The sequence below is a fragment of the Schistocerca cancellata genome, chromosome 11 (assembly GCF_023864275.1).
Source record: "Schistocerca cancellata isolate TAMUIC-IGC-003103 chromosome 11, iqSchCanc2.1, whole genome shotgun sequence".
Taxonomy (NCBI): Eukaryota; Metazoa; Arthropoda; class Insecta; order Orthoptera; family Acrididae; genus Schistocerca; species Schistocerca cancellata.
Genome location: NC_064636.1, coordinates 126,106,846 through 126,244,978, shown reverse-complemented (window position 1 = coordinate 126,244,978; position 138,133 = coordinate 126,106,846). Strand labels below are relative to the sequence as shown.

The following is a 138,133-nucleotide window of genomic DNA, read 5'->3' as shown; positions in this document are numbered from 1 at the left end:
TACTGTCGAAACAATTTAAGAGATCGTTATAATGTTTGCACCCTATTAATTGCGAGAAACTGCTGTATGAGCGACGTATGGTCCGTTCTAATACTAATATTAATTGCAGGAGACAGGGATCAACTTCGCTTTTTCAAATGAAACCATAGTATATGTCTATATGTGGTGATCTGGTATGCAGAGGGAGAGAAGGACGGGGCTGTGTCTCGCCTACAGCAGTGGCGTTAGCCGGCTAGACGAGCCTCAGGCGGCTAGGGACACGCCAGCGTGTGCTTCCGAGTCTGGTGCTGGCGGGAACTGTGCTCCAAGAAACATAGGGTGAATCAAAATGTGTCATCCGATTTCTAAACTATCGTGACTGTTATGTTATTTGACATATGTGTATGAACAACTTACTTGTGGAAAGAGCAGGCCCGAGTATTACACCATTTCAGCCAGTCAGCAGCAGTGTGCGCCCGTTTCAGTTCCAGTAAAAATGGTGTCGGGACAACAGAAAGCGCTTTGTGTTCTAGGTTTTGCGCACTGCGGGTCAGTAATAACCGTTCAGCGCGATTTTCGTGTGGAACATCCTATAGCACAGATCGTTAGACAATGGGATGAACAATTCCAAGAGACAGGTTGTGTGTGTAGGGGCAAATCGCTGGGCCGTCCCCGAGTGTCTGACCAAGACGTCGAGCGCGTCCGCCACAGTTCCACGAGGAGTCCGCAGCGATCCGCTGGTCGCACAGCTCGACAGCTCAACGTGTCCCCGATGTCCGTCCTGGCGTTTGTTGCGTAGACGTTTACATACGAAACCGTACAAAATTCTGCTACGGCAAGCTTTTCTTGAAGGTAACAAACGACAACGTGTGGAGTTCTGTAATTTCGTTCCTGGAAAGATGGAGGATGACAGTTCTCTTCCACACTTAGAGCTTAGTGACGAGGCAAAATTCCATTTAAATTGACATTTTGGATATGATCTATGAGGACGTGAGTGCGACTGCGCGGAATAATTACAATAATGGAACACACGCTTCGCAACAGCACGTAGCAAACCGTGTCAACGGAATGTAGTACCAGCATAACAGGGGACAAGCAAACGCTCAGGGTTACAGCAATCATAATAATTTCAACCGCCGCAATGGAAAACTACACAGCAAATATCCAAACCAGAATAGATACAACCTGATTTATAAAAACACACAGCGACAATATGGTAACTCAGCAATAAATCACAACTGTAATTACAAGCATGCGAGCTACTGGAAATGTAATGGAAAGCGTCACAAGGGAAAGAAATGGAACTATAATATCGGGCCACAACAGTATAGTCAGCCAAGTCAGTTCACTCTCTCACATCAAAAGAATTCTTTGCAGCCTCAAAATGCGACACTTTCTCACCAACTCAACCAACAGTTCAGGAACAATAATCAGGACAATCCGTCGCATGCTTTTCTTAACACCGCCAGTCACAATAGCCGAGGAAACCCGACAATTTTTTACATGCAGGCGAACCAAGCATCAAACGCAATGTCAAATGACACGAAATTAAGTGATGCACATTTCGTACGGTATACTAACGCAAGTTTTGAGCCTACTACTCAAGTAAAATTCACTGACATTTCAACTCCACCTAAGTCGGAAAATTAGTAGCAGCTTCTTTATGCCTCCACAGGGAAGCTGCGGAACAAAATTACAACACCCTGAAGTAACATTAGACGACAAGTTAAGACAAGCTCTCATATCATTAATCACTCATGCCAACCTAAGAAAAAAGGCGCATGACAAACACATTACGAAAGTCTTACCGTATCATGTAAATGAACGAGTGCGTTTAAAGACCGACTTTAAACCATTTTTGACTTATCATAAGAATTGCAAGTGGCAGTACTTGTATGAAGGACCATTTATTATACTAAGAAAGCCGCACATTGGTTGCTATCTATTAGCTGACCCTGTGTCTGGATGAATAAAAGGATTGTTTATATATATATATATATATATATATATATATATATATATATATATATACAGAAGAATATTGCACAGGAATAACACCCCGTCCACCTGCCTCCACAAGAGAAGTTATTTATGTGTGTGCCTGAAATAAAATAGATTTATTGTAGGAGAGCAAGATTTGCCTTAGATGTTAGTGTTAAGTTAATTGAGCCATGAGCAGCCAAAGCCAAAGAGCTGAAAAACAAATAATATAGGAGGGACGTGCTAAGTGCCACCTGACACCACTAGTTATAAGTATAACAAAGCTCTCTCCTCTTGAGTGAAATAAATTAAAATGATCACTCTGACCAGAATGATATCTCGTAAATAAAAGTTGATTAAGGTCGCTTACTCTTAGGAGGGAAATGTTTTATTATGTATAAGGAGTGTTTGATAACAATTTTTATGAGACCACCTGTGAAAAGCAGTTGATACAGACCGCAGCTTAGCATATATGTGCCAAATAAATCAATAACGATCCAGGTAGCAGGAAAGAAGTGTGCAACTCAATGACTCTTATTACAGTACCGAGAAAACCGTATGCGCTCATTGGAATTTTACGGCAGAGAGCAGCTGAAATACTTGCAAAGATCAATTATAAGTAAAATAATTTAGTACCAGAAGTATTTTTTTATATTTTTTTAAATTTTTTTTTTGGGGACCCAGTTTTACGATACCCAGAACAGAAGATAGCTAACAGACACTGTTAACTGCTAATGCATGGTATAAGCAATTTTAGATATGTATAGAGAAATGCTTGGAGAGCTGGATCGGACGAAACTGAGACTACTGTATCGATTTAATTACGCTAACTACTTATCATGGAAAACTAGCGTGATAATGCACAATTTATGTTACGCTCATCATTTCATTCGGCATTAAAAGTTTGTCTTAAGATTTTTTCACCCCATAAAAGTCTATTGTGTTTTCCTCTAATCAGTATCCTTATCTTCCTACCTTATCTAGTAGAGAAGTGAATTTTACAGACTGACAGCAAGCTTGATACATACAGACTGTACGTATGGATGGTCGTGACACTTTAGTTGTTGACAGAATACGCATATTCTCCGCGAACCGCGAATTCAATTGAGGTTTGTTATGTGCAACAGCACGACAGAGAACATTAAGCTTCCCAATTTCCCTAATGGAAACTTTAACATGAGCTGTTCATCTCATAAGCGAAGCCATAATGCCTATGTCTTCAAACAAACGGCGTAATTAATACAGAAAAAATAAGAGCTGAACTTGAGAAAAGAGTAATTATTGTAAAAAGAGAAGAGTAACAAGTTTTCGAACAAGGTGTATGCCCTAAACCTAAAGTACTTTGGAAGCACAAACTATGAATAAGAGACATTTTTTTTCGTCAGGCCTTGTAGTCATAGAGATTATTTTTCCTTTGTAAATAATATTTAGACATAATATGTATACCGAATGTTAATTCGGTAGTAGGTGACTATGGATTGGGGGTAAGAAATGAAAGAGGAAACCGCCTGGTAGAATTTTGCACAGAGCACAACTTAATCATAGCTAACACTTGGTTCAAGAATCATGAAAGAAGGTTGTATACATGGAAGAAGCCTGGAGATACTGATCGGTTTCAGATATATTATATAATGGTAAGACAGAGATTGAGGAACCAGGTTTCAAAATGTAAGACATTTCCAGGGCCAGATGTGGACTCTGACCACAATCTATTAGTCACGAACTGTATATTAAAACTGAGGAAACTGCAAAAAGGTGGGACTTTAAGGAGATGGGACCTGGATAAACTGAAAGAACCAGAGGTTGTACAGAGTTTCAGGGAGAGCATAAGGGAACAATTGACAGGAATGGGGGAAAGAAATACAGCAGAAGAAGAATGGGTAGCTTTGAGGGCTGAAGTAGTGAAGGTAGCAGAGGTTCAAGTAGGTAAAAAGACGAGGGATAGTAAAAATCCTTGGCTAACAGAAGAAATATTGAATTTAATTGATGAAAGGAGAAAATATAAAAATGCAATAAATAAAGCAGCCAAAAAGGAATACAAACGTCCAGAAAATGAGATTGACAGGAAGTGCAAAATGGCTAAGCAGACATGGCTAGAGGACAAGTGTAAGGATGTAGAGGCTGATCTCTCGGGGGGGGGGGGGGGGGTAAGATAGATACTACCTACAGGAAAAGTAAAGAGACCTTTGGAGGAAAGAGAAGCACTTGTATGAATCTCAAGAGCTCAGATGGAAAACCAGTTCTAAGGATAGAAGGGAAAGCAGAAAGGTGGAAGGAGTATATAGACGGTCTATACAAGGGCAATGTACTTGAGGACAATATTATGGAAATGGAACAGGATGTAGATGAAGATGATATGGGAGATATGATTCTGCGTGAAGAGTTTGCCAGAGCACAGAAAGACCTGAGTCGAAACAAGTCTCCGGGAGTAGACAACTCTCCCTTAGAACTACTGACAGCCTTGGGAGAGCCAGTCCTGACAAAACTCTACCATCTGGTGAGCAAGATATATGAGACAGAAGAAATATCCTCAGACCTCAAGAAGAATGTAATAATTCCAATCCCAGAGAAAGCAGGTGTTGACAGATGTGAAAATTACCGAACTATCAGATTAATAAGTCACTGCTGTAAAATATTAACGCGAGTTCTTTACAGACGAATGGAAAAACTAGTAAAGCCGACCTCGGGGAAGATCAGTTTCGATTCCGTAAAAACATTGGAACACGTGAGGCAATACTGACCCTACGATTTATCTTATAATCTAGATTAAGGAAAGGCAAACCTACGTTTCTAGGGTTTGTAGACTTAGAGAAAGCTTTTGAAAATGTTGACTGGAATACTCTCTTTCAAATTCTGTAGGTGGCAGAGGTAAAATACGTGGAGCGAAAAGCTATTTACAATTTGTACAGAAACCAGACGGCAGTTATAAGAGTCGAGGGACATGAAAGGGAAGCAGTGGTTGGGAAGGGAGTGAGAAAGGTTTGTAGCCTCTCCCCGATGTTATTCAATCTGTATATTGAGCAAGCAGTGAAGGAAACAAAAGAAAAATTCGGAGTAGGAATTAAAATCCATGGAGAAGAAATAAAAACTTTGAGGTTCGCCGATCACATTGTAATTCTGTCAGAGACAGAAAAGGACTTGGAAGAGCAGTTGAACGGAATGGATAGCGTCTTGAAGGGAGGATATACGATGAACATCAACAAAAGCAAGACGAGGATAATGGAATGTAGTCGAATTAAGTCGGGGGATGCTGAGGGAATTATAGTAGGAAATGAGACACTTAAAGTAGTAAAGGAGTTTTGCTATTTCGGGAGCAAAATAACTGATGATGGCTGAAGTAGAGAGGATATAAAATGTAGACAGGCAATGGCAAGGAAAGCCTTTCTATAGAAGAGAAGTTTGTTAACACCGAGTATAGATATAAGTGTCAGGAAGTCGTTCCTGAAAGTATTTGTATGGAAGTCAAACATGGACGATAAATATTTTGGACAGGAAGAGAATAGAATCTTTTGAAACATGGTGCTGCAGAAGAATGCTGAAGATTAGATAGGTAGATAACATAACTAATGAGGAGGTATTGGATAGGATTGGGGAGAAGAGAAGTTTGTGGCACAACTTGACTGGAAGAAGGGATCGGTTGGTAGTACATGTTCTGAGGCATCAAGGGATCACCAATTTAGTATTGGAGGGCAGTGTGGAGGGTAAAAATCGTAGAGGGAGACCAAGAGATGAATACACCAACCAGATTGAGAAGGATGTAGGTTGCAGTAGGTACTGGGAGATGAAGAAGCTTGCACAGGACAGAGTAGAATGGAGAACTGCATCAAACCAGTCTCAGATCTGAAGACCACAACAACAACAACTACAACTCCACTTTGTAGTAATAATGCAGTCATCAGTTAATGGACACGTATATGCTGCTGCGTGTGAAGCGACTACAGACAAGCAATAAACAGACACGTATAAAACTTATGCCTGTGGACTTTCACATGACGACCAAATACATGTGCACACGAAATAATAATAACGTCTGAACTGAAAAGGTGATAACTCCACGGACACGTGTAGAATTCCATGTGTGAAGTAATGTTATAAGTACTTGCACCACGAAACCACTATGTAGGAAACCGAACTGTGCAAGTGAACAAGTGTTGTACTTATCGCAACTGGTATTGTACGCCTTTCCACAGACACATTCTTCGACACAGCTGCGGGAGTTGCCGCACCTGACTGCTTCCGTAATTCCGAGTCGATGAAAGACTGTAAAAAAACTTACGACACGGCTAGTAGGCACCAAACGTTCTGCCTCTCTCGGAACACTGCTGCTAGCGTTGTGATGCCTTCAAGTTACTATCACGTGACTATGACAAACGGACGTAACACAGAGTACGCTGCGCTCAACAATCCAGTTTCCTTTGCACAACGATCGCGGACTCCAATGTGTTTGAAATACTTACAATATAAAATCTGATAAAACCATGAGTTAAGCACTTATATACCTTATAAAATCACCAAGACACTAATCTGAAATGTCTCAAACTCGACTTTGACTGTTGCTACCGGACTTATAGAACAGGCCAAGTAATGACGAAAACTTGTCGACCCAAATAAAACCAGAAAAATAAATAAATACGATAACTAAGCACTCCTAAGAGAATGAGACCTTATGTACATAAACATTATTGTTATCCTTACCTAATCAACTTTTCCTTTAGACTAACTTATTAGTAAATAAGGACATTCTAATAGAGATTTACTCTGTATTTTTCATGTACGAGAACATGATTGGAAGCTCGAACATGCATCAAGTGAAATAGAGACCGCCACCAAACGGCTCATCACGTTGCAGAACCAGTCTTCCAGTTCCTGATCCACGACAAATTTCCAACGCACCATCATATCCAGACAAACACTTCAACCTCCACAGTGAAACTGATGCCCTACGTTTCCTCCACTATGAAAGTGCAATCAATTTCCCTCACTCAAGTGTAGTGCTGCCATTTATACCTGATGTTCTACCACTCCCAGTGCAAGTCATACTTACCCAAAGCGCAGTAAAACATTTCTTTTTTTTTCCATGTCATGAAAGCCATAAATCAGTAAAGTGCTAAGAGCTTAGCGCAAGAAATCTACGTCCAAACCACGACAAAAATATTCCTATAAATGGTTCAAATGGCTCTGAGCACTATGGGACTTAACTTCTGAGGTCATCAGTCCCCTAGAACTGAGAACTACTTAAACCTAACTAACCTAAAGACATCACACGCATCCATGCCTGAGGCAGGATTCGAACCTGCCACTGTAGCGGTCGCGCGGTTTAAGACTGTTGAGCCTAGAACCGCTCCGCCACCCCGGCTGGCCCTGTAAATGTCAGTGTATAACAAGAATGTCAGTTCTTCGTAATATATTTTTCCAAGCGTGCACACTGCTCCCAGACTTCCTGCGAAGTCAAATTATTTATTTCTTTGTTATTTTTTAATATTTATTATGCCATGTATAATGTATCTATGTATGTGTATCTTTAGCCTAATTTCATTGTCTCTTACCGAGAAATGAACACCTGTAATCCTTGTATAATACATGAGAACGAGTCCGGCTCAACAGTCATGTAATTACTCCATGAACAATTTACCATCAGTTTCAGTCGTACGAATATATTTACCTGTTATTCTTTATGTCAACCACTTTGCCTAATGTCATATATGAAATCTATTGTAAAGAATTCTAGCAAGTAATACTAATTTGATTGATGATAGCAATAATATTACAACTACGCGTGAGTCGCGATGATCCTGACGGAGTCATCGCGCCGGCCCGGGGGGGGGGCCGAGCGGTTCTAGGCGCTACAGTGTGGAACCGTGCGACCACTACGGTTGCAGGTTCGAATCCTGCCTCGGGCATGGATGTGTGTGATGTCGTTAGGTTAGTTAGGTTTAAGTAGTTCTAAGTTCTAGGGGACTGGTGACCTCAGAAGTTAAGTTCCATAGTGCTCAGAGGCATTTGAGCCACTTTTTTTTTTTTTTTGAGTCATCGCTCCTCACTCGGAAAGCAATGTAATATTGATGGATTTCAGATTCTTTGCAAATGATGTATTTGTCATAAAGATGCTGAGCATCACAGCGCGAGAGTCAAGAGACGAAATATTTTTTTAATGTGCTCGTATACCAAGACGCGCGTCCAGCGTTTAAATACTCTAAATAAACACTATGACCCGCTGGGCGCAGATATTTAAAATTACTGCCGCAGCGCTTGATACAAGAAGCAGCGAAACAGAAGAAAAAACAATCTATCATTTGTTAAGAAATATTCCAGAGACTTCATTACTCTGGTACTTTTGGTCGCTGACATGTTAAGACGTACTACATAGCATTGCTACCAGTTGTATTTTTATCTTATGTAGAAATTATGTGAAACAACGAAGAAACGTCTCGGTAGCTCGGGTGAAGAAGGAACGGACTTATAAAGTAGCAATTATTGGACTGCGCCATGTACAAAATAAATATCAGCTGTAACCCATGTACTTATTCTGTACTTGTCAGTGTCTAGAAGTTTAAAGCCAATTTGTTCAAGATATATTAATATTTTACGATGGAGTAATTTTCTTCTTATTCTTTTCTTCAAATTGTATATTTGCTTTGCACAGGTTCGCTCTTTATCGCAGTGTCTCGATTGTATTTGGGAGACTACTAATGTGTTCAACTTCCGATCTGTTAATCTTTCTCTTACGAAATTCGACTGATTTGCTTTCATTTCTATTTTTATATTCACATAGGTTCCTTAGGTATTTTCATCGAAGATTCTGATAGCGTGAAGGCAATCCAGGTCAAAAGGTCAATTAAGAAAACCCCTTGGCGTAATCAATCAGTACGTCTCCTGAACACAATCGAGAACCGACGCATCGGTGATCAATTAATAATCCTGCTCTCTTTTTAAGTCGTACTGAAAAACGGCCACACAGGATAGCTGTAAGTACGCAATCTAGTGTTAGGTTTTATTTTTCCAGTAAATATTACCAATTAACAGTGACAGCATCACTATTATTATTTACTACTATTTCTTATACAGAATAAGCAAGTTACTAACGCCAGAACAGGAAGTGAAAAATGGCTAAGCAGTGATGGCTACAGGACAAATGTGAGGATTTATACATTACTAGGGGTAAGATAGATACCGCCTACAGGAAAATTAAAGAGACCTTTGGAGAAAAGGTGAATCTGAATGAATATCAAGAGCTCAAATCGAAATCAATTCTAAGCAAAGAAGGCAAGGTCGAGAGGTGGCGAGACTATGTAGAGGGTCTACACAAGGGCGATGTACCTCAGGGCATTATTACGGAAATGGAAGAGGACGTAAATGAATATGAAATGGGAGATATGATACTGCATGAAGAACTTGACAGAGCACTGAAAAACCTACGTCGAATCAAGGCCCCTGGAGTAGACAACATGCCATTAGAACTATTGACAGCCTTGGGGGAGCCAGCCCTGACAAAACTCTACCATCTGGTGAGCAAGATGTATGAGACACGTGAAGAACCCTCAGACTTCAAAAGGAATTTAATAATTCCATTCCAATCCCAAAGAAAGCAGGTGTTGACACGTGTCAAAATAACGGAACTATCAGTTTAATATTTCACGGCTGCAAAATACTGACACGAACTCTTTACAGACGAACGGAAAAACTGGTTAAGTCGACCTCGGGGAAAATCAGTTAGGATTCCGTAGAAATGCTGGAACACGTGAGGCAATTCTGCCCCAACGATTTATCTTAGACTAAGGAAAGGCAAACCTACGTTCCTAGCATTTGTAGATTAGAGAAAGCTTTTGACAATGTTGACTGGAAGTCTCTTTCAAATTCTGATGGTAGCAGTTGTCAAATACTGGGAGCGAAAGGCTATTTACAATTTTTGCAGAAACCAGTTAGCAATTATAAGAGTTGAGGGGCATGAAAGGCAAGGAGTGGTTAGGAAATAAGTGAGACAGGGTTGTAGCCTATCCCCAATGTTCCATTGAGCAAGCAGTAAAGAAAACAAAAGATAAATTTGGAGTAGGAATTAAAATCCATGGAGAAGATATAAAAACTTTGACGTTTGCTGATAACATTGTAATTCTGTGTGAGTCAGCAGAGGTCCTCCAAAAGCAGTTGGACTGAATGGACAGTGTCCTCAAAGGATGATATAGGATCAACATCAAGAAAAGCAAAACGAGGATAATGGAATATAGTTGAATTAAATGACGTGATGCTGAGGGAATCATAGTAGGAAATGAGACACTTAAAGTAGTAAAGGAGTTTTGCTATTTCGGGAGCAAAATAACCGATGATGGTCGAAGTAGAGAGGATATAAAATGTAGACTGGCAATGGCAAGGAAAGCCTTTGTGAAGAAGAGAAATCTGTTAACATCAAGTATAAATTTAAGTGTCAGGAAGACTTTTCTGAAAGTATTTGTATGAAGTGTAGCCATGTATGGAAGCGAAACATGGACGATAAATAGTTTACGCAAACAGAGAATAGAAGCTTTCGAAATGCGGTCCTACAGAAGAATGCTGAAGATCAGATCGGTACATCATGTAACTAATGAGGAAGTACTGAATACAATTGGGGAGAAGAGGAATTTGTGGCATAAATAGATTAGCATGAAGGGATCGATGGTAGGACATTGTCAGAGGCATCAAGGGATCATGAATTTAGTATTGGAGTGCAGCGTGGAGGGAGACCAAGAGATGAATACACTAAGCAGATTCGGAGGATGTTAGATACAGTAGATACTTGGAGATGAAGAACCTTGCACGGGATAGAGTAGCATGGAGAGCTGCATCAAACCAGTCTCTGGACTTAAGACCACAACAACAACACGTTTCAGTTACGACGAAGTTGTTTTAAAAGGACCAAGGTAGACCATTACCTTGGGGCGGATGTTTGGTCACTTAAGTTCCTGAATCCGAGAGAGCGTAAAAATTTGTTCCACACAGTGCTGGCGCGTGTGACAACAGGTATAATTATTGGTCCACTATCTTAATCTCTTAATTAGCACACTGTTTCGTTGTGTTCTGGGTGCAAGATTAATTACTGTAGAGACTAGGCGCCTTTTAGCGTGACCGTTTGATGTGTTAAATAATAGATTGAGCCAATAGGTCGCCGGTTTGAACTGAGTGGCTTATCATGATTTTCGGTATTGATTTGTAACTTCAGACTGTCTCTCGGAGCGAGGACTGTAAATTTTAAATCATGTCAGATTCCTTGAACAATTGTGTTGGAAAACCTAATGAGTATAAGCAGCTCTTATTTCAGATTTTGCTTATACAGAGCGTCTCCATATTGTTCATGAAGATATTTTGGTATTGTTGTCTATGTAACTAGTTAATCTTTTGCCATTGGTTAGTGTACTAAGAATTTATTTGACTACAAGCCTGATATACACTTTTCACTTATTGATTCTTTCATTTTTTGACTTATTATTTCTTTCTGTTTGAATTTAACTGAATGCGGCACTCGGTGTTAAGTTCGAAGCAACCGCTGTTGTTGATCTGTGAAGTGTGAGTAGCGTTTCTAGGCGGCCTTAGAGTAAAAATACAGTTAAATTTAGTTAACGTTTCATAGGCTGTGGCTCATACAACATGCAAAATTCTTTAATAAAGGACCTCTGTAATTTTTCAAGTTATCGAGTTTGTTTGATGAATTCGTATTGTGTAATAGACTGTTTCATTTGGGCACCAGAACCTTACCCCTACAACCTAGCTCCGTGTCACCTGAAGTATTATACGCAAGAGATAAACCGAATGAGGTAGCACTGTCTTAAACAGACTGTCCTTGTATTCGGGAGGGTGGATGCTCTACTCTCCATCTACTCATCTAATTTAGATTTTCGTGGTATCCCCAAATAATATCCGGTAAATGCTATGAATATTCCCACTATAAGGTCACAGTTAACTATTTGTCGCACTCTTGCCATTCTAGACCTATAAGCCTGCAAATGTCTCTGTATGTGACTTACATTAATTTATCGTTCCTAAATTGTAATATCAAGACGTGTCCCATATGCCTATAAAAAGTGATCTACTAATTAAAGACTACTAGTATTACTACTACTACTACTACTACTACTAACGTCATTACTACAACAACAACACACAAGTGCTAAGTATTCTTACATACCTGTTCAACACATGCATGGCAGGGTGATCAGGAATGTTCTGGACATAGTGCAACACACTCATGTGGGCATATTACCGCATTCGTTCCTCAGTTTATCAACATTCAGAGTTAAAGTTTTCAGTCCTTCCTTGCCTTCTACCGATAATGGTCGATCTATCGTAGTCGCTAAGTAGCACGCAATGCAGCTATAACTGCTGTTACCAAGATCGTACCCAGTACCTGAGCTAAGGGCCAATTTCTACTAATTTTGTGGATGGAGAATGTGTGGAGAAAACAAAAACCTGGTTAACATGTGTGATCGACGTACTATCATGTCAATCTCTGCCATAGCAAGGCTGGTTAGTTATGCAAAGTGGTAACAAACCCAAGAAAGCAGCAATAGGTTTATTTCTGGAACGTCCTTGCAGATTAAAACTGTGTGCTGGCCCGAGACTCGAACTCGGACCTTTGACTTTAAAGTGCTCTACCGACTGAGCTACCTAAACACGACTCACGACCCCTCCTTACAGCTTCACTTCCGTCAGTACCTCGTCTCCTACTTGCCCGCGAAAGGCAAAGGTACCGAGTTCGAGTCTCGGTTAAGCAGACAGTTTTGATCTCCCAGGAAGTTTCATATCAGCGCACACTCCGCTGTAGAGTGAGAGTTTCATTCCGGAACTCTCGCCTGCTTCAGTTGCATTTGGATCCGACAAGTTTACATAAAAGCAACTTTCGTTCAATTACCACTGCTAGTAGCACCAATACATAAATTGTGCTGTAAGAAGCAATAGTAAGTAACTTTCAAAGCTAACGTTAGCCAATACGGGAGTTCTTAATAAGAACTGTCGCGCTACAGGTCGCGGAGAGTAATTTAGAAAAGAGAGAAACATCTCGGTCTCACTTTAGTTTTCCCCATTATCATAGCCGGCACTTTTCAGTGTGGACAACACTGAGAACAGGAGACAGCCGAATTGAGGGAAGTTAGACGCACAGTACATACCTACCGTACGTTGATGGAGGGAGTACGTGGAGACTCACCAGACACGTCGGGCGCCGCGGCAGCCAGTGCAGTCGTGGTCGGCAGCGAGACTCGCCTCCTGTGCTGGACTGGGCTGCCGCCCCCCACCCACTCTATCCGCAGTTTTCCTCGAGACCCCCTCCCTCCCCCCCGCTCCTTCCCCCTCCCCCCTCCGTACCGACAACGATAACTCTTGCATAGGTTTGACGTTCGAAGTATTTCTGCCATCTGATCTTAGCCGAAGCACTAAGAAATCTTGCTCTCACGCAAACCCAGTGAGTGAATTCGAGTCACGTATCGTGTCACCCAGTGGCCACATGGCACCGTAATGGAAGATGATGCACTCTGTCTTTCTAAAATGTTTCACCGGAAATACGGTCGCTCCTTCCCATCACTGCATGAACACTGAAATTGCAGAGACTGAGATAAGCGATCGCGGAACAGGGAACCTGGAATCGCTTACTAGTGAAAAGCCCTGTGCGCCACATCAGATGCTGCTCATTCCCAGGCTCAGTCCGCTCCATTCTCACTGCGACGTACTTTGCCAGCAGGAGGTGTTCATTTCCGTTGCCTTTGTCTCTCCTTCTACGAGATACGCAATTGTTCCCTCTCAGGAGGCGCGTCGCACTTGCCGTCAGCACTAAGTCCATAAATTATATGAAACAATTCGTGAGATGATATCATATTTTAAGGGTATTTTTCTTTGCATAATTAGAGAAAAAATAGTGAAAATCGAAGTAAATTGTTCCAACGCCTGCAGACATTTTAATTTTCATTATTTTCATCTGCATTGAGGTTCATATTCTTAGAAAATAAGTTATTAATGTAAAATCAAAACCTTTTGGATTTCATATGAAAATCGGAATGGCTATGCTACACACAATTCACTACTCACAACCTTCAGCGGACATCACAGCACAACTCTGTTATTTTTGGCTGAAATCATTCGAAAAATTCACAGAAACTATTCGAAAGATGAATGAAAATTGTCAAAATTTGATTAAATTGTAATTAATTCCTTGCACCCAAAACAAAATCCCAAAAAGTCTGTCAAACAACATCTTAATGTGGATTCCCCCAATAACCCAAAGAAATGGCATCAAGGAATGGTATGAAATATAAACTCAAAACATCACAGCCATTAGCGTTGAATGCTCTAACGGCGCAATTAGGCGGGCGTTCTGTCTGCTATCTGTGGAGGATGCATTTCACGCTAGAGGTTGTTGTGTGGTGCTTTGGGATTCTACATCCTACACCACACATCAAAAACAATTTTGCATCAGTTCGGTTCCCAGAACTCCTGAAAACAGACGTTGACTGTGGATAGTGTATCACAGACATAGTCCCTTTGACTGGTCAGAGCTGTCACTAAACCCACACAAAGATGTAAACAACCATGAATGACCAGCGCTTAATAGATGGAGGCGTCCGACAGCCGATCAGTTCCAGTCATTCCTCCAGGAAGGAGGTATACAGCTAGTTTTGTCTGTAGTTAAACCATGCCTAGACGGTCAATACCAGGGTTCGATCACGTGTGCATTGTTTCTTTGTACCAGCAAGGGCTCTCAACAAGAGAAATGTCCAGACATCTTGGAGTGAACCAAAGCGATGTTGTTCGGACATGGAGGAGATACAGAGAGAGATAGGAACTGTCGATGACATGTCTCACTCAGGCCGCCGAAGGCCTGCTACTGCAGCGGATTACCGCTATTTTCGGAATTTGGCTCGGAGGTACCCTGACAGTAGCGCCACCATGTTGAATATGCTTTTCGTGCAGCCACAGAACGTCGCGTTAGGCTGCATGATGAGCAACTTGACTCCTGATGGCCTTTGCGAGGTCCATCTTTGTAACCACGACGCCATGCAGCGCGTTTCAGATGGGCCTAACAACTAGCTGAATGGACCGCTCGGGACTGGCATCACGTTCTCTTTCCCGATGAGTGTCGTATATGCCATTAACCAGACAACTGTAAGAGACGTGTTTGGAGGCAACCCCGTCAGAATGAACGCGATAGATACACTGTCCAGTGAGTGCAGCAAGGTGGAGGGTCACTACTGTTTTGGGACGGCATTCTGTGGGGCTGACGTACGCCGCTAGTGGTCATGGAAGGAGCCGTATGGCTGTACAATACGTGAATGCCATCCTCCGACCGATAGCACAACCATATTGGCCACATACGGGCGAGGCATTCGTCTTCATGGATGATAATTCGCGCACCCATCCTGCACATCTTCTAATTGACTTCCTTCAGGATAACGACTTCTCTCGATTGGAGTGGTCAGCATGTTCTCCAGACCTGAACCCTATCGAACATGCCTGGGCTGGATTGAATGGGCTGCTTATAGACGACATGACCTACTAACTACTCTGAGGGATCTACGCCGAATCTCTGTTGAGGAGTGAAGCAATCTGGACCAACAGTGCTTTGATCTTGTGGATAGTATGCCAAGACGAATACAGGCATGTCTCAACGCAAGAGGACGTGCTACTGGGTATTAGCAGTGCTGGTGTGTGCAGCAATCTTCACCACCACCTCCTGAAGGTCTCATGCAATATGTGGTTTTAACAAGCAATAAAAATGGCAGAAATGATGTGTATGTTGATCTATATTCCAATTTTCGGTACACGTTGCGGAACTCTCGGAACTGAGGTGACACAATTTTTTTTATGTGTGTATATCGTGGGCCCAGTAATGCTTTTTAATGTGAACAAAAACCACGGTGTTTATTTTAACGCAGTGTTGCCCTCTCTTCTGCATCCTCCACACGTTGCGCCGTCGGTTGACTGGATGGACATTACGCATCGTTTGACAAGAGGCCAAACGTCGAGACGCCTGAGCACACTGCACGGCCCCAGGCAGCTGCTGCCCGATCGCTGTGGTCGCTGGCCAACAGGAGGTGTCCAGTCGTGAGTGCTGCTGGGGGAAACGTCTCCACTGTGAAGGGTCAGATTCCAAGTGTGCTCTCTGTGCAGTCCCCTTCTCTACGTTCTCTGGGAAACTTTTTGATAATGGTACGTTTTTTTTTTTTTTTTTGGTCATCAGTCTATCCTGTGCTAACCTCTTCATCTCAGAGTAGCACTTGCAACCTACGTCCTCAATTATTTGCTTGACGTATTCCAATCTCTGTCTTCCTCTACAGTTTTTGCCCTCTACAGCTCCCTCTAATACCATGGAAGTCATTCCCTCATGTCTTAGCAGATGTCCTATCATCCTGTCCCTTCTCCATATCAGTGTTTTCCACATATTCCTTTCCTCTCCGATTTTGCGTAGGACCTCCTCATTCCTTACCTTATCAGTCCACCTAATTTTCAACATTCGTCTATAGCACCACATCTCAAATGCTTCGATTCTCTTCTGTTCCGGTTTTCCCACAGTCCATGTTTCACTACCATACAATGCTGTACTCAAGACGTACATCCTCAGAAATTTCTTCCTCAAATTAAGGCCGGTATTTGATATTAGTAGACTTCTCTTGGCCAGAAATGCCTTTTTTGCCATAGCGAGTCTGCTTTTGATGTCCTCCTTGCTCCGTCCGTCATTGGTTATTTTACTGCCTAGGTAGCAGAATTCCTTAACTTCATTGACTTCGTGACCATCAATCCTGATGTTAAGTTTCTCGCTGTTTTCATTTCTACTACTTCTCATTACCTTCGTCTTTCTCCGATTTACTCTCAAACCATACTGTGTACTCATTAGACTGTTCATTCCGTTCAGTAGATCATTTAATTCTTCTTCACTTTCACTCAGGATAGCAATGTCATCAGCGAATCGTATCATTGATATCCTTTCACCTTGTATTTTAATTCCACTCCTGAACCTTTCTTTTATTTCCGTCATTGCATCCTCGATGTACAGATTGAAGAGTAGGGGCGAAAGGCTACAGCCTTGTCTTACACCCTTCTTAATACGAGCACTTCGTTCTTGATCGTCCACTCTTATTATTCCCTCTTGGTTGTTGTACATATTGTATATGACCCGTCTCTCCCTATAGGTTACCCCTACTTTTTTCAGAATCTCGAACAGCTTGCACCATTTTATATTGTCGAACGCTTTTTCCAGGTCGACAAATCCTATGAAAGTGTCTTGATTTTTCTTTAGCCTTGCTTCCATTATTAGCCGTAACATCAGAATTGCCTCTCTCGTCCCTTTATTTTTCCTAAAGCCAAACTGATCGTCACCTAGCGCGTTCTCAATTTTCTTTTCCATTCTTCTGTATATTATTCTTGTAAGCAGCTTCGATGCATGAGCTGTTAAGCTGATTGTGCGATAATTCTCGCACTTGTTAGCTCTTGCCGTCTTCGGAATTGTGTGGATGATGCTTTTCCGAAACTCAGATGGTATATCGCCAGACTTATATTCTACACACCAACGTGAATAGTCGTTTTGTTGCCACTTCCCCCCATGATTTTAGAAATTCTGATACAATGTTATCTATCCCTTCTGCCTTATTTGACCGTAAGTCCTCCAAAGCTCTTTTAAATTCCGATTCTAATACTGGATCCCCTATCTCTTCTAAATCGACTCCTGTTTCTTCTTCTATCACATCGGACAAATCTTCACCCTTATAGAGGCTTTCAATGTATTCTTTCCACCTATGTGCTCTCTCCTCTGCATTTAACAGTGGAATTCCCGTTGCACTCTTAATGTTACCACCGTTGCTTTTAATGTCACCAAAGGTTGTTTTGACTTTCCTGTATGCTGAGTCTGTCCTTCCGACAATCATATCTTTTTCGATGTCTTCACATTTTTCCTGCAGCCATTTCGTCTTAGCTTCCCTGCACTTCCTATTTATTTCATTCCTCAGCGACTTGTATTTCTGTATTCCAGATTTTCCCAGAACATGTTTGTACTTCCTCGTTTCATCAATCAACTGAAATATTTCTTCTGTTACCCATGGTTTCTTCGCAGCTAACTTCTTTGTACCTATGTTTTCCTTCCCAACTTCTGTGATGGCCCTTTTTAGAAATGTCCATTCCTCTTCAACTGTACTGCCTACTGCGCTATTCCTTATTGCTGTATCTATAGCGTTAGAGAACTTCAAACGTATCTCGTCATTCCTTAGTACTTCCGTATCCCACTTCTTTGCGTATTGATTCTTCCTGACTAATGTCTTGAACTTCAGCCTACTCTTCATCACTACGATATTGTGATCTGAGTCTACATCTGCTCCTGGGTACGCCTTACAATCCAGTATCTGATTTCGGAATCTCTGTCTGACCATGATGTAATCTGATTGAAATGTTCCTGTATCTCCCGGCCTTTTCCAAGTATACCTCCTCCTCTTGTGATTCTTGAACAGGGTATTCGCTATTACTAGCTGAAACTTGTTACAGAACTCAATTAGTCTTTCTCCTCTTTCAATCCTTGTCCCAAGCCCATATTCTCCTGTAACCTTTTCTTCGACTCCTTCCCCTACAACTGCATTCCAGTCGCCCATGACTATTAGATTTTCGTCCCCCTTTACATACTGCATTACCCTTTCAATATCCTCATACACTTTCTCTATCTGTTCATCTTCAGCTTGCGACGTCGGCATGTATACCTGAACTATCGTTGTCGGTGTTGGTCTGCTGTCGATTCTGATTAGAACAACCCGGTCACTGGACTGTTCACAGTAACACTCCCTCTGCCCTACCTTCCTATTCATAACGAATCCTACACCTGTTATACCATTTTCTGCTGCTGTTGATATTACCCGATACTCATCTGACCAGAAATCCTTGTCTTCCTTCCTCTTCACTTCACTGAACCCTACTATATCTAGATTGAGCCTTTGCATTTCCCTTTTCAGATTTTCTAGTTTCCCTACCACGTTCAAGCTTCTGACATTCCACGCCCCGTCTCGTAGAACGTTATCCTTTCGTTGATTATTCAATCTTTTTCTCATGGTAACCTCCCCCTTGGCAGTCCCCTCCCGGAGATCCGAATGGGGGACTATTCCGGAATCTTTTGCGAATGGAGAGATCATCATGACACTTCTTCAATTACAGGCCACATGTCCTGTGGATACACGTTACGTGTCTTTAATGCAGTGGTTTCCATTGCCTTCTGCATCCTCATGTCGTTGATCATTGCTGATTCTTCCGCCTTTAGGGGCAATTTCCCACCCCTAGGACAAGAGAGTGCCCTGAACCTCTATCCGCTCCTCCGCCGTCTTTGACAAGGCCGTTGGCAGAATGAGGCTGACTTATTATGCCGGAAGTCTTAACTGACAATAGCAACTCCTGTCGGCTTTGAAACCGAATGCCATTGACAACGTGTGGCCCTCTTATTGGGTCGCTGTCAGTTAGGAACTTGTTACGATCACTGTCCTTGGGCCGCAATGCGTGGCTGCGTGTAACGTACCATTCCTCTTTGATACCTATGTACAAATGAACCAGCTTCAGACAACGTACGGACGGAGGCAAGTACAAAAACGATAGGATCTTCTTGCCAATTTATCACGTCCCGACATCGACCTACCGTCTTGTGCTCATTGCATACAAAACGGCCGGCACTTTCAAATCGATTCGCTGCCTCTACTGAAGTTACGTTTTCCAGCATTTCTCAGGACTCCAGACTGATATTTCCCGAGGTGGCCTTCTCTTCAGAAGATAATTCATGTCATATCATGCAGCCATGCTGATGGTTCAATAGTATTCACACCATCACCTGCTTTCTTTAGTATTGCATTTATTGCATTATTTCCGATGTCTGAGGATATTTTGCCTGTCTCATTTGTCCTGCTCACCACATGGAATAATTTGGTCATATCTGGCTCTCCCACGCGCCTCAATAATTCAGAAGTAATGTAGGTCTACGCTAGGTTCATTGTTTCGAGTTTAGGACTTCCACAGATCTGAGAAATTGTTATCCCAGTATAGTATCTCTTATCACACCTCCTCGTACTTCTCCTAGTCTTTCTGTAATGGTGTCCTCAAGATTTTTTTCCCGTTATATTCATTTGCTTATCCGCCATCTGTTTACCAAGCTACGTGTTCAATCCACCTCCATTACAAACTCAGTGCAGTCGTAATTCCACCTTCCACGAACGCCTGTACTCAGGTACATTTATAAACTTAGGTTTTCGCGGCCATGGTCTCATTCAACAACATTTTTGTGGGTTTGCGACCACATTGTCAATATATATAAAACTACCGACGTTTCCTTTCCTGTTGTAAGCCACACCTTCTTCAGGGTATTTTTGTTTACTGCTGAATCAGAAAACATTGTTTCTTATATACCTGCAGACATGGCTGTTATCTACTTCTGATACGCTCTCCGGTTTCCACCAATGAAAAGAAATAATAAAAACTCCCACAGTGACTTCTAACATCCCTTCCCTCCATCCTCAACAGTCTGAAACTCTGGGAAAAGGAAGTTCTGAAGCATATCGAGATATGTGCGTGAGTGAACAGTGTTCTCGGCAAAGAAAAATGGTCTGTACACATTTTCCTGTGAAACTACACAAAACACCTCAAATTTTAGAGAATTCCTGTCATGTTGTACAACTTCCGTGCCCCACATTCAGACGACTTCATTTACCAACAGGATGGGCACTGCCACGCTGGCGTCTTGAAGTGCGGGGATTTTTAAATCAAAGAATCGCCGAACGATGGATTGGTCGAGATGGACCGTATGATTCAGTCCTACATTACGGCCCTACATGGTCACCGAACTTGATTGTATGTGATATTTCTTGTGGGGGTTTATAAAAGACTCTATGTGCCTCGGTTATCAACATCAATGAATGAGCTGAGACATCGCATAACACCAGCTGTGGAAGCTGAAACTCATGACTTGCTCGCTGTAGTGTGGAACAATTTGAATACCAGATTGACATATGCCATTCACCTAAAGGGTGTAAAATGAACACCTATGAAAAGGTATGAAAAAAAGACTTTCTGAGTTTCCCGTTAATTAAAAAAGAATATTCATTGTACAAGTGTTGTTCAGTAAGTGATGCCCCACATTTTTTAAAAAGCCATTCATGTACATAAACAAACGTCCTTGTGGCTGCACCACATTTTATTTTTGTTCTGTGTGCCAATGAAGTTGAGAAGATGTCACAGCCTTAGTACAGCGTCTAAATGGCGTCTATATACGATTCACTTTACAAGGGGCATGCTTTTATTGAATTATTGTGTGCAGTAAAAGAAACCGTTGTGAACATCCATAAACGCTTGTGTGCAGTGCATGGCGATGCTGCAGTTGATGGGGGTACAGCTGGGCGATGGGTAAAGAAAGTCACAGCCTCAGGAAAAGCAGAAACAGAGCTCTATGGTCAGCCACGCTCGAGACGTCCTGCCACAGCTGAATCGTGAGGATGCCATTATTCGTGCCGACCGGCGCATCACAACTCGACAATTGGCTCTACAGTTGTTGGTCAGCATTGGAAGTGCGTCTGCAGTGATCGAGACTCTGGGATATTGAAAGAGGCGCTCACGATGGGTTCCACGAGTGCTCACAGCGGACCACAAGATTCAAAGAAAGGCCATTTCATCTGAATTGTTGGAGCGTTTTGAGACCCTCAGAGAGGCCTTTCTGTCACGGATCGTTACCGCGGACGAAGGCTGGGTGCGCCACTTTGCGCCAGATACAAGAAGGCAGTCCATGGAGTGGCATCATCCTCGTTCACCACAAAAGAAGAAATTCAGGGCAATGCCCTCTGCCAGAAAATTCATGGCGACAGTCTTCTGGGATTGTAATGGCGTCATTCTCAGGGATGTGATACTTAGAGGGTCAACCATCAACTCAGAGGCATACGTAAAGACTCTGAATAAACTCAAGAACCATTTCACACGTGTTCGATCGGACAAGAATCCTGGAGAAACCTTGCACCAACGCAACAATGCACACCAGCCCAAAAGGCAGAGAACCCGGGAACACATGGCCGAATTAGGTTGGACATTCAATCTGAAGTTTTCCCGGCGTACTTCCAGTTTGAACAGTTCTCGGGTATCCGACCCGGTGGCGTCGTAATTTCGCCTCAATATTTCGGCAGACGTACACGCTGCCATCTTCAGGTGGTTCCTGATTAATGCTGTGCTGTTCCTCTCGGCGCCGAGAGGAACAGCACAGCATTCGTCAGGAGCCACCTGAAGATGACAGCGTGTACGTCTGCCTAAATAATGTGGAGAAATTACGACGCTACCCGGTCGTACACCCGAGAACTGTTCAGATAGGTTGGACACCATTGCATCATCCATACTACACTCTAGGCGTGGTACCCTCGGCCTTCCATCTCTTTGGGCCACTTGAAGATTCTCTATGGGGAAGATACTTTGAAGATGACGAGAGTGTCAATGGTGCAGTGAAAACATGGCTACGCCTACAGGGAATAAATGCTCTTCCACAACATTGGCGCATGGCCATTGGTCGTGATGGAGTCTATGTAGAAGACATGTTGATGTGTATTGTTACCAAACTCTGACTCTAAACAATAAATGTGTTCTGAGACAAATAACGTGGGGCATTACTCATTGAACGACCCTCGTATATGTATATTAGTTTCAAAAAATTTTTCTTGTTGTGGCCTTCAGAGACTGGTTGGATGCAACCCGCCATTCTGCTCTACACTGCACAAGCTTCATCAAGTAACAACTGCGAAATACATCCTTATGAATCTGTTTAGTGTATTCATGTCTTGGTTATCCTCTATGGTTTTTTCCCTCCACGCTGCCCTCCTACACTAAACTGGTGATCCCTTGATGCCTAAGAACACGTCCTACCGACCGATATCCTCTTCTAGTCAAGTTGTGCCACAAATTCCCAATTGTGTTCAGTACCTCTTCATTAGTTACGTGATCTACCCATCTAATCTTCAGCATTCTTCTGTAGCACCACATTTCCACAGCTTCTATTCTCTTCTTGTCTAAACTAATTATCGCCCATGTATCACTACCATACCCGGCCGGTGTGGCCGTGCGGTTCTAGGCGCTTCAGTTTGGAAACCCGTGATCGCTACGGTCGCAGGTTCGAATCCTGCCTCGGGCATGGATGTGTGTGATGTCCTTAGGTTAGTTAGGTTTAACTAGTTCTAAGTTCTAGGGGACTTATGACCTCAGATGTTGAGTCCCATGGTGCTCAGAGCCATCACTACCATATATGACTCCACTCCACACAAACAATTTCATAAAAGACTTCCTGACGCTTAAATCTATACTCGATGTTAACAAATTTCTCTTCTTCAGAAACGCTTTCCTTGCCACAGGCAGTCTACATTTTACATATTCCCGACTTATACCATCATGAGTTATTTTACTCCCCAAAAAGCAATACACATCTAGTACTTTGTGTCTCATTCCTAGTCTAATTCCCTCAACATCATCTGATTCAATTCGACAACATTCAATTATAGTCGTTATGCTTTTCCCCCTTTCAAGACACTGTCCATTGCGTTAAACTACTCTTCCATATCCTTTACTGTCTCTGAGAGGATTGCAATGTCATTGGCAAACCGCAAAGTTTTTATCTCTGCTCCATGGATTTTAATTCCAACTCCAAATTTTTCTTTTCTCTCCTTTACTACTTGCTCAATATACAGATTGAATAACATCAGGGACAGGCTACAGCCCTATCTCACTCCCTTCCAAAACTATTGCTTTCCTTTTATGTCCCTTAACTCTTATAACTGTCATCTGGTTTCTGTAAAAATTGAAAATAGCCTTTCGCTCCCAGTATTTGGCCCCTGCCACCTTCAAAATTTGAAGGAGAGAATTCCAGCAACACTGTCAAAAGCTTTCTCTAAGTCTACAAATGCTAGAAATGTGGATTTGCCTGTCCTTGACCTACCTTCTAAGGTAAGTCGTAGGGTCAGTAACCAAAAATGTAGACTTACGAAATCGGATTATTCTTTCTGATACAGCTTGTATAAGTAAAACGGCGAAATAATTTTACGTGAACCTTTGTATTGCAATAGAGGGCTCTTTACATCCTTTTCCTCCTCCACAGACCCGTTCTCGGAGGAACAGTCAACAAATCGTTGGGCCGCAGTTACGCTGTTTGTTTGTCGCTCAACTGTGCTGGTGGGTAATTACTTCTCACGAAAAAATAAATAAATAAACGTTGATAGCGACTGTTAGCGGTCTGGGGCAGTGGTTCGCTAGAGATATGGGGCGCCTCGCCTTCCTTCAATCGACGGCTTCGTACGTCACACCGATAATGCGTGACCGCAGAGGCTGTTTCAGTTCGCAGAGGCACAACGTGTCGAGCGCGGCAGGAACGCAGCGGCTCATTCGTCTTGTACTGTACTCGTTTCTTCTTTTTGTTTGCCAGCCCCAGGTCGACGATATTTCCCAACTGGGGCAAAAACTTGATAATGGCATCTATCCTCCCCCAAACCCATCGTCTGTTTGCGATAGGACGCAAAAAATAAAAAAAAATCTATTTTTGAAACACTGTAAGATGTGTATATTTCTATTGTCTATTGCCAAATCACAAATTATGAAAGATGTTTGTATTTTATTAATAGGATGAAGTAGGAATAATTAATATTTGTCATGCTGGAAATAATTGTGGTAGCAGGGAATATCTGCACCAAAGTTTTATTATAATTTTAAAAAGGGAGGGAGAAACCGCGTATGGATACATTTTAAGAAAAGAGCGGGAAATATCGCGCATTGATACCTATTACAATGGTAGCAGGTATTGTCTGCACCAGAAAGCATTGTTGGCAGGAGAGACCGCACTTTAGCGTTCATAGGAAGTCAGTAGTAAGCGAGATGTGAAGCGAGTTGGTAGCAGGTCTGAAGCGAGAGGTTGAGAGGAGTAGTGTGCCTGCCAGCCACCAGCTGTGATTTACAAGAGATTATAAACAGATGTACAGAGACATCAGCTAACTATTATAATAAGAGGAACTAATATTATTGAATTAATTCTTAGCGAAACTCAAGACTACTGAAGGTATGTTTGCGCAATGCTAGTTGTAAGATGATTGTAAAAAGTATGTCCCATTTGAACGTTTGTAAAATCATTTCATTACCAACAGTAAATATTTGAAGCGTTTCCAGAATATAATTAATTTTTGCCAGCAATGTTGTATTACTGATTATAATTCATCCCAAAAACCATCAACATAGAACTTTCCAAAAATTTTATTGGTGTCACGAAAAAGTGTAACTATGAATTACGTAACTTCAGTCAAATTAATTAAAGAATAACGTCAGCTTTGCTATTAACGAATAGCGTCAGCTTTGGTAATAAATACAGCCACTTATTATGACAGCCCACCAGCAGTTAATAGAGTATAGTAAAACAGAGTAAGTATATTCATGTCGCAGTTCGATGTAGCAGTCAGATGGCGATCCAGTAACAGTAAAGAAGGTAAGGAACAGTTTTGGGTTGTTGCAGGTAATGACTGAGGGCCACGACGACGACACATTCTATGTTTCGTCGAAAAAATCAGAAAATCACTTTTAATAAGCAGCAATTAAATTTGTATGCGAAGATTGAGAAAGAGAATAAATTTCAAAGGGAAGATTTCATTTGTTATTATTAAGCAAGAGCTAGAAATCCTAAGGGAAGGTTACCTAGGTTATTGTAAAAGGGAAGGTTATCATTAACAGAAGAGGTATAGAGGAGACGGGAAGGTTTCAACATGCGTTCATTTTTCAGCGCGCATCTTTCTGATGAGTTCGAAATATGGGAAATATACGTTCGAGGATGTGTAAGACATGTTATTCGGTCTTAAGTCTGCCAAAGTGCAGTGCCACGCCTCTTCACACAGCAGTCTTCTCTCGCACGACGCTGTATTCCGCTCCATGCTATTAAAATTTGTATATTTTGTATTGGAAGCCATCAAGTGTATATTCAGGACAGTGGAAGTTGAAAAGTCCTGTGGTGCCTCTCCTGCTCACAGTCGACCGTTTTGACATCCTAACCCTCTTAAAAAAAGAAAAAAAATCTCCCAATTAATACTTGGTTGCGTTATTTGTGACATGGAGAATAAGAACTCTTCGAACATTTGCACTCTTTATTGCCTACATCTACATCTTCGTGATTAGTCTGCTAATCACACTACATTGCCTGGCAGAAGGTGCCACCTTCAAGCTGTCTCTCTACCGTTCCACTCTCAAAGGGCGCGCGGGGAAATCGAGAACTTAAAGTTTTCTGTGCGAGTCCTGATTTATCTTATTTTATCGTGATGATCAGTTCTGCCTATGTAGGTGGATGCCAAAAGAATGCTTTCGCAATCGGAGGAGAAAACTGGTGATAGAAATTTAATGAGAAGATCTCCTTTGTTTTAATGTTTAATACTCCAATTCACGTATCATGTCTGTGGCACTGTCTCCCCTATTTCACGGTGATACAAAAAGAGCTGCCCTTCTTTGTACTTTTTCGATGTCATCTCTCAGTCCCACCTGATGCGGATCCCACACCACACAGCAATACTCCAGAATAGAGCGGACAAGCGTGGTGTAAGCAGTCCCTTTAGTAGACCTGTTGCACCTTGTAAGTGTTCGGTTCTAGGCGCTCAGTCCGGAACCGCGCGACTGCTACGGTCGCAGGTTCGAATCCTGCCTCGGGCATGGATGTGTGTGATGTCCTTAGGTTAGTTAGGTTTAAGTAGTTCTAAGTTCTAGGGGACTGATGACCACAGATGTTAAGTCCCATAGTGCTCAGAGCCATTTGAACCATTTCTAAGTGTTCTGCCGATGAATCGCAGTCTTTGGTTTCCTCTACCGACAATATTATCTACGTCATCGTTCCAATTTAGCTTATTTGTTATTGTAATCCCTCGGTATTCAGTTGAATTTACAGCCTTCAGATTTGAGTGACTTACGACCCCCGAAATTTAACCGATTTCTCTTAGTACTCATGTGAGTTACTTCACACTTTCCTTTACTCAGGGTCAACTGCCACTTTTCGCACCATACGGATATCTTATCTGAATCATTTTACAATTCGTTTTGGTCCTCTGATGACTTTAGAAGACGGTAAATGAGAGCATTCATCTGCAGACAATCTACTTGTTAATAACTTTCTGATTAATGTGACACAAATTTAAATATAGGAAACATTAAACCAGTAAAAACAAGAGACAATCAAGACAGTACAAATTTCTTCAATCCGAATGTCCCGGCACTTTTATTGTCACTAATCTCGCTACAGCTTTACACTCCGTGATTGCATATTTGTGAAACAATCCATTACCACATCAAAGTCCGTCAAATGTTTTGCTACATGAAAACTGAAAGTATTGCTGTCTGATACTGAAAAAGCTGTGTTAATACAAATATTACCCAAGACTGGTGTGCTTTCTTGACTTCATTACATCTATTTCCCCACTGTCTGCTAAATAAAAGGAAATGGGCCTTCCTTATATTCCAGCATTTGTAACACACCTGATAAGTGACACTGTTTTTGCATAAATGGTCGTTTCTGTGTACTTCATTTAAATAAATAACACAGCAGAAGATAACTAATGAAGTACTAATATAAAACGCCTATTATGGCCAACTACAAGCAAAAAGTCTGATATTAAGAAATAGTTTCACATTTCGTTCATACGCTCCACTTCCTCAAGCATGAGATCGAAAAGTAGTTAGTACCAAATTTTTCATACAATTTTGGAATCATCAAATTCTTCCAAATAATTTGTGAGGTGTCCCCGTTTCTTCTCCTTTCTCGTTCTAACATATAATCTTTTCATCACAACTGTTGCTGCCACTGTCTAATCTTAATCTCTGGTTAATTTCAGTAACCCTGCCAGCAGCGCAGGTTCAGTTATCCCCCTTTTATTCACCGGTTAGGCATCATTACTTATTCGTGCGACGCGTTTCCCGCACTTCACCGAGAACCGAACTCAATGCCGCTACTAACCAGGTAGTAACAACTGGTAATGTAGCGATTTGGCAAACACTTTCTGTTAAAATTTCCTTTTCTTGGATACACCCAGAACATAATATGTGATCTTTCCAACCTGATAGTCTGACTTTATGAATTTCGCTGGTAATAATAACAACGCTGATCATTCGCACACCCAATCAACCACATAAACAAACAGGGATCTGCATTCATCCGTTCGGGTTTATTCGGCTCAGCTCGTATAGCACCATCCCTTTATTTATTTCCACACGTGAAGGGATTACCCTGGCAGACATACCACGTAAACTATGCATGCATTAGAAAAACTTCTTATTCGTTCAGAAATCAACACTGAATTTGTTCAAAAATGTTCAAGAAACAACTCGTATGCGTTTCAAAATCGTATGAATGATCGATAAACAACATGCAGTGGATGATTTTTATCTTCAAGAATATGGCTGGGCGCCCAGTGAAGTTGCGGTCTCCCCTAGATCCAAGCCTGATCCTTTCTCGTCCAGCCGTTTTAAACTCCGTGCAACATTATGTTGATAATTTTCACGTTAGATCGATCATATTCAAGTGAATAAACGAGTTTTATCAGGTCATACGCCATTATCCTGCTTTAAACGGCGTTGTCGTTGGTAGGGTTTGGGGAAGATGTTCCAAATGTCTTCCTGTTTTAGGTTTAGATATGTCCTTCTCCTTCCTTACATTCGAATTTTTTCGTTAGATCAGAACTGACTATGTGAAGGTTCCCTTGCCTCATGTTATCTTTTGAAGATAACACGGAGCAAACGAGTGTTCATACTGTCAGTGGCGTGCTGTTGAAAGTTCCAGTGGCAGGAAGATGAAGAACAGCGCTGAAACCTGAACAAGGACGAGCTGTTTATCGTAGGTCGCATGGAGCAACCAAGAGTAGCTAGCGACTGAAAAGAAGCGCAGGGCATTTTCATTTCGAAGAAGGGTCATGAGACCGAGGTAAATATAATACGCCTGTATCGTTGACATCTACCAAGAATTATGGAATATGTATTACGCTCACAGAAACCTGCTATATAAAAATCAACATGGATTCCATATATAGAGATCCTGCAATACTCAGCTCGCTGTGTTCTTCCGTGAGGCCGAGGACAGTGTTTACACCGGTGGCCAGGTTGGTGACGTTTTCCTTGACTTCAGGGAGGCATCCGACACAGCCCCACACTGCCGTCAGTGAAAAAGCAAAATCGGGGCTGTTACGGTGGGAGACCAAAGACTTTCTATTTCAAACTCTGCACGAGCGTCTTCATAGCAGCTGCAGTGTGCTGATGAGCATTCTCATGAAAAGGAACTTTGCCTAAAGACAGCGTTCCTCTTCGCTTGTTCTGAACTCTCCCTTACGGTCAGTTTTCTCGAATCGCCTTATCCAATCAGTGAACAAGAACATCAGCTGACATTCGCTTCTTTCCCTGACTACCTGCATGATGAACATCCTGCTTCAAATATCTCGCATGACTGCCACTCCTTGATATCACACGTCACGGCTGTTTCTCATGGGCCGCATGAAATCAGGCTGAATCTCTCAGCATAATGAAATCAAATTACAGCACACACTCCTCACTTGGAGCGTGTGTCTGTTGTTTTAGCCGTCAGTATGTGTTCGTTTTGTGCTCAGAACTGGAAAGTGCGACGAGGCGCGATATATCGGGATACGAGAGACACTGCACAACACGTCTGAGCAAAGTTGTCTGAAGTCTATTTGACGATGAAATCCAACAAATCACCACAATTTCTCCGGAAATATGCGCAACCACCGGCTGTGCAGCGAACGATAAAAAGTATAAAAAGCAGCAAGTGCAGAAAAATCGTCCAAATCAACCTTAAAGTGATTGTGTCCAAGTTTCAGTTAATACTGTTTACATTGATCAAAATCATGTGCATTTAAAAGTTGCACAAATAACAGAACGCAAGTACAGAATCTGATATCTGTCCCATCACTACGTCCAGATATTACCAATAGATTCTTGCAACTTTTGCTTCTAGATTTACGGCTGCATAAGGCCTAGAATGTCTGGTTGCTGTTTCGTCCGCAGATTGGCCGTGAAACACGCTCTCCCACATTCGTTCACACTTGTCACATTTCTTTTCAATACATCTTGGAACGCACAAATTGTTATTATACTTTGGCCAGTGTGATAAAATCTGCCACAGTTGCGTTTTCAGTGAGGGAGAAAATATCTGCGAAAGTACATGCAACGAGGCAAACCGGTATCTTGAATCCTGATTTCAAATCCACGAGCAGAAGTACAGGGCTGTTCGTACCACGCATCTGCTGCTATTCTGTCCTTGAAAAGTGAAATCAACTGACTGCCATATGAGGATTCCACCAAAGGATATGCCGAACTGTACGATGTGGCTGATGCTCGAAGTAGTCGTTTGTTTGCTTTCTCCTGTAGAGTGCATGTGATTTTGGTTCAGGTGGAATGAAAGTAAGAAGATGATTTAGTGTAATGATTATTAAAAAAATTTATCCTGTTGTCACTTATATTGGTGTAATGAGCTTTTTTCAATCACGCTAAACTTGTAGCTTACAGTCTGTTTGTATGAAATTATATTTGTAGAAATTAAGTTTATCATAAGTCTGCAGGACAAAAGTGTGTATTTTGTAACATGGAGACAATTCTAGGGAAAATATTCCAAATCGCTATAAAATACCAGATTTGTGTAATATAAATTTAAGTACTACAAAATGAATGGACTTAATAAAATGAAAGCGGCGAGAATTGTTAGCCTTGTAATACAGATGCCGGAGAAGTGATTTTTTTTTAAGATTTTCTCCCTGTTGAGGGATTCTTTGCTTTTCGTAGAAGAAGGAAAATCTTTCACCCGCAGATGCAGAGTCTGAGTCAAAGCTATTCGCGAACTTCATTGGTGAGTGACTTCCTCTGAGGATAAAATAAAGACGCTGATTTTCCGGGTCACGGATCGGGGACGCTGGGTCGCCAGTGATAGGACGGGCTTCGCCTGCAGTGAAGCGGCGTGTTTTGAAATACAGTGTCACGTGACATAAGCGGTGGCTCTGGGAGGCAGTCTCGGCCCGCGAGCGCAACAGGTGTGTCTGGCGACAGGTGGCAGCCCTGCACGAGGCGGCCCCGTGCGTCCAGTACTGATCTCATTTTCTCTTTAATTTCAGATGGCCTGTTTCCCTCATTGGCGTGTGATATTATGTTGGCAATTTTCACATTACGGAACCGAATAAAACTAATTTTACCAAGACATTCTCATTTCGCCATTGCAGGGTGTTTCAAAAACAATATATTTATTAAACCTAACGAAATACAAATATGAAATTTACACTCATATTTACAAACCTCTCAAGTTCAGATTAAAGAAGTTCAATATGTCCTCCATCAGCGACACGAACAGTAGCATATCGAAACTCAAATTCCTCCCATATTTTGGCAAGCATGTCCTTCGTCACTCATGTTACAGCAGTATGGATCCGGTTCTTCAACTTTTCCATGTTCTGTTGGAGTGGTCGTACATACACGTTGTCTTTAACGAAACCCCACAGGAAGAAGTCAGAGCCCGCATCTCGTGGTCGTCCGGTAGCGTTCTCGCTTCCCACGCCCGGGTTCCCGGGTTCGATTCCCGGCGGGGTCAGGGATTTTCTCTGCCTCGTGACGGCTGGGTGTTGTGTGCTGTCCTTAGGTTAGTTAGGTTTAAGTAGTTCTAAGTTCTAGGGGACTGATGACCATAGATGTTAAGTCCCATAGTGCTCAGAGCCATTTGAACCATTTGAAGAAGTCAGAGGGTGTCAAATCCGACCAGGTGACTGTGGAGCCCAGCTGGAACATGCTAACTCGCCAGCTCCTTGATGTCCAATCCAACGGTTCGGTAGAATTTCATTCAGATATTCACGTGCTTGGCGACTCCAGCCAGTGGGTGCCCTGTGTTGTTGAAAAGTGAAGTTGTCTTCGTGCAGTCTCAGAAACAACCAATTTTGTAAGATAGTGACATACTACTGACCGTTAACCGTGTTTCCATTACAGAAGAACTGGCCGTAAGCAGATGATCGGCATATCGCACAAAACACATTGACTGCGGGCGAATCTCGTTCAGTGGCTGTATGCGGGTTCTATGGCCGCAATTTCGAACATTCTCTTGGTTTACCTGACCATTAACATGGAAGGTCGCTTAATCACTGAACACGATGCGTTCTGCGAAAGTGTTATCATTGTCAATAGTGTCGAGAATCTCGTTGCAAAATGCCACACGTTTGCGTTAGTCAACAGGACGCAGAGCTTGTAACAGCTGTAACTTGTACTGCTTCATAACCATCTGACGTCTCAAAACACGCCAAATTGTTCTTGTACGCAGTTGTAACTCCCGACTGGCATGACGAGTTGATTTTGAGAGACTGTGTTTGAAAGCAGATTGAATTCATGCAACATTTACTCAGAGAACACGAGGGTGGACGGGACTCTTTCCTTTACACACACATCCTGCATCTAGAAACTGTCGATACCATCTGGATCAATTTGTTACCTCAACCTGCACTGTAATCACGGAACTGCACTTCGCAAACTCTAGAACTCCAAATGATTTCAGCTGTGGAGTAGCCATTTTAAACATATCACGCTTACCAAAGAAAACAGGAGACCACTGACATGTAGCGGCTGTTAATATGAACCAGACTGTGTATTCGTTTCTCCAATAGCTGAACCAAGGCGCAGCGATCGATAGTTTGGACTAAATAATACCTTGTAATACATATATTCTTTTCGAAACATCCTGTATTTTTCAGAACGCTTCGTCAGTGATGAGGTTTATGGATGCTGCCATTCTTTTGTTCCGGGCTTAGGGCAGATTTGCTGTGTGCCATTCGAATTTTGAGTAGCAAAGGACTGATAATATGAACACTCATTCACTACGTGCTATGTTTCCAAACAGCGTAGCTCTCGTTTCACTACACGTTCCGCAAACGTGCCGTCATCTTGATGTCACACGCAATATCGACGACCTCACCATCGGCTATCAACTTTCGGTACCCTTCGATACGGGCCACTGACAAGAGTCAATGCCCAAGCACTGAAGATTTTCAAAGCCACGTCATTCTTGGATAGATTAATATAATTACTGCAATCATAAAATGTTACATAATGATGTATCGATGGTTAATGTCTTCATATAAAAGTGCTCTCTCAGAAGTGACTTATTATCGTCAATAATTTCCAGATTAAGCATGGAACACGTTTGTTTTATAATTTGTAGTATGTCGTTCTAAGCTAGCAGAGCACTGAAAATTTTTTACAAACACGTTGTCATTATCGTATAATGCAACTTAAGAACGGACCAACGATGTATATATTCAGGAGAAAATATGAGACAAACTTCACATGGTTAACTGATAGTGTAACAGATAACGGCAGGGTTTCTGGAGTCGGAAATTGTGGGTTCCCATCCCATGTTGTGGAAATAATTTTGTCATGTTATCGTTGGTAGCACATTCTGCGACTCTCTTGTCAATGTAATACAAGTAACTTGCGCAATAGAAGATATTATTTACATTTCGTGTGAGGATGAAATAAATAGAAATTTCCGAGTGCGCGCCTATGCAGGAACTTATGAGGACAGCTTAAATTGCTGCGAGTGAAACAAGTAACCATAACATCCATATTCCTCTCTCGTAAATACTTGACTCTCTATTTCCGAATAAGTGCCGTGTTCGAGTGTGAGGTTCGGCTGGAACCTAAGAGCAAACTTTAAACTTCTGCGAGTGAGTCGACGTGGAATAACATTCATATCCTCCCTTGTCACAAAATCTATAGCCGATCATGCGGTCGTCCATATTGTGACTGACGTAAAAATGAGGTCACGTTTGCGGGAAATTCAGGAAACGAGATTTATCCTTTCAAACAGCCACATGAAGCACACACAAATCTTTCCACCGATTATTCCTTCCAAAAAATAAAAGCGGAATGTGTATAGCCTCACAAAGTGCATTTCTTCTTGTTTCTGTCAACCGTTGCCTAATGCTCCATTTGGAAATCTCGACGACCAATGGTACTTAAAATTTATCAAACAGCCTTATGCGAGAATCCACACTTTCCCGGAATTTCTTCAGTATTACTAAATGTTACCAACGATTGAAGTATGCTCACTGCAAAAACCCACCAGGCCAGTCCACGTTCTCGTACCGTTTTTCTTTCTCTTCCTCTAATAGAATTCCACTCCTGCATCACAACTAAGCTTTCGTCGCCATTAACCACTTGAATAATTTATCTCAACATACACTGTCTCACCCTTTCCACCAACTGCTGAGCTAGCAGGCGTATGTTACATTCGTACATACCTTGTCCCCGATTATTCATTTCCTATGCTGTTGGTAGTAGGTTACTCATATTCAAATCTTCTAATTTATTATTAGACCTGTTCTTGCATTAGCTCTATTTCATTTAGTGCTGGTAATCTCATACTGACCGGACTTAATCTTCATGTTACCGCATTTCACTTCTACACTACATCCAATTTGAAACTACTCTCCTCTCTTTTTAAATTTTCTAACTTATCTACCTACTTAAGGGCACTAACACCTTACACTCCGACCTGTAGAATGCCAGTTTCGCTCTTCTGATTACGTGCCATTTTTGAGTAGTCGCAGCCTGGATATCGGTTTAGACTATTATTTTACGTCCGTAATGTTTTGTCAGAGACTGTACCATCACTATTTAACGATGCAGCAGAGGTACATCTTCTTCGACAAAAATAGCAGCTGTAGTTTCCTCTCGTTTTGACACATTCGCAGTAGCAACACAGCATGGCCATGTTGGCTGATGTTACAAGGACACACCAGTCAGTCATTCAGACTGGTGTTACAAGACCAGTCAATCGTCCAGACAGTTGCCTCTGCAGCTGCTGAGAAGCCCTCCGCTGCTTGTCAGAAGCCATATGTAGGTCTGGCCACTTCACATATACCACCACAATGTGGTTCCACGCACAGTAAAGCTATGCTAGATGCAGGCAAGACATTCCACCTTGTGAAATCGACGCTCCATATCACCTACAGATTTTATCATTTACTTTTCGTGCCATACTGTATACGGACAAGAAGTAATATTTTGGTAACTGCCGTTCTTCGAGGTGTTTCCATTTTAGTGGACAGCAGAATATTTACCATAGCAGCAGCCGCCTGAGATGTGACGAACCTTGTTAGGTAGGGGTGCATCTTACTGATATGCCTCGAGCATGTGTTCCAATTAAAAGAATTTAGGCTAAAAATACACTGTAGCAGGAACAAGATACTGATAAAACCTAGAGCTAAGGAGTGAGCTCTATCTAATTCCGTGGGCAGGCTGCAGAGCAGAAATCCCGTAATGTGCAGGGCAGCAAAATCCTCCAGTCTCCAAGAACAAGCCGAACGACGCACGGGTCATACATAGTTTACGCCATCGACAGTCATTCGTAGAAAAATTACTGCGTTCGTTTAATAGGCGAGGTTAATTTTCCTGAAATACTGTAGAATTTTTCAGATGGTAAACATGATTCTTGTGGTAGTCGTAACGAAGTTTGAACTGGATGTGTCAGGCAGTTCATTGATGACTGTAATCTGAAGATGACACTGTATCAGTGGCTTCTCTAAATGAGCAGTAAAAATGTCGCACTGTCTTTAAACATTTTAGTTTGAAGGATTAGGCAGCCGAACAGGTGAAAACTGAATGACGTCAAGTCCGAGGGACTCGGCACAGCGTGTACTACCAGGAGCAGAGCTGCAGGCGGAACGCGCTTTGGACACTTAGAGACTTCAGTAGAGCAGGAGGCGGTGACGACACCCGTCATGTGGCAACACATAGTGGCTGACACGGGGTGATGTTCCACTGAAAATACAAAGCAGTGTCGGGGAATGTTTAATATCGATGTGCAGGGAATTTTACTCCAAATCAGAGGTGAAAAGGGTGACAAAACATTGGACATGGACCTTTGAAGTGTGCAAGTGGAGGCTGAAACCATTGTGTTAGCTGATACTCCGTTGAGCAATATGCGTACAAAACAATGGCAAATCAATTCCATTACGAGTCAAGGTTTTATCTTTTCAGTGATTTTACTGGGCGTTAAGGATTAATCTTTTGGTAAATGGAATTATGATTCGTTGCGCTTAAACATTTGAAACAGAGTCACATACATCATCAAAATATTTAAGCGCAACGGAATATAATTTCATATACCGGAAGATTAATCGGTAAGGGCCAATAAAAGCACGCAGAAAGAGATGACTATAGTTCGCATTAAAATTACTTTAATACATTGTAACCACAAGTGCATATTGCACAATGATTCGGATGGGACATATGAAACAAACTAAGATTACGACCACTATATGAAATACAAGAAATTCAGGAACAGATCCAATAACAAATAAGAAAATTAGAATGTGGGTAAGCTGCTACCAGCTGCACAGCGAATTAATCACTATGGATAAGGTAACACTCACAAAAAAGAGAACAACTTCATAAGCCTGATGTCTCAACACCTGGTGAAGAGAGTTAGACGGTGTATGTTGAGATAAATTATTCAAGTGGTTAATGGGGACCAAAATTTAATTGTCATGCAGGACTGGAATTCTATTAGAGGAAGAGAAAGAAAATTATTAGGAGAACATGGACTGGCCTGGTGGGTTTTTCCTGTGAGCATAGTTTAATCGTTGGTAACACTTACTAATACAGAAGAAATTATTGGAAGGTGTGGATTTTCACATATGGGTGCTTGATAAATTTTAAGTACCATTGGTCGTGGAAATTTTTAAATGGAGCGTTAGGTAACGGTTGACTGAAACGAGAAGAAATGAACTTTTATTTTCTGAAACCAATAATCGGTGACAAGATTTGAGGATGGTGCATGTGGATGTTTGAAAGGTTAAATCTCGTTCACGAACTTCTCGCAATCGTGACGTCATTTTGACGTTACTCCCAATAGCAACGGCTGCATGATCGGCTATCGATTTGGTGACAAGGGAGGATATGAATGTCATAGCACCTAGATTCACTTGCAGCAGTTTAAGCTGTCTTTTTACAAAGATTCCAGCTTCGCCTAGTACTCGAAACACGGCACTTATTCGAAAATAGAGAGTCAAATATTTACGAGAAGGAAGAATATGGATTTTATTGTTAGTTGCTTCAGTCGCTGAAATTTAAGCTGTCCTCTTAATTTCCGACCTAACCACGCACTTGGAAATCGCTATTTAATCCATCCTCCGTTCAAAAACCTATGAAATAACATCGTTTATTGCGCAACATACTTGTATTACATTGATAAGATGGTCGCAGAACGTGTTAGCAACGATAACATGAAACAATTATTTGCATGTCATGGGATGGGATGGAAACCCACAACTTTCGACTCGACAAACTCCACCGTTATCTATTACGCGAACACTTAATCATGTGAAGTTCGTCTCGTGCCCCGATCTCCATATTCTCTCTTGAATGTATACATGTGTAAGCGTCTACCGGTTGCACGCAGACATACGGTACGTAACACGCGCTCGCCAGCCGACCTATCAGGGAGTAAGCCAATGGCCGCCGTCTGCAGCGCGCCGTATTAACTACCGGGGCCTCGGGTGTAAATATGTCTCTCTTTCTTAGCTCACCATGGAGCCTTTCGATACGACCGTAATTGTGTCAGACACAATGATGTGGTGTGCCTAGAGTGCGCGTTTTATAATCAGTCTTTGTTAATAAAACTGTTTCAACTTACTTCTCGGTGTTCTCGTATTGCCGCACCTCAATGATCCACTGCTTACAAACCCTGACAAATATTTCGTGTAATTGTCATCTGGAACAACAACACAAACAACCCCGTTATATAAGTGGTGTCAGAAGTGGGATTATTATGGAAAATCTACAGTTCTGAAGGGCAACGGCCTTGCCACAGTTGATACACCGGTTCCCGTCCGAACACCGAAGTTATGCGCTGTCGGGCGTGGCCGGCACTAGGATGGGTGACCATCCAGCCGCCATGCGCTGTTGCCATTTTTCAGGGGTGCACTCAGCCTCGTGACGCCAATTGAGGAGCTCGACCGAATAGTAGCGGCTCCGGTCAAAGAAAACTCTCATAATGACTGGGAGAGCGGTGTGCTGACCACACGCCCCTCCTATCCGCATCCCCATCTGAGAATGACACGGCGGTCGGATGGTTCCGATGGGCCACTTGTGGCCTGAAGACGGAGTGCTTTACAGTCCTGAAGAGGTGCAGCACAACGTGAACTTTGAGCAGCAGCAGCAGCATGAACATCTTCCGACTATGAGGGGACATCCAACGCTGGACTTTTGGTTGGTCTACTCTAGTTTGTCTACAATACGAAAGGCAGTGATGGATTTTTATTTTACATTTGAGTGACTAATTGGCGTTAAATTAGCCGAACTGACGCAGTCAGAGTAACGTCGTCGATCTAAAACTGTTATTAATGAACTGCAAGAAAAGATTCGGCAGTTACAAGCAGAAAGAAGCGACCATAACATTCCGAGAGACTTGTCAAATAATAGTGTGGTGTCACCGCCAGACACCACAGTTGCTAGGTGGTAGCTTTAAATCGGCCGTGGTCCATTAGTACATGTCGGACCCGCGTGTCGCCACAGTCAGTATTTGCAGACCGAGCGCCACCACACGGCAGGTCTAGAGAGACGTACTAGCACTCGCCCCAGTTGTACGACGACTTTGCTAGCGACTACACTGACGAAGTCTTTCTCTCATTTGCCGAGAGACAGTTAGAATAGCCTTCAGCTAAGTCCATGACTACGACCTAGCAAGGCGCCATTAACCATATCTGGAGAGAGTCTCACTTGTATAACCAAGAGCGATGTACCACAATGATGGAATAAAAGTTAAGTATTTAAGAAGCTACGTACTTTTCTTTAGTGCATTCATAACGTATCCAGTTCCAGACTTCACGCCCGTCTGCGTTAGATAGCGTGCATTTCGGCCTCCTCTATCTACAAGGTGTTGGCACATTTGCCAACACATCAAATAGTTCATGCAGTACAACTACAATAAAGAATTTTTGATTATTTCCATCAGTAGCAGTTTTTAGCGGGAAACCCTAAGACGATGTGAAGGTGTTTTTTCGTAAATTTGAAGGTCCCGCCCTGTTAGGATCATGGACAGATTCCGACAAGCTAGTGGTTGCCAAATTAAGAATTCAGGGAGCAGCACAAGATTTCATTAGCGTAGAACCTCCTTGCGTGAAAACAGAAGATTACAATAAGTTTAAAACGATTGTTATTCATAGATTTAAACGTAAAAACGTGATCATATTTTACAGAGAGCAGCTTTACAATTTGCGAATGCGACGAGGCGAATCTATCGAGCAGTTTGCCGAAAGAATTTGAAATATCAACGCTCAAACGTACAAGTTAGTAGAAGATGAAAATGAAAATCGCGTTCAGTTGTTCAAAGTTGACCAGAGAGCCATGGACACATTCATTCATGGGTTGCACAGAGAGGAAGTAAGCACAGCTCTTAGATTGGCACGATGTATAATGTTTCAGGAAGCAGTAGAATCAGCTGTTGGTTTCGTTGAAGCACTAAGACGACCGAATGGGATGCAGAAACAAGAACGCAGAGTTTACAACACAACAGTACAATGCTGCAAAATCAGGGTCACAAGCGTAAGGATTGTAAAATGAATCGAATCTACTATCATTGCGGGAGGCAGGATCATGTTTCGAGAGATTGTCGCAACAAGCGGAAAGGTAATATGAACAACAGACAATCGGCCAGATCTTTAAACGAGTATGTGGACGTAGGGGCCACCCCTCTGTCGGCCCCCTGCTGGAGACAGTGATTCCTGTTAGTTCCAGCGAAAATCAGACCGAAAATGACTTCGTAATAGGTGCCGTATATCGTGGGAGAAACATCAAACTACTTATTGACACAGGAGCACAGACCTCATTAATGTGGTGTGATAAAGAGGATAAATTGAAACCACCGCTATTAAAACTGCGAGGGTTAAACAGAGGAAAACTACGTAACTATGGAGAAGTTGGCGTAAAATTAATTCTAGGCCAAGGCCAAGTTGATGGTGAAAATAAAGATAAAGATAATTACACAGCAATGGTGCAAGTAGTTTCAAATAACGAAACGCGTTACGACGGTGATTTTCTGTCCGCTAAAGAGGCAGAGATATTTGTCACAGAAAGAAAGACCAGACAAGGCGGTAACAACTACTATCTAGGAAATCGTTCTTCAGATCTTACTCAAATTAGCAGCTATACTGACGCTTTGGTAATGCACCGCCCAAACGATGAATCATTTCAAACCGTCCAAGTCAATGTTCAAACAGATCAGCCTCAGCTAATTCCCAAGGGAACAGGAAAGACAATCTACGTTGATCTACGTTGAAGTTAAGTCACTCTGAGGCAACTTTGTAATTAATTGAGCGATCCAAGAAAAGTGAGTTACTGGATAAATACATTGTTATGTTGCTAGAAGTGTAGGTGTCGGTACTATTGTGAGACAGGATGTCGCAAAAGTCCCGGTTACAATAACGAACATGAGCAATGGGGATGTTGTTTTTCCACGAGGAACAAAAGTTGCTGAAGTGTCGAGTGTAAGGAAAAGTGACGTAATACAGATTCCAGATGAGGTAACAAGTGCTGCAGTTATAAACATAGATATTTGTAGCAGGACCATAAAATTATAATAAGGAGGCAAAGTTAATAATGAACTGAAGCCCAAGATTTGGAAGAAGATAGAAAATTTGACACCTGATAAAGAGAATATTTTAGCGCCTGTTTTGTTGGAGTATGCAGATTTATTCCGAGAACGTGCAAATTTACCTGTCACTCATTCAGTTCAGCATCGTATTCATACAGGGAATGCAGCCCCAATCACACAGAAACCTTACCGAATACCATTCAGTCAATGAGAGTCGGTAGAAGACATGGTTAAAGAACAATTAGAAGCTGGAATTATAAAACCACCAGATCACCCACCGTAGTGTTCACCTGTTGTAATTGTAAATAAGAAATCAATTTCTGGAGAACCACAGTTCCGTTTTTCTGTTGATTACCGATCTATGAATGCTGTGACCACAATCGATATTTACCCCTTACCAAAATTAGTGGAAACCTTGAATTACTTGGGCAGATGTCAAATTTTTTCAGTATGTGATTTGACAAATGGTAATCACCAATTAACAGTGCATCCAGATGTTCACACAAATACTTCATTTGTAACAGCAATAGGAGTATGCAAGTATCTTCATATGACATTTCGACTTCGTAATGCTCCAGCTAAATTTCAACGCCTGATATATTCAATTTTACCAGGGCTCACCCCAACACAAGCACTTGTTTACTGTGATGATGTAATAATTTTTGGTGAAAACGTGAAGCAGTGTACTCAGAGACTACAAGCTGTTTTGAGCCTATAAGAATCGCAAACCTGTCTTTATCAGTAGATAAATGGCATTTTGCACAAAGTAAAGTTAACTATCTTGGTCATGTTATAACTAGTGAAAGCGTTCAACCGGATGAAAAATTAATTGAAGATGTAAAGAATTTTCCTGAATCACAGAATTTGAGAGAACTACAATCATTCTTGGGATTGTCAAATTTCTACAGACAATTTATTGCCTGTTATGCGAATACAGCACGTCCAATGACACAGCTACTGAAGAAAAGAGCCACATTTAATTGGTCATCAGAGTGCAAAAAGGCTATGGAAGAACTTAAAATTGCTCTAACCACAGCCCCAGTGTTAGCCTATCAAGATATCAGTAAACCTTATATTCTTTTAACTGATGCATCCAATTTTGTCCTAGGTGCAATTTTGTCTCAAGAAGCTGATGGTCATGAACATCCAACAAAGCAGAATGTAATTATACTACTACTGAGAAGGAGCCTTGTGCTTTGTTTTTTGGTACAACACATAACAGACGTTTCTTAACAGGAAGAGAATTTACAGTTATTGCAGATCATGCCGCACTAAAATGGTTATTGACCTTAAAGGGTCCAAGTTCCAAATTAACAAGATGAGCATTAAGACTAAGTGAGTACCAATTTAAGGTTATATGCCGACCTGTGAATGCTGATGCAATGAGTGGAAAAGTCAATGTTTGTGTTACAATAAGTCGAGAAGAAGAGTTAAAGGCAGCTCAAGAATTTTGTCAAAATAGATAGATTATTGTAGAAAATCACTAGTCAAGGAAACCTCCTAGATATTCCAGAAAGCATTAAAGAACAAATCATGAGAGAACAACATGATTATTTATTACCGCGACATTGTAGTAAAAAAGCAACAAACATTAAAATAGTTCAAATGTTTTGGTGGCTGAGCCGCAAAAGCTGACTTTTCAAGTTTGTTTCACAATTTGATTCCTGTAACAGACGGAATAATGTAGGAAAAAGTAGAGCACCGTGCAAGAAGTGCGAGAGACAAGCAAACCATTTGAATGAGTAGGACTAGACGTCATAGGACCGTTGCCTATGACTAAAGATGGAAATAAATACTTATTGTCAATGTTAGATCATTTCTCTAGATACCTTCTCACGATACCAATACCTCATCAGAGCGCTGAGACTATATCTACAGTTTTTGTAAGCAAATGGATTCTTAACTTTGGATCACCATTAAGTAAATCTAGTGATCAAGGAACGAATTTTATGAGTGGATTACTTAAACAGATTTGTAAGCTCATGCAAATAACTGAGTTAAGGACTACACCAGCACACCCTGAAGGAAATGGAAGAGTTTAGCGAGTCCACAGAACAATCATTAAAATGGTTAGCCATTGTGTGATCAGCAAACTCTACATCTGGCATGTCTGTTTACCTTACTTGGTAAGTTGTTACAATGGCAAAATGCACAGCTCAACTGGTCTAAGTCCATGTGAGATCGTCTGTGGAAGAAGAATGCATCCACCCTTGGACTTTGTGAGATAGACTGCCGGAATCAGCAATGAACATGTAATGGATCCAGCATGCAAGCTAAAGAAGCATGGAGGGGAGTGAAACAGCGAAATCATCAATCCTTTCTTCAGTAAGGAAGACAACGACCACGAAGCAGCAGTGCCACAGTATCGGGTAGGAGATCTTGTGTATCTGAGCAATGTGGTGTTAAAGAAGAGTCAAATAAAAAAGTTAAGAAGTTTTTGAAAGGATCATATCCAATCTTGGAGGTGTTGTCGCCAGTCACACTTAAGCCCCAACGGCCCTTTCGTTCGATTGTCGTTCATGTCAATCGAGTAAAGTCATTTGTGGGTAGACTCCCTGTAGTATTCCAAGATGACGAGGACAGACCGAGAGGCAGATCTGTTCTTCTTAAACCCAAGAAACGAGAATCGCGATGTAACGTTCTAGAATTCGAGGCCAAGGCATCACCAAGTCCCGAGCGTTCCTGTTCCAGAGACCTCTGCAATCTGCATAAACGTGTGTAGATGTGAGAGTGCAATGCATATGTTTATTTCAGCCATGTGCTTATGTGAATATGTTGTGAAAATTTTGTACTGAAGCTATTACAACAGTGCACAAGTGAAACTAAACCTTTTGTTCTACCGGTTACCACAAGAAACTCATTTAATTTATGTTCAGTGTTAACTCTAGTATTTAGACTTAATTAACCATTGTTCATTTTTATTCTAATGTTTCCTATGATAGCGTATTCTACTTATGCTGCAGTCATAGTACCACAGAGTGCAGGTGTTTTGTTTGAAGCACTATCAAACATGGAAGTTTCAACAAGTAATTCAAAACTTGTCCTCGGGTACAGTCTGAGTGAAATCCAGCAACAGTTTAGTTCTGTAAAGAATCAAATAGATCTAATTCGTTCTGTTAAGGGTACTGATACAATTTTGGAAATGGGTACATCTTCGTATAATAACTGGGTCACAGCCAGAATGCAGGCAGAGTCTACATTTACTAATTATGAACAAATGTTTTACTGTTTTTTAAGGCCTTTGCCACACAACACTTTAATTAGATATAAATGTGTCTGGTTTGATTTTGGAGGGAGTATCCTTCGTACCATTATTGGTACTTTAACTAGTCGAGATCTACTGGAAGCTAAAAGCAAAGTATTAGGTCTTGCACAACAGTCCAGTACAAATTCAACTAACATCTCTAATGAAATTACCTAATTAAAGAATATGCAAAGAACTATTACTAACTACACAGTTTTCATTGAACAGATTATAAAGCATTTTCTCACACATTTCCACGTAATTCCTAATGAAATGAAAGCAAAAATCCTAGAACTATTCCAAGGATTAAAATCTGTGAGTACACACATAAATTTAAAAACACTTTTGTTAAGGATTACAGATAGTTTATCAAATGCTAGAACTGATGCCCTTAACTTAAGAACAGCCTTAGAAAGTAGTTGAAATGATTGTTTGAGCAGTGTACTACTGCATCTGGAACAATTTTTACAAATCCTACTATCAATTGAGCGAGAGGTAGATGCAACCTATACTATGATTTACCCTGTTATTACAATTTATACAATTACTATAAGTAAACCAGCTCACACTCTTTAAAGATTGAATATGAATTAACTGTTATTGCTTCTATACTCACTGCTAGATCAAAGAATAATTTTGAAATGTATAAGATTTACACTTACCTTGTGAAATGGAGACAGGCAGGGATTCAAGTAAGATATGTACTGAATAAATTATCTACTGATCAGCGTGCATCGAAGATATTTTGTCAGTAAATGAAAACGATTTGCGTATGTGTAAACGTAGTCATAAGTTAATTTGCGCTGAATCAGAAGTATTCTTAGATAGTAGAGTGTATAGCTGTGAGAAAGATGTGTTTATGAATCATTCTCCAAGAGATGATTGCCCTAGACTTTTAACGCATCTTTACCATCCATTTCTTAAATGATGTTTGGAAGGTGTAATTCTCTCATTTAACTCCAACCTTGATGTCACATTTACATGTAAAAATTATGATACAACTGAGCTACTCTTTACACTCAAATTGAATAATAGTGGATTAATCTTGAACGCAACACATTGTGATTTATCATGTGAACTATTTTATATGCCTATTATATTACCTACTACATTTCATTCAACCGGGCATTTGCCATTAATGAGAATGTTATCTGCTTATTACAATGATTCATACATTTATTAACATATGGAAAGCATTTCTTATCAAGGTTTTCGTTTGCAGTAATTTAATTAAGGATATCCATGGAAATGTGATTTCTTCCAATAATGAGTTAAGCTTCATTGAAGTAGCAAACAGAATTAAGTCTTCGATTCATTCAGTAATGTTAATGCATACTTGCATGTCAGTATTGTGTTTTTATTGCTTTTATTAAATTGTTTTTTTGTCAATGCCTTCTGATGCCACAAATGGTGAAATAGATTCATAACGCCCAGGAAGTCGTTTTGAGCCACCTATGGTTGCTCTTCTTCTCTGGGGAGAGTGATGTATGGGTCAACCGGTTGCACGCAGCCATACGGTACGTAACACGCGTTCGCCAGCCGACCTATCTGGGGTGCTGACAATCTGTTCGGTCAGTACACGTGCATCCGGCCGCAGTGCAACGCAGGGAGTAAGCCACTGGCCGCCATCCGCAGCGTGGTCTCAGGTGCAAATGTGATTCATTTTCTTAGCTCACCATGGAACCTTTCGATACGACCATAATTACGATGTCAGACACAGTGATGATGGGTGCACGTAGGATGCATGTTTTGTGATCAACCTTTGTCAGTAAAACTGTTTAAACTTACTTCTCGGCGTTCACATAGTGCCACACCTAAAGGACCCACAGGTTACAAATCCTGACAAATATTTCGTCTAATTATCACCCAGGGCAACAAGACAAACAAACCCTTATGCATTGTTGATGCGTTACTAAGTGACATTTAACTATAATGATCACATTTCTGTAATAAATTTTCAGTACTCTGATGGCTTGAAACGGCGTACTACTAATTATAAAACAAACGTGTTTCATGTTCAATTTGCAAATTATTGATGATAATAACTCACTACTGAGAGAGCACCCTTATATGAAGCCATTAACCATGGATAAATCATTATGTAAAATTTTATTATTGCAGTAAATATAATGTATCATTCCAAGAACGTTGTGTTTTTGTAAATATCCAGTGTGTGCGCATTAAGTCTTGTCAGAGGTCTGTATCGAAAGCTAACGAAAGTCGATAGCCGATCATGCGGTCGTAGATATTGGATGTGACTTCAAGATGACGTCACGTTTGTGGAAAGTGTGGTGAAACGAGCATTAACCTGTTTGGAAACATAGCCATAGCAAATGAATGTTCATATCCTCAGTGCTTTGCTACTGAAAATTCGAATGGCTATTAGCAAAACTGCTCTAGCAGCATTGCTAAACCTTGTCACTGGCGGAGCGTATTAAAAAATAATAGCGAATTGAGAATGGCATGGTAAAATTAGTTTTAATGGGTTCCGTAATGTAAAAATTACCAACATAATATTACATGCAGCTGAGGAAAACAGGCCATCTAAAATTTAATAAGAAAGGAGATCAGTCACAGACGAACAGAGCTGCCTCGTGGAAGCCAATCACCTGCCGTCAAACCCTCCTACTGTGCTCCCTATGTTGCACTTATGCTGGCTGAGACTGCCTTTCAAATGCATCGATTACTTCACGCGATGCTGTATTTCAAAACACGCCGCTTCAACGTAGCTAAAGCCCGCCTTATCACTGGCGACCCAGCGTCCACGATCCGTGACCCGGAAAATCAGCGCCTTAATTTTTTCCTCAGAGTAAATCACTCACCAATGGAGTTAGGGAATGATTTTGACACAGACCCTGCGTCTGTGGGTGAAAGATTAGAACGTCGTTCTTCTTAGAAAGGAAAGAAGCTCTGAACGAGGACAAAATCGTGAAAAAAGCACATCTCCTGTATAAGTATTACAATGGTATCAATTCTCGCCTCTTTCATTCTACAAAGGTCACTCCAAATGAAATGCACACTATTTTTGTAAAAATACAGTTTTCATTCCGCATGTGTGAAAGTTTTACAGTGTGTAGATACATCCTTCCCGCTTGTTTTCAAACTTAGTTCAACCTGTTCCAGTGCGTGGCACCGTCACAGCACGTCTTCAAGATGGCTGCTACACTTGACGTTCGTCAGAAGTGACGTGCTGTCATAGAATTCCTGTGCTGTGAAAACGAGACAGTGGGAAACATCCACAAGAGGTTGAGAAAGGTCTATGGAGATGCTGCTGTCGATCGCAGTACAGTTTGTTTGTGAGCAAGCAGGTTACGTGATGAAAGCGGGCACGACAATATTGAGGATTGTCCTCAGAGGGGAAGGCCTCGCACTGCACACACGCCAGACAATGTGCAGAGAGTTAACGAATTGGTGGCTATTGACAGACGCATCACAGTGAACGAATTGTCATGCTACTTTCGGATAGGGGAAGGAAGTGTTTGCAGAATACTGAAAGTGTTGGCGTTAACGAAGGTTTGTGCCAGGTGGGTTCCCAGGATGTTGACAGTGGCTCACAAAGAAACAAGAAACACGGTATGCAGCGAACTTTTGGAACAGTATGAGAATGGTGGAGATGAATTTCTTGGGAGAATTGTGACAGGTTATGAAACATGGCTCCATCATTTTTCACCAGACACGAAGAGGAAATCAATGGAGTGGCATCATGCAAATTCACCCAAGGGGAAAAGAAAACAAAACGACACCTTCTGCTGAAAAAGTTACAGCTACGGTGTTTATCGATTCCGAAGGACTCTTGGTTGTGCACATCACGCCAAGTGGAACCACCATACTTTCTGATGTATATGTGACGACACCGAAGAAACTTCAAGCTCGACTGAGTCATGTTTCACCGCATCGTCAAAAGCAGGATATTTTGCTGTTGCACGACAATGCACGGCCACATGTCAGTCAAAAAATCATGTAAGCGATAACAAAACTCGGATGAACAATACAGAAACACCCGCTTTACAGTCCTGACCTGGCCCCATGTGATTATCATCTCTTTGGGAAACTGAAAGACTCTCTTCGTGGAACAAAGTTTGAAGATGATGACTCCCTTGTGCACGCTGCCAAACAGTGGCTCCAACAGGTTGGTCCAGAATTTTACCATGCGGGTATACAGGCGCTGATTCCAAGATGGCGTAAGGAAGTTGAGAGGGATGGCGGAGAAATGAAAATATTGTTTCTAAAGGATGTATCTAGCCACTGTAAAACTTTCAAACATGTAGAATAAAAGATGGAAAAAAATTGTGTGCACTTCTTTTTGAGTGACCCTTGTATTAAGTCCATTCATTTCGTAAAAATTAAATTCATATTACATTCATTTCGTAAAAATTAAATTCATATTACTTACAGTGATTTTGCATATTGTCTCTCGAACTTTCTCCATATATTGGAATGTTCAGCTTTTCATGTTACTAAATATACAATTCCTGTAAAATTATGAAAATCTTAATATCTACAAGTATAATTTCATACAAACGAATTTTGAGCGTGATTGGAAACTGATGATTACATGGATATAAGCGACAAGAGACTCAAATTTTTTAATAATGGTTATATAACATATACTGAACTATTTAACAAACGTACATAGGCGAATATACAATGTTGAGTCCTGCCTGGTCGTCTAAGAAACCTGCTTTCTCGTATCGATAGACAACAATTACAGCAAATCGTATTACTGTGTTTTATTAAAATAGGAAAAAATATAATACTTAACTTTATGTTAAACAGATGTGTGGCATGCAAAATAAGCAATGTTCTTTGGTATAACAGTTCCCATGTCCGTGTTACATAGACTGCACGTGGAAAGTAACTAGCGTCGATGCTGCTACAGACGCCGCTTATCTTGAAGCTACTGTCCAGCTGGGCCGTGGCCAGTCGGGCGTGGCGTGCACAGTGGCCGCTGCTGTCGCGTTGTCGTCCTGGAGAGGGGTCGGCCAGCCTGCGGTTCGCTGACGTCTTCCTCACAAAGCTCTCTGCTCCGTCGTTCCCGACTGGCGTGCCGGCGCTTGACTTCAAGTCGACGAGCGATCTCGCCTCGCGCCCACCGCTGTCTGCTGCCGCTCAAGAAACCCTGAGAAACACAGGCAGCACCGTGTGGCGTGAAGCGCTACCTGCGGCCTTCCTGCGGCGTCGGATGCCGAGGAGGGTGGAGCAGGTGGAGGGCGTGAGAAGCAGTGCCTTTTGGAGCGGTGTCCCTCACACATGATCTGCAAACTAAATCTGATGATCATAGAACAACAGTAAGTGTATTTAAAAAATTTGAGTAGTTTAAGTAATTTTTCTACAAACAGTGAGAAATCAGTTACACGTGGAGCAGTACGTGGCAAACAGGTTGTGAAAAAGCGCTACAAAATGACAACATTAGTTGACAGTAAGCCATAAGTCGAGCTTCTCTGACTGACACCTGCGTGGAACGGAAAGAAACTTCTTAGCATAGCAGGGGTCCACATGGCCGCACTGAGAGGACCAATACACGTAATTTGCATTTGCGAGAAGTGTCAAGTCGCAAAAATAAATTAAAGAGTGTGGCACAGACGACGGGAGAACACACATGGAAAGACCACACCAGAGGCCTCGGAAAGCTTCTCGGAAAGGAATGCTTACAGAATGACAACGGAAGGTCTTTGACAAGCATGAAAAACATTGTCCCTGTGTTTCTTTTTTTCAGGATGGAAAACAGACCGGTGGAGAGCAGCGCTATTTTTAACAAATACTCGCATATGACGAGATGAAGGAGTGGACAACACGAGGTTCCATGTGAACAGCTCATTTATGGGCGGACTCTGAGAGGACAGGAACGAAACATGAATGCAATAGGCCAGAAGGAAAGTAGTTTCCACCCTCCAATACGCTTCTCAAGCTTCATTCCGCCAAGAAACGACGCAAGTCGGCACCGCACCTGTGTTAGGGGATGAACACGTGGTACACAGGCAGAGAGCGAAGAAGATATACAGAGCGGGACCCTGGGTAGGAGGAGAGGGCTCTTCAGACCAGGGCCACGTGTAGACGGAACACTTACTGTTCTGTAAGCCTAGAGAAGCTTTTTAGAGAACACTTGTGTTCACAGGGTTCGAAAATCTCGTAACATGCCCGGAGTCGAGATTACAGATTTCGACCCGAGTTAGGCACGTTCTGCGGAACAAATAAGAGGGCAGAGCTGTACACGCTGCTCAGCCAGAGCGAGTGGACATTGCCATTGGTTTAGCCTCACGAAAACTCAGGGTGTGTTTCCGACTGCCGACACAGCTGGGGCCAGAACAGCGCCGAGGTTCAGACGTCCGCACAGCGTCGACGCGCCGCCGCCATCGGACGCCACTGCCGGCCACAGCGGCCGCCGACAGAGCGCGCTGGATGTCGTGTTTCTCAGGCGCTCAGTAAGGCAGTCACTAACGTGTGCGCGGACTGCAGTTCTACTGGAGATTCGAGTTGTGTTACGTATTTTCTTCCCGTTGCCCTGTGTCAATGTTAGCCACGTATCGTGTGTGTGTTTATAGGGCTTAAAAGTCGAGAAAGGTATTGGTAAATATATGTTATTGGCCAGCTAAAATAGCATAGACAATAGGGAAATAATGAAGTGTTGTGAGTGTAATACTTTGAAGGGTTAATTGTTTTGTGATCATTGTATTTTAAGTTACGCTAGGGGTTCTTTTCTCATGTAGAAACACTTTTGAAATGTGGCTATGTGTTCATGTATCACGATTAATTTCATTCGTGAATTCGTTGTCAGAATCTTCCTAATTATGGAGGATTTACCAATGCCACCAACTACATACCTGAACCCAATGTTTATGCTGATTCTATAATAGAAAGATTAATACAGGTAACAGTTGTTTGTGTGTTCTACAGTCAAGGGTATCCTTTCCTCACTGAAATATTTTAGGGCATGTGTGATGTCTGTTATTCTGATGTTTAATCGTGATCCAGGATCTTCTTACCTTGCAGGGCCTGAGTTCACAGGCACGTTAGTCCTGTCAGATATCTCCGTGTGTGGCAAGTGGCAGCGTACGTTAGAACACAAGACGTTTCCAGGCACTCTAGCACACTCTATGTGAATGCGTACAAGTTGTGCATCAAGAGGCTGCCGTTATATGCGGGATTACTGTGGAAGGTAACAACAGTGTACTGGTAGCTTTCCCAAAACAACAAATATGTTAAATCATCAAATCTTCTACAGAAGTAGAGAAGCTACCGTTTATGGTATACCTCAGGATGCTTTTGAGCAGTTATTAGAGATTATTGGCAGAGAGTCTGACATTCTGGCAGTTTTCATCCCAAAGTACTATAACAGATAGTTACTGCAAGACTGTAGGTTGATAATATGAATTAATACCGATTGTAAATGCTGTTACAAAAAGATTCAGTGTATGTTGACATAGTTCCTATATATTATGTCTCACTTGCTGCACCTGCGATGCCGTCGAGCACCTGTGCTACAGTTCATGTCACCACACCAAGTCCATGAGGAATACCTCCTGGAAATATATAGAAGGACAACAGAGCGTGCTCTGTAATGATGCTTCAGACATAATAAAGACAGTTCTGACTCTATAAATGATCATTTTGCTCAAAATTACTACAACACGAAACTATGTATGCTTCTACATTGATATACCAAGCTAGTATGGGTTTTAATCAGATGGTTTCCTTGCCTGAAATCCTTGTCAATAATATAGTAGAAAATCTCGTACTCTTTCAGTCACTGTAAGCAGGAATTATACGAGGTTTACGCCACCCTATACAGGGTGTTTTTGTAAGAGCGTGCAAAAATATAACACGGCATAGAGAATGTTCCACTGAACAATTTGAGGTATGGAACCTGGGGTCGGGCAAGCCAGTTTATTTACAACTAACATTCGTACAAGTTTATACGTACTGTGCTCTTTATTGACATGTACATAGGTTATCTCTTGCAAGAAAACAAGCACGACGAAGTTGATTCAAATGGTTTAAATGGGTCTGAGCACTATGGGACTTAACATCTGAGGTCAGCAGTCCCCTAGAACTTAGAACTACTTAAACCTAACTAACCTAAGGACATCACACACAGTCATGCCCGAGGCAGGATTCGAACCTGCGACCGTAGCGCTCGCGCAGTCCCAAACTGAAGCGCCTAGAACCGCTCAGCCACACCGCCGGCACGAAGCTGATTACTAGGAAGTCATGGTGCAGGTTTAGTTTACTTTACTTGTCCATAAGGTGTCTCTGTTGTACCGTACTTGCATTGTCCCATGACAGAATGTGCGCCCGCAGAAGTTCCAGCTTGCCGGGGTAGCCGAGCAGTTCTAGGCGCTACAGTTTGGAACCGTACGACCGCTACAGTCGCAGGTTAGTATCCTGCCTCGGGCATGTATGTGTGTGATGTCCTTGGGTTACTTAAGTTTAAGTAGTTTTAAGTTGTAGGGGTCTGACGACCTCAGATGTTAAGTCCCATAGTGCTCAGAGCCATTTTTGAACAGAACGTGCTATGAATCAACGACAGAACCATTCATTACTCAGTGCCATAAAGAGACGTACTGACGTGCACCTCCTGTATGGGGAAGTAGGTTGCAATACTCTCGCTGCTGAAACATTGCACAGGGAACGATTCCCTAACAGGCATCATCCGTCACGACGACTGTTTATTTCTCTCGATCGACGAATACTGGAGACAGGTTAATTGGAAAGCAGCAGTGAGGGATCTGGCAACATGAGGATCATAGCAGAGATATTTGCCGGGTTGCGTCATAAGTTCGTTCCCCGACGTTATGCTTGCGTTGACGTTAATGGCCGTCAGTTTCAACACATTTTGTAAGGTACGGTAGAAATGGTACGCTCATTGTGTCAACAACGGGATTTGCAGTTAACAGTAACCAATATAAATAAAAAAGTACGCAGTAATGTGATTTCATTCGTATTATCTCCTTAAGCTGGCTTTTCCGATCCCAGCTTCGCTACCTCTAATTGTTCTGTGGAGCATCCTCTTTGTCCTGTTAAATTTTTGCACGCTCATACGGAAACACGCAGCAAATAGACTGAATACTTTATGGAACTTCTGTCACTAAAGCAAAATAAATATACAAAGAAATGTAGCACGTTGTTCAACTGGTTTGGACTGGTCATATTGAGTCACTATTTTAAGAGATAGGAAGAATAATGACAGTCATACTTCAGAAATAAAGAACTTCTTTGACGTCTAAAGGCGTTATGTCGAGTGACCTTGTAGGACAGGCAGGTGGATCATGGCGCGAAATTCACCTGTCAGGGAATGTGTCGTTAACAAAATTACTAACATGCAATCCTCAATGCCGTGGTGCACCATATCGTTGGAAAAAGTCAGGCGCAAGTCTCTGAGAAGCGATTTAGCAAACTGATCTAGCATTTCGGGATAGATCGTAGCTGTTTCTTTTGTTTGGACAAAACAGATAGGACCAGTAACTTTGTTGTGGATTCAACCATGCCAAAGTTTAATTTGAATGGAATCCCTAACTTGATCTAAGGCAATGTGTGGAATTTCAGAACTGCATATCCTCACACTATGGTTGTTAACTCCACTTAATATGTGGAAAGTAGTCTCACCCGAAAAAAAAGAATTCATTGAAGATTATCATTGCTAGTGTCGATTCGGTCCAAAATCTTAGTTGCAAATGTTTCTCGCCAAGTTCCATCCTCTGGTGTAAGGCGTGTCTAATATGGACCCTATATGCCTGAAGGTGTAATCTGCTGTATAGAGTTGTTCACACTGTGCTGCTAGGAAAGTCTGATACATGGGATGTGCTTCGAGTTGATCTGGAAGGGCTTCACACCGACAGAAGGCTGCCCTGTTCACAGAAGATCCAATACAGAGCTCTTCTGTTTAAACTTAACGTACCATTCAACAATACTCGCTCCATTCGATGCTTCTCTTTCGTATTGTTTTCGAGAATATTGCTGCTCAGTAACTGGATATTTCGCTCGTGATACCACAGAATACACTGTGCCTTCTGTTCATGTGTCTCATTTAATTACAACAGCTCTCCACTCAGTTTCTGCCTGCAGTAAAGGAATGCGAACAATATATTATATTCTTTCACCACAAGCTACAAATTTCTATGTTCTATATTTTTCTAAAACAAATGTTGATAACTGTAGAAAGATTTCTGACCAACTATCTATGTTAAGTATAACAAATTTGTTTGTCGCTTTGACATTTCTCTCATAAAACCGTAAGTTTAATGTGTCACTTGTTAGTATTCGTACATACAGTAATACAACAACGTCAGTGCAACGTGTAATATGTGCAGGCAGGTCGCCCACATCGGCCGTTCGATACGCACAGTTCATGACAGGTGCGTGGAACATGGCCGTCTTACGGGGCTACAACTGTCGGAAAAATCGGCCGTAGCATAACATAGCATAGACGAGGGACAATGTATGAAATCTGACAAAACTGTGATGGTTGCCAAAGCTTTTATTGGTTTTTGGAGCATTGTCTATAAGGAGGCAATTGAAATTAGGCCGGCGGATAATTTGATTAATAGAGACAATGGGTTTCCTCTTAGCAGGACGTGGAACCCTGTACTATCCCATTTACATCTACGAGGTTACTCTGCTAATCACAATAAAGTGCCTCGCAGAATGTTCAATGAATCACCTTCAAGCTGTCTCTCTACTGTTCCATTCTCGAACGGCACGCGAGAAAAACTAGCATTTACATTTTTCTGTGCGAACTCTGATTTCTCTTATTTTATCGTGTTGATCATTTCTCGCTACCTAGGTGGGTGCCAACAGAATGTTTTCGCAATTGGAGGAGAAAACTGGCGATTGAAATTTAATAAGAAGATGCCGTCGCAACGAAAAACGCCTTTGTTTTAATCATTGCCACTCCAATTCTCATATCGTATCTGTGGCACTACCTCCACTATTTCACGATAATACAAAACGAGCTGCCATTCTTTGAATCTTTTCGATGCCATTCGTCGGTCCCACCTGATGTGGATCCCACACCACACAGAAATACTCCAAAATAGGACGGACAGTCGTGGTGTAAGCAGTGTCTTCAGTAGACCAGTTGCACCTTCTGCCAGTAAATCACAGTCTTTGGTTTACTCTACCCACAACATTATCTACGTGATCGTTCCCAATTAGGTTATTTGTAGTTGTAATACCTACATATTTAGTTGTCTTTGCAGCCTTCAAGATTGTGTGAATTATCGCGTAACCGAAATTTAGAGGATTTCTTTTTGTAATCATGTGAATAACTTCGCCACTTTTCGCACCATACAGCTTTCTTATCGAAATCATTTTGGAATTCGTTTTGGTCATCTGATAACTTTACAAATGGTTCAAATGGCTCTGAGCACTATGGGACTTAACATCTATGGTAATCAGTCCCCTAGAACTCAGAACTACTTAAACCTAACTAACCTAAGGACATCACACAACACCCAGTCATCACGAGGCAGAGAAAATCCCTGATCCCGCCGGGAATCGAACCCGGGCGCGGGAAGCGAGAACGCTACCGTACGACCACGAGCTGCGGACGATAACTTTACAAGACGGTAAATGACAGCATCATCTGCAACAATCTAATACGGCATGAGGGCTAAACTCAGATTGACTCCTATGTCGTTAATATAGATCAGGAACTATAGGGGTCCTATAACACTTCCTTGGGGAACGCCGGAAATTATTTCTGTTTTACTACTACGAACTGTGACCTTTGTGACAGGAAAACACGAATACAGCCACACAACTGAGGCGATGTTCCTTAGGCACCCAGTTTGGGTAGAAGACGCTTGTGATGAAATGTGTCGAAAGCATTCTGAAAATCTAAAAATACGGAATCAATTTGATATCCCCTGTCTATAGCACTCATTACTCCATGAGTATAGAGAGCTAGTTGTGTTTCACAAGAACGATATTTTCTGAATCCGTGCTGACTATATATCAATAAATTGTTTTCTTCGAGGTAATTCATAATGTTCGAACACAGTACACGTTCAAATACCGTACTGCAAATCGACGTTAGTGATATGGGTCGGTAATTCATCGGATTACTCGTAATTCCCTTTTGGGTATTGGCGTGACGCATCAAAACAGAACGTTCTTCGGTTCGGCTAGTCCGAATTCTCGAAAATCTTGCGACATATCGTCGCCGCCGGTGTTGTGCTAACGGAGGCGCCACTTGGCCACTTTTGGAGGGGAGCAATTGTGATGGCTCGCCGTGTACAGTGCGGATGCTCCCACCACTCAGCCCTGCAGTGTTTATTCCAATGTGTACAATTTCCTGCCGCTTTCTATGCACGAGATAGCTACCACTTCATTTCCCCCTGATTATTTCTACCCGTGAATATGTTTTTAATTACCAATTTTTTGCAGCATTAACGATTTCCCGTCCGTGTAAAGTGGTGTGAGTTCACTTTTTCGTGATTATTTATACCTGTGACGATGTTTCTTACTATCTGATTTTTCAAGTTATGTACGAGTGTCATTCATTAATTAACGAGACACACCAAAGTCAAGAGTCGTTTTGTTGGTACTTCCCCGAATGATTTTAGAAATTCTGATGGAATGTTATCTACCGTTTCTATCTTATTTGATCGTAAGCCCTCCAAAGCTCTCTGAAAATCTGATTCTGATACTGGATTTTGTATCTCATCTGTATCGATTCCTGTTTCTTCTTTTATAACATCAGAGAAATCTTCCCCCTAACAGGGAGTTTCAGTGTATTCTTTCCACCTATCCTCTCTCTTCTCTGCATTTCACAATGGAACTCCCGTTACACTCTTTATGCTATCAGCCTTGCTTTTAAGGTCACGGAAGGTTATATTGAAATTGTTACATTCTGTATCAGTCCTTGCCACAGTCATTTGTTTTTCAATTTCTTCGAATTTTTCAAGCATCCATTTCGTCTTACATTCCCTGCACTTTCTGTTTATTTCGTTCCTCAGCGACTTGTATTTTTGTATTCCTAAATATCTCTAAACATTGTTGTATTTGCTCCTTTACTCGATCAACTGACGTATTTCATCTGTTACCCATGGTTTATTCGCACTTACCTTCTTTGTACCTACTTCTTTCTTTCGAACTTCTGTGATTGCGCTTTTTAGAGACGTCCATCCCTTTTCAACTCTACTACCTACTGACCCTTATTGCTGTATCTGGAAAGAACTTCAAACGTGTCTCGTCATCCCTTAGTACTTCCGTATCCTCCTTCTTTGTGTGTTGGTTCTTCCTTACTAATATATTGAACTTCAGCCTCCTCTTCGTCATTACTATACTGTGATCTAGTTTATATCTGTGCCTGGGTACGCCTTACAATCCAGTATCTAGCTGATATATTCCCGTATCAACCAGTGTTTTCCAAGTATACTGTCTCGTCTTGTGATTCTTGAACATAGTATTCGCTATTACTAGCTGAAATTTAATACAGAACTCAGTTAGTCTTTCCACTCCCTCATTCCTTGTCCCAAGTCCATATTCTCTCGTAACCTTTTCTTCTACTCCTTCCCCTACAACTGAATTCCAATCCTCCATGACTATCAGATTTTCATCGCGGTGTATGTACTGCACTGCTCTTTCAGTATCTTCGTATTTTTCTCTATTTCTTCATCCTAAGCTTGCGATGTCGGCATGTATACAGCTCAACTATCGTTGTCAGTGTTCGTTTGCTATCGATTCCGATAATAACAACCCTATCATTGATCTGTTCACTGTAACACATTCTTTCCCATACCTTCTATTACGAATCCTACTCCTGTTATACCATTCTCTGCTGTTGTTGGTATTACCCTACACACATCTGCCAAAAATCCTTGTCTTCTTTCCATTTCACTTCACTGAACTCTTCTATATTTAGATTGAGCCTTTGCATTTCCCTTTTCAGATTTTCTAGCTTCCTACGACATTCAGGCTTCGGACATTTCACGTCCAGCCTCGTAGAACGTTATCGTTTCTTTGATTATTCAGTATTTCTCTTAGTCACCTCTCCTTGGTAGTCTCCCCCCCCCCCCCTCAGTGATCCATATGGGGACTGTTCCGGATGTTTTGCCAATGGAGAGATCATCGTGACACTTTTTCCATTACACGTCCTTGGAATTTTGGACATTGGCTTATTTAGCGTTCATATAAGTGTAGTAGTCAAGTTGAAAATTTGTTTCAGCGTTCTTAGCGCAATTGTTTAGTTAAATTCGTCAAATCATTGTGTAGTTTCGTAATTAGTAGGGGCAGATTTGCATTTCAATATCTGTGACGTGTAAAGTCGCGTAGTCGTCTGTCGTTTGTTTATATTTTTCAAATAGTTTTTGTACGTTACTGACAGTACAGTTAGCCTTCTGCCGCCAAGCAGTGTGTGAGCAGTGCGCAAGTAGCAGCATTACTGCATTTACTAGGCAGTCTTGTATTTTAATAACCGTTTAAATTTTGTGTCGAATTGTTCGTGCTCTCAGTAGACTAGTTCAGACGTTCTTTGCACAACAGTGTTTAGCTTGGATAGGGACTGCGACTGCTGTGTTCGGATGCGGGTTGAGTTGGCATTCCTTCGCTCCCAGCTTCAGGCAGTGTTTGCTTCGATCACACATCTTGAGGCTGTGGCCAATGGGCATAACTGTGGAGGTCCGGACGGGGGTTTGTCGGGGACGGCCAGCTCGTCCCACACATCCCCCGATCGGACTACGACTGTGTCTGCCTGGGATACTGCCCACATTGAGGCTGACCCTCACCCATGGTAGAGTGGGAGGTCGTATAGAGGTGTGGCAGGGGGCGAAAGACATTCCAGAGGGCTGAACAGAAGGCCTCTCCAGTTTGTCTGACGAGCCGGTTTCAGGCTCTGTCTCCGGCTGATACTGATCTTCGGCTGGACATGACAGCTTGTCCTGTTCCAGAGGTTGCCCTCTGCTATATCCAGGCGGTCGCAGAGGGTGGGCTTACTGGCAGTTGGGAGCTCCAACGTCAGGCATGTAATGGGGCCCCTTAGGGATATGGCTGCAAGGGAGGGGAAGAAAACCAATGTGCACTCCGTGTGAATACCGGGGGGGAGTCATTCCAGATGTGGAAAGGGTCCTTCCGGATGCCATGAAGGGAACAGGGTGCACCCATCTGAAGGTGGTCGCTCATGTCGGCACAATGATGTGTGTCGCTATGGATCGGAGGAAATCCTCTCTGGCTTCCAGCGGCTATCTGATTTGGTGAAGACTGCCAGTCTCACTAGCGGGATGAAAGCAGAGTTCACCATCTGCTGCATCGTCGACAGGGCTGACTGCGGACCTTTGGTACAGAGCCGAGTGGAGGGTCTGAATCAGAGGCTGAGACGGTTCTGCGACCATGTGGGCTGCAGATTCCTCGACTTACGCCATACGGTGGTGGTGTTTCGGGTTCCGCTGGATAGGTCAGGAGTCCACTACACCCAACAGGCGGGTACATGGGTAGCAGGGGTTGTGTGCCGTGGACTAGGCGGTTATTTTAGGTTAGATGGCATCGGGCAATACACAAAGGGCGACAGCCTCAAAGAGTGCGGGCAAAGTCAGGACATGTGAGGACCAAGCAGCAGTCTGTATTGTAATTGTAAACTGTTGAAGCTGCGTTGGTAAAGTACCAGAACTTCAAGCGCTGATCCACTACACCCAACAGGTGGGTACACGGGTAGCAGGGGTTGTGTGCCGTGGACTAGGCGGTTATTTTAGGTTAGATGGCATCGGGCAATACACAAAGGGCGACAGCCTCAAAGGGTGCGGGCAAAGCCAGGCCATGTGGAAACCAAGCAGCAGTCTGTATTGAAATTGTAAACTGTTGAAGCTGCGTTGGTAAAGTACCAGAACTTCAAGCGCTGATAGAAAGCACTGAAGCTGATATCGTTATAGGTACGGAAAGCTGGCTGAAGCCAGAGATAAATTCTGCCAAAATATTTACAAAGGCACAGACAGTGTTTAGAAAGGATAGATTGCATGAAACCGGTGGTGGCGTGATCTCCTTACCTTGCAGGACCTGGGTTCACAGGCACGTTAGTTCTGTCAGATATCTCCGTGTGTCGATAACTTTCCTCGAAGTATTTTACTACACTTGCACCTTCCAAAATTGAATAAAATGCAGAGTATGATGAGCTACTCTTGCCAAATAAAGAGACCCAAGCATAGCAAATTGTTATGCAAATTGAATTTTGTAAGTAAAAAATATAGCCTCTGCACTGTAACTGACACTATTGGATGATATGGCAAATCATCCTGCTGCATGACCTTTATTACTGAACGGTATTCTCCTTCTTATTCTCGTCCATTATCTGTCCTTTCCAATCGCCATGTAGGGCACTATGAAGATAGTCTTCAGTTGAATGCTCACAGGTAAAATCGTCACAAAACCCCTCCTAGATCTCATCAGTTGAACACATTTACCACAAAAAATTGGAATTTACCTCAATTTCCAACAGGATAACACATGGAACTGCCCTATGTCTTTCCACATCAGCACCTTTTCACAGACTGAGCTTTTTCCCATCTATTTTCGACTGGGAACTCTGGGAAGGGGTGGAGAGTGGGGGAGGGCAAGTGGGAGAGGGAAAAGGGGTGAAAACCCGAGCCTTTGTCGGTGTAACGTTGCGGCATCTACACCAGGGGGCAGGGGGGAGGAGTGGGGATCCATCATCTCGAATAAATTAAAACTGTCCCAGGGCGAACACTATTCCCCTACTGTTGTACGGTATGTGGGAGGTGGGAAGTGGCTCAGGGAAGTTTGACTGGTTGTTTAGTACTCTTATGCATACCTGCACGTTGTTCAGTTGTGCTTCGTAAGCTTATAACAGTAGATATAGCATTATTCACTTTGCTGTGATCGTGTGTTAAGATGGCACTGCACGTCAACCACGAGGGTAAACATAGTAAATTATCCATTACTGAGTAAGAATGTTATTTGATTTAGTCGGTTTACTTCTTCACAACAGTAAAAAATGATACAACATGAAATCGCCAAGGATGTACGTCATCGAGCAGAGTCTTACGCAACAACCCTCCATCGCAAAGGTAGTGTGACGTGGAAGCAGTTACTCGGCCTGACATCGCTATGCCTCTCTTCGTTGCATTCAGTGAACTCGTACACGATGTGCATGTTGGCCAAATACCTACCAGCAAACCTATCTATATTTCCGTGTATCTCTGCCGACGTTCAACGAACACCACTGGAAAAACAAAAAGGTGGCAGGAGCGTGCCGTACCGTACGTAATCTTGAGGGCGAGATTTGAAGTAGGCATTATTATCGTAAATAGCAGGTGCGCTGAATGAATGGAACAAGTTTGTCTCCAAGCTGGGCACACACAAAATTCTGTCGCACTATTGCGCATACGTTTTCACTGTAAGAGATGTACAAAGCTAACTGCAGCAAAATACCAAACTAAATACAAGAACTCAGATAAAGCTACCAGAGAGCATGAGTCCCTTATATCGAAACACTCAGAAGGTTTCCCTGAAGAACCCCTGAAAGTTTGTAGGTGGAGATGTGGTTCACACTGTATGATAAACTACAAGGTGTCTTTAAAATTAATTCATTCATATAGTTTCGTGATAAACTGTATGGCAGAAAACACTATCAAGCCGGCATAATTATTGACGTCCATTTTGGGTATTTTTATTGTGAGTTTTCGTATTCCAAGTCGCAATAGTGCATGTGCTGTGAGATGCAAGCTACCTATGAAGTAATTAACTATGAAATATTTAGGAGAGCAATGCTTATCATAGAGTATTATGAGAACAATTTTGATAATGACACCGCATTTAGTTGCAGTTTCTTACCGGTGGTTCGTTGGTTCGATTAGGAAGACGGGTTTTGATTGGAGCGTAAAGACTGATTGCTTTAAATTTACGTTGACATTTGTAGCAAGTATTGTGCATTGCGTGTTACAAGCTTGGTGACAGATTTTGTGACTTTATGCCAACACATCAAACATATGTTTTTCAAAGTTCTTACTTCAGTTACTTAGTGAATCTAGATCCGACATGTGAAAGAAACATACAGCAGAACAACACTCAACATTATACAGTTTTGTGATACGAATGTGTCAGTCGAGTTTTCTACATCTTTTCTTGACCGAATTAATGTTCGTTGCCCTAGACGAGAGACTATTTGTGGAACGTACAGGCCAAAATGAGCACAGTTACAGGAAGCTTAATACAGCCACCATGCCACAGGTTACCATCCACATGTCTAAAGTGGCCCTATTGCTTTAGTTGTTTCTTTCGTATAAGCAGAATATTTTTTTTATTTGTGGGGGGGGGGGGGTAATATCAGTCTTCTGATTGGTTTGATGCGGCCGCCACGAATTCCTCTCCTCTGCAACCGTTTTATCTCAGAGTAGCACTTACAACCTACGTCCTCAGTTATTTTCTGGACGTATTCCAGTCTCTGGCTTCCTCTATAGTTTTTGCTCTTTACAATTCCCTCTAGTACCATGGAAGTCATTTCGTCATGTCTTAACGGATGTCCTGTAATCCTGTCTTCTCTTTTTGTCTATTTTCTACTTAACCCTTTCCTCTCCGATATTCCGCAGAACCTCGTCTTTTCTTACCCTATCAGTCTACCTAATTTTCAACATTCGTCTGTAGCACCACATCTGAAATGCTTCGACTCTCTTCTGTTCCGGTTTTCCCGAAGTCCATCTTTCAGTACCAAAAGTGCTGTGCTTGAGACATACATTCTCAGAAATTTCTTCCTCAAATGAAGGCATATGCTTGATACCTGTAGACTTCTCTTAGCCAGGAGTGCCCTTTTTGCCAGTGCTGGTCTGCTTTTGATGTCCTCCTTGACCGGCCAAAGTGGCCGAGCGGTTCTAGGCGCTACAGTCCGGAACCGCGCAACCACTACGTTCGCAGGTTCGAATCCTGCCTTGGGCATCGATGTGTGTGATGTCCTTAGGTTAGTTAGGTTCCAGTAGTTCTAAGTTCTATGGGACTGATGACCTCAGAAGTTAAGTCCTATAGTGCTCAGAACCATTTAAACCACTTTTGTCCTTGCTAGAGCCATCATTCGTTATTTTGCTGCCTAGCTAACAGATTTCCTTAAGTTCATCATTCCTGATGTTAAGTTTCACGCTGTTCCCATTCCTGATGTTTGTCATTACTTTCGTCTTTCTTCGATTTACTCTCAGTCTGTATTCTGTACTCATCAGATTGTCCATTCCATTCAGCTTACCTTGTAATCCTTCTTCACTTTCACTGAGGGTAGCAGTGTCGTCAGCGATTCGTCTCGTCGATATCCTATCACACTGAATTTTAATTCCACTCCTGAACCCTTCTTTTATTTTCATCGTAGCTTCTTCGATGTACAGATTGAACAGTCGTGGGGAAAGTCTACACCCCTGTCTTACTTCCGTTTCGGTTTGAACGCTTCATTCTTGTTCGTCCACTCTAATTTTTCCCTCTTGGCTCTTTTACATATTGTATATTACCCGTCTCTCCCTATACCTTACCCCAATTTTTCTCAGAATTTCGAACATCTTGCACCATTTTACACTGTCGAACGCTTTTTATAGGTCGACATATCCTACGAATGTGTCTTGATATTCCTTTAATCTTCCTTCCAGAATCAATCGCAATGTCAGAATTGCCTGTCATTTGCCTTTACCTTTTCCAAGGCCAAATGCTCAATTTTATTTTCCATTCATGTACTATCCTTGTTAGTAACATGGATGCATGAGCTGTTAGGCTGATCGTGCGATAATTCTCACACTTGTCAGCTCTTGCTGCCTTCGAAATTTTGTGCATGATGTTTTTCCGAAAGCCAGATGGCTTGTCCCCACACTCATACGTTCTGCACACCAACGTCAAGAGTTGTTTTGTTGCCAATTCCCCCAATGATTTTAGAAATTCTGATGGAATGTTATCTACCCATTCTATCTTATTTGTTGTAAGTCCTCCAAAGCTCTCTTAAATTCTTTTTCTGGTACTGGATACCCTATCTCTTCTAAATCCTGATTATTCTTCTATCACATCAGACGAATCTTCCCCCTCTGCATTTAAGAGTGGAATTCCCATTGCACTCTTTATGCTATCACCCTTGCTTTTAAGGTCACGGAAAGTTATTTTGTCGTTCTTACATTCTGAGCCAGTCCATCCTACAACCATTTCTTTTTCGATTTCTTCGCATTTTTCATGCATCCATTTCGTCTTAGCTTTCCTGGACTTTGTGTTTATTTCATTCCTCAGCAACTTGTATTTTTGTATTCTTGAATTTATCTGAACATTTTTGTACTTCCTTCTTTCATGAAGTATTTCTTCTGTTACCTATGGTTTTTCGCCCTTACCTTCTTTGAATCTACGTTTTTCATTCCAACTTCTGTGATTGCCCGTTTCAGAGACGTGCATCCGTGTTCAACTGTACTGCCTACTGAGCTATTCCTTATTGCTGTATCTGTAGTCTTAAAGAAAGAGTGTTTCATCATCCCTTAGTACTTCCGTATCCCACTTCTTGGTGTATTGGTTCTTCCTTACTAATCTCTTGAACTTCAGCTTCCTCTTAATCACTACTATACTGTGATCTAGTCTGTATCTGCGCCTGGGTACCCCTTACAATCCAGTATCTGACTTCGGAATCTCTGTCTAACTATGATGTAATGTAGCTGAAATATCCCTGTATCGCACATTCTTTTCCAAGTATACCGCCTCCTCCTGTGGTTCCTGGACATAATATTCGCTATTACTAGCTCAAATGTAATATGGAACTCAGTTAGTCTTCCCACTCGCTTATAATTTGTCCCAAGTCCGTATTCTCCTGTAACCTTTCCTTCTACTCCTTCCCCTACGACTGCATTCCAGTCCCTCATGACTATTAGATTCTCATCGCTTTTTAAATACTGTATTACAGTTTAAGTATCTTTATATCATTCTCTTTATATCATTATCTTTATCTTCAGCTTGCGATTTCGGCATGTATATCTCAACTATCGTTGTCAATGTTCGTTTGCTATCGATTCTGGTAAGAACAGCCCTATCACTGATATGTTGATCACACACTCTTTATCATACCTTCCTACTCATAACGGATCCTACTCCTGTTATACCATTCTCTGCTGCAGGTGATATTACTCTATACCCATCGGACCAGAAATCCTTGTCTTCTTTCCATTTAACTTCACTGATACCTTCTATATCTAGATTGAGACTTTATATTTCCCTTTTCTGATTTTCTAGCTTTCTACCACATTAAAGCTCCTGACATTCCTTTCCCACCCTCATGGAACGTAATCGTTTACTTGCTTATTCAGTATTTCCCTCATAGTCACCTCCCCCTTGGCAGTCCACCCCCCCCCCCTCCTAGAGATCCAAATGGGGAACTATTATGAATTATTTTGCCGATGGAGAGATCATCACGACACTTTTTCAATTACAGTTCACAAGTTCTATACCTTCTGCATCCTCATGCCGTTGATCATTGCTGATTGTTCCGCCTTTAGGGGCAGTTTCCCACATCAAGGACAAGAGAGTACCATGAACCTCTGTCCACTCCTGCGCCCTCTTTGACAAGGCCATTGGCTGAATGAGGTTGACTTCTTAACCCCAGAAGTCTTCGGCCGCCAATGCTGATTATTAATCAAAAGTAAAGTGGTGGCGTGTTTCGAACCAGGGACCAAGGACGTTTTGATTACTAAACATAGATGCTATCCCAAGAGCACGGGTGCATCAGTATAAATACTGAATCTCTTTCCATAACTTGTCTGATATCCTCATCACATGGGCTGTTCTCTTTTTCTGTCTACAACAACACCTCATGAAACATATCATTTGTACTGAGTGGAAACTTTCTTTTATTCACATTGTCAGTGTCCATTCTTCTGCCTCATGTGTCACAATATTTTGTACAAATAACTCGTATTGCCACTTCCTTGTAATTTTGGATGTATTTTCACTGCCCACCTTTAAAATTTTTACATTCATCAAAACTGTGACACTACTGTGGGCTGCAAATTAATATCACACTATCTGTTATCAACTTCATCATTCTATACACACCATGGGGCGTGGTCGATTACATTTGTTGGGAAGGTTCCTTCAAAGTGTTGTGCATATCAATAATAATTCGCATACAACAGACTATTGCAACCTAGCCGGCCGATGTGGCCGAGCGGTTCTAGGCGCTTCAGTGTGGAACCGCACTGCTGCTATGGTCGCAGGTTCGAATCCTGCCTCGGGCATGGATGTGTGTGACGTCCTTAGGTTAGTTAGATTCAAGTAATTCTAAGTCTAGGGGACTGATGACGTCAGATGTTAAGTCCCATAGTCCTCAGAGCCATTTGAACTATTTGAATTGCAACTTACTCGTATTCTAGGGCAGTGAACCACTGTTTGCAGTCATTATCAGGCAGACGTGTCGGTAGGCAGGAAACGAGTTGTAGGGAAGTTCAATGGGACTATTTGTAAAAAAAAATCCGCAGTTCTTGGTGTTAACGTTGCTGTCTTTGGATCACGGAGTCTTGGGTTCGATTCCCAGCCGGGTCGGGGATTTTCTTTGGCCCGGGACTGGGTGTTTGTGTGGTCCTCATCATTTCATCATCTTCCGGGAAATAGCGAGACCAAACAGCGAAAAGTTTGGGCGCTCATAGCTATGCCGTTGAGAACCTCACAACACAAATTTTCCGTAAACCCAATTTGGATAAATATAAAAACCGGTATTGAAGGTAAATTGTGCTACACTTCATGTGGCTGCTTTCTTTATCAGTGAAGAGATCTCTGGAATACGATAGTGGGACTATTTTCTTTTTGCTGTCCACTCATGGTACCAGTAGTAAAGGCTCCTGCAGTTACAGCATGATAAACTGATTGTAACCATACAATAACGCTGATACGTCTGCTAAATATGCTGTCAGATAATTGTTACTCAGAAGTAGAAGACAATTTGAAAATTACGTCAGATAATAATTCATATCTAGTATAACCGACCGGTATTACTCCAAGAGCACTAATGGAATATAATTAAAACCAAGAGACAGTAATAGAAATACGATAAGTTACGGTTGTCAAACCTCACTGATGTATGTAAAAATAATTATAATAATGTATTCTAGTTAATATTTACCTGTAATTCTAGGAGCATTGTTCGAAAACTATGTACCAAGTACTTGCAGATAATCTGACGATAGCTATTTATCATAGCAGGCCTATTGTAACGAATAAAACGATCTGCTGTAGCATCGCTTTTAGAAATATTATTATATATTGTCCTTGAATGACATACTCAATGCAGCAGGTACAAAAGACTTTAATTTGTATCAGTACTTGTATGGAGTATACTCGGTGTTTTACTATACATTGTGCATTTGGGCTTATCAACATTTCTCCAGCAATATCCGCACTCTAAAAGTGTTGAACTACATGGCAGTACATGCTTCCTATTGTACGACATTGTGCGGCCGTTAATCCATTGCTGTCGGGGTATTCTGGGAGAAATGCGTGATGGAAATCCGTTCTGGTTGCCATGTATGAGGTCTTAATTCGTTGATAATTATTCAATGAGAATACAATGAGGCGACAAGTGTCATGGGATAGCGATACGCACATATACAGGTGGCGGTAGTATCGCGTACACAAAGTACACTATGTGATCAAAAGTATCCGGACACCTAGCTGAAAATGACTTAAAAGTTCGTGGATCCATCCATCGGTAATGCTGGTATTCAATATGGTATTGCCCCAACCTTAGCCTTGATGACACCTTCCACTGTCGCAGGCATACGTTCAATCAGGTGCTGGAATGTTACTTCGGGAATGGTAGCCTATTCTTCATGGAGTGCTACAGCAGATCGTTTTATTTGTTACAATAGGCCTGCTATGATCGGTAGGTGAGGCCTGGCACGAAGTCGGCTTTCTAAACCATCGCAATGGTGTTCTATAGGGTTCAGGTCAGGACTCTGTGCAGGCCACTCAATTACAGGGATGTTTCGTGGTGTAATCACTCTGACACAGGCCGTGCGTTATGAACAGGTGCTCGATCGTGTTGAAAGATGCAATCGCCATCCCTGAATTTATCTTGAACAGTGGGAAGCAAGAAGGTACTTAAAACACCAATGTGGAAAAGTGCTATGGTAGTGCCACGCAAAATAAGAAGGTGTGCAAACGCCATCCATGAAATACACGACCACACCATATCAGCACCACCTACAAATTTTACTGTTGGCACTACAGATGATGCAGATGTTCACCGGGGCCATACCCACACCCTGCCATTGGACCGCGACGTTGTGTACCATGATTCGTCACTGCACACAACGTTTTTCCACTCTTCAATCATCCAATGTTTTGCCTCCTTGCACCAAGCGAGGCGTCGTTTTTTATATACTGGCGTGATGTATGGCTTATGAGTAGCCGCTCGACCATGAAATCCAAGTTTTCTCACCTCCCCCCTAACTGTCATAGTACTTGCAGTGGATCCTGATACAGTTTGGAATTTATGTGTGATGATCTGGACCGATGTCTGCCTTTTACACATTACGACCCTCTTCAACTGTCGGCAGTCTCTGTCAGTCAACAGCTTGGTCGGCCTGTACGCTTTTGTGCTGCATGTGTCCCTTCACGTTTCAACGTCACTATCACATCGGTAAAAGTGGACCTAAGGATGATTGGGAGTGTGGAAATCCCGGTTACAGACGTATGACATAAGTGACAGCCAATCACCTGACCACGTTCGAAGTCTGTGAGTTTCGCGGAGTGCCCCATTCTGTTCTCTCACGATGTCCGGTTGCTATTGAGGTCGCTGATATGGAGTACCTGGCAGTAGGTGGCAGCACAATGCAGCTAATATGAAAAACGATTGGTTTTGGGGGTGTCTGGACACACATGATCACACAGTGTGTGAAAGGACAGCGCATTGTCAGAGCTGTCTTTTGTACTCAGGTGATTCATGTGGAAAGGTTGTTGTCGTGATTGGTCCCACGGCGTTAATTAACAGATTTTGAATGCGGAATGGTAGCTGCAGCTAGAGTCATGGGACATTATATTTCGGAAATCGTTAGGGGATTCAATATGGCGAGATCCAAATCGTCAAGACTGGGCCGAGAATAAAAAATTTTTGTAATTATCTCTCATCACGGACAACGCAGTGGTCGCGGCCTTCACTTAACAGCAAAGAACAACAGCGTTTGCGTAGAGTTGTCAGTGTTACCAGACAAGCTAACCTTCGTTAAACGACTGCAGAAATCATTGTAACACGTACGATGAACGTATCTGTTAGGACAGGGGTGCAGAATTTAGCGTTAATAGGCTGAACCAGTAGACGACCGACGCAGGTACCTTTGCTAACAACTCCACATCGCCTGCACCGCCTCTCTTGGAGTCTTGACCTTAGACTTCTAGAAAACGGCGACGTGGTCAGAGGAATCCAGATTTCAGTTGCTAAGAGCAAACCCCACGTAACCATGGGCCCAGGTTGACAGCAAGGCGCTGTCCAAGTCGGGGACGGCTCCACAATGTTGTGGGCGCTGTTTGCATAGAGCGTATTGGCTCCTCTCGTCCAACTGAGCCGATCATTGCCTGCAAACTGCTATGTTGTGCTGATTGGACACCATTTGCGGCCATTCACGAACTTCATGTTCCCAAACCACAATCGAATTTTTATAGATGACGGTGTCCCATGTCACTGGGCCACAAAAGTTCAAGATTGGTTTTAAGAATTCTCTGCACAGTTCGCGCAACTAACTGCCCTCCCAGATCGGCCGAAATCAATGGAAAAATATGGGAGATATTCGTGACGTCACTTCGTCACAAAATCTTCCAATAGCTACATTTCCGCAGTTTGTAACGTAAATTCAACTAATATATGTAACGTAGCTATAGCCAAAATTCCCTGTGTTGGTTTGTGAAACTGGACTTAGTAAGTAAGGTGAGCTATCGGTAAGCCGAATATAACCTGCATATAACACAGTGTGCGTGTTGTATGAGTGTCAGATTCACTGTCATTAAAGGCCTGAGCAGACCGTTACATGAAAAACTTAAAACTAACATTTGGATAAGCTATCTTACTGCGTATTTTAATATGAAAAACTATAGGAACAAATGAACCTGATCAATACTCAAATTATGTGACTGCATTTTTGAACAGGAATTTAAAAGTGATGCAGAATCTGACTTGTGCAACGGAATGTACTGGATTCGAGTACATGACATGTTTTGATGAGACAGTGTCTCCGTTTTGGCCCACTCACCTCTTTAGATGACTGCCTTTTTCCATGTGGTTTACAGCAATGCACAGCAGTATGCAGCAGCAGCGGCTAAAGCTTATTGTTACTAAGAGTAAATTTAATAAAAAGTAGTTTGCTTGGTCCCTGTTAACTGCTAAATAACTTGTGAGAAGGGATTTTATCAGTTAAGTCTATTGCAAACTTCAGAATCATCATGAACAAGTATTAATAATGACAATGACAAATGACATATGTGTCAATAACGGCTGAGTGCCAGATTAACAAATTATTTCAGTTTCAGAATTGCGTTAACATTTAGTAACCACAACATATTATTTACATATGGAGAATATTTATTATTATTAGGAAGATAAGGAGCCTTCTTTCACTGACAAGCGAAACATGGGATTATTGCAAACTCTGACTAACAATTACGAGTCTAACGTTGCAGTTGCTTTTGCGCTATGTTTCCGAATTTTACCTGGAATTCCATCTCCAAGCGTAGTTAAGCCATCTGAATCCCTCCTGGCTATATAAATGAAATCAAGCCTTGAGTGTGGTGAGATCTGCCGTCACAGCTGTGAGGGCACCGTGACACGCCTTCTGTCTCCGAGCTCTCGACCGACACCACTGCTTCCACTCCCGCAGACACACCTCGTCTCACAGCAATGCGCTCCCATCTTTCGCCCTCAGACATGTTACTACCGATATTTGAATGCTTACACAATGGAAAGAATAGCGTTGAGTTGGATATATTGTTTCATGTAGTGGAGAGTTCTGACACACTCCTTACAAGTCAGTGGCGGCTGTAGAGGGAGCATGGTTCAGTATTTCGGCAGGGGCCTTCCAGCGACTTGTTGAGTCAATGCGACGTCGAGCTGCTACGCGCCGGCGAGCAAATAGTGGTCTGACACGGTATTACGAGGTATCTCAAGACTTTTGTCACCTCATTGTGTTAAATCGTGAAAAAGTGTACATTCTGTCCTAGTGACAAGTCCTGTACACTGTACACACAAAATATGAGATGTAGAACGTAAATCATTCAGAGGTTAAGCCTTAGGTATGTTCAGTCTGGGCAACTTATACCTACAAATCAGACTGATGAGCTATCTATGACCGTGGCCCTTGTCATCGCCATACAGCCAATAATTCCACCTGCTACTGCCACAGATGTATCCTGATGGTATCACCAGTTCTTTATTCGAGCAGCTACTCCACTGTCCCCACAGGGCTGGGTGGAACCTTTTCCAGACTTCCTGGCCTCATAGAAAAACTGAGGTGGTTCCAGAATTCGAACGCTCGTCCTTCCGCACTGAAGACAATGATGATAACTATTCGGCTATGCTGGCGGCAAAAAAAATTGTAACTCGTCTACGCTAAAACAACTTATGTATATGTTTTAAATGAAAACGCACTGAGGATTGAATATGCAGCAGGATTCTGGAACATGTATTGTATTCGAACATTATGAACTACCTCGAAGCAAAGAGTCTATTGACACACAGTCAACAATGATTTACATAACATCGTTCTTGTGAAAGACAACTAGCTCTTAATTGGCATGAAGTGTTGAGTGCTGTTGATAAGGGATTTCAGATCGATTCTGTATTTCTGGATTTCCGGAAGGCTTTTGACACTGTACCACACAAGCGGCTCGTAGTGAAATTGCGTGCTTATGGAATATCGTCTCAGTTATGTGACTGTATTTGTGATTTCCTGTTATAGAGGTCACAGTTCGCAGTAATTTGATGAAAAGTCATCGAGGAAAATAGATGCTATTTCTGGCGTTCCCCAAGGTAGTGTTATAGACCCTTTGCTGTTCCTTATCTATATAGACAATTTGGGAGATAATCTGAGCAGGCATCTTAGGTTGTTTGCAGATGACGCTGTCGTTTATCGACTAATAAAGTCATCAGAAGATCAACACAAATCGCAAAACGGTTTAGAAGAAATATCTGAATGCTTCGAAAATTGGCAGTTGACCCTAAATAACGAAAAGTGGGAAGTTATCCACATGAGTGCTAAAAGAAATCCGTTAAACTTCGGTTACACGATAAATCAGTGAAATCTAAAGGCTGTAACTTCAACTAAATATCTAGGAATTACAATTACGAAAAACTTAAATTGGAAGGAACACATAGAAAATATTGTGGGGAAGGCTAACCGAAGACTGCGTTTTATTGGCAGGACACTTAGGAAATGTAACAGATCTACTAAGGAGACGGCCTACAGTACACTTATCCGTCCCCTTTTAGAACACTGCTTACCAGATAGGATTGACGGAGTACATCGAAACAGTTGAAAGAAGCACAGCACGTTTTATATTGTGTCGAGATATGGGAGAGAGTGTCACTGAAATGATACAGGATTTGGGCTGGACATCATTGAAACAAGGGCGTTTTTCTATGCGACGGAATATTCTAACGAAATTTCAATCACCAACTTTTCCTCCGAATGCGAAAATATTTTATTGAGACAGACCTACATAGAGAGAAACGATGATCACGACAAAATAAGGGAACGGAGAGCTCGTACAGAGAGATACAGGTGCTCGTTCGTTGCACGTTATACGAGATTGGAATAATAGAGAATTGTGAAGGTGGCTCGATGAACCCTCTGCCAGGCACTTAAATGTGATTTGCAGAGAATCCATGTAGATGTATATGTTGTTGATACTGCCCAAGTGAAGGTCAATAGCTGTGCAGCTGATATATGAATTCCTCATTATCTATAGGTAATGATAGCTTAACTTTTACAAACGTTTGATAGACATATTACGCTTTATCATTCACGGAGAGTCAAAGAAGCTGTTTAATTTCCATCAATATGGATATCAGCAACTCAGCTGATGGATCACAAACTTAATCACAATTATTTACTTGAATTATAGAAAAAGTATCAAATTATTCCTTGTACTTCTGTTATTACCGCCTGAGTTGCACCATTCTGCCTATGGTGGGTTCCACTTCATTTCTATCTTTGTGAAATTTGTTTCACTGTCTTGTGTTCATAGGTCACAGTTTCACTTTTGCCTGAATGGGAACTTCTACCCTTTTGACAACTTTATTTGGATGATGAAATGTGTGCATGATTAAATGAAGATGGTATCATTTCATTTTTGATGTGTAACATATTCCATCTCCCACCCATGAACCATAGACTTTTACGTTGGCGCGGAGGTTTGCTTGCCTCAGCGATACACATGGCTGTACCGTAGTTGCCACCTCAACGGAGGGGTATCTGTTGAGAGGCCAGACAAACGTGTGGTTCCTGAAGACGGGCAGCAGCTTTTTCAGTTGTTGCACGAGCAACAGTCTGGATGATTGACTGACCTGGCCTTGTAACATTAACCAGAACGGCCTTGTTGCTCTGGCACTGTGAACGGCTGGAAGCAAGGGAAAACTACAGCCATAATATTTCCGAGGGCACCGCTTTACTGTATGGTTAAATGATTATGGCGCCCTCTTGGGTAAAATATTCTGTTGGTAAAAAAGTCCCCCGTTCGGATCTCTACGCAGGAACTACTTAGGTGGACATAATTATCAGGAGAAAGAAAACTGGCGTTCTGCAGATCTGAGCGTGGAATGTCAGATCCATTAATCGGGCTGGTAGGTTAGAAAATGGACAGGTTAAAGCCGTATATAGTGGGAATTAGCGACGTTCTCTGGCAGGAGAAACAAAACTTCTGGTAATATGAATACAGGGTTATAGAGGTAATTCAGGAGTAGGATTAATAATGATTAAAAAAATAGGAGTGCGGGTAAGCCACTACGAAAAGCATATTGAATTCATTATTGTAGCCAAGATATACACGAAGCCCTCGCATTGGTTGAGAAGGGAGTGGGACAGGGTTGTAGCCTATCCCAATTGTTATTCAATCTGCATATTGAACAAGCGGTACATTTTCTGCAGTTCATCACACTGCTGACTAGGGCGCCCGCCCTGCCAGACTTGCTGCACGTGCAGGCGCTCTGTCGATGTGACGCCTGGTGCAGGGAGATGCACAGACGACGGATAGAAGGCAAAAATTTAAAAAGGGAAAATATGCTGCAGCACCCTGCAATGTCACCCTGAAGGTCTATTTGACCCCACACATCGTAATGTGTTGTGGAACTACAGTTTTACCGCTCTGTTGGGACATGTGTTACTAACGGTTTTCTACAATTCGTTGTAAATAAACGTAAACATCTTATATTGTTTCATACTATGCGCAAACGATATTGTGCGAATATTGATACTAACGCCATACTATGAACACACTAGCTTTCAAACAATCTCTACTGCTGACACATGAGTAAATTTAGTCTGGGATCAGAACTAAGTGGTGTGAATAGTGCTATAATGTCAAATTATAACAGAGGTCGCCAATTAATGCATCGTCTGCACACACAGAAGCAGTCTTAGATTTGAAGTGAAAATGCATTCTAACCATAGAGTTCATATGCCAGTAATATGGATGTGCCACACACGTGTTCTGTTTTCTTGGCACCAGTGTGTATCAGTAGCTCACGCGCCCTCTTTGGTTCCAGCGTAGCTAAGAGTCCCTAGCTCCGCTGGTCAGCTGTAGGTGCCCGAGCACAGGGTATTTTGGGCACATGAAGGACAATTTTACATGGCCGATGGAGAATTTCGTGGTCAGAGTCATGGGCGCTGAGGGGGGCCTATTAATGCTGTGTTTGCGATTGTTGGACTTTGAAGAGTCTTGGATTGTAGATGATCATTGGAGCTGTGTGATTAATACATCAGGCCTTGGGCGGAAGGAAAATGGTTTGGACTGTCCGATACTGCTATTCTTCTAATTAACTGTGACACTTGATATGTCTCACCAAGTACTGGTTTCACATTGGAGTAATCCATCACATTCTGGTTCCACCTCTATCTTTGTTCAGTTAATGTTCTCCTCTATGGTTTTGCTGGCGCCTTTACCTGGTCAATTTGTACAAAGTTTGGCAGTTATCTATTGCATGCAGTGGTGCAACTTCAGATACATTTCTGGGTGGTCAATACATGGGCTGCGAGAGTAACTGATCTTCGGTGTTAACTGCAGATTTCGTTAGTTCTGATTGATTTGTGTTAGTATTTCGCGCTTCTCTTACAGACCTATGCTCTGGTTTACAATATGTTTTAGTGTGGGCCAACTCATGGACTGTTCTGAGAAAACTACTGATTTGGCTACTTGTTATTTATTTTTGTTGTTGTGTACTAATTCCTACTATTCTTGCCAGTGACTTAAGATCTAGTATAAATGTCCATTGTTAAATAAAAATGCGAATAGTACAGGCCTAAGCCAGGTTTTGTGACCAAGGTCATTACTTGTCTGGCTAAGTTCAAAATTGTACTAATGCACGTAACACTGTTTTTCCATCGTCACTGATTCTTTGTTTTTATCGCAATTGAGGTATCTGGATATGTTACGTTTCCTTTAATAGTAACCATAGGGCAGTGTGTATTAATTGCATGGTGAGCTTACTTACTCTTCCTCGTGAGCCTCCTACAGGTATCCAGCGTAGTGTTAACTTTACTCTGTTTGTAACCTGTGGAGCGCCGTTGGCTGTCGGACACTACTCTGCCCGACAAGACTTCTGCTAAGTCGTTCCAGTTAGAGCAATTGGTTACTTAAGTTTATTTTCGTCTTCTTTCTACATACTAGTTTCACACAATAGCTAGAAGTTTATGTCAAATTATATGTATGGTCACATTTGACCGACATATATGAAGTTCCTTTTCATACATTCATTTATTTACAGAGAGAAGTTAAGCAAGAGCGCCTTATCTGATGCCTCTTGACCAGCTAAAACGAACACATCAAGAAAAGCTTTGCGTCAACTCGGTTTCGGAGAGTTTCGGAATATGTACAGAATCTGGAATAGAGCTCAACATAAACATCATTTCCTTCCTTTTTATTGCCCATAAAAACCACACACTGCATGTTGAACCACCATAGAGCGAGACGTTCAGAGATGGTGATCCAGATTGCTGTACACACCGGTACCTCTCATACCCAGTAGCACGTCCTCTTGCATTGATGCGTGCCTGTATTCGTCGTGGCACACTACCCACAAGTTCATCAAGGCACTGTTGCTCCAGATTGTCCCACTCAACAATGGCGATTCGGCGTAGATGCCTCAGAGTGATTCAAGGGTCACGTCGTCCATAAACCACACTACCTATCCCAGGCATGTGCGATTGGGTTCATGTCTGGGGAACATGCTGGCCACTCTAGTCAGGCGTTGTCGTTATGCTGAAGGAAATCGTTACAAGATGTGCACGATGGGAGCGCAAATTATGGCCCATGAAGACGAATTCCTCGCTAATATGCTGCCAATATAGTTGCACTATCGATTGGAGGATGGAATTCACGTATCGTGCAGCCATTATAGCCCCTTCCATGACCACCAGTGGCGTACGTCGGCCCCACATAATGCCACCCCAAAAGAGCAGGGAACTTCCATCTTGCTGCACTCGCTGGGCAGTGTATCTAATGCATTCATCCTGACTGGGTCACCTCCAAACACATCTCTGACAGTTGTCTGACTGAAGGCATATACGACTGTTATCGGTGAAGAGAACGTGATGCCAGTCCTGAGGGATGCATTCACATATTGTTGGGCCAAACTGTACCGCACTGCATGGTGTCGTGGTAGCAAAGATGGACCTCACCATCGATATCTGGAGTGAAGTTGTGCATCATGCAACCTATTCCACACAGTTTGAGTTGTAACACGACGTCCTGTGGCTGCACGAAAACATTATGCAACATGGTGGCGTTGCTGTCAGGGTTACTCTGAGCCATAATCCGTAGGAAGCGATAATCCACTGCAATACTAGCCCTTGGGCAGCCTGAGCGAGGGATGTCATCGACAATTCCTCTCTCTCTTTATCTCCTCCATGTCTGAACAACATCACTTCGATTCACTCTGAGACGCCTGGATGCTTCCCTTCTTGAGAGCCCTTCCTGACACAAAGAAACAATGCGAACGCAATCAGACCGCAGTACTGACCGTCTAGGCAGGGTTGAACTACAGACAACACTAGCCATGTACCTCCTTCCTGGTGGAATGACTGGAACTGATCAGCTGTCGGACTCCCTCCGTTTAATAGGCGCTGCTCATACATGGTTTTTTACAACTTTGCGCGGGTATAGACAACTCTGAACAGTAAAATAGACTGTGTCTGTGATACAGTAGCCCAAGTCAACATCTATCTTCAGGAGGTCTCGGAACTGGGGTGATGCAAAACTGTTTTTAATGTATGTAATTGGCTTAGAATAACATGTAAACATAATCTTAAATTATTCTAGATGGGATACAGCTCTGAGCATTGTTTGATAGATTGTTACATTGTCTCTTAAGATCAAATTAATAATATTTTACCTTTTATTTCTTACGGTTTCCACTTTGTGCAGCATACTACATGGAAGAACCAGTCAGTAATTGTTTTACCAAAGATGATTTATTTTCATGTATGTGGACTCCTTAGATGAAACTTTCTGTGGGTGTGTGCCTTATCATGAATTTTGGAAATTGTTGCACTGTGAACACATTTTAATCTCCGCAAGACAGGGATATAATTAGTGAGTGTGTGTTTCTTTTGTAAATGCTTGTCCTTGGCAAATAAGAGAATTCTTGATGTTTTTAAGAAGTGCTGTAATATCTTTATGGTATTGTAAGAGAAATGGTTTGTTTTGAGTAATCAAATGGTTCAAATGGCTCTGAGGAGTATGGGACTTAACTTCTTTGGTCATCAGTCCCATAGAACTTAGAGCTACTTAAACCCATCTAACCTAAGGACACCACACACATCCATGCCCGAGGCAGGACTCGAACCCGCGACCGTAGCGGTCGCGCGGTTCCAGACTGCAGCGCCCAGAACCGCATGGCCACTGTGCCGGCTTTGAGTAATCATTGTTATGTTTTCCACAGCTACTGTGATATTGTATTACAGTATTCTGAGGCACAGAATAAGCCTCTGGGGTTTCCTTGGGGATGACTGATGTTTCTGCTCAATACAATGTGCAATCTGTTCAGACGATTGTCTTTGGAGTTCCATCATAACTGTTTATTTAAAGTCATACTTGGCCGACCTGCACTGGCAGTGTTTACAAACTGCACAGTTGGCTCAATAAATGAATTGTTCTTGATTAAATTAAAGATTTATTGTTATTGTGGTCCAACAACTTACCGCAACAGTACAGCGCCTTACTGCCACGCTGGAGGTGGTGTTATTTGTAATAGCACATTCTTACAAATTACTTTACAATAATGAATTTAGTTAAAAATATGTTTATTATTAATGATATACGTTTCGATTATTGTTGAGTTTTCATGGAAGGAAACTCGCTTCTTGCTACACACATTAGTCTATATGAATCTCACATTGTCGCTACTGTTGTGATTTTGGTAGACTAGCGCTGTTTTTACTTCAGAGGTGTGTATTGTACTGCTAGTGTCGTCTTATCCTGTCTATCCAGTGTTGGTGGTTGAACTGCCTGGCGCGGTCCACTGGGGTTTTCCCCTTGTCATTCCTGGCCGCGCTGTCAGCCCCTGCATCGAGTAGCGCAATCGCCTCCTCTGTGCGGCCGTGCTCTGCCGCAAAGTGCAGCGGCGTGTCCCCGTCCACATTCCTGGCATTGGGGTCTGCAGAGGACGCCGCCAGCAGCCGCACCACGGCCGGCCGGCCGCCCCATGCAGCCCAGTGGAGCGGCGTGTTCTGGACCCAGTTCCCGGCGTCCACCTCCGCGCCAGCCCCCACCAGACAGCTCGCCGCTTCCACGTGACCCTGCCAGGCTGCCCAATGCAGCGCAGTATTCTTGTTCCCATCCGTCGCACCCACACCAGCCCCAGCTGCCAGCAGCATCTGCAGCTCTTGCACTGCCCCATCGCTAGCTGCCTTGATCAGCCTCCTGCCTTTCTCCGCTGCCGAGAGGGTCCTACAGAAAACACAGAAATTCTCGTACTTTTCTTCAAACACACACTTCTGATGAAGAAACGTATCAGAGTGGTACAACTGTAACCAATTGTAAAACTCATCTCTCTGACAACTGATAAATCTCCCTTCTGGGATACAGAACACTGAGAAAGTCGTTTTATATTAACGTACAGATGCACAGTTGCGTCATCCTCTCAAATTCTCCATGCACTCTCCACAAAAAATTCCTACACTCCAACTCTCAAGATACAAAGTTATCACATTTTGTCACTTTAATTCGTGATGGTTAGTTTTTTGACCTTAGAATTCTGTCGTTGTAAAAGTTGTTGCCTTCCACTTCGTTCAGCCATTACTACGTCTCTGTGCGCAGCACTCCTCTCTGACACTTGCAAATGTGACAAATAATGCTAATGACGTCTCCTGCTATTTAAAGAGAAGTTTCTGTTACTACAGGAACAAAAGTAGGCCCAATTATCAACAAGTTTCTTGACACAACCTCGTCAAACAGAGAAAGCTACTGTTAACCAGGAAACCATTTAGTAGGTACGTTTCGGATACAGCAATGATACCAAACTGGACTCCACTACCCCTACACACAATCACACTCATTGACAGATGCACATACACAGAAGAACTAACACAAACAAACAAACAGACACACACACACACACACACACACACACACACACACAGAAACATACACATAGAGAGAGAGAGAGAGAGAGAGAGAGAGAAACTTTCGTCTTACATTCCTCTGGCTGTGATGCGCCTTAAGGCTACAGCGAGATCATAAGAGTAAATTAAAGTTTAATGTACTAGTCTCGATATGACAACCGTTGGAAAGTAAATCTTGTTTCCTGGAAAGTGCTGCAGTATGTAATTTACATACGACAATCTCGCTAGGACGGGTCTAAACGAAAATACCTACATGCTGATAGAATGCACTGTGCGGCATGTGCTCAGGAGAAGAATTGAGTAACATTTTTTGAAACTAAAGTCAATTAAGAAGTAATTATTTCCATTATTCTGGTAAATGACATATTAAAATAATGAATCCAATGTCCGCTGATCGATAAAATACATAATTCCTTTTTCTAGAAATATTTTGGCAGACAGATTTGCAAATATTGCTGATTCTATTGACAATCATACAGCTGACATATTCAAAACTCATTTTATAGTTCTGATAACTGCATGAGATAATAATGGATCTTTTCTATATAGAGAGAAACAGACGTGAACCCTGAATGACTGTACAGGAACCAACAGCTCTGAAGCCCTTTTGACTCCCACAGTGCTTAACTTGGTTTGGTCCTGGTGAAGGCAGTGTATTTGTGTTTGCCTCGCACACATGTTTGAGTGTGTGTATGTGTGTTTTGTGTGTGTATGTTTTTTGTGTGTGTGTGTGTATGTGTGTGTGTGTAGTCTGGTGAAGGTGTACCCACGGTGTGACACTGAATGTTTGAAGTAGTGCTATTTAGTTTTTAAATGCACAGATCACTGACAGACGTCAAAGTCACATCTCCAGATTCAAAAAACTCCTACAGAAGAGAGCCAGACTCTGAGTTGTTTGGGCAATTTAATACGGAGCTGTGGAAGCTGCTTCACAAACAGGCGTTAATCTACAATTACTGGTACTTTAATGGTAATCATTTATAACCTGACCAGAATCAGTGACGATTTAAGACACTTAATCTACCATGGTTTCTCATTACTACTGATTCTTTTATGGAATCCCCACTTTAATTGCAGCTCGTTGCCTCATGAGTACACCCAGTGCACGATCCCCTCTCCTCCAATCCAACAGATTTTCTGGGTGGACAAGATGCTGCAAGTCTATATTCATTTAGATCATTCCTATGTGGGTTTCTGTGCCACAAAGTTTTTCGCTGTTAAAAAATGATCTGCTACTCTGTACTCTAAATCTGCTGCTGAAGCAGCCACACACAACTTCTACAGAGCGATGAGTCTTTGCCTTTCATATGTGTGGTTATTGGGGCTGGTAGTGGTACCACCCAGCATGGGCGTGCCTCAGCTATGAACCGATGATAGCCAACTCCTATACTCGAGTGATCTCTGATGGGGTGTGGTGTAGCAGGCCATTTGTTGAGTGATGTACAATGGATATGGTGGAGACCTGCAAACCATGCCCAAAATCGCATGCATGAAAATGAAAACTACACGTCATAAGCTTTCCTAGCATTTTCTCTCATATTTTTGACAAATATTACATACATATAAACTTTGTTAGTAATAATGAGTCACTCCCAATTCTTTCAGTATTTAGCAGCAGTCCTTCCACTGCCCAAAAAATTTCCTAACAGAACACAGCCAGTGGTGTGTCACTTTCTATGTAATGACAGCATCTTCAAGACTGCCTTTAGTGTCTCAATGCTACAGGACATGCAGATGTAGGATCTCAAACCATGGGACTGACCGTGCCCCCATAAATTAAAAGTTTGCTCTCTGCATAAGGATTACTGTATGTAGAACACTAACAGGAAATGGGGTAACTTATGATTCACTCTGAAATGTATGAATGACTTTATAAGAAATTTGTTATACTTAACGGACTTTTAGCTGAATGATTCTCAAAACAGTGTTTTTCATTTATAATTTTGGCACACAATTTTTCCTCTCCAGTGATGAAAAATAATGTTTCACGTCATGAAAGTGGCAGGAACACAAACCAACTATAAAAATATAATTAAGTTATAGTAAGTAGTTTTGAGAGGCACCCGGCCGGGGTGGCCGAGTGGTTCTAGGCGCTACAGTCTGGAACCGCGCGACCGCTACGGTCGCAGGTTCGAATCCTGCCACAGGCATGGATATGTGTGATGTCCTTAGGTTAGATAGGTTTAAATAGTTCTAAGTTCTAGGGGACTGATGACCTTACAAGTTAAGTCCCATAGTGCTCAGAGCCATTTGAACCATTTGAGAGACAGTATGTGCCATAAGCAATAATTGAAGTGAAATTAATTTAATGCACTAAGAAAGAAGTAACTAATCACACTGAAAACAATGAACATGCACTGAAGTGAAACGATATCCTGGAAAACCACTCAGAAAAGTTGAACTTGCAAAGTAATGTAATGAACATTAGTGACATTTTAAATTTTGTTTCACATCACGACCGCAAGTTAGATTTCCTGCTTAACATCAACAGACATTTTAAGAGATTTTTTAATCTTTCACTTTGAGAGACAGTTAATAGGATTTCTTTTCTTTAAAATAGTGATTTAGTGCATTGGTGATCAGTATATTTCGGTTTAGGAATGCACTTGAATTCCGTGTGTTTGTAAGTTGCTCTGTTGGTGAACATGTTTTTTCCACCATGCAGCTCCAGTCATCGTTTGTCTACTATTCAGAATTGCAGGCAAAGTAAACTTGGAGGGATAGGAAACTGTATAATTTATCTGTGATGGGAACATTATCACAAATCACCTCCTGCCTGCTGGCTCAGAATTTTGTGGCCAGCAAGGGATTATTTAGATTATTCCCTGAAAAAAAAAAACTGTGTCCAACTAATACTCGGAAACAGACTCTAGCTTGTGATTTATTAGATCTACATTGATCGAAATGTATCTGCTAGATGCTTCATATGGAATGAGAATGTATTTTGACATAGCAGTAATTTCTTGTCTTTCGTTACGTTCAGTTCCATGGCTTGAGATCCAACATCTGCATGTCCTGTAGCATTGTGACACTAAAGATGGTCTTGAAGCTGCTGTCATTACACATGAAGGAATACACCACTGCCTGTGTTCTGTTTGGAAATGTTGTGAACAGTGGAAATACTACTGCTAAATACTGTTACCAATGGTATAAGTCTTCATGAAAGTTACCACTTGTATCTTATAAGTAATTTTTGTGTCACAGCCGTCTACCCTTTCAAGCACTGACATACGGGTATGTTCCTAACTAACTCAAACCGTATTGTAAATTGTGGGGAAATACATAAGATCCGCAAGCATCCTCTCGTCAGTTACATTTATGGAGATGATATTTAGGCTAGTTTTATGAGCTGGAACTGTTTCGTAGTCAATTACTGGTCTTGCTGTTCAAACTTATGCAGTTTTCTGCATTAGTTCCTATTAATCTGCACACTGATTTATGAGAATTTTCCTTACATATCTTCTTGACATACGGTTATGTTCCTAACTAACTCAAACCGTACTGTAAATTGTGGGAAAATCCATAAGATCCGCAAGCATCCTCTCGTCTGTTACATTTATGGAGATGATATTTAGGCTAGTTTTATGAGCTGGAACTGTTTCGTAGTCAATTACTGGTCTTGCTGTTCAAACGTGTGCAGTTTTCTGCAAATTTTAGTTCCTGTTGAACTGCAAACTGATTTATGAGCATTTTCCTTACATATCTTCTTTATCTTGGAAACCTGAAGTCCTTGTCATATTACGAGATGTGTTTTAAAATCAGTAGCATGTGATGTTGCTGGTAGCAGCCATCCCATACTAATCTGGGTTCTTACGTATAGTGGTGTCATAAGATGCTGACTAACGATGACTGTGGATGCCTCGTTAATTATAACACTGTATATCATGTTAGTCACTCATCCGTTAAATCGCATTTCGCTCACAGTCATATTAAAAATTGTTTTTCACTCAGTCATATGCATTGTCAAACCCAACTATCATTTTCGCTGGTTGTAATTTACAAGTTGAGGTCTGATATAAAATATATCTGTACATTCTGGCAATAGATCTGACATGTTCCTAGCTATAGTATTACGAAAACTGCATTGAGCTCGGTTCTTTATGAGAGGCAGTTTTAGTTGGTTGCTTGGTGTGGGGAGTAAAGGGATCAAACTACGCTGTCATCCGTCCCTTTCCCAACATTCAAACAGCTCTCGGGTTAAAAACATTACCAAAATGATTTCAGGAAAGTAAAAGGCGAAAGACTGACTCGAAGCCACACTGAAGAAGAAAACAAAAAAGGCTAACAAAAAGGGAAAACGTAAACTAAAAGAAGAAACAGTGGATGATATCATAATAATATAACAGATGGCCAGGACTGGGTGATCACAACAGGAATAAAGGATGAGCAAGCCACTCTGCAACACACTAAAACCTCCAGCCTTAAAGACAAGGCTAGACGAACTTGGACAGGGAAAATACGAACACTAAGGCTAAAAAACAGCAAAGAAATAGTGAGGAAGAGTTAAAATGAAGGTAGAAAACGCCAGATGCTCACCATTACATTGTGTGATAAGAAATCCCCTCACAAATAAAACGTAAAACGATGTCAACCGTTAAAACATTGTCTCCCAACACCGTTAACAGTGTGATGGGAAGGTTAAAAGTCCACTACAGAGCAGCTAAACTAGGACAGTCCAGTGAGATCAGGACGACAGTCAAGTGGGACCTACAGCAACACTGAGGTACGTCCTAGAGACGGAGGTGTCTATGAGTCAGCCAGGTGCGGCTGATGTGGGGTTAGCAAAGGACAACAGGCTCCCTGCGAGTGGCTTGCATGGATGATTATCAGAGATTCGTATTCTCCTTGACAACACAAAGTTTATTTGGTGTACTGACCGTGTGTCATTCAGCATCCCAAATCCTGAAAACTTTACAGCATAAGACCAACTGGAGATCAGTCTCCAGTGGGAAGATCTCCAGAGTTGGTTTACTGGTAGCATGTTTGGTCAGCCTGCCAGCAAGTTCACTGCCCAGGATCCCAGCATATCCTGGGGTCCTAATGTAGGTCACTGAATGTCCGCTGTCGCCGAGGGTACAAAAAGAGACTGCTGGATAGTTAACAGCAAAGGGTGGAAATGGAAGCACTGATTGCGAGCTTGTATGCTACTTAAGGAGTCACTAGAGATGACGAAGGACTCGCCTGTGCAGAAATGGATATGCTGAAGAGTGCGAGAGGTAGCTACCAAGTGTGCAGTGAAAACACTGAAGCAAACCAGCTAGGAGCTCTGTTCAGCATGTCCAACGTGAGCATAGGCGAAGCCAACAAGAGCCATTGAGCCATCTGTGTAGACGGTTTCTGAGTCGAACTCACCAAGAACAGATAAAAACTGCCAGTGGAGGCCACAGGTGGAACTGAGCCTTTTGGGTTTTGCGATAGGTCCAGACGAATCAGTGGCTGTGGTATGGAACACGAAGTGAACACATAGAAAAGTGATAGAAGGAAAGTGTCGAGATCAGTAAGAAGCAAACACAAACCACAATTGGCATCCCCAATCTGTGCTGCTGTAGTCAGGGATGGATAGCCATATTAGGGAAAGGAGATCATAATTTGAATGGTAAGGCGAATAATGAATATGGGCAGTATAATTCGCAAGCAACTGCTGTCACCTAATTCACAATGGAGGAACACCAGCTGTTACAAGGACGCTGATTTGGGAAGCTCCTGTAGCACAGTGGTGTATAGAGTCCAGCGGATGGAATGCTGATGGCAATGCTGTACCACACACCAGGCATCCATAGAAAAGAAGGGACTGCAAAGTGCTTTGCACAGCTGCATCAGTGTAGGGCGATCAGCACCCCATTCGTTGTGGTGCAGGCATTGAATAACAATAACATGCTGCCAGCACATTTCCTTAAGCTGACGAAGATGAGGAAGCCAAGTATCAAAGACCAGTCCCAAAAAGCAGAATGTCTCCACTACATTAAGTAGTTGGTCATCAAGGTAAAGTTCCAGATGGAGATGGCAGTACAACAAAAACAGAAGGGCATGACACAAGTCTTGACAGCTGAAAACTGAAACCTGTGAGTGAGGGCCCACTGCTGCACCTTTTGTATGACTTCCAGCAGTCGACGTTCAGCCACACCAACAGAAGAGGAGCACAGGGAAATACAAAAATCATCAACATGTAGGTGGGAAGATATTGAGGACCATTAACGATGATTAATAAGACTGAAACGCTCAGGACAGAGCTGTGTCGGACTCCATTCTCTTGGATGTGAGGCGACCACTGTGAGGCACCAGCTCGAGCTTTGAAATGCGTATAAAAACCGGGAGCGGGCCACAAAGACACCACTCATGCAGAGTAGAGAGGATGTGGTGTCGCCCACTGATATTGTACGCTTTCGTCAGACCAAAAAAGGCGGAAATGAGGTGCTGACGCCGGGAAAAGACCATTCAGATGGCAGTCTCTGGGTAGAGTAAGTTGTCAGTGGTGGAGCGAGCTCGCCAAAAACCGCCCTGGAATGGAGCCAGAAGACGCTGAGACTTGAGGAGCCAACACCACGGCCAGCTCACCATACATTCAAGCAGCTTGCACAGAACGTTGGTGAGGCTGATAGGACGATAACAGTCCAAATCTAGCAGGTTCTTACCAGGCTTTAGCACTGGGATGATAATACTTTCCTGGCACTGCGATGGGGAGTCGCATCGCTCAAAATTCAGTTGACGATGGCAAGGAAGTGGCACTGATAATCCACTGACAGACGTTTAAGCTTTTGGGAATGGATGTGGTCTGCCACAGGGGTTGAGTCAGGAGAATTGGCAAGGGCACTGAGCAATTCCCACTCACTGAAGGGAGCACTATATGGCTCGGATTGGTGTGGAGCGAGAGATAGGAATTGTCGTTTCACCACTGTTTAATTCTCAGATGCAGAGGTGCAAAGATAATGATCCGCAAGACATTCTGCAATTATGTGTGGATCGGCATATACAGCTCCATCTAGAATTTCCATGTATACCTGCAGGAGTCTCATATCCATAAAGGCATCTGAGCTTGGTCCAGACCTGGGAAGGATAGGTTTTTGTGCAATGGTGGAGATGTATCGTTCCCAATACTCCCATCATTCAATGAGCTGACACACCTGAACACGATGCTGTTTCAAGGTAATGAGGTGCTCTAGAAATCCATGGCACTTATGATGTTGAAGGGCCCACCTACAGTCTTTAATGGCCACAGCGATTTTGATTGACCACCAAGGCACTGACTTCCACTGGGGCAACCTGAGGAACAAGGGATTCAAGATTCAGATTGGGCAACAATGGTAGTAATGGTGGTCCCATACAAAGGAGATTCAACAGTTGTAGTGCACTTGAAAGCATCCCATTCAGCATTGGGAAGAGCCCATATGGGCAAGTGTCCAGGCGATGCTGGGGTAGGGACTGAAAGAGTGGAAAGTGGTCACTACCACACAAGTCGTCGTGAGATCTCCAGTGGATATAAAGGACCAGACCACGACTGCAAACCAAGGGATCAATGGCTCAGTATGTGTCATATGCCACACTAAAGTGAATGGGGGCATCTGTAATGAGGAGGCAAAAGCTGAGGTGAGTTAGTAGATCATTGAAAGCCTTACCACAGCAGCAATCTTGGTTCCACCCCAAACAAGGTTAGATGCATTAAAATCACCCAGAAGTAGGAAAAGTGGGGGTGGGGGTGGGACTTGAGAAATAAGTGCAGCTAATACATGGTGCAAAACTTCATCGTCTGGAGGGACGTATATATTGCTGATGGTAACTTCCTGCATTGTCCTCACAGTTCCCAAAAGTGTTTCAAGGGGCATAGGTTCGCTACAGACATAGACATAGATGCAGACTCCACCTTGCAGTCTGTCACAGTCAGTACAATTTTTGTAGTACCCATGTCAGGCACAAAGGGCTGGGGTCCACATCACAGGAAACCACGTTTCCTGAAAAGCAATGCAAAACGCTAATGTAATGCTTAAAAGTTGTCATAATTCAGCGAGGTGGGAGAAAAAACCGCCGCAGTTCCACAGGAGCAATAGGTAGTCAGTCATCTGGGAATGCATGAAGGGATGAAGGAGACAGTTTATGCCTCAGTGTCACAATGAGTGCTGGTATCCAGGACTGTTGCATCTGAAGCGTCAGCAAGATCTAGGACCTTGAGGGATTCTACGATCTCCACCTCGTCCTCAGACCTGGAACTGCTAGGGACTGGTGGTGTTGGGACCACTGGTGAGCCATAGTAAGGTCAGCTTTGAAAAGCGTGCCACAGCACGTAGCGTGAAGCAGTCGCCCTCCTTTCTCTGGCGGTGGTGCTTTTGTCGCAATTGAAGGCTTCGGTGTCTCCCTCTAGAGGGAAAGGGGAAAAGTGGGCTGTTCGCGTGGGTTTATGATGTGGCTGTATGGGCTCTTGTGGAGGGTTTGCAGTTGTGGCATGGAGAAGCGACTTCTCTGCTGGTGCCAGAGGGACAGCGCGCAGACCGCGGCACCAGCGTAAGCGACGCGAGCAGCGGCTCCATGGTATGCGGCGTCAACTGCTCGTCGCGAAAGGAATCTTCCTGAGCGTGGGTCGCGAGGGGCCTACTTTGCAGTTCGGCCGTATGCTGTCGACCGGCTAGGAGGTTCTGAAAATCGGCGCGCCTTCCTGCGTCCGTTGAAATGGCTGGCAGCGGGCGGCTCGGCAGAGGTGTTGCGTTGGTTCAGCTTGGGAGTCGTAACGCACCAGAAGTTGAGTATTTTATGAAGTTTAATTGAATTCAATTTACTTATTCTTGTTAATTATATCAACTGCATATTTTGTGGGTTTCCCGCCATTCATTCTCGTCTGCCCACCTGCGGGAAGGTGGTAATATTAGAAAGGGTGGTCCGTTTGTCCCCTTTTGAGGACGAAAGGAGGGGGGGCGGTTCAGATTGCTTCTTTCCTCTCCCAGCTTACCTACCGGTTTGGTTGAAATGGCTCTGAGCACTATGAGACTTAACATCTGAGGTCATCAGTCCACTGGAACATATAGCTCCTTACACCTAACTAACCTAAGGACATCACACATCCATACCCAAGGCAGGATTGAAACCGGCGACTGTAGCAGTCACGCGGTTCCGGACTGAAGCGCCTAGAACCGCTCGGCCACCGTGCCCGGCCACCTATTGGTTTATTCGACTGTTAGCCTCTGCTATGTCTGTGAAAGTCTAATGCACCAATGGTTGTACTGTTTAAGATGCAAGGCACTAAGAGTGATCCATTCTCTCGCCTGCCATAACTGGTATTACTAGACTCACATGTAAAAGGTACTCTTAGAAAGAAAAAAAATTTCTTTTTTCCTCGTAGTAAGAACTAGTCAATTGCATAAGGAATTCCTGCTCATCTGGAAGCTCTAACTTATGTAAATATGTGTTTATGTGTATATGGCTATAATCAAGCAAGGTTGTTAATGTATGCTGTAGTGAATTATTTTATATTGTTTATAGCCAGCAAGAACTGTTGTGTGTTTTTTCAGTTCAATATCTTTTAACGCTTTTACTCAAAGTGCTTACGTGTTTTATACAGTAAGTTGGTTAAGAGTGTGTTTTATTGCCATGCAGAAGTTTGCATTTCATTACGGGTAGAAATTGTTGCCTTGAAAGGAGAATGTTGTAACGGTTCGCAAGTCTCAACATGTGGTGCTGGAATTGCTGTGGGAAAAGATATGCCCAAATTACCAGGAGTTAAAGCACCATATAGGGGGTAGGACGTATCACATCGATATACCATCACCTTGATTTTTTGGGAAGTGATCCACCCACAAAGTGCAAGATGTAGGCACCAGTAGCAACCCTATTGTTTTTCAGTCCTGTATAGATATGCCGAATGAAGTGAACATCCCACTGCTCTAAATTGGTGTGGTGCTTGTCGTCAGATTGCAAGAGAAGGTCCTGGTAAAATAATCCCCTCGACCATGTTGTGGGGGACCATGTTGTGGGGGACCATGTTGATGGGGGATGACAGAAAGAGGAATATGATTGAGCAGGTCACAGGCGAGCAATGCCCAGGGCTGGGCTGAGGATACTGTCTAATTTAGAACTGCCACATTTCTCATTTCCGATAATAGAGGCACTTCGTCAAACTCGTCCTCCAGGTTCTTGATAAAGAAAATTGAGGCTTTATAGCCAGAAAGCAGTGCCCATCTATTCTGCTGCAGACTAAATACCTTGGCGAACAAGGTTCTCTCTTTTCCATACTCCTTTGTTCCTCCCATGGTGCAACTACGGAGGCGAACCATTCAGGATCATATCTGTCAACATTGTAGCTTACCCTGCCCTTCTTAGAGATTGCTGGCGCCAGTCCCCAACAGGAGATGACTTGGTGCACTTTACTGCAGGTCGTGCGCCCTGATGCCACGCACTCTGATGAGAGGCTCTCTCCACAAGCGCCACCCAGCCACAGCAAGCCACCTGGCACGATGGCTGTGGCCGGGAGTCCTGATTCCCCAAGAAGATGGGCATGTACTCCTTGGCAAATGTGGGGAGTTTGCAGCTCAGGCATCAGCAGTGCGATCCCTGTGTTGTTAGGGGGCAAGGACCAAGAGGGTACCTGACAGCTGCCCAAGATGGATGGCTACCATGCTGGATAGTAGATGCAGAGAAATCCTCTATGGTGAGTAGGATGAAAGAGGACAGTGGAGAATGGGATGTACCCTGGAAAGTGACATCACCCAAACAGCTGAATTGTTGGCGGAGTTGAACAGCTATGACAATAAGAGGTGGTGAAGATCTAAATGTATAATGGATGTCTGGTGCACCATGTAAGGTGTCCTTACCAAAATCGTCTGTACATCTGTAGAATTTGGGAAGTTCGAGGTCAAACCTTAAAAGGGGACCAGAACTTTTTAGGCTGAAAAGTGGGCTACTCCAATCCATCGCCTCTTCCAATAAGCAGGAATACCTTGGATCTACTCTAACCCCCAAATCGACAGGGGGTGCAGGGGATTGCGTCTCTCAAGTTTTCGTAACTCTATAAATTGGTATAATTCCTTTTCTGTTCTGTTACGTACTTTACCGAGATACCACTAATATATAGAAATAAAACTGACAGCTGAAAGTTTGAGCCAAGTGAGGTCGTTTGATAGGATGACTTACTAGTTACGGCTACTGCTTGTTGCAAATGTTAAAGAAGTATTTTACACCCATTATGGCGCAAATTTTCAGTTGTTACTAAATACTGAAACGTCAAAAACTAATTTGAAGAAAAATGCAGGAAATCACATAAAAATTAAACTTCACTCTACAACCTTCCATAACCTTATTCTGCTGATGGATATTATTCTTACGTCGTTTCCTTCATAATGACCCATCATCATTTCCTTTTGACGACCATAACGAACTGGTACATAATTATTTATTCGCATTAAAGTAATATTTTAGTTACAATAATATACTACATACAATATATTTTAAAGTGTTTCCACGACAGTATGTACACTGTGTTTAACAATATCGTATGTTTTGTGGTGTGCATGTTTGCTTGTCACCTCAAGCAGAGAGGTACCTGGCATTTCTACAGATTCTCGCTGTGGTCTGTCGCTTTAATAATTTTTTGGATACTTTCTTCTCGTTGGCTGTTAGCATGCTCCTCCTCTTGTGTTACATCACCTGCATTACTTTTATGCAAGACATTTGGCAAATGCTTGTCAGTTTCCAGTTCGTGATGTAACTTCCATGATTATGTGTTACTGTGTGTGAATTGTATTGTATGGCGTACGAGACTTTTAAATGTAAATTGGATCCACAGTTCATGCATGCCCATGGCTGACTGTCCTGGTTCACCAAAGCACACAGTACTGGAATCTCTGTGGAGCAGGCGTTGTGTTTCCTTAAATTCACTTATGGACTTTGTACCAAAATGTAAACTTTACAGTACTTCTTTCGCTCCCATATTTTCCCTTGAATTATAAAGAAATTCTTATGTCACACAATACCTTACTGCATAACGCCTTAATTATATTAAGAAGGCATATTGAATACTGCCATTGTTGCTAATTGAGGGCATGTATACGCATAGTTCACGTGCAAAATACATAGACTTTGACTTTAACACTAAGTGCATTAGCAATGAAATCACTATATGGTCCTGTGCATTCACTAGAAACACATAATACAGCTCTCTTGGAAGCCTTACTATGCTTCGCAGCAGGTGCATAAACACACTGCCTGTGTGCAGTGGCCTATGGAGGCACAGTGAGGCTAGGACAGAGGAGCATGCTACTCAGAATGCTGCGTGCTTTTGGCACCTCGTCAGTAGAAGCCTTGTGTGTGGATCTGGGGTCTTGCCGCATTGACATCATTATCCACCACAGAGCGGCGGTGTACTGGGTCATGAGGGGTACACATGACTAGATTCCAGTGATAACAGGGGAAAACATTGTAGACATGAGTCAATAAAATAACTGCCACCTTGACACCTGAAAAATGGACTGGGAGATGACCGACAAAGGCCATCGTGTTTTCTCCTTCTTCCACTATTTACAGGTACAGCTTCATCACAAGCATACGAATCCAAGCCGTGCCGTTATTCACATTGCGACTCGGATTGAACGGAGTGGGCCTTAGCTAGAGTACTACACGCACATGTGAGGCATATGGGTCTCCTGAACATGTGACATTACATTCAACACCCTCACACATATAACATCTGTAACAGAGCATAACGACATCAAAGAAATGCTACGAGACCCAGACAAATAGTGTTCTCTAAGCAACGCAACTGTTAAGGTTTCAAGAACACTGCACGAAATCTACAGACGAGGGAACTCATATGGCAGATCTCAGACAAGCACATAACAACCACAACAACACGATCCTTGGGAGGACACAAACTGAGACACACCACAGACATTGATGTAGGTGCGGGCACAGAAAATCTACATCTACATCTACATCCATACTCCGCAAGCCACCTGACGGTGTGTGGCGGAGGGTACCTTCAGTACCTCTATCGGTTCTCCCTTCTATTCCAGTCTCGTATTGTTCGAAGAAAGAAGGATTGTCGGTATGCCTCTGTGTGGGCTCTAATCTCTCTGATTTTATCCTCATGGTCTCTTCGCGAGATATACGTAGGAGGGAGCAATATACTGCTTGACTCTTCGGTGAAGGTATGTTCTCGAAACTTTGACAAAAGCCCGTACCGAGCTACTGAGCGTCTCTCCTGCAGAGTCTTCCACTGGAGTTTATCTATCATCTCCGTAACGCTTTCGCGATTACTAAATGATCCTGTAACGAAGCGCGCTGCTCTCCGTTGGATCTTCTCTATCTCTTCTATCAACCCTATCTGGTACGGATCCCACACTGCTGAGCAGTATTCAAGCAGTGGGCGAACAAGCGTACTGTAACCTACTTCCTTTGTTTTCGGATTGCATTTCCTTAGGATTCTTCCAATGAATCTCAGTCTGGCATCTGCTTTACCGACAATCAACATTATATGATCATTCCATTTTAAATCACTCCTAATGCGTACTCCCAGATAATTTATGGTATTAACTGCTTCCAGTTGCTGACCTGCTATTTTGTAGCTAAATGATAAAGGATCTATCTTTCTGTGTATCCGCAGCACATTACACTTGTCTACATTGAGATTCAGTTGCCATTCCCTGCACCATGCGTCAATTCGCTGCAGATCCTCCTGCATTTCAGTACAATTTTCCATTGTTACAACCTCTCGATACACCACTGCATCATCTGCAAAAAGCCTCAGTGAACTTCCGATGTCATCCACCAGGTCATTTATGTATATTGTGAACAGCAACGGTCCTATGACACTCCCCTGCGGCACACCTGAAATTACTCTTACTTCGGAAGACTTCTCTCCATTGAGAATAACATGCTGCGTCCTGTTATCTAGGAACTCCTCAATCCAATCACACAATTGGTCTGATAGTCCATATGCTCTTACTTTGTTCAATAAACGACTGTGGGGAACTGTATCGAACGCCTTGCGGAAGTCAAGAAACACGGCATCTACCTGTGAACCCGTGTCTATGGCCCTCTGAGTTTCGTGGACGAATAGCGCGAGCTGGGTTTCACATGACCGTCTTTTTCGAAACCCATGCTGATTCCTACAGAGTAGATTTCTAGTCTCCAGAAAAGTCATTATACTCGAACACAATACGTGTTCCAAAATTCTACAACTGATCGACGTTAGAGATATAGGTCTATAGTTCTGCACATCTGTTCGACGTCCCTTCTTGAAAACGGGGATGACCTGTGCCCTTTTCCAATCCTTTGGAACGCTACGCTCTTCTAGAGACCTGCGGTACACCGCTGCAAGAAAGGGGGCAAGTTCCTTCGCGTACTCTGTGTGAAATTGAACTGGTATCCCATCAGGTCCAGAGGCCTTTCCTCTTTTGAGCGATTTTAATTGTTTCTCTATCCCTCTGTCGTCTATTTCGATATCTACCATTTTGTCATCTGTGCGACAATCTAGAGAAGGAACTACAGTGCAATCTTCCTCTGTGAAACAACTTTGGAAAAAGACATTTAGTATCTCGGCCTTTAGTCTGTCATCGTCTGTTTCAGTATCATTTTGGTCACAGAGTGTCTGGACATATTGTTTTGATCCACCTACCGCTTTGACGTAAGACCAAAATTTCTTAGGATTTTCTGCCAAGTCAGTACATGGAACTTTACTTTCGAATTCATTGAACGCCTCTCGCATAGCTCTCTTCACACTACATTTCGCTTCGCGTAATTTTTGTTTGTCTGCAAGGCTTTGGCTATGTTTATGTTTGCTGTGAAGTTCCCTTTGCTTCCGCAGCAGTTTTCTAACTCGGTTGTTGAACCACGGTGGCTCTTTTCCATCTCTTACGATCTTGCTTGGCACATACTCATCTAACGCATATTGTACGATGGTTTTGAACTTTGTCCACTGATCCTCAACACTATCAGTACTTGAGACAAAACTTTTGTGTTGAGCCAACAGGTACTCTGAAATCTGCTTTTTGTCACTTTTTCTAAACAGAAAAATCTTCCTACCCTTTTTAATATTCCTATTTACGGCTGAAATCATCGATGCCGTAACCGCTTTATGATCGCTGATTCCCTGTTCTGCGTTAACTTTTTCAAATAGTTCGGGTCTGTTTGTCACCAGAAGGTCTAATATGTTATCGCCACGAGTCGGTTCTCTGTTTAACTGCTCAAGGTAGTTTTCAGATAAAGCACTTAAAAAAATTTCACTGGATTCTTTGTCCCTGCCACCCGTTATGAACGTCTGAGTCTCCCAGTCTATATCCGGCAAATTAAAATCTCCACCCAGAACTATAACATGGTGGGGAAATCTACTCGAAATATTTTCCAAATTATCCTTCAGGTGCTCAGCCACAACAGCTGCTGAGCCAGGGGGCCTATAGAGACATCCAATTACCATGTCTGAGCCTGCTTTAACCGCGACCTTCACCCAAATCATTTCACATTTCGGATCTCCGTCAATTTCCTTCGATACTATTGCACTTCTTACCGCTATAAACACGCCTCCCCCTTCACTGTTCAGCCTGTCTCTGCGGTATACATTCCAATCTGAGTTTAGGATTTCGATACTGTTTACGTCTGGTTTCAGCCAACTTTCTGTCCCTAGTACTATATGGGCGTTGTGATCGTTTATTAATGAGAGCAGTTCTGGGACCTTTCTATAGACGCTCCTGCAGTTTACTATTAGCACATTAATATTGTTATTCCCTGTTGCATTTTGCCTACTCCTATCTTGCCGCGTCTCAGGTGGCGTCTTGTCGGGCCTAGGGAGGGGATTCTCTAACCTAAAAAACCCCCATGTGCACTCCACACGTACTCCCCTACCCTTGTAGCCGCTTCCGGCGTGTAGTGCACGCCTGACCTATTCAGGGGGACCCTACATTTCTCCACCCGATAGCGGAGGTCGAGAAATTTGCACCCCAGATCTCCGCAGAATCGTCTGAGCCTCTGGTTTAAGCCTTCCACTCGGCTCCAAACCAGAGGACCGCGATCGGTTTTGGGAACGATACTACAAATAGTTAGCTCTGATTCCACCCCGCGAGCGAGGCTTTCCGCCTTCACCAATTCCGCCAACCGCCTGTACGAACTGAGGATGACCTCTGAACCCAGACGGCAGGAGTCATTGGTGCCGACATGAGCAACAATTTGCAGTCGGGTGCACCCAGTGCTCTCTATCGCCGCCGGTAGGGCCTCCACCACATCTCGGATGAGACCCCCCGGCAAGCAGACAGAGTGAACACTGGCCTTCTTCCCCGACCTTCTCGCTATTTCCCTAAGGGGCTCCATCACCCGCCTAACGTTGGAGCTCCCAATAACTAATAAACCCCTCCCCCCGTGTGCCTGCTCGGACCTTGCTGAAGGAGCAGCCACATGTCCCCTCACAGGCAGAGCGGGCGATGCCACACGGCCAGCCTCCACATTGACCTTCCGCCTCGTGCGCCGCGAACGCCGCTGAACCCGCCACTCACCTTGGGGAGAGGGTGGCCCAACCGCGCCCGGTACCCGCGAAGACGTCTCGACAGCAGGGACAGTGGGTGAAGCATGTAACACCTTGGGTGTACCTTGCGACGCACCAGACTCCCCACTGCCGCTACACTCCGAGGCAGCAGCCTGAAGACGGCTGACCGCGGCCATCAACACGCTCAGCTGTTCGCGAACAGTGGCCAGCTCCTCCTGCGTCCGTACACAGCAGTCACACATCCTATCCATCCTAAGGAAACAATTTACTGAAGGGAGTTAATCAACCTTTAACTAGACTGCTAATTCACTATAGGCGGCTGCTTATTCACTAAACTGTGGTTGCTAGCCACTTCTTGTAGAAAACAATGAAAATAGCACTACCTGTCTCTGGACTGTATTGAAAACAAACTCTAGCTCTACTGGCACTATGGTTGACTAAAGGGACTCTCTCTGACTGTATTCAAAACAAACACGAAATCTATGGAACACTATTAAGAGCACTCGAAAATTAAAGCTTCCTAAAAGCAAATACACACGGAAGAAGAAGTCACAAGAAAAATACAGTTAATACTTAAATACTTAAATACTTAAATACTTAAAATGACACAAGCACAGCAACAACATCAGACAAAGACTCATATTATAAGAGGTTCAATACCTAAAACGGACAAAAAAAGATAACTATAAGAAAGGAGGCATCACATGTGATTTTTTCATTTACCTGATATGCATTTTCAATACAACAGTTAAAAATGGGAAAGAAAACGACTAATTGAAGAACTGAGACACTCATTACATCTATGGAATATGTTATATGGTGAGGCGAATCTTTAAGTTTAAGTTCTGTGGTTCCACTCCAGCCTATGACATTGCTTAAAGATAAAAACATCATCCTCAGAGACATACAAGATAACAGCACACATATATGACATGTATATGGGTAACTACATCTAGCCATGGCAACACAAATAGTGCAATAGTATGCCCTAGATAAGATCTAATAAGTGTCCCTACTCCATAGACAGTATAAACAAATACACTCACAGTCACTCATGATGTATTTCATTTGGTAACGTTTCTGCCAAGGGCCTCCCACATGGAATGGCCACCACACAAATCATAATTTATATGTTATATTTTGTTTTAACAGTAAAATAATATTTGGAGATCATTCCTTTCCTATGTTTCTACTTTCTGTTCTAAATTACTATCATTTATTAATAATCTATTTCCTACAACTGATTTAATTTACTTTGTAATTCATTGTTATTACCCTCCTTTTTTATAGCTCGAAACTAATTTTACTAGTGATGTAGAACAATTCAGTATTATATGTAAAATTACATAATGCATGACATGCTTTTTAAAATGTCAGGTAACAGGTCTTTATATATGCAACAAATGTAATGCAATGTGCACTCACAGTTTTTCGTGAAGTCAACTACCATTATCTGCTACCATCGACAACCGATTTGCATAAATATAAGTCGATTCCAGGATCCATTTACGCAGAAATTTCCCCATGCTGAGTCAAGATCTGTACCCACAACACCTGTGACACACTGTCAATTGCAGGGATTTGTTTACAGAAGACGTCGTACGCCACTACACACGACTCGACCTGACCACACGTGCAGCAGGATTGCCTGATTAACATGAGCAGCCATATTGACCATTATGTAGTGACCACCGAAAATTTGTCCCATACTGGCTGTCGAATACGGATTTTTTGCTCATCACAAGCAGTGGCCTTTCCTACTAGGCTGCCTCACCACACGACTGCACGTGTGACTTCCAGTTTCATTGAGTCTGATTTTCCAACAAATGATTTCCAAGAACTACTGCCAGACGACCTCATATTCGGCTCTTGTGGCAGACTGAACCTCCGTCTCTTACAGACGTCATTCATCCAATGGTGCTATTCCGGCTCATCCTGTCAAACGCAATTATAGTGTCTGCAAAACAAACATGGAAATAAAACTGACAGCTGAAAGTTTAAGCCAAGTGAGGTCGTTTGATAGGATAAACAAGTATTTTACACCTAGTATGGCGCAAGTTTTCAGTTGTTGAAACGTCAAACACTAATTTGAAGAAAAAATGCCGGAAATCACATAAAAATTAAACTTCACTCTACAACATTCCCTAACCTTATTCTAGTGATGGATATTATTTTTACGTCTTTTCCTTCATAATGACCCATCATCATTTGACGACCATAATGAACTTGTACATAATTATTTATTCGCATTAAAATAATATTTTAGTTACAATGCATAAATATAGCTGTAACACCAATTTTATACAAATTTACTTTAGGATATGGGAAACCACCACTGAAATGATAACTTTCACCTGACACACCTATTCATTCACTATATTTGGAGAGTAAAAGTTGTTTATGGTACCATTGTCAAATAACTGCATGAGTGGACCAATTGTGGTCTGAACAGGTTGTAATTCACACTCTGATCCCACAAAAATATCTCGAGAAACACTATGATACATGCTTACACAAATATCAAAAATTAACAAAATAAATTCCGTTTCTTGACAATTATAACTTCCATTTTACCAAAAAATACAATAAAATGAAATTCTGTGTTTGGATAAGATCACTTGGCTAACGCCCTCATAAGTGGTATATTGAATGTGGAAATCGTGCATGTGTAGCGACTGTACTCACCTCAGGAAAGAGACGGAAGCATTGTCAAATGTGGGAGTGGGGCAGGTAGCTGTGTGCTTTGCAACTGGAACAGGAGCCCTGCTGCAGTTTTTGTGGCCCATGTGCAGCTGACTGGTCGGGGTGACCTCGCTGTCTCCAGTGGCTGGAGTGCTGTGCAGAGACACAGGGTGTGGTCACGCAGTACACACGGAGGACAGAGGGCAGCCTACAGCAGATAATGCTGCTGAGAATTTGTCCAGACACCCCTAATAGAACACACACTTTCAACATCAGTAGTGGGTCCTCTGAGACGAAGGACCTACCCCTGTGCTAATCGCTTTAGCCCCCACACTAGTAGCATCGCTTAGCAAACAACAGGCTGCATAAATTAAAGTACAAATAAAAATACATGCTAAGGTCAACATTTAGGTAGAACTGATATGACAACTAGTCGTCAGCGTAGTTTAAATACATAAAAACAACATTCCAACAGAAATAAAAATAGAAATAATCTTTACATGTAAAACTTGTACCATTATCATCAGATAGTATCGGTAGCTGTTAGGGACTTAGCTGTAGGATGCACAGCTGGTAAACTACAGAAGAGTAGATTCTGAACTGTGCACCAAAAGAAATTTAGAGAAGCAAGGGATACAGAATGTGTGATACTGTGTAGCTATTCCCTTAATACGTTTAACTGTCACCAAAATAGGCAAGTAAACATATTTGTTTCACATTGGCCAACGAGCACTTTCAATAAACTAGCGAACATTGAGCATTGTTAAGATAAAAAAGGCAAACAGAAGCATTCTATACATGCAGTTATGCGTGATATGTAGTCGGAAGTTGTTATTCGAATGAAAATAGAAATTCTGCTTAATTCTTATATTCTATATATACAGTTCTATCAGACTGTGATAAGATTTCTTGTAGAACGAAGGAAAGAGTTGGATTTAAATTAAGGAGACATGGGTTATGTAACACAGGAGACAATGTAATGTTGTGTAAATATGCATTAATATTAGTCATTAAATGTGACTAAAGTAAGCTGTAGTTGCTACAAGTGAGGAAAAGATACAGGTTGATGAGTGGAAACTCTATCAGTGATGGGAGCATAGATAGGGTGTTCGGAAATTCTCTTTACAAACTACTAGGACTTGTAGAGAGGAGAGAGTACGTAATATTTTGAACAGGAACCCCATCTGGAAATGTACTGTATGCATTCTACGACAGTTTGAGTTCACATGTTTAAATGTCCAGGAAGTGAATTAGGCATGATGTAGTACAGTTATTAGGTAACAGTCCGAAAGTAAACATAACGAAGCGTCCATTTATCAGTTCCGCACATTTGTTTGCATTAAAACTTAAACGTTAGCTTCTGCATGTACAGTATGCTAGGTTGATTTTTTGTTTTGGAGTAATGTGAACACGTAATATTTAAGTGATAATACGAACAAGGAGGCTTAGCTGATAAAGGGATCTTTCGTTGTGTTTCTTTCGAATTGTTATTTAATAACTGTACTGCATCACACCTAACTCAGCTGTTTCTGGACATGGATTCCAGTTCTCACTCCCCTACAAATCATATAAGTTTCTAAAGGAAATTTCTGAACACGCACATACACACACACACACACACACACACACACACACACACATATATATATATATATATATATATATATATATATATATATATATATATATATATTATTCTGGATTTACAATGTGAGTACATTTCTCCAGCACCTATTCTAGATTACAGTAAGTCACTAATTATTGTTCTCCACTCTTCTCTATTTGTCCATAAATCTTCAGGAATGTTGTTCTTCCTCATTGCTGACTGAACTGCCTGTTTCCATGTATCAGGTGGTCGTCCCCTTTTTCTTCTTCCAATTGGTACCCAGTCGATTATGCATTTTGGTAGCCTTTCCTGTTCCATTCGTCTGATGTGTCCATACCATTTAAGTTGTTTGTGCTCGATGAAATCAATAATTGAATTTTTACATTTCATCTTATCTCTGATTACTTAATTTCTTATTCTTTCTCGTCTTGATATTCTTGCTGAACGTCTCCAGAAATCCATTTCTGTGGCTAATAATTTTGATTTCAGTTGCCATTTTGTTGTCCACACTTCTGAATCATATGTGATAATGCTCCTAACTATTGTTTTAAAATCCTTATTTTGTTATCAGTTGTTATGTGTTTGTCCCAGAGAATTCCATTTAATAAAGAGATTGTCGTCTTTCCAGAATTTATTCTTGATCTAATCTCTTTGTCCTGTTTCCCATCATTTGTAATTTTCACACCTAAATATTTATATTCCTCAGTAGCTGTTATTGTTCCCATCCCTTCTTCTAATATTAAGTCTCCATTCACTCCACCAATTACCATGTACTTTGTTTTATTCATGTTTACATTTAGACCTGATTTTTTATATTCTTGAATCAATTTTCTGGTCATATACTCTATGTCCTCATAGTCTTGGGCTATAATCAGTTGGTCATCTGCAAATTGTAACGAGTATATTGTTCTATCATCTATTGGTATTCCCATAGTGTGACATTTTTTCTTCCAATTCTGTAAAGTTACTTCTGTATATATTTTATACAATGTAAGTGAGATGCTACATCCTTGACGTAATCCTTTTGTGACTTGGAATCCATGTGATAGATATTTACAATTTTTATTTTTGAAATAGAATTTTTATATAAATTTTGAATTGCTTAAATTATTCTTGGATTTATTCCTATTGATATTAAAGCTTTCCATAAACTGGATAAAGGCACACTATCATAGGCTTTTTCTATATCTATGAATACTAAATGTATAGGTTGTGCCCGAACCATTTTTTTTTTCAATAATTTGTTGTAGGCAAAAGATATGATCAATTGTTGATCTTCCAGCTCTAAAATCTGCTTGTTCTTCAGCCTCCTTTTCTTTGTATTCTTGTTCTAACAAATATTTAATAATTCTTCCATATAGTCTACTGAAAGTATTGGTCACTGTTATTCCCCTATAATTTTTACACTCATCTTTCGCTCCTTTTTTATGTATCACTGAAATATATCCTACTTTCAAATCATTTGGGACATCTTCCCCATTTAAACATCTTTCGAAAAGGTTTCTTAACAATTCCATTAATTTCTTTGTTCCTAATTTTAATAATTCTGCAGGAATACCTCCAATGCCTGTAGCCCTTCCATTCTTTAAAGATTTTATTGCAGTTTTTACTGTCTCTATTTCCAAACGAATGTAATTCTCTGCTTGTAGATCTATCATTTCATTATATTCAGGGTTTTCCAAGTATTCTTCCCTGTTTTCTGTTAATAAACTTTTAAAATATTTTTCCCAAGAGTCATGAGTAATATATTTAATATGTGTTGCTTCTTTGGAATTCCTTCTTAAATTTTTTATAGTTTTCCATGCTTCTGTGTTTCTTTTACCACCAATATAGGATTCAATATATATTTAAAAAACATCTGCAAAAAGCAAATATGTGTGAACTATTGGGCATTAGGATTTTATGGTGCATTTGCTAAGTGATACAGCATATAAAAAATGATAATGAGACAAGGTCTTATGAATACTCATATTGTGGGAGATGTATCAATGACTGCAATGTATGGGCTATGGAAGGTCCTAACACTGTGAAGTTCTTTGGGCAGCCTTTAGAAACAGCATAGAGAAGTACAAGCAAGGCCGGCAGCTTGCTAGACAACTGACAGATGTTCCACCAAGAAGCACATACAGCGTTTTGACTAATAAAACCACCTCTCCTAATGTGCTAGAGAATGGAAATGTCCAAATTACAGCATATATCCTTTGGAACAACTGAACAAAATGCGAAAGGAAATGGGAAGCGTTGTGTGGATCTGCACATTTTGTGGATCTTTCTGAGTTGTAGAGACTGGCCTGTTGTCTCCTGATGTGGCCACAGGCTGTTTGAGGAGTAAGTACCTACAGCTTCCTGCAGACGTACTAGTGTCACGTCCTGCAACGGAAGTCTTCCTCATGATTCGATTCAGGACCGCACCATTCTTCTTGGAACCTAGCACACATCTTAAGACGTGTATCTAATAACACTGTACTACTTAGGGAGAATAAACGAAGTTTGTTCTGTGAATTGTAGGTATATTTCAGAAATAAACATAGAAAGTGAAGGAGAAAAATAGAAATCAAACTGCAGTCGTGATGTGGAAATACCGATCAATCTGACCGTCTTCTGTAGAGCACCTATTTTTTCCCAGGTTTAATATTTATGTCATGACAACATCAGAGATGGAAAGTTTTAAATTCATTTCTGATCTCTTTGAACTGTGCTGCAGAGTTTCTGGTGTTAATGTCGGACCACACGCTTGTTGATCAACGCCATCTTTCCTTTATGCAGCAGCTTGTAAGTATCTCATTGTGAACACCAGCAGAGACAGCAGACAACAATATATGTAATACTGAGTAAAGAGATTTATGGTGAATTGCACATCACACAGAATAAAGCCTGTAGGCTCGCTGCCCTGGCTGCTCACACTACACATCGTGTTGTCCACAGTACATCTGCTGTGAGCAGCACATCACTATGTCCACCACTGATATGGCTCCTGCCGTCTTCACAGCAAATTTACCACTTATTCAGATACTTTACACCAGAACCTATAAGGCTGTTGCACATATGCAGTTCAGCACAAGTAATGACTGCAAATAATGATAAAACCATTTATAAATCAACGAATAATTTAGTTCTCCAATGATTTTTTTAACCTAAACTATCCGTTAATAAGCTCAGTTGGATCTAGTACTTCTTTAAATCTAACAGGTGTGAATATTACAGTTTAACAAGTCAAGGCTGCATTATACTAAACACGAATTCTTTACAGACGAATGGAAATGGTAGAAAGCGAACACGGGAAGACCAGTTTGGATTCAATAGAAATGTAGCAAGACGTGAGGCAATACTGACCCTACGACTTATGAGATAGATTAACGGTAGGTAAACCTACGTTTGTAAGATTTGGGGACATAGAGAAAGCTTTTGAGAATGTTGACTGGAATACTCTTTTTCAAAATTGAAGGTGGCAGGGGTCAAATACAGGGAGTGAAAGGCTATTTACAATTAGTACAGAAACCAGATGGCAGCTATAGCAATTGAGAGGCATGACAGGGAAGCAGTGTTTGGGAAGGGACTGAGATAGGGATGTAGCCTATCCTTGATGTTATTCAATCTATATATTGAGCTAGCAGTAAAGGGAAAAAAAGAAAAATTAGGAGTAGGAATTAAAATCCATGGAGATGAAATAAAGACAACATTGCAATTCTGTCACAGACAGCAAAGGATCTGGAAGAGCAGTTGAAAGAAATGGACAGTGTCGTGAAAGGAGAATATGAGATGGACATCAACAAAATCAAAATGCAGATAATGGAATGTAGTTGAATTAAATCAGTTGATGCTGAGGGAATTAGATTAGTAAATGACAAACTTAAAGTAATAGATGAGTTTTGCTACTCGGGGAGCAAAGTAGCTGGTGATAGGCGAAGTAGAGGGGATACAAAATGTAGACCAGCAGTGGCAAGGAAGAGATATTTGTTAACATCGAGTATAGGTTTAAGCGTCAGGAAGCCTTTTCTGAAAGTATTTGTATGGAGTGTAGCCATGTATGGAAGTGAAAGATGGATGATAAATATTTCAGAGAAGAAAAGAATAGAAGCTTTCGATATGTGGTGCTGCAGAAATATGCTGGAGATTAGATTGGTAGCTCACATAACTAATGAGGATGCATTTAACAGAATTGGGGAGAAGAGGAATTTGTAGCACTTGAGTAAAGGAAGGGATCTGTTGGTTGGACATATTCTGAGGCATCAAGGGGTCACTGATCTAGTATTGCAGGGCAGCGTGGGGGGTAAAAACTGTAGAGGGAGACCGAGACATGACTATATTAAGCTGGTTCAAAAGGATGTTAGATGCAGTAGGTACTGGGAGATGAAAAAGCTTGCACAGGATAGAGTAGCATGGAGAGCTCCTTCGAACCAGTCTCTGGACTGAAGACCACAACAACAACATTAATCTAACATGAGAAATCAATGAAAGCATCGCGAGATATCAGAATATGTCTGTCAGTGATGGTGTATTTTGCTGCACAGATACCCGTAAAGAAACTCAGGAGCTGGAAATACACGCACACACACAGAACTACACAGGACTGGACAACGTAGACATGTAGCTTGTCTTGTGTTTACCTTGTTTCTGCTTGTGGCTCAGAGAGCAGCTTGAGCACTTCAATCAGATCTTCAGGCTGACAATGTAGCGCATCTGCCCAGCCCTTCGTGGCCATCACGTGTAAGATATGAGTCTTTATGAAGGCAACGGCGGCCTTCTTAAGACTGCTGCAGGAGTTCCGAATAGCGAGCACAGCTGTGGTCACCGCAGTCTCAACAGACAGCTGTGCAGCCAACTGCTGCTCGCACTGAGCCTTCAGGCCTGACAAGCCGTACTTATCAGCCGCGACCAGCAGCTGGGGGGCCATTCTGGCCAGCTGCGGGGCCTGCAGGGTATACATGTAGGCCACGAGATGGCGCAGCAACGGGCCCCCCACGTCTGGGACTGTGGCTTCCAGCGTGCCGTCGCTGAAAATAGAGGCGAACACGGGACTCCTGGCGGCCAGGACGGCCCTGTGAGCTGCCAGACGTGTGTCGTCCACCACCAGAGTCACCACAGCGCTGTCTCCAGCGTCCAGCAGGGTGCCCAGGTCCACAGCCGCAGCCTCTTTCCCCTCCTGGACCTGTCCTGCTGTGGGCGATTCTGAAACACAGCGTCACTGAGTAGACCCTTCCCCTTGCACAGCACCCTCCATGTGAGAACATGCTTGAGCCACAAGTGGATCTGCGTCAACCATCACATCCTAACACTAAAAGAACTAGACTTCGCCATACCCCTGGTGGTACCATGTGTGTCATTTTTTACCTGCAGTAGAAAACCACCATTTTGTTCGTATTTGGGTGGTATTTTGAGTGTCTTCATGTTGACAATACGTCTCTAAAATGAATAGTACAGGGTCAAATACAAATTTTCTCTAAGAAAACATTTTTTTTATTTTAAATGTTACAGAAGAAGTTCCACAATCTTTCGTAAATTTGGTAAAGCAATGTTGTAATGTTTTTCTTTATAAAAAGATTGAAACAGAATCAAAACATTTTGTTTATGTATTAATAGTATTTATCCTTGTATATAAGAATAAGATAAGTACCAAATATTTGTGAAAGATTCTAAAAAGCAGTAGGTGACTAAAATCCTCTGCATTTTTTGTAGTTATTGCAATGAAGGAAATAAAACATAAGAACAAAAAACTTCAGCCTATAATTATAAATATTTAAGAACGAGGACGTGACAGAAGTGCCTAATCTGGGATTCAGAAAGCCGACAAGAGTTTTTGCACGTCAACTTTTGCACACATACTTGTTGCACTTGACGTTTTATTTCCTTTTGTTGTTTTGTTGTCTCCAGGAAACCTGAATTTGAGAAGACCTTCTAATTCCTTATTGGACAGTGGCAGTATCGAGTGCCTGTAAGGGGAGACTGACTTTTGCCTGCAGTGTGTAAGAGGCAGCAAGGTCATCTGCTACTCTGAGGATAAGGTCCCGACGTGAAGTCTTCGTAGAGGTACGTAACTTAAAATTTGTGCGAGCGTTAATCATGGCGAGGTCAAGGAAAAGACACGTACAGGGCATCGTTGAGTAACAACTCAGAGACTGTAGTATCTAGCGATTTGGTCAAAAACATTATAAAACTTCACAGTTTATGGAAGTTACCTCTCAGTATTCTCATTCATCTGACATCCAGCAGGCATGTTATTTTTTTTTCTTTATTGTTACTTAAACATCTTTACAAGAAAGGTAGGCCGGCAGTGGCCTATCTATGCCGCTCTTTGGTCACAGATAACACACATGCCTCATGATGAGAGACGAAAAAACAAAACGAACATGGTGGATAAAAAACGGTACTCATATTAAACTACATGTAGTGATTCACAGGCGCAAGTCCGAATAAAAACCGTTCAGCACTTGTTCACAAACATAGAAGACAGAAATTATACATGTGAAAGGGTGGAGCACTAACATAGACACACTTAAGCACTAACACGAAGACACACACAAACACTAGCGACAGTCTCCGGCGCATGAATATTCACTGTTCATGCACAAAGCCAGGGACCTGCCAAAGGGAAAAGGTATGGGTAGGACGGAGAGGGGGAGGGTGTAGATGCCAGTGACAGAGGAGAAATGAGGGGGGGAAGAAGGAATAGGAGTACGGGAAGCCTGGGGGAGAGGAGGGAGGGAGGAAGAGACGAGGAACAGATGGGAGAGAGGGTGCCCTGGGGAAAAACAACAGGTGGAGGAAGAGGAGGATTAAAATTGGTAGGAGGGGTAGATGGAGGGGATGAGGGCATCATCAGGGAGGGGGGGGGGTTGGCAGAAGCCACCTTGGGGAACGGTATGGAGTGTGGAGAGATGGAGAGTGGGTGGGATGTGGGAGTATAAGGGCGGAAATGGATGGGGGTGGAAAAGCATGGAAGAGACAAGTGTGTGATGGGAATCAAGTCCCAGGAGGTGCAGAGGATCTGTATCAATTCAAGGAAAAGGAGGAGGTGTGGGAACGGAATGAGGTTGTACAGGATCCGTGTGGGGGAGGGTTGGCAGATGCAATAGGCGAGGCAGAGTGCATAGTGTTCAACGAATAGAAGGGATTTGTAGAAGGTGGAAGAGATCCAGGTGGGATGGGCATAGCAGAGGATAGGGCGGATGAGGGATTTATATGTGTAAAGGATGGTGGAGGGGTCCAGACCGCTTGTGCGGCCAGAAAGGAGCTTGAGGAGGCGAAGTTGGGAGTGTGCCTTGGCTTGGATTGTCTGGAGATGGGGGATCCAGAAGAGGTGACGGTCAAGGGTGATGCCAAGGTACTTGTAGGTGGGGGTGAAGTTGATAGGATGGCCGTAGATGGAGAGATAGAAATCAAGGAGACAGAAGGAAGGGGTGGTTTTGCCTACACTGATCGCCTGGGTCTATGAAGGATTGACCTTAACCAACCACTGGTTACACCTTGTGATGAACCGGTCAAGATGGGATTGGAGAAGGTGTTGGCAGCATTGCAGGGTGGGGGCGAGGGGAAGGAAGGCGGCGTCATCGGCGTACTGGAGAAGGTGGATGGGGGCTGAAGGTAATGGCATGTCCGCCGTACATAGAAGGTAGAGAAGAGGGGAGAGGACAGAACCTTGCAGCACACCGGCGGAGGGGTAGAAGGTGTAGGAATCCGTATTATTGATGGTGACAGAGGATGGACGTTGCAAAAGATAGGACCCGATGAGATAGACTTAGTTAACAGGGAGGGTGAAAGTTTGGAGCTTGAAGAGGAGACCGTATTACCATACACAGTCGTAAGCACGTTCAAGGTCGAGCGAGAGGAAGATGGCCGAGCGACGGGAGTTGAGTTGTTCAGAGGGGGTGAGGTGAAGGAGAAGGTCATCAGCAGCGAAGGAAAGCCACATTGGGTAGTGAGAAGGAGGCAGTGCTGCTTGAGATGCTGGTGGATGCGTCGGGTGAGGATGGAATGCATTCTACTCAGGATATGGTAAGCTGCGAGAAGATGGTCGCCTGACTTGTAAGTGTGTTGCATACCATGTGTCGTCTCCACTTCGTGCTGCAGGACGAACCTCATTGAGTGATCTCCGAAGACCACTAACTGAACTTGTTCCTTTTTGTTTCAGCTCATCTGCCTGTTTCATGGAGGTGAACCAGCTGTCAGTCGTGACGTTCCATAAGGGCGACGCGACTGACATCTGCTGTAGTGTAAGAGAACTGTTAGCAGTGCTCCAGACAGTAGTGTAGGAGGGGGCGAGGGGATTCTGCACTGTATAATATGTTGTCTCGAATGAAAAACAGCTCACAGTTGCACTCAATTTTGTTTATTTTAAATATGGACCATGGTTTCTGCTATAATAATATAGCCTTGTTCAGAACTAATATACACAAGTAAATGAAAAATGTCTTAGACCAGCAGCTGCGTCAAGACCAATAAAATAGCTTCAAGAGACATAAGCCTGTTTCGAACATAAATAAAATTACTTATGGCCACGTATGTCCTCCGCCACTACCTCTGTTATACTGTCGCTGCCACGATGAAAATAATGAAGTCTAATATATCACATGTTATTCTGTAGTTTTGCAATGTTACTCCGCATAGGTCTGCATGTCGCCAGTCCAAAGAAAACGGAAAGCCTCGCTGATATAAAGTATCATTCGACAACCGAATAATTCGTATTTAACGTTCTTTTTGGCCCAAAGTATAATATACTCTAACAGCTCGTGAATAACGTTGAGGCGTGTCCAGAAACTATTTAGTGCCAGAAAACCGGTATTACCTGATATCAAACTGTGCGTTAAATAGGTATGGGTCATAAATGACCCACATCGTACTACTGGTATAACAGATAAATTTTTCGTACTTCTGGGTGAGTGAGCTAGGGGAGATGAAATTTTGGTAAGTTGTACAACCCCATAAGTCACAGGAGCGTTTGGTCGTGCGATGTTTATAGAGATGGGTAACGGCCTCGAAAATCCATCCTGGGTCAAAAATGACCCACATAGTTCTCCTAGTAGAGATACTGTTCTTCACAAGTCAGTACAACAATACGACATTCTTCCTGTGTCAAAATAATGATTCACGTGAATACCCACATACCCTTAACAACACCATTTCATGAAATCACTATTTGATCCAGCACATCTTAGATTCCACCTTAAATGAAGTGGACAAAGTCATGACGAAACTGTATTAAATGAAAATGCTTGAGCGTAAATCAACACTAATGGTTTGTGACAAAACGACGACAAATGAACGTCCGAGTACATGTCGTGGATGGCCACGTACTCTAACACCTTGTTGCTTATTTAGGAAATAAAATCGCTGAAGGAGTAAGAAACGAGGAAAAAATAAGAATCAGAACAAAACCTAAAAAAAATATGTTAGCCTCTAAAACTGACTGCTGACACACCAGAAAAATGCTTCCGAAAGCCTGTTTGTAGTGTTGCATCTTGTAAATGTGAGACCTGGACTCTGTGACATAAAGAACTGAAAAACGGAATACTTTTGAAATGTGTTGTTAAAGGCACATCGTGAAAAGTCAAAGGGACTAATAAGATAACAAACGACGAAATCAATAAAATAATGCTGGCTAGAAGGGGTTTGTTGATTATTTGTTTAGGTGCAATGGACATATACATATCATAATAAAAATACCAGAGGAAGTCCACGACTGAAGTTCGAGAATCAAACTACGAGAGATGCCTGCTGCTACATCCACACAGAGGTGGCAAAATCATGGGATAGCGGTAAGCACTTTCACATATGGCGGTAGTCCGGCATACACGAGGTGTGAAGTGGCAGTTATTGGCCGAGCTGTCGATTGTATTCAGGTGATTCACATGAAAAGGTTTCCAGCTTGATTATAGCCGCACCAAGGGAATTAACTTTGAACGCTGATTAGAAGGAGGAGCTAGACTAATGGGACATTCCATTTCAGAAATCGTTAGACAGTTCAACATTTGGAGATCCACAGCGTCAAGAGTATGCTGGGAGAACCTCTCACCACAAACAAGGCAGTGGCCGACGGCTTTCATTTAGAGGCCGACAGCAGCGGCGTTTGCCAGCGCTAAGAGGCGAGGAACACTACGCGAAACAACCGCAAAAATCAATGTGAGGCGTACGATAAACGTATCCGTTAGGACAGTGCAGCGAAATTACGTAAATGGGCCATGACGGAAGGTGACCAAAGTGAGTGCAATTGCATAACAGCACGACTTTCCCTGTAGCCTCTCTCCTGGTCTCGTGATCACAATGGTTGGACCCTAGATGACTGGAAGACGGTGGTCTGATTGGATGAGTCCCGACTAAAGTTGGTAAGATCTGATTGTAGAGTTCGAGGATGGTGCAGACCCCGACAAAGTCATGGCCCTAGTTCTCAACAAGACACAGTGCAAGCTGGTGCTAGCTTCATACTGGTGTGGACTGTGTTTACATGGAGTAGACTGGGTCCTCTGGTCCAATTGAGCCGATCATTGACTGGTAATGGTTATGTTTGGCTGCGTTGAAACAATACACGATCGGGCTGTAACTATGAGATAAGTATTTGTTCACTAAGTATCAGAAAATCTGATTACCACATGAAGCTACAACAATTCCAAAACTTTTCTGTGCCTAACGCAATTTATAGATTTCCCCTCATTTTGCAAATTTGCCAATATCGTGTGTTCAACCTTATTTGTATGGAGAAATTTTTTTAGTTGGTATACTCTGCCAAAGAGGACGGTGCCGTCTGTAAGTACGGTTTGTTTTTCGCTATGGCAAGTTCTGGTACAGGTATCAATCAAAATGTTGCAGCCCGGGAAAACTCCAAGTTTCTGTTGTGGAAGCATGATCTTTAATATTTCAACATCCATGAATGCAATGCTTACCATATGGCTACTCTAATCGATGGTCAAAATTTTGTTCACATGATGATGAACAAGGCATATGATATGAAACATTGCCAGGACCAAGGCTTAGTGGAGCAGGTGGGAAAGAAATAGAAAAGGGCTAGCCCGTGTAATCGATTTGGTGATTATCTGTGGATGACTTAGATCATACTGAAGTTGACAAACAAGATGACAAGTACATGGGTAACTTTTGTGCCATTGTAAAGCACCTCCCAATAAAATTCAGTCTTAATGTCTGCTGTTTCCTAGGTTTACCTTACTGCATCTATGTGGGGGAATTTCCGTGGGGTTTATGCATTCATACAACAGAACTACCGTTTAGCTGTATATTCTCATTGTGCAGCTCATAATTTCTGCAAAATCCATCCATTTTTCGTTATTGTGGGTCCCAGTTGAAGCAAAAAAGTTTCTTAGTTTCTTTATTGTCTGTTCAAAAGGCAAATTAACTGTTTGTAAAAATTTATAATTACAAACTGACTATACCTCCTCTGTGTTTCCGAACAAAATACAGTTCTGTGGATTTGGCTCCACCTAACTCCCTGGAGCCAGAACTAAACATTGAAATGACCAACACTTGGTGAGAGCTGATTTCCAAATCAGAAGCCTACTTCTCGCCGCTACACTGTTCTCATCGATGGCGTATAGACAATAGCATGAATCGGTCAACTCCCGTCCATGGGATCTGTGCACAGTGATCCCTGGGTTTCCTTAAACAGTTATTCTCCAGGAAGAACCATGCTGTCCCGTTCTAACTCGTGACCGGATACAGGCATGGTCTGGCGATAAGACCAGCGACCTCTTACTGTTGCCTGGCGAGATATCTGTTGGTCTGTAGCTCTTGGTGCGCCTTCTGAAAATATTGCATGGCTGCTATGGACTGCATGAGTGTTGCATTCTGTGGCTTACATGGTACAACCATAATTCATGCAGCTGCTGCCCGCCCTTCTCCCCCACCAGTGCCTCTAGGCAACGGCAGGTCCTGGAGGCCTCGACCATGTTGGAGCATTCACTATTCTGGGGGGGACTGGATCCACTTTTATTCATATGAGATGAGAGATGTGACGAATTGTGGTTGGTCACAGGAGGTCTTGGGTGGGGGAAGCGGCAGATGGTGCAAAGAGAGTCGCATTACAGGCGTTTGGAATGGAACAAGAAGTTATGGCACCCTTTAGTGGTTTGGATCCAAGATGGGTCCATATTTCGTGGATATGCCAGCAACAGCAGCCGATTCACAGCAGCTGGAATTCGAACATTGCCTGCCCAGTCAAATTGAAAATAAAGGCAAGCTGTCCACACATGCAATAAAAACCTACACCATCCATTGATCCAAGTAGGTATGGGGCTGTTCTGAGAGTATACTAGGGAAAATGGTGATCTGTGAGGTTGGCCATGTGGATTGATGAAATTAAATTGAACAGCAAGAATCTCAGAATTCTGCTGATGATAATTGGGGCATTTGTCAGTGACCAAGGCTTCTGGGACGCCTTTAAGGGTGAATAACCACGCTACAATCTTGATCGTCTTCACTGAGGTTATGAACTACATGAAAAACACAAAGCGGAACCTACTGCTCACATTCAAAACCAGAAGCCACACTGATCCAAGGAATGGGCAAGCAAAGTCCAAATGAAGAAAGCACAAATGACTACCCATAGGAAGCCATGGAAAATACTGACAGGGGGGCATAGATTGCTTGTTTTGACATGCGAGGCACTCTTTCTCCATCCTCGCATTAAGTGCCTCCATACCCTTCCAGTCGATGTATTGCTAGGAGAGTCAAAATGACTTCCCAATGACCATCATGGAGACGCCAAAGAACGTTATGCCTTAGGGTTCTGGGAATGAGCACCAGAGTGCGGCATTTCATGACCTTTATCAGCACAATGCGATGCAAGAATAAAAACTTTTGCTGCATGTTACAGAAGGCTTGGAGGTCTGGGTACATGAGACATTACTCTGTCTGCAGGCCATCCTTCTGTTGTATAATGCAAAACCTCCTGGAGGACACAGCCTGTCACCGTGTGTTATCCCACAAGGCGTGCACCAATTGGAAGATGAGCCTTTGGTGATGGCAGTCTCACTCTCCTCATGAAATCCTGGTTTATGACTGACTTGCAATCGCGATAGGATATTGGCATTGGCATGGGAGGCGTTAGGGTGATATTGGATACCACGGGCATATCCTGAGAGAAACAGAACCCACAGTGGCAGCTGGTGCACTGTGTGAGTTGGTATTGTTAGGTAGGTATTGATGATGAATACTTGAAGAGACGCATTAGAGGTTTATGATCTGTCATAAGTGTGAAACTATGGCTATAGATGTAGTCATGGAAGCGTTTGCTGCCAAAGATGATGACCACAGCCTCCTTTTCTATGTGGTTGTAGTTCCTCTATCCTTCGGTATGTGTCTTGAATACAAATGCAGTGGGTCACTCCACGCCATTCTCAATATGGGACAATTGTGGCAGTCAGCGTCAGCCACTAGTACCAATGGTTTCATTGGATTGTACGCCACGAGACAAGTAGGTGAAAGAGGGCCTTCATCAGGTTTTGGAGCGCCTTATTACATTAGGATGGCCACTTCCAGAGAACTCTGTTACAGAGCGAGTGGTGCCACAATCGCTGAAGCATGGGGCATGAATGGTCGATACCAGTTCGGCTGACTTAAGACAGACTTCAACTGGGATGCATCTATCAAGGCCAGTAAATTTTGCATGGCAGTTACACAATGTGGTGTAATACACATGCCTGATGTCCTAAGGATGTGTCCTAAATATTCAATCTGGTGGACGAAAAATTAACATTTGCCAAGATTACTCTGAAGGTAAGCTGCTGTGAATGTGGAGAAGAGCAACATCAGCTGTATTCTATCCAACAACCAGAAAATCGTAAAGGCAGCTCATGATCCCTGAGACGTCCTTCAAGAATTGCTCTTAGTAACTCCAAAAAATTGATGTAACACTGATGGTGCCAAACGGAAGCTGTGTATATTGGAGCAATCCAAAAGGAGTGGTCATGGTGGTTATGATTACAGTCTCCTGGGAGCTGTTATGCAGTGCGAGGTGGAGATAAGCATCATGGAGGTCATTTTTGGCAAATACCATAGAGCCGGCGAGATGGAAACAGTGTCCTGAAACATGGGAGTGGGATGTCTGGTGACGACAGATTGGGCATTCACAGTGCCCTGGAAGTTACCACAAATGCAGCCAACATCTGATGATTTCTCCACAGTCAAAATGGAAGGGCCCATTGGGTATCTGTTACTCGGATGAGGACGCCACCATCCGGAAGGTGTTGCAAGTCCTGTTGAACCTTACCCTGGTATGCAAACTCGACGCTACAGGCCTTAAACAATTGTGGAGCTGCAGTAGGTATATGGGTTATATGTGACTGGAACCCCAGAATGCTCACTGGCAGAACACTGGTCCTAATTTAACCAAGATGTTGGTGATGTTGGACTGTATCAGAGGTGGTGCAGAGCTCAAGCCCCAAGGCACGGAATAAGTCTAGGCTGGACAGGTTAGAGACCCCACAGGCCACAACCATCATAATCCAAGGTGGAGTTACTGTGGCGCCACAGTAGCATCTGCTATGGAAATATCATGTAACAGATACGTCTTGTAACAGAAATGGTGTTGTTACTAAAAGTACATAACTTTGTCGTGAAGGGGTGCCTGGAGGAGGCTTAATGGTTTGTGTAGCCCAGTCGATTACTGTAGCTGATGACGCAGTGTCAGTCTGGAAAGTGTCTGGCTTGCTTTACAACTTGAGTTGTATAGACAGCAAGTGAGTGGACTGCAGGAGGATAGCTTGTACCAGTGTCGCTTCTGTAAAATATGGTTGGGAAGAATATTCCTTGGTGTCGCCCAGTCATGAGTCCATAGATATAAAAGTGGAGGTGTGGCAGATTTCGGCTTTGTGGGTACACTAACTCCTAGTAACACAGTTCGCCTTGTGGAAATGGCATTGGGGACTTTTAAAGACTTGGGCAACAACCAATGTGGCAAAGCTTCCAATTCGGAATAGATGGCAAATACCAGAGTTGGGTCTTCGATTAAAGCTGCTGCTATGGCAGACTACTCAGAAGCCTGAATGACAGGAAGTCATGAGATGAGCAATGGATCTTTGAGGTTCAGGAGATTCTGCTGGAGGTTTTCATCAGGAGTGTGAGCTAAACTCATGTCACAGATGAGAGCTGATGCACAAGGGAGCTGGCATTGTGGCACATGGTGAACAGCATTCCAGGGAGAGACTCTGGAGCCTAGCTATTGATTTCGGAATGCAGATTCTGACAGCTAAAGAACTTGCATTGAGCCGCAGCAATGTGTGTCTCAGCATTGAAGGATTATGTGGCTTTCATGTGTTCATGGCTGGACTATGGGTGCATGGTTTAAGCATTGGCGAGGCCTTCTGATTTGAAGAGAATTGACACTGTCCACCTTGAGGGGCTCCAGTTGGCCACAGGTCGCTATAGGACCAGTCCCATACCCAGCCTATGTGTTCTGGCTGGGGAATCACTTCTTATCGTCCACCAGCAGTTCCCCCTAGTGCATCAGGTGTCCATGTTCCTCACAGCTCCAACTTCACCCATCCACTATAATGTTGCTCATCCCCCTCATTTCTAACCGTTTAAGAGCCACAATGCCATTTGGAATCCACGTGCACCATGTGCTCGGGTCTCTCAGTGCAGAGCCAGTACTGCCCCAAATCCAGGGTTTTAACTGCCTGCTGCCCTGGTTACTGGAGAGACCCAGAATTATTTTAGATTTGGGGCGCTACAAGAGAGATTACACTCCTGTTTCCATTTTCAATGACATATTTTCTGACATTTTACCTCGGCACCACAACAATACAGGGGTTTTTAATGCATGGATCGCTACAAGGGGATTCTGTTGGTTGCTTTGTTGTTTTGCCAGATCTTGTCCTCAAGATCAGACTGCCTTAAGCGTTTACTGTCTTTGATGCAGAATTTTATGCGATCTTGTGGTCATTGGAGTAGGTGAGACATTCTTCCAGTGATAAATTTCTTGTCTCTTCCGATTCTCTAAGTGCCCTTCACTCTGTGAAACGTTTGTACTCAGCAGGGAAGCTATTCCCTCCTCCATTTACAACGACTGGGAATTTAGGTGTCTTTTTGCTGGGTGCCAGGACACTTTGGAATTGCGAGGAACGAAAGGACACATCTGGCAGCCAAGAGGATTGTCTCGATTCTCAAGTATTACAGTGTTCCATCCCCCTGTATGCCATTACCTCGCTGTTGAGCCTAAGAGTCTTGCGTCGGTGGGAGGGTGAGTGGCTGGAAGAGATTGTGGTCCACATAAAAAGCTGTGTTCTGGAGAACAGATGTAGCGTAGGTACATAGGAAACACGACAGAACGCAAAAGACACCTGCTACATTCCAATTGGTAATGTATGCCAAAGTTAAGAAGAATCAGGATACTTGTATAGAATTCTTCGACCAAGAAAAAGTGTTCTACAGCGTAAAATGATTAGAAATACTCAGAAATTTGGGTAACATATAATATGTATGCGAACGAAAAAGAAGCTATAAGATCGGAAGACTATGAGAAAAGAGGTCGGCTTAAGGAGGGTGTAAGGTAGTGAAACGGTGTTTCTCCCCCGCTGTCTAATCTGTACATTTAGGAAACCGTAATGAAAATAAAAGACAAGTGCAGGAGTTGGATTAACAATCATTGTTATAAAGTGTCATGGAGAAGATTCGCTGAAAACATGTCAGTGAAGATCAGGAAGAATTACTAGGTCTGTGGTATGGAATGGGGAGTCAAATGAATGCAAATATGTACTGAGTGTAAACAAATGAAAGATGAACGTAATGAAGAATACCAGAAATGAGATTAGCGTTAAACTTAACGTCGAAGTCTGGGATCACAAAATAGACGAAGTGAAGGAATTTTGCTTCCTTGAAAGCAAAACTACGGATGAAGGACAAAGTAAGGCGGATTTAAGAGGCAGACTGGCAGAGGGAAAGATGGATTTCCTCCGTTGAAGATGTCTACTACAATCAAACATAAGGATAGTATTTCTAAGATTTTTCGTCCTGAGTACAGTCGTGTATGAATTTTGAACATTTAACGTGAGATACCAAGTTCTACTCTGAAGGTAAGAGGTTGGCACAGGGAGGAAGTCGTGACAGTGCATCAGACTAGGCAGAAGGCATATGACACACATTGAACAGGTACATGAGATGCTCAAATGTCACTGACATTAGACTTGCAATGTATTTCCTACAACAACTAACTCCCAATATTTGGCATGTAAGTTATGAGTCGCCTGTCTGTAACCAATGGGTAACTCAACCAAACCATCCTGCGTTCCAGAAATAAGCATCACATGATATGGCAGTACAGCATGTAAACAGCCGAATACCTACTCTGGGGAAATAGATGGAATACATGGATTTCACTCATGTTTTAATGCAACACTTTACCATGGTATTTGTCTTATCAAAATGAAATACACCATCGTATGAACTCTTATGAAAATGGCACCCCACACAAAACCCAGAGAACTCTAATTGGATGTTACAAATGTGGAGAACCTCAAATTATTAAAATAATTAATTCATACAATCAAATGTATTGAATACTTTGACATTAAGAATAAAAATAATTTGGTTTCCAGACGAATATTCCAATCTTTGTATTAGTGAATACCTTAGAGCATCGAAACAGAATTTGTTTTTCTGTAAATACCTTGTGTGAATTGACTAAAGCCTTTGTGCAGTTCAGCCTGCTATTAGCAATTATAAAATCAGTAACTCATCAGTTAACCGGCTCATTCACAGAAAGTTTCTGTGGCATCAGAATAAGGAGTTACATTTTTGTATAGCCTAGCATCCCCTTATGCTTCCAATTTGTGGTAACAATCTGCACACAGCAGGCGTTAATTTGGTGTGAAATTAAATTAATGCTTACAGACAACACCAACGTGGTTACTAAAAATTTATGACCTACAGACATCTATTACTTCCCATTCCTGAATGACATTTTGTTTACCATGCGGTTCCTTTCAAACAATGTACATATCAACTACATACTGTTACGAAAATGTAGACAAACTTGTAGTTACTTTCTGTAACGTGTTATTACAGAAAGGATATAGCAATAATACGATGGACATTCACTCAGATAACAATTGTAATAGGGAAGATTACATATCTCACACTTTGAAGAGGTAACTCGATGAGATTTGGTTTATTATTGATTTAGTAATGTTACTAACAAGAAAATCACAAAGCTACTGTTATAGTTGCAGCATGTGCCACGTAACTGGTTCTTAAGGGCATACCTATCTTCCTAAAATAACCATTATAACCATTATTACCAAGGAAAGAGAAACTAGTACATTGTTCAAAATAAATTCAAGGAATAAGTGCTACAAGTTGTCTTTATAGATGGGAATAGTTAACACTCTTTCAAAATTTACTTTTTGTCTCATATGAACGGTTCAATGGAACTCTGTTTTACATTAAAGCAAATGTTCAGCTGAACCACAATGATGACATCCACTATTAATTTAAAAATTCTGCCATTGATGAAAGGACATGTTGGAAGCTAATGTACAATAATTTGGAACCCACACCTCACTGAATTTAAAAAGATAAGAAACAGGGATGTAATATAGTTAGCACAAGCATTACAATTTCTGATGGGTACCTCCTGAGATGATTACCATTATCAGAATCATGTGTTTAATTGCTTATATAAGTATTGTGAACGTGAGAAGGTGTTTCTGTAGTCAATATAAATTTATGAAAGGCAGTGTACAATGTACTACTGTAATCCTGGAAGACATGTTAAATATCTGTATACCATAACTACTTATGTAATATAGATGCTTAGTTTCGTCTGTTCATGTGTTATATTGATCTAGACGGGACAACTAAACCTTTACGAAAATATTATTAATACGTTTCACAAAATGGGTATGATTATCACTCTAAAGATCTACCAACACGTATGTAACACATATGTAAACTGTATTCCAACTCATACCGCCTATAAAGTAATGGATATAGAAACTCAGTGATGTTACAGATTTCATACATAATAATCAAATGACTAAACGGTGACCCAAATCAGTCATTAACTCAAGAAATAAGCCTAGCACAATCAGATAAGTTTGCACTGCATCAATTTCTTGAACCATGAAAAGTTCCTGGAAGTAATGGAAAATAATGACACTTACTCGGATTGTTAGTTCCTAAGTGGTAGACTGTGAGTTCAGGATCGAATCCTGAAAAGCAAATTTATAAAATATTTAATGAAAATATTGAATATGTTTTTCATTACCTAGTAAAACTGGTTATTCATTATCATATACAGACTTGTGTCAACTGATACAAGTAAAATCTTTACCTGTACTGGCATGAGAGTCAATGTAGTCGGCAGCTGTGAGTACTGCGACAAAAGTGCAGATGAACCAACTAACACTTCTGCAGAACATGATGTAAGGACAATGTTGTCAGGCCAAATAAACAACTGCTGGAGAATCTGTAATTTTATGAGTAAATATAGCTCCACAATTCATTTACTTTCAACAAATTGGATACAAAAATCAACAAATCTAAATTAATATTATAACCTAATTTGGATTACGATGGTTAATGCGGAAACCACACTAGGTGGTTCTAAAAATCCAATTTTTATTGTATAAATCGTTAAGTTAACTATCCAATAATACTCGGTCAAAATTTCAAAGAGAAATTCGCATTCATTTAGATTTGGTGAACATAGACCAGACTTACAGAATGAAATTATTCCGATATATGAAAATTTATCACGGGATGAATTACTGGAGAAATGTTTAGGTGGCTACACACAAAATGCGAATGAAACTTTTAATTCCACTATTTGGCGATTAGCTCCCAGACACTTGCACTCCGGACTAAAAGTGGTTGATTTGGCATCGTATTTAGCAGCTGGCTTATTCAATGAAGGAAATTCATCCCTTCTGATGGTCATGAAGGGAGCAGGAATTGTAGGAGACACGTAAAGCTTCAATTATGCCGAACAAATGGACAACCAGCGCGTGCGCCGACAGAGTCGATGTAGTTCATTGAATCGAAGGAAAGTCGGAAAGTTCGGAAAGTGCTGCTGCAAGCGCAAAACGAGGCCTGAGAGGAAGAAGAATGATTACTCTATGGCGCTGGAATCGCAGATTAATAGGCAAGCATTTTATATTATTGTTGACTTCCTTGAATTTCCAGTTTCCAAGAATTTATTTTTCAAACGCGTTCATCTCGGAATGACTTTTTTCACATTTGCGCGCAGTCTACCTCAAAAAGTATTTAATCGATCATTATTAAAAGTGATAGTATGATTATGTATAAAATTACGAATTATATCAACCAACTTATAAGGAAATATCATGATTTTAAGGGTATTTTTCTTAGCTTAACCGGAGAAAAGTCGTGAAGATCGAAGTAAATTGTTCCAACTCCTGCACAATTTTTAGTTTTTATTATTTTCACCTGCATTGAAGTTCATATTCTTAGAAAATAAGTTATTAATGTAAAATCAAATCCTTCCTGATATCAGATGAAAATCAGAATAACTACACTGCACGTAATTGGAGAACTATAACCACAACCTTCAGCGGATATCACAGACCAACTTTGTTATTTTTGGCTGAAATTAATCAAAAAATTCACAAAAACTCACGGACTTCGAACATGATCAAACGATTGGACGTCACTTGTATAATACGTCTGTACGCGAGATTTCCACAATCCTGCACATCCCTAGGTCCACTATTTGCCATGTGATTGTGAGATGGGAACGTGAAGCGACACATACAGCACAAAAGCGCACACGCCGACCTCGTCTGTTGACTGACAGAGACTACCGACAGTTGAAGAGGGTCGTAATGTGTTATAAGCAGACATCTATCCAGACCATCACACAGGAATTCCATACTGCATCAGGATCCACTGTAACTACTATGCCAGTTAGGCGGGAGGTGAGAAAACTGGGATTTCATGGTCGAGCGGCTGCTCGTAAGCCACACATCACGCCGACAAATGCCAAAAAAAGCTGCGCTTGCTGTAAGAAGCGTAAACATTGGACGACTGAACAGTGGAAGAACGTTGTGTGGATTGACTATCACGGTACACAACGTGGCGAACCGATGGCAGGTATAGTTATCGAGAATGTCAAGTGAACGTCATTGCCAGCGTGTGTAGTGCGAACAGCAAAATTTGGATGCGGTGGTGTTACGGTGTGGTCGTGTTTTTCATGGAGGGAGCTTGCACCCCTTGTTTTTTGAGTGGCACTATCACAGCACAGGCCTATATTGATATTTTAAGCATCTCATTGCTTCTCACTGTTGAAAAGCAATTTGGGGATGGCGATTGCAACTTTCAACACGATCGAGCACCTTTTCATAATGCAAGGTTTAGGGCGGAGTGGTTAGACGACTATAACATCCCTGTAATGGACTGTCCTGCACAGTCCTGACCTGTGTCCTATGGAACACCTTTTGGATGTTTTGGAACGCCGACATCATGCCAGGAATCACCGAAAGACATCGATATCTCTCTTCAGTGCAGCACTCCATGAAGAATGTACTGCCATTCCCCAAGAAGCCTTCCACCATCTGATTGAACGTATGCCTGCGAGAGTGGAAGCTGTCATCAAGGCAAAAGGTGGCCAACACCATATTGTACTCCAGCATTACCGATGGAGAGGCCACAAACTTGTAAGTTATTTTCAGCCAGGTGACCGTATACTTTTGATCACATTGTGTATTTTCAAGGGCAAAAGCTTACATGAGTCATCTGGCATATATTAAGAGAAAATCTGGCACTCCCTCATACATTACTCACTCACTATCTTTGTCTACAACAAAACATTTGCACAGCAATAAACAGAATGTTACCAGTTTAATGTGTAGTGGTAAAGTGAAAACTAATTCACAACAATTGTACACATCGAACCGGTTGTGGAAGTGCACTGTGTCAAGAATGCGAGAGAAGAGCACTGGCAGGGAAACCAACCTTCTGGTACATTTTGAAAATTACGGAATACACGAGGTCTTGTCCACGCTGGACTTTATGGACGTTCCTCAGTCTGTTGGTGAAGTACTGGTGCAGGAAAGAGAGAAGAAGGTAGCGCGCGTTTAGAGAAAGCTGGTTTCTGGTACCAGAGAGCAGAGAAGGGAACAGTCGACAAAGTGCGGTCAGCTACGACAGAAGGCTGCCAATACAGGAGCGTCTGCTCTGCATGGTGACTGCGTCACGAGAGGGCGACACTTCAGAGTCCTCTGCTCCACAGGATGCGCCCAGTGGCAACATGTGACCCCTTTCTCAAGCTTCCCAACTGACTGTTGGGTTCATTCAGCAGAGGACTGAAATTGTAACCTGTCAGCGGATTTTTCTAGATGGAACCCCATATGCTATGGAGGGTTCTACACCTACATCTACGTGATTACTCTGCAACTCACAATAAAGCCCATGGAAGGGGGTTCAATGAACCACCTTCAAGCTGTCTCTCTACCGTTCCACTCTCGAATGGCGCATGGAAAAAACCAGTACTTATATATTTCTGTGTGAGCCCTGATTTCTCTTGTTTTATCGTGGTGATCATTTCTCCGTATGTAGGTGAGTGCCAACAGAATGTTTTCGCAATCCGAGGGAAAAAATGGTGATTGAAATTTCATAAGAAGATCCCATTGCGACGAAAAACACCTTTGTTTTAATGATTGCCACTCGAATTCACATATCATTTCTGTGGCACTATCTCCCCTATTGGCGATAATATAAAACGAGCAGCCCTTCTTTGAACTTTTTACGTGTCATCCATCAGTACCACCTGATGGGGATCCCACACCGCACAGCAATACTCCAGAATATGGCGGACAAGCGTGGTGTAAGCAATCTCTTTAGTTGACTTGTTGCACCCTCTAAGTGTTCTGCCAATGAATCGCAGTCTGTGGTTTGCTGTACCCACAACATTGTCAATATGATCATTCCAATTTAGTTTATTTGTAATTGTTATCCCTACATATTTAGTTGAATTTACAGCCTTCAGGTCTGTGTGAGTTATCGCGTAGTCGAAATTTAGTGGATTTATTTTAGTACTCATGAGAACATCTTCACACTTTTGTTTATTCAGGGTCAATTGCCATTTTTAAACCACACATATATCTTATCTAAATCATTTTAAAATTCGGTTTGGTCATCTGATGACATTACAAGACGATAGATGACAGCATCATCTGCAAAGATCCTAAGATGGCTACTCAGTTTTTCTCCTATGTCGTTAATATAGATCAGGAACAATAAAGAGCCTATAACACTTCCTTGTTGGACGCCAGATATTACTTCTGTTACTCGATGTCTTTCCGTCTGTTACTACGAACTGTGACCTTTCTGACAGGAAATCACGAATCCAGTTGCACAACTCAGGCGATATTCCATAGGCACGCAGTTTGGTTGGAGGAAGCTTGTGAGGAACGGTGTCGAAAGCCTTCTGGAAATCTAAAAATAGGAATCCCCCGTCGATAGCACTTATTACTTCGTGAGTAAAAAGAGTTAGTTGTGTTTTAAAATAATGATTTTTTCTGAGTCCGTGCTGATTATGTGTCAATAAATCGTTTTCTTCTCGGTGCTTCATAATGTTCGGATGTACCGGTTGGTCACATAGGCGCTGCAAAAACTCATGCTAGTTTCCAGGACAGCAGCTTGGCGGCGGATATGTGTGTAAAAGAAAATTTAAAGTATACATACAGGGCGACTAACATAAAATTAGCACCGAAAATATTGCGGAGCTGGAGAGTGCTGTTGATGCGCAGTTATCACAGAACGTGCAGGTAGTCATGTGCCCGTATTGTTGGCCAATAAACAGTTTGTAATAATATTTATAAAGTTTACTTTTTGTGAAAAAGTACACTTTTTGAATGCAATAATGCTTATTGACATTAAGAAAATAAAAATAGCGTAAATTATACTGTTAGTTGGTTTGTTGCAGGATTATAGGGCAAGCTGCTTACAATATAAATACTTTGGAAAGTTGCCACACTGTCACTTGTACAATACCTGTGGTAGTACACACTGAGGGACAACACAAATTCATGCACTAGGTATGTGGATTCTGGGCAGTAACAAGGTGACTGACCATCACAGGTTGTGTTCAAAATGACCACCAGCAGTGGCAGAACACGTTTCCTATCTGGTATGGAGCGACTGCTGCACACATGCTAGCATTTCGCCGAACATCTCCGAGCAGGCTGCAGCTATGCGTCGTTGCGTATCATCGGGTGTAGTTGGTATGTCCTTGCAGACAGCGCCTTTCAGTTTTCCCCACAGAAAAAGTCAACAGGCATCAAATATGGAAAATAGGGGCAGCTAACGTACTGGTCCTCTGCATCCAATCTAACGTTTTGGAAACAATTTGTGAAGACGCGCTGTAATAATCCACGCACTATGTACTGGACAGCGGTCATATTGGTAACACAGGTTTCTCCTTGTGTGCAGAGGAAATCCTTCTAGTATCTGTGGGAGATGGTTTGCAAGGAGGCTGTGATAGTTGTGCGCATTCAGTGTTCTACCTATGAAACGCACGCCTATGATCTGATGGTTTACTATCCCACAGCAAATGTTTACACTCCATGGGCGCTGATGTTCCACCTGAGGCAGCCAATGGGGATTGTCAACACACCAATAGTGCACGTTCTGGGGAAATACCTGGCTTCACTACTAAACAAAACACATGAAACATCTGGAGTACTAGTCTTAATGCCCATCTAAAGAAGTTAACACTATTCTTATAATTGTTTCCATGGAGCTCTTGATTCAGGTAGACGTAATAGGGATGGAATTTAAGCTGATGGACAGTGCGTAAGACACTTGACTGACCCCTGCCACTCCCACAAGCGATTGCACAGGAGGTAATGTGTTGATCAATTGCAACAACAGCAAGAAAATTGTTTACCCCCATTTGTCATAACTTGTTTCATTCTGTTATGTTTCCTACTTGTTACACTATCACTTTAACACAACTGATTGAGGAGATGGCAGAGATTGGGAACCTGCCGCATGCACTGTAGAAGAACGAACTGCATTCTTCCTACACTCTCCATGCACCATGAACATGTCTGCTTCTTCTGCAGTGATAAATTCCATTGTACACACATAAGCTACTGCTTAGACTGTCACATAGTAACTGATAGCAGTGCACTCCAGGAACACACAAGCACGCTGTAAACCAACATAACAACATCGATCTAACAACTACACAGGTTGAATGGCACAAAGAAGTGTCAATGTGGAAACTTTTCACAGTGTGATATCCCATAACTAGCTCGCACTAGACTTCTGCAGCATACAGCACTGAAATTCTAGTTTACCCTATTTTTAGTTTGTTACTGGCAGTAAGATTTGTTTCATTTGAAAAAGTGCAGATACAGAAAATATACTTTCTATGTATTGTTGCAATCTGTGTATTGGCTAACAGTACGAGACCCTGGCTTCCAATTCATTCTGTGAAAACTGCACGTCAATATCACTTCCCATTTCCATAATATTTGCAGTGCAAGTTTTAGATGGTTCACCCTGCAGTCGCCTTACAGAGCACCACTACATACAAATCAAGTGAAGAAACTAGTTTGAAGCCTCTGACATGTACGCCACCCAGTATTATAGGTGTGTTGTGGGAGTATTATCAGCTCGTTTTGTCATCACGTTTAGTAGGGGCTACATGTCTGGGCGGGTATGGTTGGGGGGAGGTTAAAATACATAGAGGTGCTAGAGAGAGGGGCAGATGGTGGTGGATGGGTATAAAGAGGGATGGAAAGAGAGATGGAGCACCAAGAAAAATGAGAACTTTATACCGTTAACTCACGAATCCAGAAATGTAATTTTATTAGAAGCTGGTTGTGAGGAACGGTGTCAAAAGCTATCTGTAGGTCTAGAATTATGGAATCAACTACAGGTCCTCTGTCGATAGCAGTAATTACTTTGCGTGGACCAACAGACAGTAGGGTTCCATAAGAAAGATATTTTCTGAGTCAGTGCGGTCCATGTGCCAATGATTTAAAGTATAAAGTAGGAACAGCCTATATGTCCAAAATCTTACTGACTATAATGTTTGTGATATGGGCGTAAAGTTTAGAGGACCAGTTGTATGTCACTGTTCCCACAGTTGCAGTTGCAAACGTATATGGCACATATATTGTAAACATCTCTGCCTGCACACTGTCCTCATCCATCTCCTCCTCACCCCTCTGTCTGTCCGTCTCGTCCTATGCCCTCATCATTTTCCATCTTACTGCTACTCATCTACACTATCCATCTGGCTCCTGCATCCCCCCTATCAGTTCACCTCATTCTCCCTCTACCTCTGATTATCTCCTCCACACTCTCTCTACATCTCCTCCTCCCCTCCTCACCCCCTCTCTCCATTTTCTCCTTCCCCTCTTGTCACTGTCCATATCCTCCTCCCCACTTTGTCGATAGCCTCTCCTCACTCTCCATCTCTTTCTGCCCCCAATCTGTTATTCCATCTAAATCTGGCCCCTCTCTATATACATTTCCTCTTGCACCCTCTCCCTTCGTATCCCCATCCTTCCCTAACCATCTCCTCCTGGCCTCTTTCTCTTATCCATCTCCTTCTGCCACCATTTCTCTTCCATTATCTCCCACAAATCTTTACCTATCTGTCCTCATTTCCCTCTTCTCCAAACCCATCTCTTCTTCGCTGGCCATTGTGTATGAGTGGTTCTAGGTGCTTCAGTCCGGAACCACGCTGCTGCTACGGTCTCAGATTCAAATCCTGCCTTGGGCATGGATGTGAGTAATGTCTTTAGTTCAGTTAGGTTTAAGTAGTTTTAAGTCTACCGGACTGATGACCTCAGATGCTTAGAGCCATTTTTAACCATCTCTTCTTCCCCATCGTTGTTCCTCTCCTCCTGTCCAACTCTCTCACGCATCTGCTTCTATCCCCCACTCATCTTCCCCAGTCCCCTCTCCTCAATCATCTTCTACTCCCAGCCACTGAGTTTTCATCTCCTCCCACTCCAATCTCTCTTTATATTTTCTCCTTCCCCATCTCTCTTGGTCCATCACCTCCTATCATCTCACCCTGCCTCCACATTCCCTGTCCATCATTAACTGCTCCCTCCCTCAGTCCATCCCCTCCTCTATCCATTTCAACATTCCCCGACCATGCCCACCCACATATGTAGCCCCCACTAAGCAAGTGGATAAAGTATTGTGGAGTACAGCTTACATATCAGGGGCTTGAAACCAATCACTGCCCCTGACACATATATTGTCATGCAAAGAAAATCGATAAACCAGGTCGTTTCTACTTGAAACCAACACACTGTCGTTCAGTACAGCCTACCCACTGTAAGACCATTTCGTACTCTCGATTAGTAGGCTTCACAGTAATTCAGATTCCTAAGGCCAGCCACTACATATGCCTATTATATGGAGCAGCCAATATGGCATGGGCTGACAAAATACGATATTGTCCATATTCCCACTCCTATCGAGCTGGAAGGCTACAAGACAAGCAGTGATGATGCTCATTCAGGGATGTAGTTTGTTGGCCATATTTCGGTGAATTGTGCCCAGGAGTTTAATGGGAGATCATAGGCATACACTATATGAACAAAATTATCCGGACACCCCCATTAACATCGGTTTTTTATACTAGGTGCAGTGTTGTGCTACCTACTGTCAGGTACTCCATATGACCGACTCTGTAGTCATTAGTCACCGTGAGGTAGCAGAATGGGGCGCTTTGCGAAACTCACAATGTGGCCAGGTCATTGGGTGTCACTTGTATCATACGTCCGCACACGAGGTTACCACAATTCTAAATATCACTAGGTCCACTGTTTCCAATGTGATACAGCACAAAAGCGTACAGGCCGACCACGTCTGTTGACTGATAGAGAGCGCCTACAGTTGAATAAACAGACATCTACCCAGACCATCATACAGGAATTCCAAACTGCAATACGATCCACAGCAAGTACTTTGGCTTACGTTGACTCTGAGAAAACTTGGGTTTCGCGGTCGAGCGGCTGCTCATAAGCCAAATATTACGCTGGTAAATGCCAAACGACGCCTCGCTTGGTGTAAGGAGTGTAAACGTTGGAAGATTGAACAGTGGAAAAACTTTGTCTGGAGTGACGACTCACAGTAGACAATGTGGAGATCCGATGGCAGGGTGTGGGTATGGCGAATTCCCAATGAACGTCATCAGCGGAGGTGTGTAGTACCAACAGTACAATTCAGAGGCGGTGGTGTTCTGGTGTGGTCGTGTTTTTCGTGGAGGGTGTAACGCTGGAAATGCATATCCTCCTATTTCCATCTATTGTACTATTATTTTTTTTGCTCGTTTTGTTATCTCAAGATATGACATTCCTGTGTCTTTATATATTGTAATTGTTTTACTATTTGTATATATATATTTATGCATTTATGTCGATGTATAATTGGTTTGTTTTGTAAATATTATTTGTAATTTTATGCTGGGTCTTGCCTAGGGAAAACTATGCTATCGATCGATTACATCGTTAGGTCGTGTGGAGAACCAAAGTGTTTAGGATCTTTGGTAGTGTGAACTCGGCCGCGTGGAGCGCGGGCAAAGGAGATTGGCTGGGGTAGGGCGGTGGAGCAGGTGTGTTGAGTGACGCTCCCCCGAGTTGCCGCGCTTTCGGGGTTTGGCAGCATGTAATTGCGCTAGACTTGCTGTGATAGTTTCTGACACGGTGTCGCGGACGGGAAGCAATAGCTGGCGCACTTCAAGAGCCCGTTTCGCCTGGTGACCGTGTCGAGAAGGAGGCGCGCCAACATCCAGCTTCTGCAACAGCGACGGCCGACAATGAGTGATGGTCGCCACCTCCTCGACCGATGACTTCAGACCTTCAATCAACCAACAGGGAAGCTTTATAAACTGTTGCATCACAAAAATACAGCAACTTAGCATGAACCTTTGTTGCTCATTGTCCCAATTGCATTACCAAGTAGGGTCCCTTCCTTTTCTGGAATGAACCCGAGTGTCGTTGAAATTCATACACCAGCATTAAAGTAATATGAATCCTATACACTGCTTTAATTTCAAAGTTCAGTTAAAGTATTCATAGCTGGCTACAATATTTAGATTACACAAGCAGAAATTAACAGTGCGAGTTTTGTTACCATAATAATCACGACAGTGGTAGAGGCCATGGTAACAACAACGGTACCACAGGAACCACAACAACGATAACTATGGGAATAATGCATAGCGCAAACTTGGCAGCAATAACAATAGTGGTTCGAGCCGTAATGACAATCGGTACAATGCAAATAATAACAGGAATGACCGAAACCAGTATCATACTAGCGTGATACGGGCTTCGCAGAATAGTAATAACGCCAGAGGGTGTGATCAGCCGCCTCAGCAGCATCTGGGAAGCGTACCTGCTGGGACGAGACAGGGAAACCGTTAGCCGCGCCGGTGAGGGGCCGACCGGGAGTGGAGAAATTTTGGCGGCCCAATAACAGTAGAAAACCGAGGTGTCGTCGTTATGAAAATTGCGTATGGAATATTCAACGGCGGGAGAGTGTGCCAGTGTTAAGAGAAAGGAGTGCGCCCACAAGTAGTAGATCAGCTGTAGACACGGCAGTAGAAAATACATTCACTGTCAGTAAGAAGAATTTAAGTAGTGTTCCGGAAATCAATTATAAAGTGGCAGCTGTAACACCCACAACGGAAATGGAGATTGAGTTTAAGAATGATTCGCAATTGTTGAGAGTAGATCAGATGTCGGATAACACGTCCGTCATCGAGCGAGGGGATGCAGAGAGGGATGAGGTCTGGTTAAGGCAGTTCGGTCGCTTATACGACGAACTAAGAGATTATAGGGGCCTGTACGGGAGAAGTGTTTATGGGGAGTGCGGGCAGGATTTGCCGCGTATCGTCTCGCAGGAAAGTAGTGTTTGTGAAGTGATAGAAAGTTCTGGCCCTAACCGGCAGACCTTACCAGAAATAGTTTATGTTAATGGGGAGCACGAGCAAGATTCCTCGTGTTTCGTCCCGCAGGAATTGGATGCTGAAGTAGTAACGGAAAGTTCTGGCCCTAACCGGCAGACCTTACCGAAAGTTATAGTGGTAGAAGTAGCCGACCCATCCGACGCAAAACTCCAGTTTAAACATTGCGAAAGTATTAAGGAGAAAGATTACGAGAATTTTAGTGATAACCGGGCACGATTGGTAGAAAAGCACGTAGATTACAGCGTGTATGAGCTTAGAGCTGACGTTATACGGTCGGACGATAGCAGTGTGGGTTGCCCAGATCCAGAGGAAGTAATTGCAGATACTACTGGGCACATGCCTCCAGGTAGATTGGCAGATGAGATCAATCTGACCAAAGAGGAATCAACAAAGGTGACAATTAGTGAATTGATAGCAAAGCAACACTCACTAGTTGACGAGTTCCTGGAAAAGGTTTCGGTATTGGTGGCGAAGTTGCAGACTAAGCCTCAGGACAAAAGTGTTGAAATTAAAACTGTATGTGAACAGAGGCTGAAAAAGCCGCCAGATAAGCCGGATTTAGGATCAAAGCCGGATGGTTTTTTTCTGGAATGACCTTGATATAGACGAGGATTTATTGTGGGAAAATAAAGAAACTGTCGAGGACAAGTGTAGACAGATAGTAGTGTCTGTTAATATGCACGACCTACAACAAAACGTGTTGATTGACACCGGTGCAGAATTGAGTACTGTATCTGGGAAAATATGTCAGTTACTGAAAGACAGACCTGGTATCGTAGTTATGCCAGTAACAGGAGTGAAAATAATCGGTGCTACTGGGAAGGCCAGTAAACCGATCACAAAACAGATTTTTGTCAACTTAGAGATATGTGGGGCACGATTTGAACAAGAGTTTGTCGTCGTGCCAGACTTAACTACGGAGGTAATTATCGGATTAGATTGGTTATTAAAGTATCATGCAGTGATTAATTGCGAAAGCAAAACTTTGACATGTATGTCACAAGATAAAACAATAGTAGTTAGTTTTGACGAGGCAGGAGATGGTGTGCATAGGCAATACCAGCTTATGCACATTGTTAACTGGCCGGATGCCATTGACGTAGGCATGGATTTGAACTACTGTAACGTGAACGTGAACTGGAAAGTATTGTAGACGGTGTGTCAAACATAACACACGAACAAAGACGAGGCCTGTATGAAGTAATAATGAGGAATAAGAGTGTGTTTTCAGACAAACCGGGACTTGTGGAAGAGATAATCAAATTCCCTTCACGTATTGACATTAATATTGGTGTGAAAAAAGATCGTTTGCTAGAAATAATGAAGCTAAAAGCCGATGCTCGCATACGCCATCATGACGCTAAAGCGCGTTTTGCTAAGTTTGCAATCGGAGACTTAGTACTTGTAAAAACTCATGAGAAATCGAGCGAGATAGACAATGAAATCTCTAAATTTAAGTTTGTTTATAATGGACCATATAAAGCCATTGGTATACCTCACACTATTGCTTAGAGTATCCAAGCTCTGGAAAACTATTAGGTATACGGAACATTGTAGACTTGAAATTGTACCAACCGAAGGACTGATTAATACCACAGATTGGGTAATTTGTGCAGTATGTAAATATAGAGTGTAAGATTTAACGATTTGCTAGATTGCCAGGTCATTAAAGAAGTTGTAATTAACAAGTAATTAATTTTGACTAAATGATTTAAGAGTACCTGATTATTAATCAATTGAAAAATCCAAGCTGCTAGTTTAAGTTTTCAGCTGAGTCACAGTAGATTAAGGAATTTAAATATGATTTTGTAACTAGCTGTAAGATTTCATGCATATGTGATTTACTAGTCATTGCCGATGTACTTAGAAGCTGTCTTAAGTTTCAGACCAGTACATGCGTGTGATGATGGACAGTGTTGAGTTATCCACTGTGATAGTATTAATGGACTCCTTGAGATTACTTGGGAGTGAGTTTTTCTGAAAGAATTCAGTGAAACGGACGTTCTGGAAATGCCGTTACACAGGCGAGTGAGATCAAGCGTGCCGCACAGGCGGGCGCAACAATACTGGCGAGACGGAGCCGCTGTCGGCTCTTGTGCCGCTCTCGGCATTCTTTGTACTTGCGAGTACGAAATGCGGAGTTGTTTTTCTTGCCGGACAGCTGATGTGAAAGAATTCTGTTGTCAATATGTATGTTTTTTTTGTTCGATCTGCTGTATATTATTTTCTTGTTTAGCGTTAAGTGTACTCTCATGCCGAGAATATTAATTACGAAAAGGTTATATAAAAATGTGTATTCTATGTAATTAATTATTAATTTGCATATTTTGATCTACCTCTTTTTATGACCATCCACTCTGATTAATTTTGTAAATAGCATTCCATTTCTTGATACTGTTAGGAATTTTGATGATTTTAGAATAGCTAAACCATTTTCTATGTTTTCTATGAATTTTAATATGTTGTCAACCTGTTTTCTTTTGTGTGAGATGACGGAGTGGAATAAGGTTAGGAGTGTCTCCACACAATTACTATGGTCTAAAAATTGGTTCATGGTTAATTAGCCTAATGCTAAATTTTCATGATATTTTGAACATATGCATTTCCGTTGCTTTTGTACCTTTCTGGGACATTTTCTGAGTCTGTTTCGGTTACAGGAATATGCTCAGACAATGTGGGGCACGTGTAACACCGGAAATGCATATCCTCCTACTTCCATCTATTGTACTATATTTTTTTTCCTTGTTTTGTTACCTCAAGATATGACATTTCTGTATCTTTAAATATTGTATTTGTTTTACTATTTGTATATATATATATTTATATATATTTATTTATTTATATATATATATATATATATATATATATATATATATATATATATATATATGCATTTATGTCGATGTATAATTGGTTTGTTTTGTAAATATTATTTGTATTTTTACGCTGGGTCTTGCCTAGGGAAAACTATGCTATCGATCGAATACATCGTTAGGTCGTGTGGAGAACCAAAGTGTTTAGGATCTTTGGTAGTGTGAACTCGGCCGCGTGGAGTGCGGGCAGAGGAGATTGGCTGGGGTAGGGCGGTGGAGCAGGTGTGTTGAGTGACGCTCCCCCGAGTTGCCGCGCTTTCGGGGTTTGACAGCATGTAATTGCGCTAGACTTGCTGTGATAGTTTCTGACACGGTGTCGCGGACGGGAAGCATTAGCTGGCGCACAATGAGTGACTGTCGCCACGTCCTCGACCGACGACTTCAAACCTTCAATCAACCAACAAGGAAGACTGGAAGCATGTAAGATTTTAGAACTGTATGGCAGACCTCAACTTTTAAAACTGTTTCATCACAAAAATACAGCAACTTAGCATGAAGCTTTGTTGCTCATGGTCCCAATTGCATTACCTAGTAGGGTCCCTTACTTTTCTGGAATGAACCCGAGTGTCATTGAAATTCATACGCCAGCATTAAAGTAATATGAATCCAATACACTGCTATAATTTCAAAGTTCAGTTAAAGTATTCATAGCTGGCTACAATATTTAGATTACACAAGCAGAAATTAAGAGTGCGAGTCTTGTTACCATATTTTAGCTTACCTGTGACTGCAGCTCAGCTTGGTACGTACTACATTTTACTATTGTTAATTGTTTAGAATCATTTATTTCAAGTTCAAAGTTAAATCTCTTATTTCTAAATTGCGTAGATTCAAGTAGCTTCTGAAATGATGGTTGAGGTAGCCCAAGATTAACCTTATTTTACTGAATTTCGTAGTGCTTCAGAAACCAATCTCGCTATTAATTTCAGTCACAAAATTAACTTTAAATTTTCCGGTTTTATTAATTCTTTTGCTAAGTTAAGTCAGAGTGTAGGGAAATTTATTACTTCTGACAAACATTCAGTTTTCACACAACACATGCCAACCTTCAGTTACCACGCTTTTAGTGCTAATTATATGTGCAATAACCTTTCTTTTTCAGTTATTGTAGTAGTTGTCCATAGGACTGGCGACCATATTTTTCCCCAAATCTCAAATATTTAATTAACGCCTATTGATTGTTAACGTGACGACCGCACAATAACTTTCTTTATTAATTTTACCCTTTTCTCAAAATTAATTTTCACCAATTTCATTTGCATTTTTCCTTTCATTTAGATGAAACCCTTTCCTCCCTCTTTACCGACAGATTAACTTCGGTGACGATTGCTTTTCCCAAATTTCCATTAGGTACATGCGGTTTAATTTTTCACTGTCATTAAGGACGGTGAGTGAGGGGGAGGTTGTTTTGCGTGGCACTATCACAGCACAGGCCTAAACTGATGTTTTAAGCACCTTCATGGTTCTCAATGTCGAAGAGCAATTAGGGAATGGTGATTGCATCTTTCAATAAGATGGAGCACCTGTTCATAATGCACTGCCAGTGGCGGAGGGGTTACACGACAATAACATCCCTGTAAAGGACTGGCCTGCACAGAGTCCTGACCTGAATCCTATAGAACACTTTAGCAATGTTTTGAACGCCGTGCCAGGCCTCACCGACTGACATCGAAAACTCTCCTCAGTGCATCACTCCGTGAAGAATGGGCAGCCATTCTCCAAGAAACCTTCCAGCGCTTGACTGAACTTATGCCTGCGAGAGTGGATGCTGTCATCAAGGCTAATGGTGGGCCAACACCATATTGAGTTCCAGCATTACCGATGGAGGGCGCCACGAACTTGTACGTAATTTTCAGGCAGGTGTCCGGATAATTTTAATCACAGTTTACGTTATGCACAGCAGAATGTCTTCACTATCGCGAATGCCACTTTCACTACAGTGCATAACATCTTTGCAGAGAAGTCTGGTGCGCTCTCCCCAGTCCATTAGGCATCTACGGGGGGCAAAACCTTCGTCAGATTAAGCAGGTATCCTGGCGAGAAGAGGTCCAACGTCAGAAACTGGTGGCACATACCCGGGTCCTTTGATGTGAACCCTCCTCCCGCACCGCTGTCAAGCTTTAATGACGTCCGACGTTCGAAAACAAAACTAAAGAGGTTGCATGTTGGGTCAGTTATCAATCCTGAGAGTCTCAAGCTGGGCCACATCGCAAATACATCTTCCATACAGGGTGATTCACGAAGATATGTAAATATTTTAATATGTTGTTCTACATGTAAAAATAAAGAAAAAAAGGTCATATAAATATAGGTCCGCAAATGTTCAGTTACGGCGTTACGGGTAATAAAAGGTTTTACCTGAAATTTAGCAACTTCGCTAATAAGAAGATATCGCAAAACTTTAAGAGGTTAAAGTAAAGCACGATTTCCATTTATTTTGTTATTACTGGTGTGTTGAATCTAATAGAACATGTCCCAGACGTGTATCTGCAGTGGATCGTCCAGAGAAGGAAAGGTTGTTATACAAGTAAATTTGTTTACTTTTCATTAAGAATGTAGAAACTCTTATGTCATCGTTGGCTACCTTTAGTGAGTTGTTTCAGTCGTTCCACAACCTTGATAAGAGTTAGTTTTCTGTATTGTTCAGTGAAAGAAGACAATAAGAACAGTGTATTTAAGTAAAACCACATAGTATCTGTTGTAGTCTGTAGATTATTTATGAAATAGGGATGCCTTTCAAATTTACGACGTAGAAACACGCTGATTGGTGTTTATTTATGGAAAATCTGATGGCAATGCTACGGCTGAAATTAACGAATACCGCATTCATTATTGAACTTGAAGGATTCCGAATGGACGAATGTTCTGGGAGACAGGTTCTCTACCTAGCGTTGATAATCATTACGAGAGCTCGATACTTGAAGACGATGATGAGGGTATTATGGATGCTTTTCAACGTAGCCTGGCCACAGTACACGGCGTATCTCGCAACGATTAGGCATTTCACAGTGTAAGGTATGGCGCGCACTGGAGTAGAATAATGTGTGTCTCCACCGTAAACAAAAAGTGCATCACTTATCCGGGAGATCCTGCCCTCCGCTTGGAGTTGTGCAGCTGGTTAAAAACTAATCGACAGTTACACAAATACGTTTTATTTATTGATGAGGCACAGTTTACTCGAGATGGTATAAACAATTTTTTCAGCGAGCACGTATGGTCTGAAGCAAACCCACAAGCAACAGTGCAACGCAATTTTTCGGCAGCGATTTAGCATAAATGTGTAGTCTCGTACAATCAACACACACTTTATTGGACTATTCATTTTCCCAGGACGTCTAACTGGCGAGTCGTACTTACAATTCCCTCAAGAAGAAATGCCCCACTTGACCGAAGATATTCCGCTTGCTACGCGATTGCAAATGTATTTTCAACATGACGGCGTGCCTCCACATTTTACCGACGCAGTTACTGCACAACTAAATGAACATTCATCCCAGAGATGGATTGCTCGTGGTGCTACACGTCTGTGGCCACCCAGATTTCCCGATTTAACAACAATGGATTTTTGTGTATGGGGATGGGTGAAGACATGGATTATGAGGACAATGTCAATACACGTGAGGAGTTACTTGGTCGCATTATGAATGCAATAGACGAAATTCAGAACAACCGTGTGAAACTGAAACGAGCAACAAAATCTGTTCATACACGTGCAGCTATATGCACTGAGCTCGGTGGAGACGTTTTTGAACATATATTGTGATTTTGATTGTATTGCGAAATTGTATGTACTTTGTACAAGTTTCTTAACAGTGAGCTTTGTTTTTTTTCGGTTTAACACCAATTCACGTGTGCTGTGGTATAAATAAAAGCAGATTATGTGACACATGGATACAGTTGCAGTTAACGCTTTTACCACAATTTTTCCAAAATTAAATTTTCTACAACTTCTGTTGAAAGCTTTCAGCAATTGTCTGGAATTAAAAAAAAAAAACAAATTGGGCCAAGTAGTTAAAAAATTTAAAATTTTACGAAATTACGCCTTTGCTTCTCTGGATATTCTGGAAAACTATTGCAGATACACGCCTGGGACACGTTTTATTAGATTCATCAGACCAATAACAACAAAATAAATGGGAATCGTGCTTTATTTTAACTTCATACAGTTTTGCAATATCTTCATATTTGCAAAGTTGCTAAATTTCAGGCAAAAGTGTTACTAGCCGTAACTCCGTAACCAAACATTTTCATGTCTTTGTGAATCACCCTGTGTATTAGGACTGTACGACAGTATTCCAGCAGATCTTTACTGCTTCTACTGTCGGATCTGACAAGTTTGCATCGAAAGTAGCATGCGCTCGGGAACCTGTTTCTGCGGCACACAACATGTAACAATAGTTAGTGTGGCCAGTGGCGCCGTTACGTAGACTGTGCCGTAGCAGTGAGTAGCTGCCGAAATGAGTAGATGACGTGAAACGATACCGGAATGCATATCAAGAGCTATTGCGCTAGAGGTGGTAGCAACATTTGAGAAAATTGCATTAAAACTCGGTACCACCTCTAGCTACTCTCGTTTTCATAGATACCGATTTTAAGGAGGGTACCATTGAGAACAGAAGACCGTCAAGTCGAGGAAAGTGATACGCTCAGCACACCGCACAGTGGTGGAAGAAACACATAGAGACTTACCAGGTGTGTGAGTTCTGCTCTGTGCCGCTGCAGCCAGTGTATTGGGCTGTCGTGAAGACAGCCTTTTATCCATATCTTGGCCACTGCTGGACTGGGTTGACACATCCCACCTACTCTGTCCGCAGTCTGCCCTCTGCTCCAGAACCCCTCCGCCTCTCAACCCCCCCCCTCCCCCTCAAGCATAGTCAAACTTTCCTGACGTCCGACATTGAAAGTATTCTTGCGCAACGCCTCGCAGCACTGACCTCAAGGGCACGAGATAACTATGGCAACCGCTCTGCTGCTCATTCTGACCTCGCGGCATCTTCCAAAACGACTCCGTGATAGCCAGGTACCTGCT

General features: G+C 42.2%; 1 protein-coding gene and 1 pseudogene across 1 annotated transcript; one reads left to right on the top strand and one right to left on the bottom strand.

The window, feature by feature from the left end:
• The first annotated feature begins 37,788 nt into the window (after positions 1 to 37,788).
• Positions 37,789 to 37,905, top strand: LOC126109056 (5S ribosomal RNA; annotated as a pseudogene).
• A 40,346-nt stretch (positions 37,906 to 78,251) lies between these two features.
• Positions 78,252 to 137,896, bottom strand: LOC126108695 (ankyrin-3-like). The gene is made up of 6 exons (XM_049914011.1): positions 137,794 to 137,896; positions 119,600 to 119,734; positions 119,430 to 119,477; positions 104,934 to 105,495; positions 98,724 to 98,873; positions 78,252 to 78,914 (listed from the first exon to the last, which is right to left on the bottom strand). The coding sequence occupies exons 2-6, from the start codon at positions 119,685 to 119,687 to the stop codon at positions 78,428 to 78,430; spliced, it is 1,335 nt and encodes a 444-aa protein (XP_049769968.1). The 5' UTR covers positions 119,688 to 119,734; positions 137,794 to 137,896; the 3' UTR covers positions 78,252 to 78,427.
• Positions 137,897 to 138,133: the final 237 nt, after the last annotated feature.

Coding starts and splice junctions, on each gene's coding strand:
- LOC126108695 (XM_049914011.1), bottom strand. CDS start 119,687: ATGTTCTGCAGAAGTGTTAGTTGGTTCATCTGCACTTTTGTCGCAGTA. Junction 119,478..119,599: donor TGACTCTCATGCCAGTACAG/GTAAAGATTTTA, acceptor TTTGCTTTTCAG/GATTCGATCCTGAACTCACA. Junction 78,915..98,723: donor GCTTCCGTCTCTTTCCTGAG/GTGAGTACAGTC, acceptor TGTTTTCTGTAG/GACCCTCTCGGCAGCGGAGA.